Raw genomic sequence first — 142260 nt, 5'->3', positions numbered from 1 at the left:
CACTGAAGCGCTGTTAGACGGTAGAAGAAGCAACAAAGCAACGGGCTACTCTAGTAGGCCATGCATGCAGCCCATTTTCGTTCGAGTTTGACGTGTGAAATGAAGGGAACGGATTATGATGTGGAAAACGGGACAAAAGGATCCGCGGGAGGGTTCGCTCGGGTCGCGTGGCCAAATACACTAACCTGTTACCGACGATAGGGCTAGGGAAATAAAAGCGTTCGGGAGTGTGGTGGTGGTGATGTTGGTGATGATGGTTACCATTGCTAGTGCCGTTATAATACATTTTAACCCATCCACCATGCTGGAAGAGAAATTTGGAGTTTTAGAAATAAAGCAATGCCAATAAGCCAAGAATACGGGCCCAGGAAGAAGCGGAAGTGGCAAAACACGACATAAAACCACACGCGCCTGCGAATGTGCAACGAATAGGGGTTCAAATGTGGCACTAGCACGCACCACACACTGTACCGGAGGTCTAAGCATCTTAAAGCATTGGCCGCGATCGCCATCACCACACTAAACGCTCGTTTCGATCCTTCATCGTGTCGTGTGAGGAATTAAATTAACGATTTCCAATCATCCCGATCACTCCGCGATCGATAGTATGACGATGACGGCTCGCGGCAGACCACAGAAATATTGCAGGATTAATGGGGGGCAACGAAACGAAGCAACGAAGGTCTGCTAGCCAGAAGAAGCACGGGAACCAAACACAAAACAAATAGAATCACAACAAAGCAACAGTAACCAAGCCAACACCAACACAAAGCTGCGCGGCCACAGAGAGCGAGTCAATTGGTAAGGAAAGCGGCATTAACCTGAACCTCGATTTCTCCGGCAGACGGTTGCTGAAGACCCGTTCCCGGAACGGTTGCGGTGCTGTAACCTGTGATTTTGGAGCGTAAATAGTTAAATTTGTTCAACGAAGGACACGCAACGGAACACGGACACGGATGGAGGGGAGAGAAGAAAAGACAAAATACATTAGCTGCCACGTAAGTTAAGAATTGAGTTGGTATAAACTAAACCGGGGCGTAACCAGTTTTTGGTATGCAATTGTGTGTTGAGAAAGAGAACAGGACACCATAACCGCCCATGGAAGCATGGAAACAAAAACGCACAAAGCAACACCCAAACGTCCCAAACTCCGACGATAAAAAATAACGGCCTCCCACTGAACGTTAAGAAGCAAATCATCCGGAAAGTAACAAATAAACGCAAAAATCCGTAGAAAAACACAAACATGAAACAAAAACCAAAACCAAAACAATAAAACGAATGAAGCGAAGATAGAAATAGAAACGGAACAGAATGCAACAAAAGTGGAAACTTAAACAGAGGCAACAGTTTGAAAGAACAACATCCGAAAAGTGCGACTAAAGGTTGATTTTGTAGAAAAAAAGTTGATCTCCTTTCTGCTGTGAATCAAAAAAACAAAACTGGCAAAAAAACCACCAAAAATGGAGAGATCGTGCGATCAACCTATAAACCTTTGCCGGCCACCGAAAGTATAATGTTCTCTTCCTTTTGTCAAAACAATACACACTGCAGGAGGGGGGGGGGGGAGCCCGGGGTCCAACGCCGGGGGGAGGCGAGACGTGGGGACGTGGGGATAATCGGTTAGATTGAATATTTCGCACACCTGGCTGGGTGGTGGCCTCGACAGGATGCTGGTACTGTGGCGTCGTCTGGTGAGGTGCGTTTGGCGTGGCCCTTCCTGTAAGATAAGTGTGATCTCTGTGTAGCAACACCTTGTCACTCACGCGCTGCGACTGCGGCAGGTGTGTTAAATAATGCTCTCTCTCAGATGGAAATAGAAGGAAGAAAAAGGCTCTTAATTCTGAAACTGGCAACTTTCGGTAGAGAAAACATAATATTTTCGACCGATCGAACGATCGTTTACGACAGCGACATTAGATCGCCGACGATCGCGACGACGGAATAGAGAGGACACACATACACACACACAGATTGAAGCCTGAAAGCAACGCACAGTTTTTTTCGGCTACTTTACGTTGACGGCCGATCGACGTGTGTTATCAACGAGTTATCGAGAGAGCAGTAGCACACGGGCAGCAGCATCGTGGCGCATTAGTCACGGAGCAACAACAATCGACAGAGCATGATGCCTGCGTTGATATTAGAGCACACTACAAACGGTGTGAGAAGACGATCACAACGACGGCTTCCGTGTGGCCCGCCGTGTGGTTCCCCGGTACTGGCGACGACTGACGGCAGCAGTCCGGATCCGGTTCGTTAGCAAACAGCACACACGCAGCAGCAGCAGCAAAACACATTCGTCGCTGTAAGCAGCAGTAAATCGCCACGACGGTGGCCAAGGATCTTTGGCCCGGGGAAGGACGACACACACACACTTACCCGGGACTTTTTGGCGGTCGGTATCTTCTTGATCTTGTTGAGGTGCGCTTCTACGAACCGTACGAAGTCGTTGCAAATTTGCTTCTCCGGTGGAAACGGGCTGTCCTCGTGGTAGATATCGCACCGGCGCACCGTGCCGTCCAGTATTTTCTTCATCGCCGGATCGTCCTTCGGCAGCAGATACATCCGATACCGCCAGTACTTCATGTTCTGTGAGAGTGCGGTTAAGAGGGAACGGGGCGTTTGGTGATGCTGGCACAGAATAGGGGCGACCTCGGCGTAGTTACCTCATGCAGCGGATAGTCGGTATCGCCCCGCGTACAGATGTACTGATCCATGTAGTTCCAGTTGAAGTTTTCCAGCTTTTCGGTGGTAAAGTTCACCCCACTCACCTCGTACGTATCGTGCTGGGGTGCGTGGAACCGGTACCGATAGTCAACGTTGATCGGCGGGTACGGGTGGCTGGTGAAGAAAAAAGGAACCAATGTAGTGACGATCTAACGCTATATTTTGCCGTGGTGCAGTACCGTGGTCGGTAGCGTGTGACGGTGATGGCCGAACCGCTGAGCGTGATGCGATGGAAGATACGACCGATCGAGAGCAGATACTCCTTGGTGGCTTCCTGTGGCGGTTGCCTCCGCAGCACACTGGACGACGCTGGGCTTGAGAAGTACGAAGCGGGCTGCAAGTGGCCCCCGCAGCACGGTGCCTGCGGTGGGTTGGTGGCACTTTTGTCGGGCAGCACGATCAGCTGAAAGCCCTGCGCGAGTCGCTGCGAAACGAGTTCCTTGAACACTTCGTCCGTCGAGAGGGGCTTCTTGTAGACGGCCCGATTCTGGGCGTAGTCGGCGTTGAAGTCCTCCGGCAGCAGTGTGTAGTCCGACACGACGTAATCGTTGTGCAGGGACCGCTTGTCCGGGAAGTAGTCGGTCGTGATCGGTAGGCAGGCCGGAATCGTAAGCGACTTCCAGTCGACTCCTGGAGCACAGAGTGCACACACGCGCAACATTGTGGCCAAGCAAATAGACATTAAGACATTTAGTATGTTCCACTGCGCAGCTCTTTCTTTCCAGGGGGGTGGTCCATTAGGATAGGAAGCAGAAAGCACCATTAATTAGATTATGAAACGCACCAAACACCACATTGTGTACCCATTGTTAGGAGTCTGTCTCACAGATCAACGATCACAGTGTTAGTTTACCATGCTGAACGTTTCCACTCTACAATTAAATGCCATTCAATGAGTCATGCTACTACCATTCAGTAAACTCGAACAATCATGCAAAACATGCTGCTGATCACACATTGCTACTGATCGACACAAACGGATGCGCGATGGAGACGATCAAATGGTTTGCGATCGGAAAGGATGAGCTTTGCGTGGCACAGCAACAACAGAGAACTTGACTTGGCACAACTTACGGCCTACTTACAGAGCGAAAAAGCGTTCGAAGAGGATCAAAGTGTACCGCAAGATACAATACGTTCGCTCTGACTTTCGAGGAAAGCCTTAAGGATCTTAAAATGCATGGCTCGTTGGAGGGTCATTCCAAAACATCGGGGAAATCTATTTACAATAGAATCATGACACATATTTATATTATCAAATCAACCACAACCGGGCAAAAGGGCACAACGGAAAGCTATCTACAACGACGGGAGAGGAGATCAAAACCAGAGGGAAATGGGAAAGTCACCGGGAATTATCACAACACGTAACATAGAATTTGAAGAGATTTGAACAAAAAGAAGGGAAAACAGAAAGACAGACCAGGTTTTGGCAAGCATCGGTGAATCGGTTTCTATACAACACAAACTACGCAGAGGACCACTAGAAGCAGCGACAACAGCTATAGGAGAAGAAAGGATGTGCACTACACAAAACCAACAGCGGGACACATAAGCTATAGACACGGGGCGCTAAATCGACATCGGTACCGAGGAGCAAAAGGACATTTCGTCCGTTGGGAACCCGAACCCGACAGGATGGGAACAACAGCGTACAGCAGCTATAGACTAGTGTGGCGGTGGAAGTTTAGCAGTAAAGGAGTTTGTTGGTCCCCGGGGGTGTGCGAAAACATAAGGTCTGTGTGTGTGTGTGTGTGTGTGTGTGGGTGTGTGTGTGCGAAGGATTGCATAGTGGGTTTGAAGGAATCGGTATAGAGCTAGAGCTAATGGTGCAGATTTCGTGAGGGAAAATTTAATTTAAAAAAAAAGGTGGAATATAAAAGACGAAAATTGGTAGCCAACCTATGATCACTCTTCCGGCTGATCCGGGAAGTCCGTTCGGCGGATTGTGGATTTGGTTTTTTTCGGGGTCGATTTTTTGGTTCGACCAGGTTTGTTTTGTTCGAAGAGGGGCACAGCATGACGTCACAGTTGCGGGAGCGTGCGAGGATCATCGTCAGGTGTGCGCACACGGATCACGGATGATGGAACGACGGAGATGGTTGATGGGCAGAGAAGGTAGATAACACATAGATAGCACACATACGAAGGGAAGTAGAGAAAGAGAAAGAGAAAGAGAGACATAAAAGATCGTATTCGTACGGTAGCAACGATCGATACATATAGTCGCGGTCGGTCGGGGTACAATCGATCGTGGTCATCATCGAATAACCGGCCATAGTGCGAGTGCGTGTGGAGATCAATTTGCAAGTATGCGCCACAGTATATGCAGCATAACATCCAACAACATTCCGTCTCCGGGACAAAGAGCACAGAGAATTCAGGAGGATTGTAGTATCGATCCCGAACATCGACACGGTGCAACGGATTATGTTTCTCAATTTCGCCAAACCATATTCGGATTGATCGGATGTGTGCGACGTGAGATTTAGTTGTTGTTTGCGTGTGTGATGATGATGTTGAAGGCGACGGTATGGGTGATGGTGACACGGAGGAATTCACGGAAGCGCAAACATGTAAAGATTAGATTGAAACAAAACAGATAAAGTAAGTAAGATAAATGGCGGTGTGAATCATACGGTTATTGCGATGGAAAACCAAAAACCATTACTAGCCGCACGATCAGTGTGCGCGATCGGTGGCCGTTAGGGGAAGAGTAGATGGAAGGATTTGGTATGGTGTTTGGTATGGTATTAAGAATGCTATAAGAATGGAATTGGATAAGTTCAAATTAAGGAGAACGAATTGCCCAAACTACCAGGCGCTGAACAGTGTCCGGCGCCTATTGTTAGGAGTGCATCATAACTGAAGATCGCCAAACTGATCGGTTAAAAATTTTGTTTTAGTTCGAAGCGTGCCGAATGCCGATCAAAGGTTCAGCTCGCATAATTAGAATGAGGATCGATTGGGGGAGATCAAATAATGGCCGAATGAGAGATGGTGTATCGGTCGCAACCGACAAAAAAGGAAGATTGGCTGACACGGCCCAAAACAAGGGGAAGGAGGAACACAATCGGTAGGTGTGGTAGGCTGAAAACAGTAAATCACTTTGGTTTTTAGGAAAGTCACAATCGGAACACAACGCGAATACACGAAGGCGCGCGAGTACGGAACCGGGTATTACTCTCTGTACCTGTCGTCAGGGCCGGTGTCCACTCCTGCTCCCCGGTCGCACCCCACAGCAGGGTGAGACTTTTCGATGGCGTTACCGGCACGTGCGGACCGGCGGGTGAATGTAGGATTGACTTTTTCCGATTTCCTGCGAACGGAAACCGCCGCCAGTTAGCCGGTAACAATATTACCCTTGACGCGTCGCTTACCCCCGTTTTCGGTAATCCACTTCAAATCGTCCTCATTGAGCCGACTGTCGAAAGACGTGGTGCTGCTGTGTCGCACCCGGCCCCAGGTGCACGAGGACGTGTGCGCGTAGTCACTGCTCGAGTCAAGATCGACAAAGTAACTCGTTGGCTGCGTAGCGGCAGGTACCGCCTGGTAGTGGTGCTGTTGGATCAACACGCCTTCTGGCCCCTGGAACATATTCGGTGGAACAACAGCTCATAGAATTGGCTTCATTAAATCACCATCAGGTGGCCGTACCTTGGGAAAGATGTGCGTCCAACGGCGTCGGTTTGAGGTTAGCTTGATGGTGACGTGCGAAGGATCGAACGGATTGATTAGGGCGCGCCCGGTACGAACGACGGGCCCGGTGGAAGAACCGAATGCTCCACTGCGTCTCTCGCCACTCACCGCGACCAACGGCCCCGTGACTTTCGGTAGCCCAAGGATGTCGCTCGTGTTCGGTGAGCTGCTGTGCGAGGCGACACTCACGTTCAGCAAACTGTTCGAAGTGTGGTGAATGTCCGGATCGGACATCTTTCGGCGCAACCTCGAAGCGGCCCCGATCGCATCCGCTTCCCATTCGCAGGTCCGCGCGTACGTCCCGAACCCATCCAGGCTCGGGACGGACGTTTTCTTCGTCCGCGCCATCCGCTGCAACGAGCTCGTTCCGTGGGCCGGCGGCAGCTGAAAGATCTGATCGTCGTACGCATCGTAATCGAACAGACAGTTGTGGATGTACTCGTGTGTCTTGTCCACCGGCGTTTTCGGTAACCTCAGCCGACCGGCGGCCGTTCCGTCGGCACCGGGAAGGGGCAGGGCCGGGTGGTTTTGCGGCTCGGTCGTGCTGCCACCGATCGCTGGCGGGGGTTTGATGCGCGGCACGAACGTCGAGCAGGCGATCTTCTTGTTGGTGGAGTAGAAGCTCAGGTTGATCCAGTGCGGCATCGAGTAGTCATCGATCGACGTGTGCGTGTCTTTGTTGTGGAACTTGAGCAACGGTACGGCGTGGAGCGGCTGTTCGCCGACGCACACCAGATCACTGCCGACACCGTTGTCGATGATGCGCTGCTTGGTGATGTTGGTCAGCTCGCGGTCTACTTCAAACACGCCGACACCGGGCGTAATGACCACCGAGAGCTGACCCGTACGATCGAAGCTCCGGTCGAGGTAGTGCTTCTCGAAAACGTTCAGCGAGATGTTGAGCACCTCCAGAAAGTTGCCCTGGGCTGCGGTCGAGTTGGTGGCCGGCGGTATGCGCACCGTCGCTCCGCCCACTGCCTGCTCACCGGCCGGTCGTTCGTGGTAACGGAGCACCACGTCCCGGTAGCCGGTGAAAAGCCTCCGGAGCTGCACGAGGGTTGTGCTCCAATCGTCGCACCGTTCGTTTTGGATCGCCACACGATAAAAATCCTCATAGAACCGGCCCCGGTAGTCGATCTGCAGACAGTCGCGCATATGCGCCGGAAACTCGTCCAGACTGCGGGCGGCGTAGAAGGTGCGCGAGAAGAGCACGATCGTGACCTCGTGGTTGCTGCCCAGCTTTTGCCACTTTTTGTACAGATCGGCCAGGAACCCGTTGACCGCTTTCTCGAAGTACAGATCGCCGTAGATGTCAAAGTCCCACATCTCGGACGACATCTGCAGGAACAGGTACACCATGGAGGTGTTGCTACGGAACACTACCTTCGTGTCGTCCGTGATCACGCCACACGCGACACGCTCACCCTGGGACCACATCTCGTACACCTGGCACCGGATGCAGCCTTCGCAGTACTCGATCTTCTTGTGCAGATACACACAGGTACGCGTAAGGCGCGTCTTCAGACGCCACATCTCCGATCGGCCAATGTACTGGTCCTTGAACGTGATCTCCACCGAGTCAAGGGCCACGTCGGCCGGGTCGATCACCCGCAGATACACATCACTGTAGGCCTTCAGGTTGAACGTGGTGGCCACATTCACCTCGACGCTGATCGTTTCGCGCGAATTGAAGTCCTTGTTTAGGCACGTGACCTGCAGCAGCAACCGACAGCCCTCGGCCTCGGGCAGGTAGATCTCGACTATGTCGTGCAGCTTCAGCTCGGGATGCTCCTTTGGGTTCAGCACCAGGTCTTCGGCTGTAACGACAATGACACGTACGGTAAGGCTCTCGGACCGAGACGGCCGTATTGGGTAAAGCTCACTCACTGCTGAATGTTTTCTGGTGCGTAACCAGTTTGAACAGTTTGTGCATCATGTTGGCGACGTCCGAGCGTTCCCTGTGGAAACTGCAAACCCGTCGTCGTTCCGGCGGGAACTGCCGATCAAACTCTGCTGCTGTCCTCCGCTATGCTCTGATCGCTAGCATGGTAAATACGAAGGTGATAGCGACCGCGCCGTCGTCGGACCGTGTTGATAAGAGATACTTATGCAGCGTAGCACTCCGGTGCTGGAACTTGCGCTCCGAATGGAGGGTGACTTTAATGCCGCCACTTTAACGTGCAAGTTCTCGCCGTAATGCCGATTGCCGAGCACAGCAGGGATCACGGAAATCAACAACGATAAGACTTGCTTCACGCACCGCCTCCTTGCCGATCCATGCACCGTTTCCTTATTTGACAGATTCTGTTCGTGCATGTGATTGCCCAACGTTAGCTTCCTTCGACTGTTTGTTCACTTTATTCTATCTGCTGCAAACATTCCCAATATCACTCATTAAATAGAAATGAAGTGTGGAAACATTTTTCAGGGCATTATATTTTCATTTTTCACTCTCCAATCCATTTCAGTTAATGCAGAAAGCAACCCCACGGCTACAGCTGAAAAGCAAAACAATACGTTGGAGAAGAGACGCGCATCTCATGCATAGGATCTCTAGCAAGCAAATGACGTTTTGATTTGTTTACCTTTTGCTGATGAGCCGCTGTAAACTGAATACAACTCCGATGCTTGCCGATGCTGCGGCCTTGGTAATCGGCGAGATTCTGTGAACAGGGATGTTTTGTCGGTTATTTTGCGGCTTTGACTGTGACTTTAGAAGGTAATCTGGGCCGGCTATCATACTTCGTGCTGTTAATCGAAATCCGTTGATTTTATTACCTTAGCAGCGGTAAAAGTAGATACATTTAAAGCTTAGGGACGGTAGCGATTGCGTGAATTGGATCGCTACGGCAACTTTTGTTTTGCTGCGATCGAATGGGGATCCTTCATCCTTTCGCCGACAATCTGCCAGCAAACAAGCTCGGGAACCAGTAGGACTTCTCATGGCCCTGTTCATCCAGCCACGCCATTCCTTCGCCGAGCACTTTCTCGATGGCCTGCTGTGCTCGTGCTTCCGTCCAGCTAGAACAAAAACAACAGAGCAGTCGCAGATTATTCCCGCGGATTACGCGCGGCTCGATGGCTTACCTCAGTTCCTTCACGAGCGACGACACGGTAACGTAACCCTGCCCCTGATTGGAGGCCGCACTCAGTACGGCCGTTTCCTGCAGACTCAGCTCGCCCGGTATCGATTGTACCATGTGCGACTTGCCGACCGGGTACACCGTGAACCCGTTGCCGAATATTTTCAGCTTCTTCGTGGCCATCAGAATGTCCTCGTCCGTAATTTCCTGGTGAATTTGGCGCTTTCCCCGGGCAGCCACCAGCCGGTTCCGTAGTTCGTTCAGTTCCATTAGACCACCTGCGCAAAAGACGGGGCAAGTTAGCGGACACGCGAACGGGGGGCTACATGTTCAACGAGGCTCTTATACCGGTCAGGTGATTGTGGGCTAGGCAAACCTCGACAACCTGCACGCCCAGTTCGTAGTAGAAATCGCCCATACCCAGGACGCTCCAGAAACCCTTGCCGGTCGCGAGCGGATCGACACCGATCGCGGCACACATCTCCTGAAACTGGCGCCGGAACTGGGGATTCTTTTTGATCTCGTTCCGATGCTTGGCGGCAAAGTCTTCGAGGTTCTCCTTCAGGGCGTCCATTTGCTTCACCATCTGCTCGAACTGCGATTCCTGCAGCTCGGTGCCCTTGTCCTTGTACTTTTCCGCCTCCTGGCGCTGCTTCTGGATGGCTCCGACTCCGGCACGTCTTCTCATCGTTACGAATCTGGTTGGCACAATTCGATTAATAAAGCGGGGACGGACGTTGCACCGTTCCGAAACTCTGCGACGGTTTGTTTACGTTTTCTGCGCCAAATAAACAAACAGCTGTCAAAGGAGGCCGCTGTAAACAAATATGCCGTGAAGCGGAGCGCCGCTGTAAAGCAGATACGGTACCCGTTCACAGGCGGCCAATCCTGCTACCCTGTTACGATGGGGAGATTTTCAAGCACGCGAAGAAGCGCGCCGTCGTCGCGTCGTGGCACGTTGCGCGCGCGTGGAGCACGTTTTCGAAACGGTATTTCGTGGCAGTTTAAAGGATTAATGCGATTGTTTTCTATGTCCTTTTGGGTCAATAAATCGGAAAATGTTTGCAGAAAGGAACAACGTCGACTCGATTCTTTTTTAATCCGAAATTACGTGGAAAACAATGCTGGTAAGGACATTGATGTCACGCTTCGCAATTCCCCCGAAGCGGCTTTCGGATTACTAGGGTGGTTCAAGAAAGAAACTCCGTTTGTTCACAGTTTGCTCTAATTTTTATTGCTCGTTAAAATACAAACTTAGGGTGTACTGCTTTTGCTCCACCTGTTTCGGGGAGCTGCTTTCATGTGATAATTGTCCTCGTTTGCATATTTTGATAGCGTGATTTATGATTTTGCGTACTTTTGGTGTTGCTTTTCAGTGTCGTACGCAAGGACGCGGGCACACATAAATAGATAGGGGAAAAAGGCAACGAACCCGAGGAGGATCGCGGTCAATATTTTTTGGGGCAACGAAGTGGCCTTCCTGCTTCCTAGCCCAAAGGGCTCTACATTCCTTCTCCCCGTGCGTACTTTGGTTTAAATGCAATGCAATGGAAAGGAAAAAGTAACGATACAGGCATTTCTTTTGGAACGCAAAAGCCAAACGAAATAAACAAGCAACAAAAATGGAAACGAACTAGAAAAATGAACGCGCGCTTCTGCCATGCCTGTGAAACTTTAGTCGGTTCCGGTCGCCGACCGTTACGCTACGCAAGCGAAATTACTCTCTAAGATAACAAACGAAGTAACAAAACAGAAAACCATTGTGCGAAAAATGCACTAAACACACGCATGCACACAACGCATATTCACACGGGGGAAGCACCGCGCTTCCCTTTTACACACATACACGCACACACAAGAGCCGAGCCCGGGCGATTGCATCTCTCTGTCCAGGATCCGGCTGTCGCACGCTCCGCGGCAGGACCCCGTTTCTCTAGGACGATGGCACACGGTTGAGGGGCATTTTGGTGATCGCGACTGTAGAAACCCGTCGAGCGGCCGGCCGATGGATTACTTCTGTTGCTTCAGGTAGGCGGTGATGGCGTCGAGATCGCGCCGCAGCCAGTCCGCGTTGAGGCGAATCGTTTCGATCGACTGCGACACGGTACGCTCGGTGCCGGGGAACTCGTGCTCGCGGAAGAACTGTTCCACCTCCTGTGCCCGCTCCTCGGTCGAGAAGTTCTCCGTCAGGTATTTGACCAGCCGGGCGAGCAGGTAGCCTCCCTCGTACTGGTTGAGCAGCACCTGCCAGCGCTCCCGGAAGTAGTCCCAACTGATGTCGCGGCCGCGCGGATTCATCGCCACCGACACGATCACGAAGACCGCGTCCTGGGCGCGCACCTCGTCCGACATCGCAAACTCGATCACCTTGCGCAGGATGTCGACGTTGCCGATCGAGCCGAGGGCACGCGAGATGCGATCCTTTTCTTCGTGCAGGTCGGTCGTCCGGTACAGGCGCAGCATCTCGTTGTACGTTTCCAGATCGCCGTTCTGGAGGACCGCCTTGTAGCACGAGCTGCGCAGATCGGCCAGGAGAACGCACTTGCCCTCCGCGTGCTCCTTGAATCTGTGCGACACGAGACAGAGAGAGAGAGGTAGTATGTAAAAGACCATTCGAATGGATGTGGCCCCACTCTGCCTACCTTCGTTTCGCTTCGGCAACGGTTTTTGGACACCGGAACGACACCATCCGGCTGAGGACAAGCGATCGGAGCAGTGTATCGAGATGGCTTTCACCCTGCTTAACCTCCCAGCCGAGGCTCTCGGCCACCGGCCGGTACAGTCTCACACCGTACGCATTAAACTCCTGCTCGATCGGCGTGTGGGCCAACAGAAGCTGCAACTTCGCCAGACATTTCGAGATCGACGACCAGACGGTGTAGTTGCTTTCGTTGCGGTACGCGTCGATCACCTTGAGTGCCTGGGGAGGGACAGCAAAAAAAAAATGAATGGTTAATCTTTGCCAAGCTTAAACGGCGCGCTCTCTCTCTCGGGGAACTCACATCGACGGTGGAGCTTTTACCGGCCTGCACCAGCGCGAAGAGGTCGTCGATCAGCCCGAGACGGTCGAGCGGTGGCAGCGACATGTCCTTGATGGCCGGAAGGAACTGTTCCAGCATCTCGGCCGGGTACTGCGTCCGATAGTAGCCCACGGTACCGGGGTTGATCTTCACCCAGTCGTCCTCCGCGACGCCGTCGACCGTAATCTCGACCGTATCGCCATCGAGCATCGTCGACACTGCGTTGGCCGCCTTCGCCGTGGACACGTTGATCGGAATCATCCAGCGGAACGGCTCGGTCGGTTGACACCCGTCGGCGCAGAACTTTTCCTGTGCGATACGCAACACCCGTCCTCCACCCGTCGTCTGGCGCGACGACAGGACACGCACCACCGGAAAGCCCATCTGCTTGATCCACGTCGACATGACGGCCCCGACCGGTTTGCTGCTCGCTTCCTGCAGCGCATTCCACAGGTCCTCGGTGCTCGTGTTGCGGTACTGGTGGCGCGTCAGGTAGATGTTCATGCCCCGGCGGAAGTCCTCGTCGCCCAGGTAGTGGTGCAGCATGCGGATCACGCTCGCGCCCTTCTCGTAGCTGATTTCGTCGAAGATCTCGTCGATCTCGGACGGGTGCCCGACCGGCACCTCGATCGGGTGTGAGTTGCGCAGACAGTCCAGCTCGAGGGCGCGCGTGTACATGTCGGTCACGAACTGCGTCCAGATGTCGTACGCCGGGAACAGATGGTCCACGCACAGGAACTCCACGAACGAGGCGTAGCCCTCGTTCAGCCATAGGTGCGTCCACCATTCCATCGTCACGAGGTTGCCGAACCACTGGTGCGCGATTTCGTGCCCGACCGTCAGCGCGATCGACTGCTTCCGGATGAGGGACGTATTTTCTGGGTCTACCAGCACGAACGTTTCACGGTACGTGATCAGGCCCCAGTTCTCCATCGCACCGGCGGAAAAGTCGCTAATGGCAATCAGATCCATCTTCGGCAGCGGGTACGCAATGTTAAAGTAGTCCTTGTAGTACGGCAGCACTTTGGTCGCGACGTCCAGCGCAAAGCGGCCCTGTTCACGCTTCCCGACGGGCGTGTACACGCGCACCAGCACTCCGTCGGCCGACCGGTCCTCGACGTAGTCGTACTCACCGACCACCACCGCCACCAGGTAGGTCGACATGATGGGCGTCCGGTCGAAGTGGAGCACCCGCAGTGACCCGTCCTCGGAGGTGGTTTCCTGGCGCAGCGGCATGTTCGACAGGGCCACCCGGTCCCGCGGCACCGTCAGCGTGATATCAAACGTGGCCTTCAGCGCCGGCTCGTCCCAGCACGGAAAGCACTGGCGGGCTTCGGTCGCCTCGAACTGCGTCACGCCCGCGTACCGCTCTTCGCCGGTCGCCGTGAAGTACTTGCTCCGGTAGAAGCCCTTCATCTTGTCGTTCAGCACGCCGGTAAACTCGACCGCTAGCGAGGCGGCCCCGGCCGGAATTTCCGCCGGAAACACGAAGCACACCGTCTCCTGGCCGTCATCAAACTCGATGTCCTTCGCGGCGATCGGTTCGGCCGAACCGCCGCCACCACCGCCGAACGTCACCGTCGCCTTCAGGATCTTCAAGTCCTGCGCGTTCAACGTAATGCGATCCGTCGGAGTGTTTACCTGCAAACGGAAAGGAAATTTTAATACAATCTCGACACTTGGGACACACTTGGGCTACCGCGTAAAACGAAACGCAGTATTGTTTTTCTCTGTGTATAAAAAGTATCCCGTTTTGACCTCCAATCTGCTACCAAAAAAGACAGACGCATTTTAAACGAAAACGTAGCTTTAAATAGCAAAATCCGATCCAAATCCGCGAGGGACAGCATTTTATATTTGTCAACATCGTCCGCAACATTTTTTGGGGGACCCTACGGAGGTAATTTATACCTCGATGTGGCCGGGAAAAGATCGTGGCTTGGCGCAGTACTGAAATACTGCACAATGCATAATGAAATATGTCCTTTTTGCTTCAACACCGCTTTGGTATGACGCTTTTCGTCAGGTACAATATGAACGACACCAAAGTTTTGTAATAAAATATGTCGAAAGTTTCGCTAAAATAATGACCCAATATAAGGAATCCTTAAAATAAATTCTTGGCCAAAAGATTGTTTTCCTAGTGTTTTATTTTTCAGTAAGCCAAGATTAAATTGAATCTAACCAAAATTTACGCGGTGCAACGATCGCATACGAATGGAAGAATTAATTAAACCCCTTCGTATGATCGGAGAACCGAACTTTTTCGCCCACCCAAACACAAGATCGCGGCCACGAAGCGTGGCGTTTCACGAAGACTTTTGCTTTCGTTTCATTCATCGTTGCTAAGAGTCTTCTCTCTTTTTGTGTCTATCTCTTATTAAGCTACCTTCGATCCCTTATTTGGCAAGCCAGTTCTGATTTTAAAAATGAGGAACACATTAAACGGGTGGAAAGCTCTTTGTAGGAATCGCCACTTTACTTTACTGAACTAAAAATATCTTACGATGATCGTGCGAATTGTTCGTACAACACACTCGAGTGTGGGCCACACAAGTTTGTGTTCCTCAGAAGTTTGCAGTTCTGTTAGCCAGTTTTTTTTGCACAAATACTTTACGCGACAAACCAGCAACCGTTTCCGGTAGTCTTACGGTAAGGAGGCGTGATACGGTCGGGGGGCCGGGTGATTCAAAGCGATCGGTGAACAGGGAAACCTGTTTTCGAATCATCTTCGCGGATCTGGACCCGAATCTTCCGGAGTTTGGGCTCCCCCGGCCTCTGGCAATTTGCGCACGAATTTGGTAAAGAGTTGTCTCGCGTCGTTCTTCTCTTCGGGGTTGACGGGCTGGACGCCGAGACGCAACATTTGGCGAAGCATGCTTTGATTCATTCGTGGCGGACCCAGCGCAACTCCGAGCGACGACGACATCAGAGGGCCCTTTCTGTGGCAAAGCCGCCCAATATTTCAATGAATATGATAATAACATAAGGTTTGGTTGGTGTTGGACGCAATAGTTATGCAAATTTGACTCGTCAAGGGGCTCAAAGAACAAAAACAATAGTCATTCACAGGCAAAAACAAATCTTCAGCGACACCGTGACTTGTAAGTAAAAACAGTTTAAACGAAAAACAAAAAGCGAAGGAGGCGGGCGAGTGCTAAAACAACCAAAAAGGCCATTTTCTCACGATCGGCGCTCGGCTTAGTGTTTCGGTGCGTTGGGAACGTTAAAGACCCGTCATAAACATGACGATTTAGCGAGTGGTGGTTGAGTTCGCGAAGAAAAGAAAAAAGCGCGGCATACACGAGAAGACGCGAACATGTTTCGAAGCGCGGTTTACGAGAACCCCGCGGATTAGACGTGGCCCTGCGTTACTGCGGGCGAACGAGTCGACGAGAAGTTCCTGTTTCTTTGGCGTTTGCGCGTAGTAGAGTTTGGGTAAAAAGCGAGACCCGCGCGCGGTGGCGGTTGGCATTGGCGCACGCCTTCGCGAAGGTGAAAGTGAAAGAACTATTAGAAAGGAAACTCCGCCAGAGGGGCCGCCCCCTCTTCGCGGAGGGTCGCAGATAGGATCTGCGGCCGCGAGAAATGTACCGTTCGAAGCGAAAAGGCCAAACATTATGTCCCTTCTACCTAGGGGCCAGGAAATCAGCGCGAACGGGGTTCAACACCGCCGCCACCAACCGCAGCACGATATGCAACGGCAGGCAACCCACTTCTGGCATGCATCGGCGGCGATCGCAATCATCGTGTTTTATGATGTTTGCGCCATGCGGCCATTCTCTTTTCCTGCCGCGCTTTTGCTGGACGTGGCGAGGAATTATGATCAACGATTGCGCAGTGGACAGTATGCAATGATGGAAGGAGGGTCAGCAATAGGCAAACATTCCTGCAATTCCGTCGGCTGTTAGATATTTTGCATAATAAACTTCTTGATCAGTATTTAATTGCAATAATATAATACGATGATTTAGTTGTTTTACATCCTTAGCGATGTCTTTGTTTACATATACCGATTACAGCCGATACATACAACCAATTATATAGATCCTGTAAGTATATAGTGGCTAGAGCTCAAGAGATGGTCGATGGATCGCTTCAACAATAATTGTATCTGTTTCCGTCCTAATGAAGATCGCCTAATGATGAGGTCAAGTTGTGGGGAGACACTCTATCGTCCTCGTTAGGCTGCTTCCTTGGGGGCTGCTATAGCTCAAACAGATGATTATCTTTATCCCAAAAACCGCCCAAGGACAAAGGCTGCCCGTTTTCATGTCTAAAAGACCCACTGAAGTGAAATCGATGCTGTCCCGCAAAAAAGGAAGACACTATCGCGTGCTGCCACTATATGGGACTCGAATTTTGCTCCTAATAATATAGAGAACTATAGCGTCCGGAAACTTTGGAACTTCGAAAGCAGAAAGAAATGGTCAACCGACCGAGCAACAATAAAAACCTCTTTCCTAATCAGCGAACGGTGGCGCCAAAAACGGCCCGTAACGAATGTCCCGGAAGTCGTCAACGGTAGGCGTCAACGGATTGGTCGGTTCTATTCTTGAGCGCAGTTTGTAAGAGCCCGTGTGGGGTTTTCTTGGGCCACCAGTTAACAAGAAACCAGTAATGGCCACTTATAGCACGCTCCGGTAAGAACCTGTATTTTCTAAGCGCTTGGACGGGACAACCCTTGCGTGCGATTGCGGCGTGCAGGCGTTGGAATATTGAAATGCGACAAGGGACAGTGTCTGCCGTACACGATCAATGGATCAAACGATCGATCTGTTGTCGTCGGTCATGTCCAATGGAGTGGTCCAATTATTTTGAATAACTCAATAAAATAAATTAGTACTGAAGAAAGAATGTAATTTATTTACATAAAATTACTTGAATCAAAACAATGCTACACCGAACCGAAGATCGATGGAAACAGCTTTCAAAAGAATCAACCGAAACCAGTTTCTGTCTTCAAAACCTCCGCAGGAAAGGAAAAATAATCATCCAACCCAACAACGGCATCTTGTGAAGGTGGATGGTGGAACTGATCCTCACAAAGTCTGTGGAGTGACGATCGTGGGTTGTTGAAGCACGATCTGTTGTTTATGATTTGTTGGCAAAAGGGCACCGACATAAATACATATGCTTCGGGCGGAATTACACCACTACGGTATTGCCAATATTATACCAACGTGCTGGTTGTAATGGTGCGAAATTCGCAACTGATAATTGAATTCAGCAGAAAAGATTGCTAGCTACATTCGTTTGTAACTATACCACTTGAAGCAGTTCAAACAGCGACCGTGAATGTAGCTTTTCGATCCTGGAACTTTCTTGCCGCACTGTGGAGTCACGGTCGCATTCCCCACGCGCCACTTCCGGTTCTCTTTGCGCGTTGAACCATCCAAAAGTGCCTTCGCTTTTCATCACCCGCCGCCGTGCCGGGCACTCAATCATGCAGAACACGCGGGGGATGGATCGGTCGTTGAGTGGCAGGAAGAATGCACCGCGCGATGCAACTCGCTTCCAGTACGTGACAATGGCCACTTTTCGCAACGAAACTCGCTGCTTGGGAGCGACTGAAAGAGAGACAAACCTCGGCGTGGAGTACATGGAACAAAACACTGCGCACTCGCGCAACGTTGCACAACCGACCCGCGGCTGGGTGGTTAAAATGTCGCCCCTCGGCCGCCTCCTCCAACGGGTTGAGGCACCCCGTTCCGTTCCGTTCCGTTCCTGTGGCGAGCATACATCTGTTTTGCTATGCTAATGCACGGCCCGCTTCGGGCCTTGCGAGCGCTCGGTACCGTTATGTTGTTGTATTTACCAAAACATGTACCGTTTCGCACGGTGTTGGCCGTTTCGCGATCGGTCGATCCTCTTTGCGCTTTGCAGTGGACGGTGGCAGCACACAGCCTTCTGTCCAAAAGTTGAACAAAACAAAAAATTATGTTTTTTTGTTCCTTCCGCCTTGAAAGTGTTGATTTTGTTATTTCACAAAGCGGTACCGTTAGGGTGTGCCGAAAACCCGGTGCCGCTAGGGAGAGTTTTGAGTTGACACAGGGATTTTGGGTAGTCTTTCAAAACGGGGTATTAATTCAGTACAATTTTTTTAAAAGGGAAGTTTTCCGGTTCTTGTAGGTGAAAGTTAGCGATAGACCCCGTTAGATCATCAGTTGCCTCGTACTGCCCACGAAGCTTTCCCATAGTGGCGCAACAGGGGGGCCGCCGATGGGTCGGCATTCATCAATGAGCCCCGGAGGCGGCACCATTGGTGCAACAAAATATCACAGCACCGATCCCCGGTGGCCTTTCCCCCGATGCTTAGAGGCCGGCGGGTGAATGTTGTAGCTCTAGATGGTCAACCCCCCTTCTGCCCGTCCGTAAGAATTTAAATTATTTGCAGTGAGCTGTGCGGCGAATGGCTGATGGGTTAGCATATATGCGCGAAGTGAAAGTAAAATCCTCGCTCTGAAATCAGCATAATCGGTGGCGTGTGGTGAAAAATAAGATAATCGCCATTGGAAAGAGAAAGGAAACCGTCAACGCGGGAAGATCTCTAATTGTCCGCGGGATCGCGATCGTGTTCACAGCGGAACAGAAGCAAGAGTCAGGGCGGTCAATGTCAGCAGGTCGTCGTCTACGTCGGCCGCTTTCATCAATGCGCGCCCCCACAGTCCTAGCGGCATGAAAAGTGCAAAGAAGGGCGCGAGCGTTTGTTTACAGGGTGTCTGACAGGTGTCTGGCGTCGCGAATATTTCGCGACCAAGGGTCGTTGACCTCCGCAGTGTACCGTTGCGACGACGGGCAGGAACTGCAGAATGCTTCGTCGGAACTGGTTTTTGATTAATCGAACGCCAAACAATACCAATTGACGGTTACCCAACACGCGCACACATCCTTCTCGATGCAAACACGTTTTGGTCACTAAATTTTAGATTCTAATTGACATCATTTCGTGGCGGCCATTCTGTAAGAGATCTTTTCAAAACACTCTTATCCTCCTCTTATCAGTAAGTGCAAATAAGGTGTCCCGTTGTCTGGGCTGCCGTTGTTTCGAGTGCCACATAACCACACTTTCCGCCACCGAGTCAGGACCATCAGGCAATACAGATAAGGAAATCGTCCGCGTTTTTATCGGGTCGCCGAGTACGACGGAACCGGCGTACGTGTGCGTGTGTGGCAAGGGTTTGGGTACGATCACGCCACTTCCCGCACAGAGACACCTACCTTCAGCTGCACTGTGCTGGATCCTTCGAAGGTAAGCGCCGTCAGGTCCGGCTTCAGCGATAGTTCGTAATGCTCCGGTAACACATTGGTCGGCAGTCGTTGAAATTCGGGTTTACTAGAGGACTTCATTTTGGATTGGCCGGCTTGGTACACGTCACTACTGGCGGTGCTAAAGGTGCGTAACTTTTGCAGCACTTCCGATCGGGACCTTTCAACTTCCGACACTACACCGATGGGTTGACCGGAGCGACCGGACCACAAAGACGACGGCGGGAGTGTACTTTTTTCACGCACAAACTGCGGCTTCCACGACGACGCTGATGACGTGACCGATGGCACAACCCGTCGACGACAGTAACGCACGCCAGAACCGCTGATAGCAGTAGTGGTGCCGGTAGTGGTGGTGATGGAAGTCCAGCCACTCGGATGCACCCGGGTTGACGACGACGCTGCGAGTCCTGGACCGGAGTGTGAACGTAGCGAAAAGAGAGGAAAATAATCGATTGCACCGTGGGGGGCTGGTCAGTTAGTCGGAAGGTCGGAGTCGGAGGCAGAAAATGAAAGTTGGCACCGAAACGAAACGGAATCGCGACGGGCTGGCACAGAGATGAACCGGAGCGAAACGGAGGCGACCGAAGAACCGCACCAACGCGATGACAATTTTTTTTTTCTATTCTATTATCTCTAACAAAAGTACATTCTTCTGAACTTTTGTTAATTTGTCCTACTAACGTCAAAATACTTTATGAATGTTATGTTATGAATGTTATGAACCTAACTTTGACACTGCGAACCTGATGACAAACTATCTCCCGTGAGAGCCAAAAAGCGCTGGCAAGAGAGAAAGAGAGCCTACGTAAAAATTGAGTAACCGAGCTGAGTGCCGCTGCCGATTGTACGAAAGGATTGAAATGATCGCAAAACATGGAATTAAATTCAATTTTTGGTGCCATTTCCGATTAACTAACGAAACGCACCGATATTATTGCTTTGGTTTTCATGTGCGTTGCTATTCTTGGGTGACACATGGCGGAGCTAGAGGCGCACTTCCATCACATACCTAGACCGAAACGCGGTGCCGAACGAATCGTGTTTGAGGCTGGATTGAATAGAGCTGGGCGCAGGAGTTGCTGCATTGCTGCTGGTGGCAGATTAAGGAGGGCACACTATTGCTTCATTGTGCCCAGAAAACAACAGAAGCGCAAACAATCGCGACACACACGAAAAAAACAACGCCAACGCAAGTTTGCGTCACCGGCAAACACGGCAGCTGTCAAAAGGTAACTCACGCGGGAGAAAACAGCTGCTGTGCTGGGCCGACTGTGATGGAAGGCTGCAATCGATGACGGAAGTTCAAAATCTAGCATCAATATAAATAGAAAGCCGTTGGGGTTGTGGTTGTTCTCGTATTGATTTATTTAAATTATTTGTCCTGCAATCTTCCAACAGGAGAGAGCCCAGTTGCATCCCAAGTGGATTTAGTCGTAATATATAATTTATTTAAATTTTCATAAATAAACAATGTTTGCCTGTTTTGTTTCCTTTTTCCTTTGCTTCCGCCACACTCCGGCTCCGTGCCCCTTTGCATCATTCTCTCGCGGAATACGGTGCACGAGTTTCCGCTTCCGCTTTATTCCGCGCGTTTATTAAAAGATATTTACAAAAAATATGGGAAAACTTTCAAAGTTTTCCACCGGCGTTCCAGTTCAATTGCAATTGATTTCCCTTTCCCGTTTATTCCTAAGTTTTATCAGATTGGTTTGTTTAGTGTTTAATATCTTTGTCTCGCGAAGAAATAGAGGGGAACGGCCGTATCAGCGCAAAGGCTCAGAGGGGTCGTGTAATGAGAGTACGTTCAACAATCTGGCCAATTCCTCGCTAAAAACTAGACGCATGTAACTGGTTCGCTGTTTCCACTTTTGCGCGAAGGTTCTACACGGTAGTGCGGTAGTGCCAGCTACCAGGTTTAGTGGCACCCAAGATTCTTCGTCATATTTCGTCCTAAACGATCCATTTTGTTTAGAGTAGTGTGTTTTATTTATCTTCTTCTTGCGCTTGGCATTAGTGTAATGTTATCCTATTTAAGAATCTTGTTCCTGCCTTTCTTGCTTCCGTTAAACTATGGACGAAATTTATGGGATGGGACGTGCATACTTGTGCTGCGGTGCTGCTTTAAAAACTGACTCATTGCAAGATGGCTGCAGTGTCGGCCGAGCGTGGTCGGTCCATCCTTGCACCATGCTCTTATGGACAATAAGGCAATTTCAATGACTTAGAGTAGAGAAAAAAGAAACGCAACTTAATAAACGAACCCTTATTACCATTAGCTCGCGGGGTTGGTTGATTCATCTTGGGGACGGTTTTTTGCGTTTGAAAGCATGAATCGGCCCTGAAAGCGTGAATGCGTGTGCGTGCCGGTGTTTTGAAAGAAAAACGTACTGCTACAATCTTGCGCACGAAGAAAGTGACTCATTCGTATGTAAATTAAACGATATTTCAGGAATTCAACAAGACCCTACATTCAACCGGAAGTTTTCACTGAGTTCCCAATCTATAGATATTCTTTTGCTAATTGTAATGTGTCTAACGTACTGCTTGATATCTAACTCTACGGATGCGGATAGTTCCTTGAATGTCGTTGTACAGTCTACCTCTTTTCAGCCCCGTTTCTCTGCAGTATTGTTCAATTTGCGAGTGGAAAATGTTTTCGAATAACTTCCCTACAGTGCAGTTCCGCTAGTAAGTACTAACGAGTGGCAAAAGGATGTGATGCTCTAGGAAAAGTTGTGTTTAGTTCCGCTACAGCAAACGCAGCGAACACATTTGGTTTGCTTTTAGCTAACATATGTTCACAGTTTTGCTCAATTTATCCTCTGTATTCTGAACTGCAACGCTACGTAATCGCTATGTTTCCAGCTACTCGTATAACTAGTTTTTCATAGAACATGACAACTTCTTTCGAGGAACAACAAATCAAATACCGTACTGAGTTTTGCTATCAAGATTTGAACGAGCTGTCTTGCTTCGGCTGATGCTGCCCATTCGCAAACTGAAGTATTTGCAACCGAAATCTAAGCGTTTCGGAAATGTGTTGCATATCTTTCATACTTCAGTAACTACTAACGTGAAAAAAACATTTGGAATTCAAACAAAACCGAACTGCTTTAATGATTTGTTGGCCAACTGGATTCATTGTTTGTGTGTTACAAAATCACGGTAGGCGTTACGTTTTCTTACTACAATTATCACCACTTGGAAGGAGTTTTCGGTGATTTGCGGAAATATCATGCTGGATCATAACGAAAAATAAACGTAAACCGTTTACCTGATTTAGGAAAATTCACGATCACTCATTTGGATGCCATCACATGCAAGTGAGAGCAGCTTCTTCCGTTCCGTTCGAAAAAACTGTTCAGTATCGTAAGGTTACGAATATTCTGGCAATCTGGCTTACAACGTATTCTTCTCGCCACCTAAATTACTGGTATCGTAAATACTTACAAATTTTCGTTACGTTTTAATTTAATTACTTATCCATTATCTCGTACCTTTAATCCTTTTTTGTTTTCTTTTGTTTCCGCCCGTGTTTTGCGTCAATATCACATTTACTTCAGAACCAAACCAATCTTATTAAACTATCAAAAATTCAAACATTCATACATCTAAAGTCGGTTTTACTCTGCACCGTGACTCTCTTTCTCCCTCTCGTTAGTCCGCGTTGCACTATTTGCAGCTGCATTTTAGAGGGTGTGTTTCTGTGTTCATGCAGCAGATACTGTTTATCTCTAGCCTTTAACGTTGCTTGACTATCGTTTATTACTTAAAACAGGCCTACATTTTGTTTACTGTAGCTGCAAAAAAACTGTGAGGTGTTATCTATGCTTCTACGAGCGTTACGTTGCTCGATTTTTTATTGTGTACTGTTTGTGTTTGCTAAACGTACTGCTCATCATTCCGCGGGCGGGAAAAGTATGGCTTGATTTTCAGGAATTATCCGTGCACTAGAAGTACCGGGGATGATAGCTTGTCACAGTAACGAAATTGATGGAATCGGTTAGCAACTATGGCAATTCGCTCAATCGAAACAAAGAACTATTTGCAACATCTATAGACCGTTCTGTTTTTTTTCTACAAATTTTGAGTTAAGTATGTTTCTACATTATTATAGTTTCTTTTTATGAAATTCCTTTCGTTTTACTTTTCTAGGATCAATTTAACGTACGTCAGGCTAATTTTGTTTGCTTGAATTTTTGCTTGCAACACGCCAATCGGTTTCTTACTTCAAGTTGATTCTAATCTACTGCATTTTATCTACTTTTTAAGTACTTTTTAAAGTGTATTTTTATTATTTCGTATTTCACTACGAGTACTTTGATTTGCGTTTATTGTGGTGTAGAGTCAGGGCTCAGGTTCAACTACATTTCTGCGACAGCTTGATATTGTTACCAGTGAACATAGTGAAAAACTAAGTAAAGACCAGCAAACAAGCCTGCCACTATCTTCCAACTGAAGAACAAATAACGGTTCTTTTTATTCTTTTTTTGTGGGGGGAATGCGAAAGATGGATGGCAAATTTTTTTCTAAAAGTTCTCGCTAACGGATGCGAACACCATTGTCAATGAAAATACTTTTATTTCACTTGGTTTTAGTAATTTTTGATTATCGGTTATGGTTTACGGGTCCATGTTATGATTTGGTGACTTTATTATAAGAATGACTGCACATGTGTTGCTGTATGATCCCTGAGCGGACTAAAATATACGGCCTCGGCAATTGGTGTTTAAAGCATGATAAAATATATAGTGAACAATAATTAAAACTAGCTATTTCTGAAATAAAAAAAAGGAAACAAAATTATACAAATAAAAATAAAACAAATTAGCTTAAGCTACATAGTTTGCAGATGGTTTATTCTGTTTCACATAATTTTTGCTAATTCGAATATCGTACTTCGAACGGGCACGGTGTTCGAATCCGCCTTACGTGTAATAAACATTTTCTTACAATAATTACAACTGAAGACCGTCGGATAAAAGATAAGGGAGGTGGCGGGGACCCAATGGTCTACTCATTTTGTTAAGCTTTCAAATACTTGTTTCAAAATCATTTTCTACTCACTTTCAGCGTAGTCAGCAAGAAGACATAGTGAACAACTTGGACATCATCGATAAAAAAGCTACCGTAAACAAATAGCAGTTAAAACGAAATTAATCCAGACAAACGCCTCTATTGTTTAAACTCCTGATCATACGGTTGTAGTATCTTTGTGCCTCACCCTTTGCCCTTCACTTCGACAAATGGTGGTCTCACTAAATGCAATACAATTGGAGAAGCGCGAGTGGGTCTTCATTGCTCAAACGTGCCATGGGCCAACTTTCTCACTTTATGCTTTGTGTGTGTGTGTAGCATGTTCATAATATCTTTCTTAGGCCCTGCTGCTAGTAGAAACCAATGGTAGTTTGTCGCGAAAACAATAGTGGTAGGTAGTAAAAGTGCAGCTTACCAAACAGAAAGGGGAAACAGAAAGTTTTCAGTTGTTTAAAAAATACTAAAGAAAATCAAACGAAAATGTTACATACTGAGGAAAATGGATAGACTCAAGACAAATATGATCACTATTAAGGTACCACATCACGGGCCGAACGCGATAAAAAGCAAACCTGCGTAAAAACGAACGCTAGCGAATATTTGTGTAGTATTTGTAGAGCATGTTTGAATACTTTGACGAATCGGTAAAAAATCTGTGGCTAACATAACATAATATCTTTAATTATTATTATTTAGTTGCTGCTGCTGCTGTTTCTGGCTGCAACTATTGATCGAATGAATCTAAACTTTTGTACATCATCATATTCAAAGAAACCGAGTTACACTTGTTCTCACTTCACAGCACTCTACCAGAAGGGAAAGAACCATAACCGACTGCAGACAACTGCTGTCTCTGCACTGCTGAAATTGGGATTCATTTCAGCTCAACCGGAGAACGGAGTGCCGTTACCGTTCCCTACTGAATATGAAGGATCTAGGGTGGCGATCGGCCACCAACCACGATATCCTTTTTGTTGCGATCGCAGTTGGTGGTGTAGTGATAGTGACGGCATGCCTATGAATGAACTGATCACATACTTTAGCATCACTTTGGTTCCGGAGGATTACTTTTGCTTCGTTCGCTTCGTTTGTTTTTGGTCATTGCAACCGCACCGTTAGCGGGCGCTCGCCGCTCATCAGTTGCTTGCTCCTTGCTGCCGTGGAATGGTGCTAAAAAGGTTTCTGCGGTTTTGATTTTGATTTACCATTTTTGCCAGGCTGTTTGTGTTTTTTTGTTCTGAATTTTTCTACCACACAACGATGAGGTCGGAGCGATCGATTATCACTTCCTAGCATCGTCGCCACGATCCTGCCTGCCCTGTTCGCTACCGAACCCACCCATCAGGCGGGTATAGGCGCTGGCGGCGGACCTCTAGCACTCGTTTGCGAAAATAGAGCGCAATTCATCTTCTGCGTTCTCTGCTAACCAGCAACGCAGGTAATCACATTAACTACTAACAATAATAACGTATTGCATCTAAAGTTTTGCTTTGTCTTAACTCTCATGGTCGCGAGTGCGCATGGTGTCGGTTCGGTTCCGGCTGCAAGTAGATACCTTCCACGGTGAAGATGGACAATTCTGAAAGGGTAGTATTCAACGGTGAAAATGCATGCTTGTGGCAGGCACCATTTAGCGGCCATTCACTTACCATCCGGCAGTTCGTAGAGTTTTTTTGGCAACGGTGCAAAGTACGGATGGCGGAGCGCTTCGTCCGCACTTATCCGGTTGTCCGGATTGAGCTGTAGGAACGAAGTGGCCATCGTCTCGCCTTCGATAATATCGTACAACCGAGGAAAACTTAGCCCCAGCTTTCGGGGTTTGAAGAAGCCTGGAAACGCGGAACAGCACAGTTAGCGAGGGATTCCATCGTCGTCTCACTCGCGGTCGTCTTACCCAACATTTGTAGCTTATATCCGGGCAGGTGCGTTACCCCTGTCCACGATTCCTCCGTTGGTGTGCCAAGGATTTTGAAGATCTTGTCCAGCTGATCGTAGGTATCGCGAATCCCGGGGAACGTCGGCATGCCGGTGATCATTTCGACGAATATGCAGCCAACGCCCCAGATGTCGAGCGAGGTGGAATATTCGGTGCTGCCGAGCAGGACATCTGCAATTGGACGGATTGAATATAGTAACACACGCCCGGTGGGGTGCGACGAGTCTGGACTCACCCGGTGGTCGATACCAGAGCGTGACGACCTCGTGCGAATAGGTATGACTTGGAACACTCTTGGCACGCGCCAGACCAAAGTCGGCCAGCTTCAGTTCGCCCATCTCGCTGATGAGCAGGTTCTGCGGTTTCACGTCCCGATGCAGCACGCGTCTTTTATGGCAATAGGAGAGCCCCCGCAGTAGCTGGAACAGAAACAGGCGCACGTTTCGGTGATCGAGGCCGCCCGGATGCCGTTCCATGTACTGCGACAGGTCGGTGTTCTGCAAAGGACGGGAAGAGGCTTATAAAATCCGACTACCGGTGGGTGGTGGGTCCTCCCGCACTACACTACTAATTAACAGCACTAATTAAATCGGATGCTAATACGTTCGAATTACAGTATCACCGTTCTGCCACCATTCAGGATAGGTTCGCTTTTAACGAGCCATCATGCCAATGTGGGGAAGGCGTTGGGAAGAATCCCATAAATTACTCTTGCCAGCGAAGTCGAAAACACCTTCTGCGAATAGCCAAGCCAGGAGGCCCTTGGCTCTGCTGCGGGGGGAATGCCACGGTATGTCGTGGCCTAATTATTAATTTAATTCAATAAATTGTCGTTACTGCAGAGCATGACTGTAACAGGCGTTATCGGCAGATTGAACGACAAAAGGGTCGGTATTTTGTATCATTTGATCCCCGTTCAGTGGCATCGTGGTTCCGGACGTAGGTAGCGAACGTAGAACCAAGTTCTCAATGAACCAGGAAGTTGTAATCAATAAGAACCGGAAGCATACACACACACCGAAAGCGGAACAGGCGCGTGATATATGGGATAGGGCTTAAGCATCGTTCTCAAAACTGGGCTCCCCCAGTCTAGAGCTTCTCGTCGGCAGACTCGGCCCCTGCCTGTTCGATTCGGGGCAGAAAGCGTGTCCGCTTCGCATTGTACGGAGGGATCTTCTTTCCGGGAATGCTTCGCACAATTGTTCACCGAAGCTGAACTCGTAATTTATGTACTTCTTGCCCACCTTTACACGGTAACCGGCGGCTGCTCCTCCTGGGAGGAATATCATTGTTTTTTTTGTACGTTTCTTTTGCCACCGTTTGTTTGGTGATAAACATTCCCGATGATGTTGGTCGGTTTACTCAGGGATTCTGGTGCGATGTTGTGGGAGCGGGATAGAGACGGAATTGGTAGCGCATCAACGATGAATTATTGCACATGTTGTGCGCGTATAGCATCACGAAATGTGGTTGTATCCGCGGGCTAACTTACCAACCTTTGCTGAGCGCGGGGTGAGTCGAGTAATGGATGGTAGAAACGAGGAGCGAGCGATTGGTTTGTTGGCACAATAAGCACAAACAAATCTTTTGCGAGCACCGCCTCGTGATAAATGTTGCAATAATTTGCCACAAACTTGTAATGCTTTGTTAAAAAGGGGATGTTGATCGAAGCCCATACTGTTCAAGAACCCACACGAGTCCTAAATTGTAGCCTTTTTTTCGATTCGCTTTGTGCTTCGGGAACTTCGGGTATCTGCTATTATATTTGTGAATTACCCGAATATTCTAGGACTGAGTAAATCGAATACTAATGAAGTCGCTCTAATATTTCGTTTCGGCGTGCTTTACACTAATTTGTCCCTTAGAATAGCGAACAAATCGAGTCTCTTTGGAGGGTTTCAACTAATTTCTGTTCAGAGAAAATTGATGAGAGCAAAACAGTGATTTTCATGCAATTCCTGCATAACATCCATTTTAATGCTTAAAACACCGTCCCTCAATCAGGCCTAACATAAACGGGTTGGCTCAGAAAGGGACAAACATTTTAACCAAAACCGTTTTAGAAAATCATTGTAGCAATAATATTGTAAGGGTGTTCGTGTACAGGTTCTTGAATAGCCTCATCAGCTATTGTTGTGTATATGGAATGGATGAAAATATCAAACATTCACCCGAAGAATGGTTTTAATTGTCGATTTTGAACGCATTGTGACTTCAACATTAATAGATATAGGTAATTGAAAACTTTTACTATTCCGAGCCCTAGAAATACGACATCATTTATGGAGGTAATGGGCAGTAAACGTATGTTTTGAAGTGTTTATTTATGATAACCATCAATACGAACTTCATGTAATTCTTTTGGGTACCGTTGGTCCCTGGGCATGAAACAATGTCTCCAAACAATTGCCCAAAGTCCCTCTTCACCGTGAGGCTGATCATTGCCGCTGGAGATGAACGCATGTGGGCTCTGGCGTTCCCGAACGCTCGCTGCACAAAAGCCCAACTAACACGAAGCTAATAAATCACACCGCAAAGGGAGGCAAAATTGATACTGAACGGGAGCAAATGGGTTTCCCAGCTACGCACGGGAAACCGACTGGGAAAACTGCTTAGAAATTCATGACGGATTCCTCTTGCCGACGTCCGGCTGCCGCTTCACTCCCAGAAGACGGCATCGAGGGTTTGCCAACTCTTACGTTGTTTTGACGGCCCACAAGGCACCGTCGGTGCCGTCTCGTAGAGCTATGCCAGACCGCTCTCGAAGCTCCCACGTCTGGAAGGGTGCTGGCCATAAATAAAGTGTGCTTCTCTCCGTCGTCTCTCGTGACGGAAACTTCGGGCATGTTTCACGCGTCTTTGATAATCATCCCACACCGTGGGCCTTTTGCGGACCCGGGGCGGGGCGTCTTGAGAGATATGCGGGAACGAGTGACTTCAACAACTAATAAACGGCAATAAATAAACACTAACGCGGTTGGAAAATGGGCAAATAATTCCCGCCGCAGGCCGACAAGTGGAGACGCCGGTGAAGTGCAAAGGTTTTTCACCGGTGCCGGATGTGGTGGACACCTGTTTCTCAAAAGGGCACGTCCGTTAGGTAGCGTAGCGCAGGTCACAGATACTTACCACAAACTCGAAGACGAACGTCAGCGTCTCACGCGTGTGCACGATGTCGTGCAGGGTCACGATGTTCGAATGTTTCAGTTCCTTCAGCAGGGATGCCTCGCGGATCGCCGTGAACGGAGCACCCTCCTCTTCCTGTAACCTGATTTCCTTTAACGCTACCACCTGATTCGTTAGACTGAAACGAAAAAAAAACGGATCGCAATTTAATACGGAGAGCGAGCGAGATGAATTAGTGTCGGAAGTGGCGGACAATAAGTTATGTTGCGCCGGTGATGGAACTGTTGCTGGCCGCCCAGGGGTCTCCACAGCCATAGGTAAAGCCATCCGAGTGTGACACGGTCCGCTTATCCTTTATCCGGGCCTAAATTCGATTAGAACGTTCCAAGATTGATAGCAGCTGGCGGGGAGATTAATGACGGCACATCTACGGAAGCCTCCGGGGCTTCTTGCGGGGTGGACCCGTATCGTGAGCATTGTCCGTCGTGTTCTGACTTGACGGTGGAAGAAGAAAACTCAATTCATGCTGAACCGACAATAAAATGATAGAAATGTCTGGCAATCGAACAAAACCGACCAGACAATGTGGCCAGAGTAGTGCTGACAAGTTCGAGTCTAAGGCCACCTTTCTTGAGATTTGAATTTTTCATAACTTTGGTCTGAATGACTAAACATTAACGGCAATCGTTGCCCCAAACCAGGCCGAAGGTTTTAAACATTTATGATCTTATGATCTTCAGAACTTATGGCATTATCTTTCAGAGCGCACTATCGACGGTTGCGTGTTTAGAGCATGGTGTATTCCTCTACCGTTCGGAATGATACATCGTAACCCACAAGATCATTTTGTAGACATTCTTTAGTCATTGAGATGAAACTACCTATTGCCGCAATTTCCTTTCGTTCGATGGCAGCTTCGAAATTCGTCTTTCAAAATATTCCAAAACCTCTCTCGCACCGCCTTTTGTTTGTGGGAAAACGCGATGTTGTTCGAAATAGTACTAAAACTTGAGAAAATACGTCGAAGAATATGACGAATCTAAATATACCTAAACGAAGAGTTATACGACCGAAAGAAAAAGGATGCACGACCGCCAGGAGGAGCAAACGAAACACGGAACAAGCGGAATAAACACGAGAAGCAGCAACACCACCATAAGGACGAGAAAAATAAAAACAAATATCGATTTTCACGACGGCACGGAAAGCTCGGGCCCGGTAAGACGCAAACAATTTTGGATGGCATGTCTCGAGGGTGGCAAGAAAATAAGGAGATTATAGTATGTTCAGACACTGTGGTTGTGGCACGAAAGGCGCAGGCAAAGTTTCGTCGAGGCATCTTCATGTCGGTTTTAAGGCCGACACATCTCCGCGAGAGAGAGCGAGAGAGAGAGAGAGTAGACCGAAACCCGTAACCCGGAGGCGCATAGGTTGGGTGCTTGTTTTTTCTTCTTTGGAGAGTTCAAAATGCGAAACTTTCTGACTTTTCCTTGGAGTCCGTCAGAACTGGAGCGTGGCACATGCAGCAGCGCAACACCGTCGTTGGGGACGATGACGACACGACTGTGGCGAAAGTAGGTCATGCTGCAAATTCCGATTAAACCACGATAAGGATTCGGGGATTGCAAAAAAAAAACAAGAAAAACCACAGGAAGACGAAATCAAGATCGAAAGAAGGGCCCAATATCCTTTGGTGCGGCGTCTGCGAACGACACGCGACCTTTGGTGAAATTGCTCGGATCAAAATGGGGTTGAACACAAGTGTGGGGCGTGCGAGTTTGGAAAATTGATAGAAAAGCCGAACCCAACTCCGATCAACACGGTCGATGCCAACATTTCTTGGTTGATTATTTGGATAGATAAAAGTTTTGGGTTAACATTATTATTCGGTCTGAATGAATGATGCGAAGCGCAAAATCGCACACTGCGGAGAACAAATAATAACAAACAAACAAGTTAATGAAATAACTATAGGCATTAAAATAAAGTTACCAAACAATATTTGAGTTTGAATTAAAAAATATATTAAAGCGATCAATTGGAGAAACAATATAAAGTTTATAGAACAACAATATTAATGCAGATATCGCTTTCCTTTCCGCTTTAAGTTGCATTGAACCAATGTTTGTGTTTCAAGAGTGTACTATTCGACAAGCAGAATAGCTTAAACAGCATTGATTTGAATGTTTTTTCTTCCTGAAGACGGGGATGCTTTTGCTGAGAAAAATCTTCTTCCCATCCAGGCGAGTCCTCAGGGATTCGGCTTATTATTGACACGTAATAACAAACGAGAGATAAGATTTTCAACAGGTGAGCCGACAAGGACGAGGTCCCACGGGGGGTGGTCTCCTGCTGATGGGAATGTATCTCATTTACTTTCCTAATCTCATAATCTGCTCTTCGTTCGTTGGCGCCTCAGACGCATAAAAATAATAACGTGACTCGGGCGCCAGTTAGCAGAGGGAAGAGTTCGGAGCCCATTTCCACTTCGATCGACCAATAATCATCCCGTGGCGCGTTGATGGTAGAAACAACGACGAAACGCTTTGTTGCCAAAGGCGGACGAAGCTGGCAAAGAAGAAGAAAAAAAGGTTTTGGCCAAACAACCAATCGTAATGCCCTCTCTCTCTCTCTCGGCTAGGACGTGATATCCTGGTGGATGTCGATTGAGATTAAGTGAATTAATTCCACTTTTCTTTCATTTCCACTTCCAATCCCGGTCTGGCTGGCTGCTTGGCTACCGGTGTGCTCAGCGTGGTACCGGAAAGCTAGTTGGCCACCGGTCCGGCCAATGTTTATGACATCTTGCCTAATCCTGGGGTCGGCCCATCACCATCGCCGAAGGATTAAGAGCTTGTCGATCGGAACTTGTGCAGCATCCACAGCCGACCTGACTCGGCCGGGAAGTAATCAACAGGAGACACCATCCGGAAGTCAGAGATAAAGCGGAAAGAGAGAAAGAGAGAGCCGTCTAAGGCCATCAACAAACGCAACTAAGACGCAGCCACAACGCACGTGTCCTTTCCTGGAATTGGAGCGCTGCTTCGAGAGGCCGCAGAACAATCGAGGAGTCAACAGAACCATTATCGACCAACCGTAACACGATGGCTAACGGCTTAAATCTGGAAGCCAAACCGGGAACCGGAGTGCCGCCGGACGGATGGACGTAGATTCTTATGTTGCCTTGGAGCTGCCATTGGAATGTAGCCAGCGCCAGCCAGTGGCAAGACCCTGGAACCCCCGGTAGCGAAGAAAACAGAGTTAATAATTTGAGCCCTTCTTGTGAGCCAGACGATTCGTTACTGGGTGGATCGCGAGTGTACTGGGCCCTGTTCATTGTTAGGTACTATTGTGCCGTTCCTATGGTGCCTGGAGAGCTGTGAAACTCCAAACCGATTCCAAACTCTGGAGAGTGAACAATCGCCATTATCGGTGGCCGTAATGGACACCGATCGCTTTCTTCGTCCATTCTAGTGACATAAGCTGTCTGGTGGGAATATCTTGAAGAATAAACAATGCTCGCTAGCTCGATGGTGCCTTTTGTTTAAATGCTTAATTAACGGCCGGCGATACATTCCTAATGATGATGTCTCGGTATCCACGCACACCAAAAGGACGATGGGTCATTTATCAATTTCCGTACGCGCGCGCGCGTGGGCAGGAATCTGTCTTCTCCGATGAAAGGTCCTTGCAATGCCAGGCTGCGGGTCGATTGTAGACGGATGAAAAACGAGCGCCAAAAAGAAGATTTGTCCTTTCCGCTGATGACTACGGCATCGCATCGGAAGAAGCTCACAATTCGTCGCCGTCGTCGTATTGTCTTTCTGGTTGAACGACGACGAAGGAGACGTCGCCATTAATCTCATCGACAGAACGCGTTATAGGATCGGGCCTTTTTCGGGACGGATTTTTCGCACAACGATGAGTGATACAAAGTTAGGGAAAAGGATTTTCTTCGCGTTGCGAACCAGAGTTTAAGGAACGGTTACCCCATTAACGTCAGGGTGAGTTTTCTTACGTTATGTCTGCCGCTGGCCGAAACTTGGTTGTATCACGTTAAACGATTTAGGAACATGTGAGAAAAAGTAAGAAATGATGCAAAAAGCTGCTAAGTGTGTTTGAACAATTATTTTTCAAACTATCTAATTATTGGTCAGTGTCAGTTTGAAGCAAAATAATTAAATCTTAAACCTTACAACGTTATGGTAAATGACAGGACAATTCACTGGAAGACGAAACGTAAGCAAACTAACGTTTCCAGCTGAAGTCGAAAACCGATCACGGAAAATAGACATCTTAAATGCCCAAACAAAGAAACAGAAAAACTCAAAAAAGTACATGCTACGCTCTCCGCCTGGTGTCTTGATGGGAAAGTCTCAGAAAAGTTTCCATTTTCAATCACTTTCAACCACAAATGAACTTTATCATCCGTAAAAGAGGCACAGGGGCACGCGAAAAACTAAAGGGTACGCGGGCGCGCGCGCGACAAGAAGCCAATTCCAACATTTTGCGGGCTTTGTTGCAGAAAAGTTTAAGGTGGTGCTGGGGGCTTCACCTTGTCGCTGATTGTGATAAGCCGCAGAGAGCAACGAAAAGAACAGGCACAGGATTCGGGATGGAGCTTTTCCCGTTCTCGACTTTCTTCGTCAGCCCACGCGGCCACGTCGCATGCCGGTGCAAGGTTCTGGCGAGTAAAAGTTAAATGCCAAGAAGCACCAAGCGGTGGCTGATCAGGTCAGTGCGGCAACAATTGCAGGATAAACCCACACGAAACGGAGGCTAAGTTCGGCCATAAAATTGGACGGACGTCACCGGAATTTGACGAACGTCGCACTTTGCTCGTCCGGTGGGAAGTTTATCGTTCGGTGTCGGTAAAACTTTTCCATCCATTAGTCTTAGGTTCCCGATTTGTGTATTCGATCGAATATGAAATGGTTCATGCAGTTAGAGAACTTGTTTCCAAACTCTTTACGAGTTTTCGTACTCACTACTATGCATCCCGTTAATATTTATGAACAATGTGAACAAATTTTAAATGTACTAATACTACCTTACTATGCTCAAATCAGATTAGCCAACAATAATCTCCAAAGGCTTATAACATTCCCATTCCCATATAACATTCCGGATAACATTCCCTCTGTCATTTTCAAGGAGTGTGGTTCGGCGCTGACTGCCCCACTACTGATTTTATTTTCACAATCTTTGTCTACTGGGACTTTTCCATCGATGTGGAAGGAATCGTGGATGATCCCTATTCACAAGAAGGGCAAAAAGGAATGTGTCGAAAATTATAGAGGCATATCCATTCTATGTGCATGCAGCAAACTGTTCGAAATAGTCGTGTCGAGGCACCTGCAGTCCTGCACTAAATCGTATATCTCTGACCAGCAACATGGCTTTGTTCCGCGTAGATCCGTCCAGACAAACCTTCTCAATTTTTTGAATGGTTGCTATTCTAATATTGACAAAGGTGTGCAGGTGGATGCTATTTATACTGACTTCATGGCTGCATTTGACAGAGTCTCACATATTATTGTGTCGTCCAAGCTTGCCAAATTAGGGATGTGCTCGTTGCTTGTGCGCTGGTTCCATTCGTACCTATCTAATCGCGCCATTCGTGTTAGAGTTGAAGGGTCCTTGTCTTCTGTGTTCACCAATGTCTCTGGAGTTCCTCAAGGTAGTAATCTGGGACCACTCTTGTTTTTATTATTTATTAATGACCTTTCTTTTCAACTTCCTCCAGAGTGTCATCTAATGTATGCTGACGATCTTAAATTGTTCCTGCCCGTTAGTGCTCTGTCTGATTGTCAGGTACTGCAGGCTATGCTTGATCGTCTCGTATATTGGTGTGTTTGTAACGGCATGTCTCTCAATGTTGGCAAGTGTTATGTCATCTCGTTTACTAAGCGTTCTGTCCCAGTTTTTTTTAACTATACCATTGACTCAGCAGTTGTTCCGCGAGTTGACGTGATTCGTGATTTAGGTGTTACGTTAGATGTGAGGTTAAGTTTGTCTGCTCACTATGCCGATTTGATATGTCGCGCCAACCGCATTTTGGGCTTCGTTATACGTATGTCTTCCGAGTTTCGTGGAGTGACCTGTCTTAAAGTTCTATACTGTTCTCTTGTTCGTCCTATTCTCGAGTACGCTTGCATTGTATGGCACCCCTATCATCAGTGTTGGCGCGACCGCATTGAGTCCATACAACGTAAGTTTACAAGAGCCGCCGTGCACAGGCTGGGTTGGTATGACAACGACAATGTGCCTAACTACAATACTCGTTGTTTGCTGCTCGGGCTTAGGTCGCTTGAACATAGGAGACGGTCAGCTCAGGCTATGTTTGTCTTTAAACTGTTGTGCGGTGCTATTGACGCACCACAACTACTAGCCAAGCTAGACCTCTGTGCTCCTTCTCGTTACCTTAGACGAAGAACTGACATGGAGATAAGAACTGCTCCACGAATTACTGTTGCGGGACACAATGATCCTGTATTGTCTATGTGTCGTACGTATAATCTCTGTTCGTCCATTGTGGATTATAACATGTCTATTCGTCAGTGTCGTAGTGTCCTTGACCTCGCGTCCTTTTAATGTCTGGTTACCGGTTTTTTGTCTTCGTCTTCGCCAGTCGCAGAGTTAGGCTAGCTAGGGCTTTGTTTAGGTTGCTAGATTTTTTTTTCCTTTTGTCAACTAGGCTCAATTGCCCATTGTCAAGTTTTTGCTAATAAATAAATAAATAAATAAATCTCTTTAATCCAAAACCTAGTGCGTGGTGCTTAGGGACTTAAAACATTCACTTCGTACGCCGTGAAAAGGGACCGTCTGTCCATTTTGAATCACTTTTTACTTTATTGTCCAACTACGTTCATAAGAAGCGGAAACTCTGATGGTGCCAAGTTTTTATTTCGCTTTCTCCACTTAAAAGATTTCCTCTTTTTCGTTTGCGCGAGGTGTAAAAGGTAGGAACATAATTTACGTTGCCCTTAGAAGGACAACTTGTGCACTCGACCAACAATTAAACGAGTAGCATAAACAAGCAGCCGCCAGCGATATGAATGGGTGGCTGAAAATGTGCCACACTAACCATATTATGAAGAAAGCACACGGCAAAAAACGGTAAATCAAAACAAGGCTTCCGGGCGCACAAAAACACCCACTTTTAGCCGTCTCTGTTGAAGGTGTTCTTGTAGAAAAAAAGGCGGAAAGAGCCAAAAAAAACCCGTGTCCTTATCGTCGTCGCTTGGCGGACCTGTCTTGGTTTGAGTTGACGTGCGTTGCGAAACGCACCACCAGCCAGCCACCAGGCAAGCGGCAAGGTTCTGAGATCTTTCAATTGACATGTTTTCGACAAATATCGATGCGAAAAAACAAACAAGGACAACGAAAGAACGGCCGGGCCAGTGCACCCGCGAGAAGGGTGGTCACGCTACGCTACATTGTTGCCCGCGTTTCATGGAGGTCGATTTTCATAAATAATGCAATAAAATTTAAATTTCTTTATGGCTACTTTCACCGTTCGGTGGCCTCGGCTAGAGGGATGTCCTGCTTTTTTTTATTGGCAAGCGGTTTTGTTTTTGTGCGTGTGTGTGTGTGTGTGTGTGTCACACAATTGAGCCCAGCATCGTAGCGCGACCCCCCGGGCCGGTCGATGTCCCGGTGGGCAAATATCGTTGGCAAATTGTCCCGGATTAGGCTGTACGATACGTGCTCACTACTCGATGGCCGTAGGCCCGAACGGCCCACTGAATGCTGTCGCTGTTTGTGGCGAAAATGAAGATCCCTTTTTTTCTTTATTGCCCCGACCGAAGGACAAAATGGACCGTGTCTCGCACTCGCACTTATGGTGGGTTTACTTGTCCGGGGGCGCGCACTCGTTTTTATGATGAAATTGATTTCCCATTAAATCGAATCAAAGCACGGAACGGGCACTAGACCTTCGGCGGGCAGCGGAGGCTGAAGAACAGAACTAGACAGAGATAGAGTTTGTAGCTATACTCACTTGCTATAGCCCTTAAATACCGTTGCGTAGGATCCTTCACCGAGTTGCTCTAGTTTGATGTAAGCTTCTGATTTGCCGAACGGCGAATCACCCTGTGAAATGAAGAAAAAGAGAATATTAAACATTTTATAAGGTTTCGTACAAGATTATTGATGTAAACACCCGTTTAGTAAAATTTAGTAAATGAAGCGAGTTGCTCAGACCACAATGCGATAGCGCTCCCTGGCTTGGCGCACCTCTACGGCCATAATGGAGGCGCCTGGTGTTTGGTAAAATCTTGAACATTCAGGCCAATTATAGGCGAAGTTTTGCATCTTATTCATAGCGTTATCTTTGTTTTAAATTTGGAACCTTATGAAGAGTCAAACAATAAAAAGCATAACATCTCCGGGAGGATCACGGGTTTGGCAATATTTTATCGATTTTTATTTCTCCGCAAACCCCTTGGCAATCTTGGCATGGCAGACGGCGGCTCACGGTACAAAGACAACGACGGAGTTTGGTAGAAGGATTTTGGAGCGCAATGTTGCAAAAAATTGAATGCTGTCATGATAAAAGACAAGCATGTACTGTTGCGATAGATGAGATAACAATTTTTGAGTCCCGGCGACGAATTTCGCGAATTTGTTGGAGCATAAAACTTTAAGAAAGGTTCTTTTTTTCTACGCGTCTTCAACAGTTCTACGCGTTTTTCGTAATATTTTTTTACCTTCCTTCCTGTTTCCAAAAAAAGGAAGTTTCGTCGTTGGATAGGTCTGTTATGTTGCAAATTTATAACAACCATTTAAACTTATCCATAAGGTGGCCATCGAGATTCTTAACCCAAAACGGTTGGATATTTTTCATAAAACATTCTCATACCGTAAATTAAAGTTGGGAGCTATTTTCATGCATTTTTTGCTGGTTCCAGCAGGTCTCGGTTTCTTTTTCCACCAGGAAAACTCTGACGGCGAGGTTAAGTGTACAGTGATCTTATATAAATTCTCTTCACCTTCCTGCCACAACAATCGTTCGTTACGCCAACGGTACCACCATAGATCACCGTCCACCTCAGGGCACCCACGGGGTCCGTCGTCCCGGATGGGGAAGAAAGCGTTTTTTTTTCTTGAACCATTCCGATACGGTTCCACCATTTTTGCCCTAGCCGGTACTCGGCTTTGAGTTTCTGCTCCGCTACTGCAGTTACTTTGTTGCATCAGAATTACTTCCGTTTCCGAGTGGCAGCCCAACAGGGAGAGCCACAGAAAAAGGAAACCTAAAGACGGAAAACTATTTTCAGCGCAGAAAGGAACGTCTCGGAAAACCCCTAGCCAGAGAGTGGCCGAGAGAACGGCCACGGAACTCCACGTAGCCTTTCGGTGAAAGGATACACTTAAGCCAAAGCTATCAGCGAAGGCCCTTGGCCAAGAGTGCGAATGTCTGCAATTGTAAAATGGAAAGAGGAATCGCGGTAGAGATGTCACGATGTAAAATAAACATCAAAGCTGCATTTACGAGAAGAAATGTGCTCCGGGATGCACTTTTTGGTGTCGCTGTTGCCACTTTTTGGTGTCGCTGCATCACCTCAGGAACACGGTCACTTCGTTTGTTGATCCAACCAGGATTTTGCGTCCAGAAGCGGAACGGCATCGTCACGTTTCGTGATCCCTGGTACAGAGCGCGACTGCCGAAAGGATTTCCTCCGACTCGGCACAACTCGGTGCAGCACACGGTGGTGACAATCGCGTGTGTGTCTTTTCAGTAAATATTTAACTTACGAAACTTATTGCGTGCACAAAAAGGGCGGTCACAGAGTCCACCGAGAGTAAAGTGCAGAAAAGTACACAGTTTTCCTACGGAACTGCTGGCGCCAGCGAAGAACGCTAGAAATAAAAAAGTAATCCCCTTACTACAGACCATTGCACTGCTTCGGCCATGGGGAGCTCTCGAAAGACAGAGAATGGATTGCCGGAGTTGTTGAAAGCAAGCTGGTGCATTGGAATTGTCGTCGTTGCAATCCTTTGGTATGCGCTGCGATGGGAGCACGACCGAAGTGTCCACAGATAGATGTCTTATTTATTTCTTTCATCGTTATCGAAAATTTATCTCCAACATAGGAGCGAACAAGCGTGGACCAGAGAAGACATTCATTACTGGCGTGAATTGAAAAACTTTTCCTTCCCTTTTCTCAACAAGGACGCTTCGTTAAAACATCCGTAGAGAACATGTTTTTATTAACAACAGCGATTGATTTCGATGGCGAAAATACATTGTCAATTGAAAATTATTCTGTAGCCAAAATTGTCCAATTACAATGCTCACGACACTAAATCTTACATTATGATCCCCGAAACGAAGACTAATGATGGTCCTAATAAACGCATGCTGCCACATGTTCTTCGAGGAAATTGTATGCCAACAGCGATAAACCCGAGATTTATTGTTTAACAAACTTCACGTCAGATAAACATATTTATGTTTATGAAACATGAGATTTGCAAAATTAAAACTAAACTCATAAAAGTTCGCTCTCTGTTTGTATTTTGCAACAGCCAAAGGCAATCAACTATGAAGTGCCGTTGAAAACAGCTTCACGATAACACAGTTGGTATCCTTCACCGTATAGTTATTTGAGTAGTTTCTGCAAATTGTTTTGCTCCACTATGCGCCCATTATTTACTCCGCCAACCATCCCGGCATGTCCGGACCAGGAACCAAAAACCCATCCGGACTAACTTTTGTGGACCCACCCTGACTGGCACCACACTTTTGGGCGATTTTCCGTGCATTACAATGATTTCCACTATGGCTCCGGTCAAAACCCCGGCAGGAAAAAAGAGGTGGCAAATTGAGGGAATATGACTACAGCTGGCATCATCCCGAGCGCGTGTTGCCTAGTAAAGTGGCGTCATTCTGGATCACGCCATTTTCACACGGTTGTGTGGTTGGGGAGTTTTCCGTACGATCTAAAATGATATAACCCGCCAGAGCAAAAGAGGAGAAAAAACAGATTCCAAAATCCAGGAATGTGGCCGGTTTGTGGCTCGAGGGCCGGCAACACCGTCGCCCGGAGATGATTTTTCCATTTTCGTGCCCTCCGCAACTCGAACTCGAGTGGTGCTTTGGGAAAGTGCTTTCGGGTTTAGTGTTTAGGGTGCTAATAATGGCAACCTATTAGCAAAGAAATGGAAGTAGTAATGAATATGCTAATATCGGGCACCCGAGAAGCCGAGGTCCTGGGGTATCGTCACTCGTGGCTGTTGGAAATGGCTTTCGGGTGACGGATAGTGATTGAAAAAATCGTTGATATGGTCAGTGTCGGGTACACTGTAGTGAAAGGGATAGTGTCGTTACATGATATTTTATTGATTGAAAGAGATTCTTCCCCAAAGGAGTATTGCTTGGAACACTCTGTTAAACTTGTTGAAATATGAAACTTTTCAACTTATCTGTTTAATTTTATAAAACTTCAAATCACCATCATTCTCATTACCGTAACTTCATCAAATTTTAAATAATTTCAATGTAAGCCTAAGAGACGACGAACAGAACTCGACCCTCAATTATGCGCTTGATTAAAAATTTCTTACAACTAGCATCAGACAGAAAAGAGGACGATACCAGAAGAAATATCTCCATTTTGGGCCAATCACGCAGAACAGCAGAAAGCAATTTCGAAATAGCACTCATCACGGTCACGACTCGTGCCACGCCCCGCTTTTGAAGCACGGCAACTGCACCACATTGCAGTGTGCAGCAACTTCATTTGGGGTCTCTCCAAATTGCAAAAAGTCCACCACAGCGTACCCGGCGGCACCGAACCGACGACGTGCTCTTCGAAAGAGAAAGGTCCATTTAGCGGGAACGAATTTAAGCTTCCGCCAGCGCCAAATGATGAAGGCAGTCGTCGGAAAAGGTCACCATTTAGTGGCACGACGTCGTCTGTTTGCTGCAGCACTGTTCCTCGACTGTTCGGATGGAGCATCACAATGGAAACGTGCAGAAGCGTACTGCAGCCATTGCCAGGGCAGAAAAATGTGAAAAATTCTAGCTGCAACTGCAAACAGCGGAAGAGGAATTTAATTTCCTTATTCGTAACCACAGGCCACGCGAACGCGAACAGCGCCAGGGCGCGCCATCCGCATTTGGGCAGAAGAATTTGATGTGTGAACTGATTTCCGTTGATGAGAATTCTGAACACTACTTCCGCCGCAAGGAAATATCGCCCATTTGCGAAGCCCGTGAAGTAGGTCACGAACATGGAATAGGGGACGCCCTTATTCTAGTGCGTCACGCACCCGAGGATGTTTTGATTGAAAAGGATTCGCGCATTTCCACCGTTCTAAGGAAGCCGGGAATACGGGAACAACCCACCGTTTACGGTAAAGTGAGAGCTTTAGGCCAGAGACTCATTATTGTTTTCACATCGTCCGCATAACGAGCGAGCAAAATTATGCATAATACAAGCACAAATTACTCTGCGTCCGTCCGTAAACGTTATTCGAGGGTTTCCCGTTTCGACAAGTGTTGAACCAAACGACTGGCTTGAGACATTGGTTCCCTCCGTCGTGCCGGGTGCTTCGCAGGGCATAGGGCGAAGTTTCTTATGAGCATTAAAATGGCTGTCATAACGGGTTCGCTGTGTGTTCGACAATACCAGGCGCCCTAAGCACTGCAAATTATCAGCGGAACGCGATCAGAACTTTGCAGCAAAACTGCGCACAAATAACATGAAGAGCTTCTTTCAAGACTGCAAATTACTTTTATTGTCCGTTCGATATGCGTTGTGTCGAGTTGACTATTGTGGGGTGCTTTAAATAAATTTTCTAAACATTCCAAGTACACATGTCGCATGAACTGTTATCAACTTGCTTACGAAATAATTATCAACAACTAGGCGCCTCCATCGATTTTTGTATTCACTGGCCAACAAAGCTGTTCAACAACATTTCGTGCATTAAACGCTGAAAATCTATTCTTCTTCTTATAATGTTTACCATTATCTTAAGCGTACCTAGCACACCCGAAACTTGTTCCTGCATAAGCTGATGGATTGTACGTTAGCGATTTTCTTTTGTACCACCTAGCAAAATACTTATAGAAATCGCGCCCGACTCACACATACGCTGCTAAGCAAACTCTACTCGTCGTCGAAAGAAAAGCATGCATTTCGCTTCGTCGGAGCATTTCGGGGAACGTTTACCTCACATCTATGGATGGAACTGAAGTGGTTTGGTGCTGTCTACATTATACATTTATAAGAGTAGCAAGCGGCAACAAAAAAAAGTCATTTTCGGAATCCATTGCGTCTGAACGATAACGAGGCGACAAGGAACTTTGCGTTAGTTGATTCGTTCGTGTCGATCAACGCGACCCGTCATTGTGCCATTGAGATTGTAAGCCTCCGCCGGCAGCACGTTAAACGTGAAAGCACCACCGCGGGCTTCGACTAGGGGACAAACGAGCTCCGTCGAAAGTTCGTCAACTTTTAACCGACCAACGTGGGAAACCACAGAGTTACAGCCTGACGTGCACGGACGGATCAGCACGTCAAAAGGAAAGCTTTATTGCAAATAGGAGGAAAAATTCAATTGTGCTTGATTGAGCTGTTTACTTGCCCAAGAATGGTTTGCCGGTGAAGTTGTGAAGTATCTGTATGGGTCTTTTGAGTGCAGCAAAAGAAGGCGTATTCTCGACAGCCGGCGATATAAACCATCATGGAGCTGAATGTGCATCTTATGAAGCATTTCACATTTTGAAAGTGGAGAATCAACCCACAATAGCGGCTAACCGAGGTTGGGATACTGAAAGTGCAGTAACTTGTGCCGATCTGCCTATTCTTTTATGGCGAAAACGGCATAAAGCAAACCCATGCTTGTATTATGCAACATAACTTCTACCACTCTTCAATGTACGCCGTTGATGTTGAGTGATTGTTCTTGATAGAAATACGGGTTAGCAAAAAAGTTACTAAACAGAATCCCAAACATTAGTAAACCAACTCCAAACCCAACCACATAATCGCTTCTTGTCTTTCTTGCTTAGGGATGAAAAATGATGACTTACGTCAGCAGAGGATTTATTATCAACGTTTGGATCTTTGACCTAAGAATGTGACCCGATAAATCACGCACATCGCAAACGATGGTTTTCTTTTCGCACAAAGATTCGTTCATTAAATCGAAAGAAGAACCAGTTTGTATCACAAAGGGAAACAGGCAAAAGCCCTCTTCAGACGAGGAGGGAATTAATATTCTTCACGTGAAATTGCATTTTTGATACACATAATATTTATGTGCGTACAGACCCCCTGTAGAGGGTCCGAAAGGGTCCGTTAGTACTGCTGGGGCCTCCCCTTTGCGTACATTGTATGCTCCATGTTGCACGAGATTTTAACGAATTTTCGTACTTCGTATGTCTGCCACGGTGAAGCTGTGAAGCCACTGCCCTCTTATGCTGTCGGCAACATTAGCATAAAAATCACACTCCAAACGGGCAGACAGCTGCAGACCAACGAACGCTGCTGCTCTGCCCGAAACCTCTCTTGCGCATGCAAATGAAAGATAGGAGTAACGGATGGGAAATATTTTTCATCACATTTCACTGCCCCCACACTGCAGCATCCTGTTTTTTGTTCAAGAGGACGAAGTTAAGGGACGCCGTCATAATTTTTCGTCCATCATCCATTCGTCCCTTCCAACACGCCTCGGGGTGGCCAGTGCTTTAAAACATAAAAATATATGACCCTCGGATGGAGGCTACAATATATTTTTATTCCTTGCCAGCCCGGCTTGCTGCGGTTGACCAAAATTCCAAAGCCCGTCGGGGTGAAAAAGTCCCCACAGCACAGCTGCGTAGGATAGGGAATGTTTTAACAGGACACAGACGGACTGCCCTGCCCGATGGGCTGTTATTTCTCCAGTTGTCGAAAAGTTCAGCCTACAGTTGCGAAAACATATGATTAATTGTACACCACTGCAGTAGTTATAGCTAACCAGTAAACGAGTGACAGGTTTGTGAAAAGTGAAAACGAGTGAAAATGAGAAACTTTTACGCCAACACCGAACTCAGGCGGCCCCAGCACTTCCCAGAAGCAGTTCCGATATCCGACTGCAGAGCCCATGTTTCGTCATCATTTATCTTATTTTGCAAAGCAATCCTCTATGCAGAACTAAACTACAATATTTGGATTCGGTATGGGTGGCTCTTCCTTTTTCACGCACTGTTACGCGGCGATGAAAAATGATGATTAGACTTACCCCGAATGCGCTAAACCGTTTCCTTCTCGGGTGCGGGTCGTGTTTGTTCAAGAACACTTCGGACTTGGGCCGAGGCGGCTTCTTAGGTCGCATTATCACACGTGTTTCCTCCCGAATGTCGTCGTCGAGCAGCTTGCTGTCCGACGAGACCGACAGCTGCCGATGGACCCGCTCGTGGTCGCCTACTCGGTTCCAATCTGGAAAAGACAAAAAGGGAGACACATCATTAGAAACCGTGTAGTCACTAAGCGAAATCAATAATGGTTGGAAACGGATGAATATTGATTATCAATTAATTTATGAAGTTTATAATTTTAGCTCATTTTCATGCGGAACAAGTTGTGAAAACGAAAAGTTATGTTGAAGTTATTTTTATTCCATTAGGTAGTTGGTAGGTCCAGTAGTTGAGTAATTGGGCAGAATTTTTAAAACTATCGTTTGGGTTCATTTTCTAGAATTCCCCATTCCTCAATTGATTTCACTTCGGTATTTGGACATTTAGAATATTTTCAGATAGTTTCAATCAAATTTAAACAATTTAAAGTCTTAAGTTTACAAGATTAATTTAAGAAACATGTTAATTATCCTTACTTACTAAACATACTTCGTCCTATTTAATGTATTTCAATTAAAAGATTAAAATGATTTATAAAATCAAAAACTACAATGATATGTTTAATACAAAATAGGGAAAATTATAAAAGCATTGCTTACAGAGTTGCACAGACCGGAATACTTTTGAGTTGATTTGCATTTTTTAGCATATTTTCAACCAATTGATTTATGCTAATGGCTGATCGGATGATACAAATATGCAGCGTAAGCTACTGGGCAGAAAAATGTGTTCATTTATATTGTGGAGTGATAGAGGATTGGCTCGCTACAATATCTTTATTCTACGTATCCCAATGATTGTGAACACATACAAAGAGGTGCACAACTGACGTACGTAGCACAGCGGGATGGCGTGTTTAAGCAATTATCGAAAGTATGGCTAGAAGTATGTACAGACGGACCAGGCCGGGGCCTGCGCCATTCAGTATTGAAGTATCAATTTTCATTTGCCAAACCGCTGTTAGTGTAATGTACTCCGTCGGTGGCAACGCACTCAAACGGATTCCGGTAGTAATCAACTCGAAATAACGATGATTGCGGTATGACAAATTACTTGCTGTGTGCAGCAACGCCGGGACTGAGAAGGTAGACAGGACTTTGTCGAGTTGTGCAAATTGCACGTAGTTAAACACAAGTTTCCAACTTAATGAAACTATAAGTTATACGGTATTGCGTCATAACCGATCGGTGGCAGATGGAAACGGGCGCGTGCTTCGTCTATCATCACCGTAGATGTATCGGAGGACTACTGCTTCCTCTGGAGTCGACTCACTCAAGGAGACGACTCCATCTGTTCAAATATTTGTCTTACAATCTCGCAAGAAACTTACTTAACCAAATTTGTTTGCACTTCCAACTACCGTTAGCACGAAATACGGTGCCCCGCGTGCGGTCTTTTCCCGAAACCCACCACGCCGTTATGGTAACGAGAATGGCAGGATTATCGCCAACACCTCCCTCAATCAACCAACCGCGGAATCGTGGTGCACGTTTCAAAAAGCTTTTCTGCTGCGACATTTGCGGGTCCGCCAGAAGCGCCTGTAATAGGAGCTAAATTCCATTTCGAGCCCTGCGGAAGTGTATTTTCTTGTTCCGCACTTGCAACAGCTCATCTTTATACGAACCGTGAAAATACTTATTCGAAACCAACGTTGGATGGGCGCTGAAAACTAAATCCATGTCGGGAAATCGATCTCAAGAACAGCCTTTTTTGGTAAAAACTCGATCCAAATTGATTTTCGATTTTGGATCGGTTTTCAAATAACAAGGTATCAAATTTACAACCATTTTCCCAAAGAGACATTATACGCATCCGTCCCGAGGGGATCTGATAAGCAAACAACATTTTGTCTTAGGCAGGGTATCAGTTCCATCGTTCCAAATCGGCTTAATGATAAATTGAGTTGCAAATGAGGCATGAAATTATGAACCGAAAGGTAAGTTTCAAACCCACCAACCAAAGAGCTTTCAATGTGAAGCTGGGCTGCAGTTCAGTTGAGTGGAGTCCTGCATTGAGGGCACTGAGTGGGAAACGGGCAACGAATCGCCATAAACCGCACCAACCGAAAACCACCGAAACCCATAAATCACAGCTTAGCATCGGCACGAACCTCGTGCGGCAGTGAACCCCGGCGCGGTGTAGACGAAACTTTCGCACAACCAAAAAACTTTCAACAGGAATCAATTTTACTGCCCATTTAGCATCAAATATCCCCCGATCCGGGTGTGTGTCGCAAAAGGATCCATCCACGCATCCTCAATAAATTTCCATTACCGTGGATTATTGATTAATTTTTAATGCCAGCCCGGCACTTTTCGAGCTCCGTTATGCAAACCAAGCTGGCCAACACGCCGGCACGATGGTGTCCTCCTAATGGACCGTGAGCGCTCGGTATGGTTTCCGAGTGCGCGGGGCCGTGTGAAGTAATTCTTGCTTTTAACAGGAAGTTGGACAGAAATAATTTGCCATCGTTTGCCGGGGATAATGTTATTGATATTGCAATCCTATTGCTTTCCGAAGTATGATGGAAGACGTTAGCGAACGCGAACTGCCGAGGAGCAGCAACGTTCAATGTCAATGTTCAATAAAATGCTGATCGAACCGTTGTACGGATGTAAGGCGCTGCCACGCGCCCGAGAAAAAGTAAAGTTCCAAACATTAAATTACGATCCATTCAATAGAAATCCGCGTCCCGGGACCACGTGTACGCGGCCGTCTTCTGGTGCGCCGAAAGCAGAATCGAACGGTGAATGGAACCCGTGGCATTCCTCGCTTCCCACCAGCAAAATTAATGAGCTGCAAATGCAAAGAAGAACCGTCGGATGGCAAATTCCTCGATTGGCTCTCTCTGTTTTGCCGGTGACGGAGAAGTGTATTAATTGTGCTGCCAGAAGCTGGCCCCATTGACCTACTTTTCTGCCTTCAAGGAAATGGCAATACAGCACGACAGGGAAGCAAGCGAGACCGGAAGCCCGTGACCGTGGCGAAACGTTTTATCCCGGGCAAAGAAATGAGCCTTTTCTCGGTAATCGTCCCCGAATGTGTCCGGCGGGAAATAAAACAGTAGCGCCCGGGTGGGAGAGTGCAAAAGACTCTTTTAAGTATACCAATAAAAACAGGACCGAAGCTCCCTGGACCGCCTGGAAGATTGGGGCCCTTTTTTTGTTGTATTTTAAAAGTTTGCAGACCATTTTACCACGGACCACGAAAAGCATCCCCTGGACGAGGCAGGGCTCCCAACAGCAGCATCTGTTACCATATGGCGATAATTTTTTAAGCCATTTTCAGCGCATTTTCTTTCAAACGGGGTTCGTTTCGTTCTTCTTTCTTTTTGGGAAAAATATATACTTTTACCTTTAAATCTACGTAAAGCGTTCGCTGCGGTTCACTTAACACAAAACTATCATGCCAACGTATAAGTAATAAGTAAATAGGTAAACTTTCGCAAAATAACCGGTGGGACGGTCCCGATGAAATTAAATAATAAACACGCAAATAGAGAGAATATTGAAGAAAGAACGTGCAAACAACGTGCAAACAGATTGCAATTATTTTTGATCCATTGTTTTGAAAATAAGGAAAATAATTTCACTCTTAGCACAATAACTCCCAAACTTATGAGAAGAATATGATTAAATTTAAATAGCTTTCTTTTGACGGTTACTACTAACTCAAATAGAAATATAACTCATGGGTTGTTAGACCCGGGACAACCCATGAATTATATTTCTTGATTCGCAGAAATAGAAGTGTAAAGTAAAGTAATTAAAATATTGCAAGTAAACCTGTCTCTACCACACAAAAGTTAAACTCTCCTAATGGGCTGTCTTTTTGCACAAAAGTCCAAATACACAAAAAACTAATTTCTCCACACACACAAAATAAAGGGCGGAAACCAATCAAATCTAGCGCATATTGCACACCTGCCCCTGAATGGGGCGAAAATATGCCACAATTTAGAAAACCAAACGGCCGAGAAGAACATATTCCGTAAAAACAGCTCCGCTTGCCGTTGGACGCGAGGACGGCGGAACCCTACGATTGGATCCCGGATATACCAGCTTTTGCCAGCTGTGTTTTTGTTTTGTTTTATAACCTTCCAATCCCAGGATGAACCAATCGGTCTTGCTCTCTAATGACAGGGTGTCCCACCGTCGGCCGGAATGCGGTGAGGGGTTCCGTAAAGTGCTGTAAAAAGTAATGGTCATTCGAAATGATCCTTCCGGTCCCTCGGCTACGGGCGACCCATCACCGGGCCGGGCAGGGCCGGACATTTGGGGCCACGGCCACGGTCTGACGATTGAAGCCGTTATGTGGTTTTTCCATTTCGGCCCCATCCGTCCGGCGGGCGGTCGGTGGGTGGGTTGGTGGGCCTCTGTTGCATGAGCTGACTATCATCTTCACACGTCATTCTCAATGGTTCGCGCCTCGCCCCGTCCAAGTGCCCGTTTCCGGCCCATAGAGCATTCCCTATGGTTGACCATTCACTCATTTCACTCATCCACCGTCCGTGAGTGGTGGTGGTGAACGACGATCGGTTAGATCCCTGTCACCTCCACTACAAGGACACCAAGACGCACACACTTCGCGGTCGGAGGGCCACAAGAACATTGGGCCCGTCACAGAGGGCATGTGAGGAATCGCTCTCCGGTAGCAGTCGGCGGTAGACACAGTGGTCTGCGGTAGTGGATCCCTTTTCGGAGTCCCACAAAGGACGACGCAAGAGTCCTCTTTTGTGGGTACACGATTTTTTCCCGTTGCTTTTTGGCAAAACGTCAACAATTTTCGGCTGCGACGTTGCCTTGGCGGCGTCATTGGCCACCGGACCGCAAAGTGGCGAGACACGATTCACAGTCCGGTGCGTTGCCTAACGAAGGGCGAATGATTTGCCGCCATGCGAAATCCTTCTTATCCTCGTCGTTCGTGTACGGAGAGATTTTATTTCTCGAGATGTTTTGTGCCTTAATTTGCGCTACTATTTGGTAGATTACACACCCAAAAAGGGAGTTTAATTTCGTGTGGGCTAAAACTATTGGCTGCACACTGCTAGCGGCTTAAAGTCTTCCTGTGGTATGAAAGCGATTGCCACCGGCGATGTTCGGTTTCCCACGGGTAACCAGAAACATGACGTAATTATGTGCTCGGGTGAATTTTAATTTTCGCTCCAGGTTTCCGGCCATTCTAACAACACTGAACCATGGTGTAGGGTAATTAAGTTAGGAAACGCTGGGCGTTAAAAGTTTGTTTAATGAATTTCATGAATAATGAATGCGAATTTCACTTTAGTACAATCCCCTTTTTTGCTGCATTTTACTCGACTTGTTCAAGAATTTAGGATATGATAGATGCTTGTTGCTTAAAATCGAACTAAGGATCCCGAAGAAGATCACACAAAAAACGGATTGTTGCTGTAATATTGATTTTCTTGTAAATGGCTGTCAGAAAAACCAATCTCGCTGTAAAGTTCCCTTCTTGTGACCTTCTTCTGCTAACCAAATGTTAGCTCGAGTGAGCGACTAAGAAGCAGCAGAAATGCTTCAAAATATTGCGCAAAAAAGGGCAAAACTTGGCCCAACATGTGCACGAACCGTTCACCACCGCCATCATCTTCCAGGATCATCGGCAGTAGCAGCTGGCTGGTTCGCGCGCGAAGCCACTACTCGGCTGCGACGGAACATGCTGCGAAAGCTTCCCCGAAGTGAAGGGAATCTCAACAATCGCGCCCTTTACCAAAAAAAGAAGCCCACATACGCGCCCAGCGCATTGTTCTATTTAAGGAACGACCTGGCACCACTCAGCTTCGCGCTCTGTGAGGGTCCCGGGTCTCCGCGTACATAAAATTTTCTTTTAAAACGTAATAACGTTACGATGACTTGTTGAAGCCCGCTGCAGGTTGGGTGCGTCGTCGTTAAAGGCGAAAGTTTCGAGCCTCGTAACGGAAATGAGAATGATTTATTCATACAAATTGTTTCGGTACGCCCCGGAGCTGAAAGCCACGGCGCATTGACTGTGGGACTGTGTGTGTGTTCGATGCAGCTTCCGCCTTCTAATGGGCAGGAGGATTTTTCGCTCGCGCCTTGTAACGAAAAGAAACGAATGAGTAACGTAAAAAACGAATATATTTAACCAACGTGCTACCATATGGGGCGGCGGTGCTTCAGAAAATCCGTGGTTCCGGTAAGATCCGCAAAGTGGTGCGCTCTTGTGGGTCGTCGTGTCATGATTTATTTAATTTTTTCAAAACACACCACTCGGGCGAGGCCAAAAAGGTTTGCCCACCGACCCCTAATTTGCATGGAAAATTCATCCATGGCGGAAATGAGTGGCCCACGCAAGGAGATGAATCTCTGCGTCAAGAAGTGGGTCACTAATGTTTCCAGCTTCCTCTACTCTGTAGGTGCGCTCCTGCGACGCGTCGATTGTTCCTGCTGTTTTCACAGCACAGTTTTTGTTCCTGTTTTGAAAATGTGCCTGTGTGTGTAAGCTCGAAGTGCTCCACTTCCAACACCATTGTGCGGAGGAGTGTGTTTTACAATCCACGCTTCGCGCTAAAGAACTGTTTGCGCGCTTGCATAACATCCCGATGGCGTCAGTGGAACGTCTCGTGGCACGAATTTTGTGACATTTTATTGCACTCCAGACCGGCAGCCGTGGCTCCAGACCTCGCCTGGCACGGGCCGGCTGGCCCAGAGCCATGGCACTGGGGCGTCGTCTGACGCTGTCGGTGCACGGTAATACACGGCGTCGGTGCCCGGAACCGGAAGCAGCAACGTGGCGGAAACGTCTGACTGAGGCGCGACGACGCGCGGCACGCTGGATAGTGTTTCTGTGTTTCTTTTTTCCGCCTTTTTCCGTTTCGCCTGCAGTTGTTATCCTTTTCCATTACGCGCGCGCTCAGTCGAATGCATCCTGCCGGGTCGGCCACTTCCGGTGGGAAGGCACATTGGGCTGCGGTGCGCGCGCGCTTATGCAAATGCGTGTGTAACAATCTTTGCGCACAATGAGGCAACCGCTGGTTATTCCCACACCCAGCCCCGGGAGGGCCACGGAGCAGTTCGCGATATGCGCTTTCCGCGCGTTTCTTATGGCCCCGGGTGGTTGCTCGTCTCGGGGCGATATAACGGGTGCAGAGAGCAAGAGCATTTTCCGTTTTCACTCCCTGGCCGCGGGTGCGCTGATACTAAAAGAGTTGCTTTATTGCCAGCCAAGATAGGGACCGCTGCTGCGGTGCGGTGGCCAACGAGCACAAATGTCAGCCTGACTTGAAAAGTGCAAAGGAGCGAGCAACAGAAAGAAAATGAGTTCAACCATCCTTTTTTGTATAGTAAAGAAAAGATACCTTTCCTGCAATTAACATGGAGTTTTTATTGAGCATTTAAGCATGCAATTGATGGGTAAACCATTAAAAATTCAAAAGACTTGAGATAAGCAACAGGGAACGCGCTTATCAATCGTTAAGGAAAATCGTCGGTTTGCAAATCTGCTTCTCCGTGCATCTCCGATGCCAGTGCCGTCAAAAAAAGAAAACCTATACCAGGATGACGCGGCGCCGGTTTTAATTTTGCACGAGCACATCCCGTGAAGATGTGGGTCGTAAAGTAGCCTGATGTACGGTTCTTTGCATACGCTTTTTTAGAGCTGTAGAGATTTTTTTTCTCAGTCTCAATGTTCGTCGAAAAATGGAACGAAAACGGTTTGCTTTGGTGTGGCCGTATCCTGACCGAACGGAGGTTCGCGGATTATGGACCTCCTGGTTTTAGTGTGGAAGTGGTAGTTTTAGGAATAAAGAGCGAACGAGAACCGTGAGAAGTTATTGCTCAGTATCATAAACATGCACGCCAATGTTTGACTAGCAAAATTTTTTTGGTCAACTAGCCGAAGTTAGTACTCAATTCCACCAATCAGTTGCTTAATAATCCTACCCTGGAATATATTACTCCGCCATTGGCTGGTACCCGGTAGCTATCAATCAAATTGCCCAATCGGAAACTGTTTGTGGCAGGTTGCTGAGATGTTGTACCCAAAATCTGCCGGCAAACCTTGTGACCTTCTGGCTATTTCCGGCACCTCTTGACCGCTGCTGTTGCGTCTAATGCCGATAACATGTTTAGTTCGATGTTGCTGAATTTATTAAACGTGTAATCACATTTGCATGCCTATCTACACTCCAAACATCTTCCAACGTACGGGTCGGTGGTCACATCACGCTAATGGGGTGAACTATTAAAACCAGCTACCCCGAGTCACGACACCACGACGGCCGACTGACTTTAGTCCCCGATAGTGGTGGCTGCCGAAAAAAGTGTCGTACCGGGCTCAACAAGCATAAAATTTAACAACCACCGCTCAGAGGTCACCCCGAAAGCCACGTCACCCAAAAATTACCAGACATTAAGGGCCTGAGTTACACGAAAATCGATTGACGGTGGCGCCCAGTCGACCGCCGGTGTCCTGTGGCCACCACCGTGCGAGGTCACGTCCATTCCCTTGGGCGAGAACTGTCGAGAACCGATTGGATCCGTATCGTTCGCTTCAATCTTAACGATGCTTATGACAGCTTAGGCACATACCGCGCACCAGTGGCCGCTCCTGCGGGTAATTTGAAAGAAATGAAAATTTATATTATTGTAATTCGCAGTTGAGCGTACATTGCCGGCATCGACGTCGTTCTGACGTGGTGTGGCCGCCCAAAGACTCTCAGGAGACTCTCGTGCAGGCTCACGGTTAGCTCTTGCGTTGTGTGGCTAACGATGGCCCTCGTTCCGTAAACCATGGTCACGTCTCGGCCAATTGATGGAGACATCATCATAAAGCCAAAGTCCTGCGCACGGGAGGCAAGACGATGTGGTTCGGCTGGAGCCCCGAAGCCGGCAATCCAACTAAAATTCTACATTGTTACGGACACGAAATTGGCCACTGATCCGTTATAATTCAGCAAACGATGAACATAGTACAACACGATAACGATGGGTTGATACGAGGAGGCGCTCAATAATGACGAAGCAACGGTACACGTTTATCCTTCTAAGTAATAATGGCCGAAAGCTGCTGATCTTTCCAGGTCAACGACCGATGACTTGCATCTCCCACCGGGTAGCCAACGTGTTGGAAAACCGAAAAACGGCAATGTTCTATATTTTGTTTCATTTATAAAGATCCACATAAAGTTGGTCATTTATTTGAAAAGTAAACGTAAAGGTGTAATTTAAAATAATTCCTAGAATGCGTAAACTTATTAAGAATTATAGTTCATGGGAAAGAAAAATAAAGATAAAATACGGAGATCTGTCCAACTGCGTGGTACAAAACTAGGAATAAGTTGGGGATAAACTAAAGCTAAAACTAAATCGATAATTGGAAGATAACTTGCTTATGTCGCTCCTGACTCAAGAGCATCCCTTCCCCTATCGCACCCGGCAAGGCGTTCGGGGGGCATTCTTATCCACCCCGACTCAACTCTCACGGGAATACACATTCCCGTACATAACCCAACCCGGTTCTGTCTCCGGTTCGTTTTGATTGCGGACCAGGTACAGTAGGAAACATTTCACTGATTAGATTATGCTCGACTTAGCACTACACCCGCAGAATCCCCACACCCTGACACACCTTTGGCCACCGGTGCATCGGAATCCGAAATCAATTCAATTGAGTGATCGATTCCTGTGGGAGCTTGAGCCCCAGTGAAAGTTACCCACAAATTCGACGGCCCAAAGGTTTACCAGCGCGGAAGGTATTTTCTGGGCAGAAGTATTTGCCTGGCTCGAAATTCCGTTCAGTAAAGTCACGGGGACCGGGGAATAGCATGGATGTTCTTCACGAACACTGTATACAAGGGGGATTTAACAACACGACATGGGAAAAAAGACTTTTGTCTATTACTGCTATAAAATTGAATTTGAGAAACTGAACCCATCACTCAAGCGGTTAGGTGGGCGCACGCGTACCGAAACCTCGGCTCGCCATATCCCCTCGCAGGCATGTCCCTTGGGCCGAATGCGAATCGATTCACCGGGGCTCCGGGGCTGCCAATATTCGATTTTCATTTCTTTGCCGCGGCGCGTGCTGTGCCAAATTCGGGATTGGCAAAAGCGGAGCGTTCGTTCGTCGTCTGGGTCGTCTGATGTATGGGACCGACGATGTAGCATATTTTACGGGTGCCCAAAGTTGGCCCTCTAGCATGTCACAACCAATCACGACCTTGTTTTGTTGGCTCTTCGTAAATGACGTGTCAAAAAGAATGCGTATTAATAAACATTGATCCGATGAATGACGCGGCTCAGTCATTTTCCAAATCTGATATTTTTATTAAGTTTCGTTTGTTTTATTAAACGAATACAGGAGTGGTATGATTTTTTTATTGTACTTTTACTCGGTGCTGTTGTTCCTAATTAATACAACAGCCTACAACTTTTAGATCACAACAGAACAACAAAAGAGCAACGATAGAAAATTGAAACGAGCACTTCATCATTTTGAACCCCTTATGCTAGAGCCGGGAAATAACACTTGGCACAAGAAGTAATGATAAAGTTTGCGACACCAGCAAGGAGTAGAAGTTCTGATATAATCTTACCCCGTTGGCCCGTTCAAGAAAGTGCGACCATTAAGTTTAGCAGTCGGACGAAGCTAAATCCATTAGCATAAGACGGTGCCCGCGACATGGAAAGGTGTAACTTTTCGCTTACAGTCAGATGAAAGCAAAACACGGTCGTGCCGAGCCGAAGCCTAGTGCCGTCGCACTAACTTACCATCAGCTCGCTGACTTATGATGTTACACAATGTTCCCGAGCCCGAGCCTGAAAGCGCCAAGGCCATGGCACGAGATTATTTACTACTTATAGAACAACTTTCTTCTGGCAAAAAGCTGAGACACCACTGATCGGGGACCAGCAGCAGGCAGGTAGTGTAGCAAAACGGCACGGTTTGTTAGTTTCTCAAGTACGCTTGAAACGAAGTCAGAGAAAAGGTGATTGTGTCCCCCCGTTGGTCGGTGGATGCAACTGTTCCAAAGAAAGAAAAGTGGCAAAAGTAGGAAAATAATTGAAAAATTTGATCCCTGGCCACGGACCACTGGCCTTAAAGAGAAGCCCCTATCAAACGGTCCTTTATTCAGCAAGGCACGACGAAATGGGGTGCTTCCGGAGAGCCGCCGAATGGTGTAGCGAACAGCTTCAGATATTCATTACATGCCGGCTGGAAAATTACATTTGGAGCTCTGTCGTGCCGACCTGAAGTTCCACAGAGCTTAAGATGGGCCCGTTTGTTGACGAAGGAAAAAATAGAAGACATCTTCGGAAAACATAAAACCAGTCTAGACCGATTTTATGCCGCCCACCACCGAATTGGGGGTCTGCGGACAGCAAACATCGTGTGCTCGAATTTGCGCCACACTCCGAGTCGTCATTCGTGTGCGCGCGAAGGTATTTTTCCGATTCTGTGCTCATTTCGTCCACTTTCCCCGAAGACGGAAGAAAAATGTCTATTTAACGAGTCTGCCCATTGCGTGTCCTTTGGCGCGAACGTATTTCCGGAGAGGAGTTTTCGGTGCCGCGTGGCGCTCCCGGGACGAGTGGGCGAATTTTTGTGCCAACTTTTCGCGAAACCGACCTTCGATGCGATTAGAAAGCAGCCGAGTGTACGCGGAGGTGGCGCATTTTTCTGTTCCGCCAGACGACGTGCGGTGGGTTCCCCCATTGGGAGTCGGCCGTGTACACGTTCTGGCACGTGTTTTTCGGCGAAAACTTTATCCGATTCACGACACTGCGACTTTTGGTGGCGGCGGAGGCGGCCAAACTTTCGGGCAGCCGGATGCCCGGCACACCGACGCGACGTGCTCTCGGACGAGGACGAGCGAATTGGTAGAAAATTCCAATCCAAAAGCGGGTTCGAGCAGCGGCAATAAGCAATAATGGCGCACGGAGTTGCAGCGTCTCATTTACTAAGTGAATGTTAGTTTAAATGGCCGATCGGTAACTGAAATAAATGGCCAACTAATGGAACGGCCCTGACGGGACACCATTTGGTAACGAGCAAAACATTAAACCAAATCACCCAGCGCAGCAGCACGGATCACGGCCCATTAGCGACAATTAGACGAATGTAAATATGCTTTTAATCTAAAGAAATTACTAATGTTAGTAAATGTTCAACATTGGGTCCCTTTTGTGGATTACATTTTAAATTATGATTTTCGTTTATAACAAAACGCAAGGATACCGATAAATTTTAATCATAAACATTGCTAACAAATATTACTAACCGAAAAGGGAAAATCAGCGATGATTTGAATCTTCGATAAAGTAAAACAATCGCTAATTCGTTCCAATCAATTATCTCAAACAACCAGGCGCCTCCATCGTCAGGAGTCTTTACTTCCCACCGACGGTGGTTAGCTTTTCCTTTGCTAAAACATAATCAATCAGCAACGTGACTGAAGAACAGCGTACCACGGCGATGTAAAACCCTCCAAGTGATTAATTTTAATTTATGGAACAAACAGACATTGACTTACGGCTTAGCCGCTCGAAGTCTTTCTATCGCTCTCTTCATTTGAAGCCATGTTGGCCTTACACAGCGCATAGAACGAAACACGCTCGTGGCTTCCCAAAACCGTGCCGAAATCAGGACGGATTTTCAAGGTTGTTGAGCGAAATCTCTTCCATTCCGGGGCCACAGGTCAACTACGCCATTCGCAGCGTAGCGCACAAAGTTTGCGCGCGAAACGATAAAAGATGTCCTCTGGAAGACTCCCGGCTTGTCCTCCGCAGTTTCGCTCGGCATCAAGCGGATCGGCATCAAAGGAAAATGGGACCATAAAAGTGTGCGGGTTGCCTCTACTTGTTGAGTGGCCGGCCGATGGTCCACGGCCAGTCCACGACACCAAAAGCCAACGTTAGCGCTCGGCTCTGCTCGCCGTTGGTGGAAAGTTGTTCAAAAACAGCCATAAATAAAATTCCACCCAAAACGACTAACCGTAAATCGGCACGCAGAAGCAAAAAAAATCATACCCTGGTCCTGGGCCACCTGGCCGTTTTATGCTGATGCGAGCCCCAAGATGGTATCACTGGCCCAACACTAAACAAATAAAAGTTAGAGAGGTTTAGGCGGCCCATTTAGTGACGCGATAGTCGACTTAACGCTACGCGGCACGATAGAATCCGGTTCCAAGCTGTGTTGGGACACCGAAATGTAACGTTTGGTCAGTAACGCACCTTGGGTGGAGTCGAATGGGAGCCCAAACAGGAGACTTTAAAACAAAACACCGAAGATTCGTGGTGGCCACTGGGGCAGTGGAAGTGTTTGGGCCGGTCAGGTAAAAGCAAGTAACCACTAAACGCTTTATGCTAATATTCACCCATTAACTGGTTAACGACACTTTTTAACTGCTTTATCAATGCTGTTAAAACGTTGAAGGACAATAATGTAAGGATGCCGAAAAAGAGGGAATAAGGTTCTACTAAGGTATTACCTTGTGAATTCGAATGGTTGCTTTCGGCCATTTTCGTTGCCCGTGCCTTCGATTGCGCAACGGAACCGGATCCGGCGAGGCGAGACATTGCTAACGACGAGGGAAAATCGCGATAAACGGACTGTAATTAATTCACTTCGAGCAATGTTTTGCTTGTTTAATTATGTTTTGAGCAGGTGTCTAAAACCGGGAAAACAATGCGTTCGTTTCTAAACACTTGCACTTTGTCACAATGTTAATTGTTTAGAGCGGAAAGCCTTCAAACGCAGCACGATCCGAACACTCGGTTCCCGGTTATGTTTTCGTCGATGGGGCTCTTCAGCCAGAGCTAAGAGTAACGAAGCAAGGAACCGATGGAATCCTAAACCGCAGACGACGGGACTGCCAGACGCCCTGGTGGGCCACACTACTTACTACTCGATGGCGGGCCTGTTGTGACTCACACACACGGATCGGGCCCGACGATCGGAATGAAATATTGTCACCCATTCGCTTTCATTAGATTCTGTTACGTCATGGCCGCCGTGTCGTTGTCAGGACCGACCGACCGAAGAAGCAAGGATGAAGCACTTTCTCACCCTTTTTTCGCCATATTTCTTGGGCCGACAGTCCAGGGCAAACTTCTCCGCACGAGCCAACCCGGGCGGGCGCAGTCGTGGCCAGAAGATTGCTGTTTACGGTCGCGGACCGGGGCGCGATAAAGTTATGTGGCTCGGACCATAATCATAAATTTATTTGCTCGGATAAAAATATCCAAAGCAAAGAGGCAAACCCACGGCGACGACGACGGCGATGACGGCGGTGGCGTCGTCGTTTGGCCATTATCGACTGAGAGCCCGCCCCGGCGAGCCAGAGGACGAAACACAGGCCGACTATCGAATGACTTTCGTTGGCACCGGTCACACAGCCAGCCAGCCAGCCAGCGAGAGGAACGTTTTGTCGACATGAAAAATCGAACGAAGTGTTCCGGCAGCGACAGCATTACATTTGGGGGAAAATCGATTGACAACGCCGCCGGGCGGTAGAGTCCTTCAGGGATTTGGTGCTCAAGCCCAATGAAACGCAAATGAAGTATCCCAGAGGTCGCACTGGTAATCGATTCTGGTTCAATCTGGTTTCGAAAAGCTGAAACGTCCAACTAAATGATTCAACCTCACTGTCCGTCAATCGAACGTCAGGCAAACGAAGGGCAACATTGACAACTATGACAATGAAATTATAGTTGTGCAGCAAAATCAATAACAGAGACGACGGCGCGTTCAGTCTCGCAACATTGTTTCAAACATTAGCATGGCACATCGATCTCCATATCAGCATTTAGTCCAAAGAAACATGTCTCAAGACAATTAACAGACTTCTTCAAAAATGCATTGTTTTCCCACTTTATGTGGGAAATGATTGTGTGCACTGTCCGCATACGCCATTGTTTGTCCATTGTTTATTTTTGGAGACACTCCAAGAAGTTGTGCTAACGGGCGCCGGCTAACCTCTGCCGACCAGCCCCGGGATAGCGGCACGGATAGCAAAAGCTGTAAAAACCATTAGCACTCACTTTCTTCATCGGGAGAAAAACATTTTCCCCATCGTCCTTTCGGCAAGGAAACAACGTACAGTTATCCGATTTAAAGGTGTTTGCCCTGGAGGACCCTGCCTGCGAAGGGTTTTTGTTTTGTGGCGAATAGAACGAAAAAGTTCTATAATGTTCCTATCACGATGCGCATCCGTCGGGGTTGCACTGTGCGTGTGATTGGGGACGGAACCCAAAAATGGCTTTGTAAACAGTGACATCGCCAAGGAGTGTGTTTAGCCAAGAAAACAGATTAGTGTGACAGGCTATTTTCTAGAAGGGGGCCGCACTCCGGAGGAAGTTTGCAAGACGACCCCAACGACGATGTATAGATAACATTTCGAACGTGCGATGCGCGGCAAGTTTCCCATTTTCCACACACACAGAAAAAGGGAAGGAACGGGCACCGTCTTTGAAAATTATCTTCGGTAATCCTGCGGCACCGGGAGGGCCACCAAAGCCAAACCGGAAGCAGTGCCGATCCCAGATTCCTGACAGTGAAAGTTTTCCTATACTTTTTTCTTGCGCTTTCGCGAACCCTACCTAAACCTCGGAGCGGCGGAGGACGCTGTCAGCTGAGCTGTCAGTCGGAGCGCATCGAGCAAAGGCGAGTCCTTCGCTTGTGGTGTGACCCTCTGCGTGACTTTGTCTTAGTCGCAGGGCGCGTCAGTACTTACGTTTGCTGTAGGACTTATCGGCCGGGATGTTGCCGTTTGGTTCCAGTCGGTCGAGGTACTCCTCGGATGTGTAACCGTTGAAGGGCACTTTACCGCCACGATTGTGACCATGTCCATGGTGATGGTGATGGTGATGGGGAAGGTGATGATGGTTGTTTTGCTGCGTACCGTCGTCGCTTTCCTCGCGCGATATTGCTGTTTTCAGGTGGAAGGAAGAGAGAATAATAGATGGTATCAGATCACTCAAGAAATATGAACCAAAGTCACGTTCGCACTCCATTAATTTAAATAATAATTAATCTAAACTGAAAATCACGATTACACTTCATTACTTCAAGTGACACGCCACGTTTTTTGCAATCGTTTTAAGAGCTTTGCGTTCACTTTTGCATCATGGAGTTTACACAATTTGCGAGGTTCTTTAAGATTGAAAAAAGGTGCTATAAAAGTTTTAAAGTGAAAATCACATTTCAGTTTGAATACAATTTCATCATCCCCACCTCGCAAGATACCTAGCGAAATAAGAGTTGGTTTAAGGGCATGCGTGAAAGGATCCTTGAGCGGCATGAATGGTCAAATAGACAACAGGAAACAAGGCCCACTCCGGGAAGTCATAAACAAATGCTGGCACCACTGTTGGCAGCAAGACACTTCATCATTTCCACGAACGAGAGGTTGAAAATACTTTAACAAGCTTCTCAAATTAGCGAATGAATGCTGCCTGGGGGTGGCCTATGTTCCTGCCGCGTCCTGCCAGCCGTTTGTCACAGCACAGCACAGCGACGAGTGCCATTGCGAAAAGTGCATGATTAGTCATTTAGCGAGTGGTGGGAAAACATTTCCAGAAACACAGCAAAAGAAAACACGAGCGCCGAGTCCCGAGGGTGTGCGAAAAACGCGGCCCATGCTGATCATTATGGCCGTCAGCCAGCCAGCCAGAACGGCTTTCACAACAAGATGAGCCACACATACACACACACGCACACGACGTGGCAGAAAACTTGGGGCGCACATTGTACTTTTCGTGGGTTTTTCTACGCCCTTTGCGCCCTCTTCCTTAGCTCGTCACTGAACCGCGCGCGTCCCGTGAAGTTTGGTTGATTAATGACACTCTCCGAGCGGTGGTGCAGTAAAGTAAGTACCGCCGCAGTGCCGCCGTGTGGCCAGCGGCGGGTAGGTAGCATTATGTGTTGAGAACGGGCCAAACCTTTTTACGCCCATGGCGTTGTTGGCTGCCGCTCTGTTTATCACTTCGTTATGCGTGAAGAAGGCCCTTCTTTGTGCCCTCTCTTTTTCTGAACTACTGGCATTTGTTTGACAATAAAAAAGCAGGTTCTGAATAGCCCAACTTGATTAGCTAAGGATGCTCTCGAAAAGAAAGTGTAAAGCGCACATTTTTGCAAATGTACAGAGAAGCAGTATATAAATTCTTCGCAAAGCAGAGAGTTTTATACAAATTCCTGTATGTACTACTGTGGCCGAAAAATAACGGGAAACAGTTGTCTTCAACTATCGTGGTTTGGTGCATCATAGATCATAGAAATAGATTTTAATAGAGATGAGATAGATTTAGAAGAATAAGGGAATATTTTTCACTTATTAAGCGAATTTCCGACAGTTTTTGCCCACGGTAGTATATTTGCTATGTACGCTCTTCGTTTTAGTCTAAGAAAAAGTCACAATCATGATCGTTTGTTGGATTCGGTTTACTCCTGGAGAGCACCCGGGAGCTGGCCAAGAGTTCCACCGCTAACGAGCTGCAATTCACCGTGAAATATGCAATCTGCGCCGGAGAACGGAGAAAGCCCTAGGATTCGAAGGTCGAAACTGTCGTCTCATGCAGGGCCCAAGGATCCCAACCGCTTTCCAGGTAACCACCAATGGAAAGCGTACGGCAAGATAAAACTTGGCATTCAGGGATCATGGCGGCCAGGCTTCTCTGTCGCCGTGCACTGCATGAATGAATAATCGTCTCCACGGGCCAATTGGGAATCGCAGCTTTAGAAAAAAAAAACGGTCATGGTCTTGGTCCGCTGACACGAAGAGACGCCCGCCCGGAACAGTGGAGGGCCTCCTCGGCCTCGACTTTCCAGATCACAGTATGATACGGCAGGACCAAGGCCCATAAATTGGCCCCATCGTAGGTAGCATTGCGCCCTGCAGCACTGTCTCCATCCGGCCGGGCCGACGGTCATGATCTGCGGCGCCGTGTGTCCATGATCTTCTGCAAAAACCCGGGGCCCAACTCCGGGCCCCGGGTCAGGTTAATCCTTGGGCGTGACCAGGCGGAAGCCAAAACTAGGTCAATTACTGGCTAACAACCCCGGCGAACGGGTGCCAGAGACTCTTTGGTGTGCTTTGCCGAGTCATCAGCAAACGCCGTCTACCGGTTGGCCACAGACTCCGGGGCGAGGGCAGATCCCTTGCGACCGACGTTGGCAGCTGTTTGGTACGGGGCTGTATTGGGTTGATGGAAATTTAAATTTAAATGGATTTACGCCATGTTGCGGCCGTACCACGTCGGCGTTGGAAGCCGTGCAGGAAGCTCTGCAGGTGCTTCCACCAGACCACCAGAGAAAAAGAGCGAGCGATAACGAGAAAGCGAGAGAGACAGAGAAAGGAAGAGAGAGAGAGAGTGACACACAAAAATTTCCCGGTCTGTGTAACCCGATTCTAGTCACAGTCGCCCATTAGCCTGGTTCGGTACGCTGTGTGTGTGGTGATAAAGGCGGTCCTGGTTCTCTGTGTATGAAGTTCATTTTCAACACTTCACTGGTCCTTGACACAGAAACCGGCCAGCAGCCAGCGTATCCAGGTTGGTTGGAAGCGATAGACGAGATGGGCAACACAGCACGGATGATGCAGAAACGGGCACAACACCGCAGCGCACGTAGCGCCCCGGGGTGTGACGGTGTGTTACACTGACCAAAATAATCGCCCAGCGAAAGTAAATATGTCCCGAGAGTGATATCAAGAGCGCCAGGATGCGCCTCCGTCCGTCCGCCGCGCAGAGTGTCCTCCCATTTGTCGGTTAAGCGAACCGGCGGGAGAGGGCAAACGAAGGGTGAAGGCGTTCCTGTGCATATATGAATTTATTCAGATGAATGGTCTGTTTGCATGGACCAAACAAACTCGGCTGGCTGATATTGGTGCAGGGTCCTAGTTTGCCACTGCAAGCGAGCGATAGCAGTGAACTATCAGCTTCATCTGCCAGGGTTCAGGGCGCATACCCATACATAAGGCTGCAGAGGTGCAGAGTTAAACCAGAGTTGGCTGGCGGTGTCGAACCTAAGCGTCGATTTATGAAACGCTAAGCAAACGGTCAACGAGGAGCGACTGGTAAACACAATAAAATCCGCCTCTATTAGCTCGGACCAATGTGATCTAATAATCGGCCGATGTTCTCCCCGGACCGATAGGACCCACCCTCCAGACCTTTACTGTAACTTTGTTGTTTTATGGCATTTACTTTTGGCCCTTGAATCGGAGTATCCCAAGAAACTACTCTCGGCGGGGGTTGTTGAAAGTTCACAAAGATCAATGATTGGCCTGAAGAGAAAATCAAATTTTGAGATGACGATTTTATCGTGCACAGAGGACGTCGTAAATAACTTTCCGCCACCGCTTGAGTGGCTTCTTTCGATGGTCAAACAATAGGAGCGGGAACCGACCGAGGAGTTCTAGACTTTGAAATCAAAGCGTAAACTTTTATTGAATTACTCCGGGTTCGGTTTTCCATTGATGTTTCTTGAGCAGCACTAATTTGAGGGGGCCGTTTATCCTGGTGTCCCTGGTGTTCGCAGCGAAGGGAAGTATCGGCACGTGCGGTTCGAACTACTGTACCGTAAATTGAGCTGTACATTGGACATAACGGACTTTACTTTGTCTCCGACAGTCACAACGAAAAGACGTTAAAAACAAGTGGAGAAAATGGACTACGTTGGTGACAATTTATCAGGAGTCCGAAACTTTTATTTCTGTCGTTTGATCTGCGTTAAATGTGGCATCTATTGGCACTCCAGTTCGAACACTTTACGATTCGGGAAAAGACGAAACACATTTTGCTCCTTACGGCAACACTTATCAAACAACTTATGATAGCTCCCTAATCAACTTCATAAGTTTGTTCGATTATCATGCTTTCAGAACCTTTATGCTCAGCGACCACAATCAAAATGTTCAACATAAAACACAAGTTGGCCTCAGGATGCTCTACAGCATCACTGAGCACGCAAACAGGGCACGCTATCGTCTTCCGTTTCGCAACCCCAAAACGTGCCGAGCAAGTGCCAAGATGATGAAAACCGTCGATCGGACAGCAATCTTGTGAGCCACCGGGAGGGGGTTTTGTATGAATGGAAACACTCCTCCGTTGGCGATGCTCCCACGAACGACGCTCTACAAACATCTTCATAAATCACGCAATGCAGTTGTTCAGTTTTCCGAGCCAACGGCCACCGGCCGGCGGCGATGACGAGTTCGTTGTTTTACTTTGTCGTCGTTTTTACCACTTGTCAATTTCGCTTCCGATTCGGCTTGGCACAAGCCAGCCAGCGAAATATTTAATTGAAAAGCGGAAAATTAACTTCACAAACTGCTGTCAAACGATTGTATTTTAATTAACCAGTCACTCGTAACGTTTCTGGCAACCCGAACGGGGTTCCGGGCGGTGATGCCTCTTACTCTGCAGGCCACCCGTCGCCCATCATTGGCTGTCATCAGCGGCTGCCATTGGGCCGGTCTTTTGTGGTTTGCAGACAGTTTTTTGGCAGCCCATCTAAGTCCCAGCCAAATGATAGACAACCAGACCGCTCGCCCGGCCGAGGAGAGCATTGGAAACCTTCATTAGACAAGCGATTACAACGCACCACGGATCTTGGGGTCTTGCGCTGGCGCGGGTGATGGTTGACTACGTAACGACCGTGACCGGGTTGCTGTCCCCCTGCGTCCCACGCGGTCCGCTGTAGTGCCCCAAAACGGCCGAAAGTTGTTGGGGATCACTTAGCGGTAACGGAAGTAGCGCAACCCCCGGGTTGCTGTTAGTCACGAGATGGGAAAGTTATTACACGACGACCGACTCGGCCAACTTTCCCACCGCGCCGTGCCGGGTCGTCCAACCATCTAACTTGGAGAAGATGAGCGCTCTCCAGAGGAAAATGGTTTTCCGGGAAGGAAAAACTCAATACAACAGCCGCTCCACACCAACGCTTCTTCGAGTGCTGGCCCAAGAGAAACAGTGTCGCCGGTAGCCGATGGTTCAAGATCGAAAAGTTTGTCACTGGCATTTAACGGCGCCGACCGAAGTGGCGGAAACTCGGCAAACAAATACATTCCCATCACCGTCACCTTACAAGGTTCACGATTGTGTTTTACACATTGTGCCACGCCTGGAAAGCGCCGGAAAAGCGTACAACAGAAGCAATGGTGGGTGAAATATTATTTGTTCAACATTAATTTTAATGCGATTCCGGACATGCGATGCGATCTTGATGACACTTTTTTAAATGGTTAAAAATAATTATCAATTTTGATTGAAAATGAAAATAAGTTAATCGGAAAGAAAAATACTTTACGAACAGTGCTGCAATTGTGTGCTAATAAAAACGAAACATTATCACAACGACATGCCAAAACAATAGTTAGTGTCAGTCAGTCTGAACATCTTCATCCTCACGACCAACCGAACCGAAGGCACTTCAAAGTCCTCGCGGCGGCGGCCCAATCAAGCGCAAGTGGCATTTAAAGTGTCATCCCAATTCCACCAAATCCCTTCCTGGACTGTTTGCACCATTTTCGCTGACTCATTTATCCGCCACACAAACGGACACATCTTCCTGTCGAGCACCACCACCAATAACAACAAGCCACTGCTACAACGGAGCGCGTGCTCGCGCGCTGTAACGAAATAGCAAAAAGTAATTAAACTAATTGCAATTAGTCTAATTGCTGTGAATCAATTTATTTATGTCACACGTCGACATTGTTCCGTGTCCGGCTCGCGAGGCCGGGTTTTCTGCTTCCTTCCGCCACCCGGAATCGGATTCAATCGACGACGTTTTGGGTTTACGCGCGCCCGCGCTGGAAAAGCGAATTTATGCTTTTCCGATTTTCCGTCCCCACCGTATCGGGTTTGTGCAGGGAGCCGGGACACGGACAACAACACGGGCAGTAGTGCAACCGTGAAGGGCGCGAGTTAATGAACTTTCACCAAAACGCACCGCGTGCGACACGGAAGACCTATCATAGCACCGTGTTAGCTATCATGACACTGTAAAACAACTGAATGCAATCGATTTGGTGCCACAAATAGTTATGTTCGACTAATTTGTTCCATCGCTTTCCATCGAGCCGGGCGCTTTATTCGTTCTGAGTTTGTCAACATTATAGGACGTTGGAAATCAAATTGTATATCAATTCTGGTTTCCAAGGGAAAAATAAGTTCTTAAGAACACCGTCATCAGTTTAATTAAATCAAATTTAATTGAAAGCGTATTTTTCGCTCTTGTCCACACGATTGTCATTCGAGCGTTACCGAAAGGGGTTTGTCGAAGTGGTTCTACGTGCGTACTTATTTACGCCTCTTTGCTTATTCCCCCAACATTATTAAAGAAGCGATAACGAGTTGAGTTTGTTGTTGAAAAAAGGGCAAGCATTTTTAATAATTAATTTCGTGCGTCCTCACGTATTTCTCCATGCATAAAAAAGGCGGATTAAGAAGTCAGTCGAACCATGGCCAGAAGGTATGATTTTCATACAGAACTGTTTACCGTTTGTTTTTCGCTGCTCAACACTGATCAGCTTCGTTGGACGGAAACGGGCACATAATACTTGTTATCCAACGTTAAAATATCCGATTAAAATGATCTGATAGGTAAATATGCACAAGAGAATGTTATGATAATCAGATTGAGCTTCATCGGTTGAATTGAAGTATGGAATTGCAGCATCAAAAATATGTATCGTTAAGAAATTAATAGCCCTGCAAAAAGTCATGAGCAGCCATATTTAAATAAGCTTTTTTATCGAAAAGAGATATGAAGTGGTTGTCAATCCTCATTCTCTTATCAAGCACTGCGATCGCACTATTTGCAGCACGTTCAATCGTTTTAAAAAGAAAAGTCAGTCACCAATTAAAAGCCGATAGTTGGTTTAATCCTCCAATTCAAGGTGTGCCACTCGAAATGCATTTCACATACCGCATGCTGAATGCTAGCCACAACACCGCTGATTGCATGGCTGCGTGTGGCAGCAGAGGACGACACCCGGTGACGACGCCGCAAACGGAATTCTCATTTCACGAGGTGCGCTGATTTCGCGCTATTGATAGCCGGCATTCCTCAGTGACGTGATTTTTAGCCTGACGATGCCAGTACTTTTGCCCGAGGATCCTCTTCACGTTTGGCGGTGTGAACGGTTTTAATTAAAACACTCTCATACGTCAGGCAACGTGTATGCGCACGTGATGCAGCATGCAAATTTCACCGACCGACCGACCGACCGACAGGAAGAACGTAAGCGTCGCCGACGGATTCTAATGGAAACGCAATTTAGCATAGGAATTCGTTTGGCTAACGCGGCTCATCACCGACAACTCACCGCATCATCAGTCAGTCGACAGCGGTGACGAATCCACCGAATCTCGGTGTCGTCTAACGACACTTGGTCTTTACGATTACTTCGCTACTGCGGCCTCCTGCTGGGGGCCATGGTGAACCCCGAACAGGGAAGGCATTTATCATATTGCTATGCTTCATTTGGTGCTCGTTTCGGTTTGCTTAGTTCGCAACATAATTTTGAACGAATGGCAGATCTTGGCTGTGACGTTAAGATTCAATTCAACATTTCAACGCGCAAGGAGTGCAGAAAAAGGTGCCTCGAGTATGAATGCCGATTAACTGCGAGTAGCTATCTAGAGCACGGGCTGTGAAGGTCGCCCCCGGTGGCGTAACTGTTCGCTGGGCATAATAAATCGGTCTTTGCTGATAAATAAAATGCGCTTAAATGGCTGTCTGTCTGTTTTGTAATCATAAGCTCTTACTTTCAATTTCGACCGACAACGTCCGAGACGACCGAGACGCCCGAGATCGGCCATTCTTTGCTTGTATGATTTATGATAGTGTTTCTTTTAGCGACGGCATTTCATTAATCACGTCCCAACTGGCAGCCTGGGGCAGCAACCGAACCAAGGTGGACGTACACGACGGCCCTTGCATTGATCGGGCAAAGCCGCCCAATCGGCCGATAACTGCCGGAGGTAATCGTAAGAATTAATCTCCCCAGCACCCGGCGCACGCAGGAAGTGCAAGCGTTATTTGTGTGAATATTTGTATCCGATTGGGGCGTTGCAACTTGGCAAACAAAACATCTCCAATCGACTGGAGGTAATACATATAAATAAAGCAGAAAAATCGAAGCGGCTTCCCTATTCCGGGCACGTATTTCCTTAGACGGCACGATACGCTAAATTTAACCCACAAATATTCCAGTCTCGTTTAATTATGAGGGCCACTCGTCGCATTGGTGCCTTTGGGGCGTGCTTAATTTTGCTCATTTTGTCGGGTCCTTGAGCCCGAGAAGGTCGAGAAGGTTTGCCAGTCAACGACGGGAATGTCCTTCTACAGTTTGGAATGACCTTTGTCGTCATTTCTTCCGGCCGGTGGACGAGCGCAACCACACATTGGGCTTTATTGTGCGTGAAACAATAATAATTGAGCAAAAAGGTGCCGACAATCAAACATAATTTTAAGGGTGTGGTTTCTCACTTAAGATGCAATTTGAACATGGCAAATCAACATGAAGATGCAAAGGAATGGATGAATCATCGCTCAATCATCGAAGAACGGCAAAATGCGGGTAGCATCAAATGATTGAGTGGCCAACAGTTCACTCAAATATCAGTTGCAGCCCTATGCCAATCTAAAACATCAATTAAGAGTGAAGCCGGATTATCAGTTTTATGCGGGCGCCGGGACACAACAGGCCTTTAGCGCATCAATTGAGTAGTGCACTGGAAAGCAAATTAAGTCCGCACACTGTCCTTGCAAACCATTTATGGGCATGCTCTAACTGCGCTCCGTGGTAAAAACAAAACCTGAAAACTTTGAGACAAGTTTTCCCTTTTTACGTCAGAACAGCAGAAACCTCAGCCCTGAACCATGTTTCCTAGACCCCTATGGTTACGGACCACCCGGACCGGAGTAGGATTTCTTAACACAGGGATGAAACGCATCATAACGTCACCGTCAGACGTCGCCCCCATGGAGACAGCAGCCTGCGGTGCTGCGACGACAGAAATATGCGCAACCCGGTGGTGATGTTGTTCAAGTACAAAAATTGCTCCAGAAGAGCGTGGACTATAGAAGGGGATCGATCCGGAGCAAACTAATCAATCAATCACGCGAGCGTATGCTAAAGATCCTTCGTCATACTGCACTCTGCACTTGTTCCACAGACGCGCGCCCGCATGCGAAAACGAGAACGAAACAACCATTAGATCGTTTCCATCCCCTATTTATTATGTAATAAGTCTCGCCTAGACCGAGCGAAGTGATTCTTCGACCCCAGACCACAGACCTTTAGTCGGTGGGCGATGTTTCATTGACGGTTGGTAAACATTCTCGCCAACGCGGCCGTTGGAGTAACCGTTGGCGTAATATCTCACAGGATTTGCAAGGACTTTGGCAACAAGCCTCGCCCGACGCTCACTCCGAGATGTAGTTGATGAGGGGCGGCAGCAGCAATCGAACAGATGTTTGCCGTCGTGGTTACGTAGTCACATTTGGCTCCGAATAGTTATGCGTTGCTGCCAGCCGGCGGCCAACGGGAACCGTTTAGTTGAAGCGCTATTGTTTGATTAGATCAATCAATGTTTACTGGCACAGCTGCGGCCCATTTGTTGCACAATCGCTGTTTGCGGTGACTTTTGATGTGATTCCAGCACCGTTTGGTGCCTCCGAGCGTCTTTCGGTGCCCAGCTTTAAGCGTAAGAATGAAGGCAGCATCGAAAAGGACACATTTTCTTTCATCTACAGCGTAGCTCTATTTGATCTTTGATGAGATTAATTTAGGACCTTGAAAGGAACTAAACAACACGAGAGTTCCGTATATTACTCACGCTTGCCGGAACTTTACTCTTCACACGCATGATGTTGTGCGTCTTGAAACGCGGTTCTTGAGGAAGGATCACTTACCTGGAAAAGCGAAAAAGAATAGCAAAAAAGGCGCATTAGTGAGTGCATAAATTATCTGAAGAATAGCACATTACCGACGGTTAATTATTAAACTAAGGTACGGGAAGCAACGTTCATCAATTTGTTCGGGAAAAGCAATAGATATTGCTGCGGCCACCAACGCAGGTTCGGAAAGTGGCAGAGCCGAGCAAACATCCCCTAATCAGTCACGTGGAGAAGACGGTGTCCTCCTGGCCAGCCCCAGTACGGCCGTGAAATGAGCCATCCCTGGTGCAGAGCCTCACGCCGTCAACAAACGGCAGAAAAAACGCCCCATTAATTCTGTAATCAAGTTCACAGAACACCAACCAACCAACGAACGAACCTTCCGCGCCGTTTCGCTTTGTTGGTTTTCTTTTACCGGAAAAAGTGGCCAATAAAAGCCCCACACAGCTTTAAGGAGGAACACTTGGGCGCTTTTGTGGAACAGAAAAAAGAAGACAGTCGCGCTTTCATCGCGCGACCGACGAAAACAAGTCATTAAGAGAGACCGGCTGGTGGTATCCTTGAAGAAGACAGGACACGGCAAGGCGCGGGCAACACGAGGGCCAGGGCACCGACCACATTTCGCGTGACGCATTTTTTGCTTTGCTGCACAAGATGGGCTTTCAATAGACGGCGCGGTGTGCGTCACGGTTGTGACATAAGCGAACGCGACCGCGGAGCGGAGCTGGAAAGTGTCGCGCGAATCCTTTCTTCGCGGAAGCCGTAGGCTGGCGGCTCACGTTGTCAACGGCGCATGGTTATGGTTATTACTATTATGCTAATTTAACATAAGAACTCAAGTAATGTATCGTTGTACCGAGCAGTGGCCTCTTCTGCGCGGGAGCTCATTGTCATTCGCTCGTGGCTGTTTGGGAGAAAAATCACCATAAGCCCTCTTGAGGAAGACACGGCTGGAAGCGGCGGGCGGGGTGGTGTCTCTGGAAGTGACGGGTTCTGGTTTTTGTCCTGCGTTCTGCAACGTTCAACATGCGTGAGCGGATATGCGAGGGTGTTTTCATAACGAGGGCTTCTTCAGCAACTTGTGGCCCGCCGTGAGCTTATGAACTCGTGTACGCACGCAGCCACCTGCCAAATGGGCCAAGGGTGGGCCGCGGGTGCGTCATAAACTCAACTCAGGCCCTCCTACGCGGCGGGTCGTGCTGTCGAAGGGCGTTGAAATAGGCTAAATCTATGTGGAAAATATGCAAAGTTAAAGAAAAATATGTCATTACGGTTTGATTTTATTTTTGCAATATTTGGCTTCAGCATGTCTTCACATACTTCAACATTTATTGTTTTTTTTTTCGGTTTCTATTGAGCTTGCTTTAGTCGCTTTATTAGGGCTTGGGATGTCTACTAATCAAGCGATGGAAAACCATCGAATTGTCAGAAATTATTTGTTAATCCATCAAACTATTTTTTCGATGTTATCTCTTCCACTTAATGCGTGTAATCCACCACGTGCCAGCCGAAAGTTGTGGTGGAGGTTTTTTAACAAAAAATAGGTTCATCCCGTTGAAAGGCGCAAGCGAACGTTATGTTGCACTTCGGAGTTGGATGCACAATTGCACGAGTAAATCGTAAAGTCAATTGCGAACAATTAAAATAACATTAAAAGTTACTCCGGCTGCCGGTGCATTTTGTTGGCCACTGAGCCACCCAAACCTCGCCCGGAGTAACTTCTCCATTTTTGTTGTGCTTTTTTGCCCTTTTATTCATACCAAATTGTTTGGTTTTCTGAACAGTTTCTCGTTTATATATCTCATCAAACATACCAAACTAACAAGCTATTAATGAGATAACTATGGAGTATCGCATTTTATTCCTCTTGACAAAAACATGACAGAACTTTTGACAATTATTTACAAACGAATATTGAACTATTTCTATTAAAGTTTATTTGTGTTTGATGGTTGGCAATTACTAATAGTTCATTTCACAACGAATGACATCATCCCCTGCATAAATGTCCACTATCTGACGTCTCGACGAGCTAAGCCGCGCCTGCACATTGCGTGAGGAACCTGCGTTGCGGAACTCTTTGACGGTTTAATTACTGAGGGTTCATTAATCCATCTCTTGTCGTTCAGCGTAAACTGGAGCCATGTTCGTTCGGTGTATCGGATGCTCTGCAGGATCTGGCAAACGGGCCAAACGGTAGTGCACTATCGCTGGGATGGCTAGCTTCAGCTCCCACAATGGAAATTGCTAATTTCCATTTCAACCACAACAAGAGCCACCACGGGGTGTTCCGGATGGGTTCTGCTGGGGCTCTTTCATGTGAAACTCAATTTTACGGGCAGTGCGGCCTCCTATCGCCACGTATCCGCCCGGTTAGCCCGTTAATACACCCAAATCAACAATGTTCCTAGCCCATGGATTGAGTTTACTCACCACCTGGAGTCAGGATTTTACGGCTCACACTAAGCCGCGCCTGTCCGCCTATAGGGTGAATGTGACAATCCATCGAAAATCCGCCCCGCGAAACAATGTCCCCCCTGGGCGGCGGCTGAAGTTGAGCGCAAACCCGGAACAAGACCGAGAAATAAATCAATTTTGCGCGACATAATTCTAATAAATTTTACAGCGGATTAGGCACACACACAGACGGCCACCAACATCCTGCTGCTGTGTACCTCCGACCCGTTAGTTATCATTTCGGTTTCGAAGATGAATGTTGGCGGTGGTCCAATGCTGCAACATCACCCATTTCGAGTTGAAGGGTTTATGCTTCAGCCAACGACACAATTGCCATGTCGATGATAAAATCCGCGCGTCGGGCAGGTGAATGTGATAGGCTCTCGAACCCACGCTGCGTGCGTTGCGACAGAAGCAGCGGCATCGATCGTAAATTGATTCCATTCAAATTTATGCTCCACACCACATGCTACCGTAACGGGGCACCGTCACCGGGGAGAACGGTCGAAGAATTGGACGCTGTGCGCTATGCAACACGCCGAGATCTATGCATTCCGCCCACAACGCTCGGATGCACTGAAACGACAGTGGGTGGCATACAGGTGGTTTTAGCATAAATTCACCAATGAAGAGCGACGACGACGGCGACGCTGGTAGTGAACCGAACCTGGCACCGGAAACAACAAGCTACGTGTTACGGGTGGCGCTGTTGAAGCACGAAATTCGTACCAGCCGAAGCGTCATGGTGAGCATGTAAAAAGTGGTCCCAAAACCAGAGCTGTTGCCACACAATATGCTACCGTTTCGAGGTGGAGCATCGTTCGTCCCGTGCTACGACACGAGAGACAGTAATAGTGATTTGGGAGCAAAAAAATGGCAAAGCTTGAGGCGAGTTGTTACATTCGAAATCAGCACCGACATGCGGGTGTACTTGTGGCGCCATTTGGGCACAGTTCGAACTTTCTAGAGGTTAGGAAAATTGTTAAATGTGTTCCCAAGATTCATTGGTTTTCCTTTGATTAAAGACGACGAACAACATTACACAAAAATATCACACAAAAAATCATATTAAAGTCCATAACCAACAGAAAGTGAACGTAACAGTATTTAAAAAAAAACAATACAAATTACAACAAGATGATCTGTAATGATTGAAAGACAGATTAAAAGATTCAGAAAGAAGCAATGCGATTCACTTAAAGCAACGAAATCTAAATGCCCTTGCTCTTTGGCGCTCCCACTGGTTCCCGATAGTCCCTTGAGACCATTCTTGCGAAGATGCTGAAAGGGTTACTACCCCGGCGCTCGGGCCAGGCCCTCGCCGCATACAGCCTCGGTAAACAACAGCATCAGAGGCAAATCCTAGAGAATTTACCGATTATGCGAGCGACCTGGGCAACAAAATTTTAATTACCTGATAATTGTGCCTTTTATAACCAAACAGACGAACAGGCCTTCCAGGTCTTGGAAGCTCTAGATAGTGGAACACCATTTTGATAAGCTTCGCTCCCGTTTTTTCCATCCCCAGTTCTTGCGCTGTGGAAGCACCCCAAGGTAAATAATACATTCACGGTGCGCGCTTCGTGTTGAAAAAGGAAAACACGCTTACCTCTAAATGCTTGTGGCTCAGCATAAAGTGAAAAAAATATAAACTTCCCCCTGAGTACGACCCAGACTCCGAACCGAATGAATCGAAGTACTTCCGAATCGTAGAAACCACCACCATTGGGAGTTGGCAAATAGATAAGGATCTCTGGGCGCTGTTTAAATATGCAAATACCACGCGGCGGTCGTAATCGTCGACGGGAAATGAAACAAACGCTGTTTGCCAAGCGATTTCGACAGACTCTTGTGGAATCGAAGAGACTAAGCACTTAGAGAAGAGAAGAGTGTGCAGTGCGAGTAAACCAATGTAGAATCTACTACACCGTTTTCCAATAAATGGTGCTATAAATTAACCAAAACGGAACAGAATAAACATGAAATTCATCTGCAGTAATACACCTTCATTCCACCGGTAGGTTAATGTTGTTGCCAGTAACGAAGAACGGCAACCACATCCATAACGCTAGGATACACATTGACAAAAAGTAGCAGCGAACGAAACGAGGCGCACGCTTGTTGAACATTCCAACAAATTTCTTCCCATTTTTCGTCGTCCGGTGGACACTAGTTTTCCAAAATGTGTCCCCGAGGCGCAATCAGATACACGGAAAACCTTTCGCCTTCACGAAACCAACCACCGAGTCGTATTGAACCGCGCAAAGAGCCGAGTTCTTTCGTCGCCGGATCTGGTGCAACATCGTTCACCAGGCGCGAGCTTAGGAGTGGGCGAGTCCAAACCTAACAAAAAAAAAATCCACACCAAAATCGTTTGTAAAGTGGTTCATGTGTGTTTGGCAAAGACAAAAATGATGTCCCATTAGGCGTCGTTCGCAGCAAGTTATAAAAATAAAAACTTCCCACAATGTTCGTGGTGCCCCTGGCCGAGTGCCGTGGTAAACGTCGTTCCATCCAAATGTAGAGCGATACATGATGCTGCACGAGGGGGTTGTGTCTTTAATGGATGGGAACATTTCAACCCTCGTGCAAATGCTCTTCGATCTTACCGAACGAAACGCGGCAGCATCTTCGGAACTACGTGTACGTGGAGAGACTGTTTTACGTTTAGGAGCAACTTCAAGCGATGCCAGCTCTTTAAGGGTGGTTGTATCGATTTTTGCATCGTTGTAAGACTTTTACGGTCTACATTCGCTTAACGCTGTGCAATGGGGTATGATTCGCTCCGGTTCGCTAGCTGGCTTACGGCCATTTTGTTAACGTTATTTAAAATATTAAACAGATCCTTTATTCGCATGAGAATGATCGAAAATGGCCAAAAAGAGAAGAACCATATGCGGAAAGACATTCTACGGCATACATTTCCACTTAGGGCCTTCACGTTGTGCAAAGATTTCAACATGTGGGCTCTTTAATGGGCAAGATCTTACTTACAAGTCACATATTTATGTAGGTGCTCATCTGTGACATCTTTCTTATTTTGAGAACGACAAACAACAGCGGACACTGCAAATATTGTTCACCCCTAGGGCGCACAATTCATGACGCAAATTCGCAAACCCGTCAGTATTTCAGCATGATGCGCCCTCCGGAAGGATAAAACGCTCCTTGACAGCGTAGCGAAACTGCTCGGTTGAAGGACATTCCGGTTGGAGTCGGCCCGGACGCGTTCTGGATACCGCCGGAGGAGCGCGGAAAGTGAGATAAAACCTTTGGCGAGATAAAATGAAACCATTAAACAACTGGACAACCGGCCGACCGGTGGCCGAGAAGTTCCAGTCCAGAGAATGGAGTAAATCAAACATGATAAATGCGTTACGTGGATCATTTGGATCATTTTTCATTTCCCAGTTTCCCAGCCGGAGAACCCATTCGCCGGAGGCCGATCTCCGGTGCTCGGGGGATCCTTCCACCGGAAGTGCGATAGGTTACGGCGAGGTTGCCCCGTATTTTGATACGCCTAAAAGACATTTTCGTAGCGACTTTTAATCCATTCCTATCCATTGCAGCCCGGCCACCTACCAGCAGGTTTCGCGCTCGCCCGGTCCCGAATATCCTTTAGATCCTTTTCGGTTTGCTTTTCACCGAGGAGGGCCGAAAAATACTTACGTAATTTGGATGGTGGTCCCGCCGGCAGGTCACCCTGGAAAAGTGTTTCGTTTCAACACCTCCACTAAGCGCTCGGGCTTTGGGGAGTGAAAAATGGCTTTTTTATGATAATTATGCCCTACACTAATCACCGCCGGACAAACGTTTCCATCTTCCTTCCTACGGTGTGTGACAAAAGGTATCTAATCCCTTCTCGCCGGATGCCATAATGTCGTTCATAAAATTTGTGAAAAAAGGACCGTAAAGTGGAACTGCAAACAACGGACCACATTGCTTGTGGAGTAACGTTTTTCATTATTCTTACATTAAATAAATGTCCTTCGACTCAAACAGAAAGTGATTAACATCATATGTAGATTCGTTTCCGTTTTTATTTATGTTTTAGATTGTGGAAAAAGAAATCGATTATTTTCTCGATAGATGGCTGTAGTAGTGATCGATATCTCGTAAAAAATCGATCAAATATTTTCAAGTAGTCGTAATTTCGTCCAGGTGCTAAAAATTGACTACAAAACCATTTTCAACTATTTGCGCAAAGCTGGATTCTAAAAGGCCAAACCAAGACTAACGGGCAGGAAGGTTCTACTGTGTATTTGGTGGGACTTGAAAGTAATCATTTATTGTTGTTTTACCTTTTTCTCGTATTGCAAAACTTCTCGAGTGATAAGAAATTGATTACCAGAGTTTTCCGCCGATAAGGACCAAGACTGCCATGAGAAAGGCATTATGCAGTTACCTTTAAAGTCGTAAAAAATTATACAACAAAAGGATGCATATTTGATCCACCTCGGACAATGTCGAAACATCTTTAATAAAGTTTTGAATTAAACACAAAAATAATGGTTTCCTTTTTCCCCAACAACCTAATGTTTCGAATGCAAATTTTATTCAATCAAAATGTAAAAATGCTGCTTCGAATCGATTTGTGTCGAACGCCATAAATAGCAACTGCTTTCCATTTCCAATTTGCAGTTCTTGTAGAAACCATATTTCAAAACAAACGACAGGCAGACAACACAAGTGCAGGGCACGCAAACGACCCCGGTGTGTGCCGCTGCTGCCGGCGCCACCAGATCCTTGTCGTAAATGGGCAAATATTTGTCGAAAATAATAAATCGCGTAAGCTTTGCATCGCACTGCATCGCAAGATAAACGGTTTTGCGTGTGGACGCGAGAAAAATCACCGCCCAACACACGGAGGGAACCCAGACATGAACACAGTTGTAAACTAACTGAAAAAAACCCGCGATGATGGAATCTCCAATCTCTAAACGCTTCGCTGACAGTCAATCTTAAGAAAACTCCCCCTCGTTTCCGAAAGAATCGGGCTACGGGTCGGGGCTTTGGCATCGATTTAAATCGGCCCCACCAGCGAGCTGGCGGGCATCGGCAGCAAACCGATTTCCATTTTCATTTTCCCAATAATCTTCACCGCAGCAAGGGGGAGCCCACCACTACTGGGCGCTTTTCGCACAAGAAATGAAAAGATGTATTTCGCCCCCCTAAGGAGTCGCTGGTGGCAGCCAAACAGAACGCAACGGCTGCGGGCGCGAGCGCCCTTCATGGGCCGGGAAAGAAAAATTGCTTCTCCATGATGCGCGAGGATTATCGTTTAATGAAGGGTAGTGAAAATCTCTTCAGCAGGCCCCTTCGGCCTTCACAAAACGACCCACTTCTGGCCCAGTAATTTCTCGCTACTACCCTCTCAGCTAGGCAACACCGTAAGCCATGTGGCCGTGTGCTGGCCGAATACTTGGCGCTCATAAACCATCCACAGGTCGGGAGGGAAAATCCACTTTTCCACCCCTGGCTAGTGCGGGGTGTTTCTGGTTAACAATTTTCGCTGCTGGCGCTGGCCAGTTTCATCGCTCCCCAAAACCCATCGACTTCACGACAAGAGATAAAACCATTTATTACACAATTTTCATTGGATATTTTCAATGTGCTGCTACCGAACACGGGAACGACACATTCTGCTGCGACAAAGAAAATGTTGCCCTTTTCCCAGGCTGCACGACGACGGGGGTACCGCTTAGGGGATCGGAGAAAAAAGGGACACTGCCACTGACTTTTTCACCAATCGATGGATACGCTGCGACGAGTCGAGCCCGAGAAGCACATTGAACATGAGAAATATAATGTTTCTCATAAAAATGGCGAAAGGGAGCAAGGATAACATTTGTTACGGAGGCGATGAAGCAAACCAAGGGGATTAAATATGGCCCCAGGAGGAAAATATGCTGTCATCAATCATTTCGGGCGTTTTCATGCACACATTTAGTGTCCACCAACCATCGTCGTCCGTAGAACGCCAAGAAGTTCGTTTGGAAATGGTGCCATAGGATTAAACCAATATTAAAAAGTGTTCTAAGCAGTATGTCCTAGAGGGGAGAAGTGACCAAATTAAAGTTCAGTTTGATAACAGCAAATTTAAATTGTAATCTCATCCACATTAGCTGTTACTTCAAAACCAAAACCTGCAACAATATTCGTTTTCCCGTAAAACAAAACAATGCACACACGAACGCACGCACGCCATGCTGGAAGCGATTTTATCTCGCAGATAAATAATGATGTCGGCTGTATTATTATTGCAAGAGTACGAGGCGAAAGCCCTTAGCCAAAAACACGGCCGGAAACGTACCATCCCGCCGGAAAAGGCAGGAAAAACGGATTACGGTTTTTGATTACGCGGTGGCCGTATCGCGCAATTTGCCATCGGCACATGTGTTTGCAGCAGCAGCAGGGCAGTGCAGCGAAGGAAAATGAGCGTGAAACCATTAACTCAAGATGGCGGAAGTTAATTGTTTTCAGTTTCGCGTTCGCGTTTCCACCCGGCCCGGAAGGAAGCGCAAGAGGGAAATGTTGCAGAAAAATGGTGGCTATGCTACAGAGATCAGCATGGAAGATGTTCTCTCTCTCTCTCTCTCTCTATCTCTCGGCAGCATGCTGTTACTGACGATGATGATGCGCGCATGATGCTGGGTTTGGGTTCGGCTTCTCAGGCATCAACTGGAAACACGCTTTGAGGGTGTTGTGTGGTGAGCATAAATTTTTCATCCCACCGGCACCGGCACAAATATCATCGTTCGTTGAAGGAGACGACTTTGGTGCATCCGTTTATTATCGTTGCTTATGGTGCCCCGAAATGGTGCTTCTTCGCTGTGTACCTGAACGGCGCGCGCGTTTGGTTCAAGAAGCCAAGGCTCTTCTGGGAAACATCTTTATTACACGATATGCTCGATGGTCCTAATCACATCGTCTACGGTGCCCCATGTGGCTCCTGAGCATAAAATATATCAGTGCCATAAACATAACTTTGCAAGAGATTATTTATTAAAACATTTTTCTGCAGATTGCACCCATAAAGCGTAGCAGGGAATCTACAAATCACAATCGAATCACTTTCACCGAAATGTGTTAGAAAACCTTAAAAGAACAAGCAAGAATTTTGGCACCTTTCCAAGAATGGACAAACTTTTTCGCCTACATTGGCGCGTTCGTCAATTTAGCAAATAATTAAATTTATTTCACTTCAAAAAGTAGCAATCGTTTCCTCTCAAAGCGAGCGGAAAACAATATGCCTTCAAACAATACGAGAAGCGTCTCACACAAAGCAGACGCAATCGGAACTCCGTACCGAAAAGTAAGACATCGCGCGCGGCATCATCTTTGGAGTGGACCATGGGTCGCCTTCCGGGTTTTCCTCTTTTCGCAAGCATCCTGCGGCACTTCAGGGTCCTGCTTGTCTGGGTGAAAACTTTTCAATTGTCACTCGACGAGTTTCCAGCTGTGAAAATTACAAAAGTTCTTACGTTTCGCCGTCCGAAGCGGTCGCCCGCTCTCAGAGTACGGATGGAACAGTGGCTCAAACGAATACGAATGGGTCACGGGGAACAGACACTCGGTGGACATTCGGGTGCTCGGTAGGATGTAGTCTCAAACTACCACATACAATATTGTCTTCTTTTTCGAGTGAAAATTGTGAGACTTCATTTCTTAGACTGGTACTCCAGTGTTTCGTTAGCATTATTTTGAATTTAAAACATGCCACAAAAGGTGTTGAAAAACGAAGCGAGCTTTAAGTTATTGTGAAATAATTTAAAGTAATTAAAGCATAAAAGTTATAAAGATAGCAATAAAAAAAATCATGGTAAGTCTTGTAATAGACACATCTAAATGAAGTTACCAAATAACTCAAAAATCATTTCGAAAGCTACACTTAATAGATTGCAAATCCCAAACCCTTCAACAAATAGTGTGCAAAGATATGCCATAATGCTATTGACGCAAAAAAGGCGCATTTACGTTCAACTTGAGACGCGATATCTCAAAGCGGCATTCGGTTCCACCAGTGAGCGGATCGAACGTCAAACATACTTGTCAGTAGATATGGTACTTCTAACAAGTTGTTTGCAGTGCACCCGGGGACTGCAGCACGGGGCCACTGCAATTGCATAACTCCAACCGACACCGGGTCATTGAGCACGATAGATTGGACAGCTTGTCTGTAAGTATTTTCAACATTAAAATCGCATTATGACCACACTTATCTCGTAGCTACTCTCTCGGTGTCGCTCGCAACGTTTCGAGGAGATGATAAAATGTGACCGAAAATCACACTCAAAGCCCGGTGGGAAAAAGACCCCGCACTGGTGTGTCACCATCGACATCAAATAATGTTGTAGGGACGGTGGCGGTGGCGCAGAACGTACGGAGTGCTGTGCTCGGTACCACAAAATAGCACAAAAAACACTTCTTACCAGAAAAACCCACGTCTGACAGCTTGATTGGCTGCCGGTATCGCCCTCCGTGGAGCGGAAATTAATATTGACAGCTCCTCCTGCGAAAAGCATATTTTTCGATCCCCGAGATTCGAGAGTGATTGATGGCTGGCAAATGTTGACGAAAAAGAGCGAAAAGCTTCACCGCACTGAATTGCAAATTTTGAGTGACTTAACAGGCATCGACTCTACACAGATGCAACAAATGCTGGATTTAGTACTAAAAATAGGCAAACAATAAATTATAAATTAAAAGCATAACAAAGTTCGTAATGATTCGCAAGGATAGTAAAATATATGTAGCGATAAATCGACCAAACAGCAAACCCTTCACTAGAAACAAAACGAATGCACCAAGAATGTTATACAAACGACTTGTGTCTGTGTCCTGATTTAATTTCGAAAACGCAGACGTACAACGATTAATTTTGCTCAAACGATGCACAAAAGGAACCAGCAGCAAAAATAAAACAATGGAAACCCATCAAGCAACACTAATCCAATAAAACAATTCCTACTGTTTTTCCGATCCTGCCTCTTGCGATCATCTTCTGCCACTTCTTGCTCCCACTGCCGCCCGAAAAGTTCGCAACCGTAACGGACAAGTGAGGGCCGTGGTTGAGTCTTGTCAAAAACTATCTGCCCACCTACCAATCACTGTCTGCCGCTCGGAAAAATGCGGGAAAAACAAAACCGAAAATCGAACGACCACAAAATTTGCTGTCTTCCGGTGGTGCGTCTCCGTAGTGAACGCCAAGCAAAAACCGAGCTTTTATACGAAGCATTTTGACGATTTCGTAGATGCTCTCACCGTAGAGAGTGGAAGGAAACAAAAAACACCGAAACCCACCGTTTGCCAAACTGTCATGAATAATTCAAGCTCACACGAACTCGAACTTTCCCGAAGACCACAAGGCACGGTGGAGCAAAAATGCAAGTTTTTCTCGATCGGAGCCCAACGAAATCGACGCTCGAATGAGACGCAAAAATCCGGATTTCCTATGCGTCTTTTGCGCGGCATTTGTACGATAACGTTTTCCGGCGCGAATGTCCCGAACGCCGCACACTTCCGGTCGCGTAAGTTGATGTGATTAAAACCGAAATGTGTTCGCAACGTGTCCCCGGGACCGGGATGCAGTAGATGTTCGATGAAGAGGATGCCATTTTTCGCACGCCATGCTGGCAAAGAAAAACTTCAATCCGATAGAATGACAATGGGGGCACTTTTAAAAACTTTCATTAAATGCAAATGCTCATTGAGTGCACCAGCAAAAAAAAAAATAATAGAGAATCATTCTCAAGCTGTTTTTTCGATGGAAGCAGGATAGAAAATCCGTAATTCCGAAGTCCCCGTCTTTTGGAGCCGTCCATCATCATTACGGACTTTTTTTCGTCCAATTCACGAACCACTCGTGTAATTCACGGAATAATGTGCATAATTAGCGTTCCGTAAAGAGTAAAATGTTTGACCATTTCACCAAAACCTGGCACCCGATGGCTCGATGCAGCCTCCAAGGACCTATATCAATTAATAATCGATATGTCCACCGGCGACAGGTGCACAACGCATCATAAAATGCAGCGGTGGTGGTTTTGGTAGTGATTGATACTGTTTCGTCGTTTGCATGAAAGATTGCGCATTCGTTTGTGCACTTAACATGTACGGAAAGAACGACGGGGAGTTGTTATACCACACTTTACATACACTTTTGGTAGCGTTTCTCGCCAAAAAACGACGAACGGTGCGAATGCAATCCATTTTTGATGATTCTCACACGACCCAAGAACTCCAGACGGGCACAACAACATTAATGTGCATGTTGGACATTCACCCTTTCACCGAGCGCCGGCGATTCGGTTTGTCCGGACCCACAGAGGGTTTCTGTTTTTACACCGGAGAGCTACACATACGAACTCGGTTCACAGCAGTGATTCCGCGGGAGCAATAAAATATTCACAACATGTTTCAAACTGTGTACGCACCTTCTGCTCAGCGGGATGGAAATTTGCATGCGCAACATAAACCGCCCGTATGAGTGGATGGAACAACACTGTTTTAAGCTAGAAATAATTGCCAAATCAAATTGCAAATCTTTTTTTACACACTTCAAAAAGGAGCCAAAGTTTTAGTGTTTCAATAAGTTATATTAAACTGCACAAAAAGTAAAACAGGGGTCAAATGACGACCGCTTAACGCTGATTGTGGAGATAAACATGGTGCACAATTTGCACGCGTCGCTGTTATTAAATTGATGCAATTATGTTGGACAAATAGCAAACGAAAATAGTACAATACCCTATGCCAATTGACCCGCTGGGCCGTGCACAAAACCTCGGCGTGTCCCGCCTTGCCAAACGGCACCTGGATGAAAATCGATTGAACGGACAAATTTCATTAATTTTTAAATTGCTTTGTGGCGGGCGGACGGTGGCCGCCGGCTGGTGCATCATTATCCGCGTCAAAAATTCAATTATGACAGGTGAGTGGGAGTGAATTCGCCAACAGAAAAAGCTTTATTAGAAAATATGATGAATTTTTTTCGCAATTTAACAGTACGTAAGGTTATCGATTAAATGTTGCACAGACCGATGCCCAAGCGCAGTGAATGATGGCTAGATTCGTATAACGACAGCAACTGGACTGTTGGGAGTTGTAGGAAAACTCTCTGTCCAGCTCAATCGATTGATCGACCGCACTAAAGAGCCTCAAGAGATGGTAAAGGGAAAATAGACCACACGGTAGAGAAACTGTAAAGAAAAGAAACATGGAGCAGTTTTGCTTTCGTAGGATTGACTAAAGACAGTTTAAAAGCGTGTCTCGTGTGTTTCGCAATCAATATTTTATGATGTGGCATAATTTGAAGGCACACATCAAAGGCATTCTCGCTTTCCGGCTCATGGTAGCATCGCGTCTGTGTACTCGGTCCGGATGTTCCGCACGGAACCGGAAGGATGCATGCGAGTGCGCGCGTGGTTATGAATATTTTATTCTCCACGCCAAGGGCCGCCCGAGCGCCCGGAGGCCTTCATATGTTGATCAGGCAGTAATAGAATTTAACGCCATAAATACGTGAGTGCACGTTGCGGGAAACACAAATGCCGGAAAGTTAGTGAACCTGGCCCGTTGCCAACCGTGTATAGTACGACACACACACTATCGGGTGTAGTATAACACGTAGTTCAAGTTTTCGTTGTTGAAAGAAAGACATGCACAAGAGGCAAACGAACAAAATGGGAAACGAAAAGGTTAGTTTGAAAATGCATTCTGTGAACATAACCAATCATCGAAAGAAAAAGGATCTTTTTATGGTTTAAAATATCACAACAATATTTTGTTGTATCAATGGAAGTAAAAAGGATCATTTATCTAAATCATAAAAGCTTTGTCGAAAAGTCGATTTCAAGATTCTTCCTTTCAATTTAATTATTCATCCTTAGTTCAACCTGCTAACGTAAACTGAATTTAAAACGATTCAAACACTTGCACCACCGAACCATGATTGAAGGGATCAATAACGATCACACATCAGCCAGACACACAGGTTCGCCCGGCATCCGCGTTGCAGGTGAGTCTCCTCACCCTTGGCGGTAGATCCTTTTTCCACTACGGAGGACTAAATTAGTTAAATTTACCGTAAAGCACAGCCACACGTTCGGCATACAACCGCAAATCAACGCTTCCGGTTTTCGGGGGGGGTGCGTTATCAGAGCGGTCCAGGATGGATCCGCCCCGTCCAAAACCACAATCTCTGCCAGCATCACGTGTCTTCATTCGCCGGCGACAAGGATAATAAACATGTCACACACCCGGGCTTTTCGTGGAGATCTCTATCCACACACACGCGGATGCTTTCGGGGTAGGTTCTCGAGTACTCCAGTGTGAGAGGTAACATTCGACATTTACGGAAAGGCACAGGTTCGCGGAGAACCGTTGATCATCACCGGAGGAACCACCAACAAAGTTCATCGATATTACATTCCAAGAGCAAACCTGTCAAGAGCCTACGCAGGATCTCTGCGAAAAACTCCGGAACCTACCGTACGCGGGTTTCGCGTCGGGAGTGAAAAGTCTACACGGTGCGTCATCGTTTTTTTGGACTACCGCCAGGATATGTTAGCGTTCTGCAGATAACCAGCAGGCTCCACGCAAACATGTTTTGCTCGAAACCTTAAAAATTGCCTAGTGGAAAATAAAAGGTTAAACGCCGGTTTTGGCATTCTCAGAACCGCTGCTGGAATCCGCAATGGAGGCCTAGAACAAGGCTACAAACGAGATGTTGAAGCCACCAAAGCCACCGTGGGCAACCTGTTCGCAGCAACTGACGTTAACGTACAAAACTGTCTGCATTGTTTGTCTGTCCGTGTGTAGTCAGCAATGTGGGTGTTTACTCGGCTTTCTTGTGCTCGACGTCGGTGTTTGCGATTTTAGGCACATTTCGGGGCGGATGCCCTTCTTCGTGTTGGTTCCTTTCCCTCCGGGAGAGCTTATTATTATTCTCGGGCACGTTTTGAGTAAAAACAGCACTTATCATCGTTTCACGATGCACAGACCATCCGGAGAGTGAGCTTCGATGCTGTGCGAAACATAAAAACGAATGCTAAAAGTATGTTTCTACATATTCTATTTGGCGACCATCAATGTTACACAGTAGTGTAGGCAACTTTGCGATTGTTTGCTTACGAATTTTGTTTCAATTTAATTTGATCATTTGATTAATGTAGCGTTGAAGTAATAATAAATTTGATCCGTCTCATTCCCGGACGGTGAAGTTTTAACTTAGTCGAGCATCTGCAGGCCACGACGCGTGTTTAACATATTTATGATAAAAAGTTAACAATTGAATTACTCGCCCATCGTACGAACCTAGAGCTGGCTGGCTGGCAGAGCGGACAGATCAAAGAAACAAAGCTCGGATAAGCTACATCCCCAAAAGCGGGGAGAGTTCAACCCGATTCGCTCCATAGCTCACAGATCAAACAGACTGCAGCGGTGGGGTGGTGGGTGCGTGGTATGCTGCACATTTTATGCCCTCTGCACTCCCCAAGCGGCACCGTACTGCACCGTTCTCTTTGCGCGGTGACCGGCTCTGTGGTGCAGGTGCAAGTTTGCTAGCGTCCGATGATATTCGGGTAGGGCGAGAAAACTGGCCACGTGTGACGTGAATCACCTCCGTATGTTGCACCGTTATGTATGCACTTTGTGGACCACAAATTTTCAACGTTCCATCGATCGCCCGACAGCACCAACCAGCTGTTTCCCAGCCGTCGTTCCAGCCGTTTTCGCGAATAACACATTTCACTAGGAGAGCTGGTTTGCCGCAGGTGGCGCACTTTCTTGACTTTGACTAAGAACCGCGAGATACACTTGCTGGTGATTACGAAATGGGACATAATGTAAACAAGTTTCACGCTCCAGCCGATGGTCGCCAAAACGCGCCTGGTCGATATGAGCGAAAAAGGCAACAATTCAGAAATCATTTTTCGTTTCTCTGTGGAACACTTGCACTACAACGGCTACTCGATTCGCAACAAGGAAAGAGAGATGTAGCTCGTTTTATTGTTTTCCTGTAGGTTTTTATCACTTTCTCGCACATTATTTCCCAGCGTGTGCAGCACTGGTGGACATTTCGAAACGTGGTACTTCTCCGCAGCTCCGCCGCATGCAAACCGAGTGTCAATCGAGTGAGGAGCAGCTGGCACGACACGCTGGTGGCATCATTTTCGAGAGGACCGGCTTGCAACAGAAGTGCACGGTGCACGTTGCACAGCGGTCGATACACGTGCCATCGGCGGAGGGAATCTGCTGCCGGCTGGCTAGTGCAACTGGCGAACCACAATCGTGCCACACGTGCAATGGCCATTTAGTTGAAAACACTGCCCGTTGAACGCTGGTAGCATCGTGAGAGGTCACACCAATGGTAGGGAAATATCCATTCTCAGACTCATTGTCAATCGATCACCTGTTCCCGAGCCGGAGTTTCAGTTATTATTAAAGACGTACGTGACGTACGACGTGAAAATGTTATGCAAGTGCCAAAAGGTCTTTGTTTGGTTTGTATAATTTTCCTAAAATACTAAATTAGCTACTTAAGGATGTTATAGATTTATGAACGGATGATTTATTTATGCTCAGAACGTTTTAGCTATTCCAAAGAGCATTAAATTTGCCCCAAAAACACTTGTCTCAGCGTAATATGAATTGTGCAGTATTGACAATTAAGAGTATCCTTCTGATTGGATATTGATCTCCTGGGGCGGCGGGAGAATGGTTCAACCAACGGGCATTCCATTCCATTCCCCCTGGCATTCCATTTCTGGTGGCCGCAAATTAATCGAAAATCCATGGAATTCAAATTAAATGCACACACGTGGAATACACACACACGTTGATGAGTGAACTCCGTTGCTGTGAACCGCAAAATCTCCCACCTGGATCTCCGGCCAGTTTATGCTCGGATTATGCTGAGCCCATTTCCTTCCGGTGGTCAGGTATCGGATGCATCCCACACAGACCATCATTTTGATTGCAACAATCACCGGATGAGCGTGAAGCACACGCTCTCTCCACGTGGTGCTCCACGGCGATTTATGGACAGATTCCGTCCGCTGACCAGCGTCGACCAGTGGCGGGGCTGTACGCACTCAACGATGATGCGTCCCTTTGGCGCAGCATTTAGCAGGTGTGCCAGTTGGAGGAAGGTTCACTTTCTACATTTGAAATGCAACGGAAGAGTAAAAATCCGTTCCCGCCAATCGTGGCACATCATCGTGCACTGGCGGATGGAGTTATTCCACTGCCACTTGGCAGATGATACACCGAGAGTGGGCTACGTCTAACTTGGGCTAGCGTGGGCACGGAACGGAACCGGAACACCACACAGCGTCCGGAGTGAGCTTCAGTCTCTCTCTCCCTCTCGACGCGGACTGCGATTTCCGCTTTTCCGCACGTTTTGAGGTGCACCGAGCGCGCCGCCTGTAATTCGTGCGGGAAAATGAAATTACCAGTCTCATCGCAACGTAAAACAAAAAAATACATTGCGCAGCGAAACTAATTAAAAAGTTATTTACCAACTCCGGCAAAGCTCGCAGCGAGCAGATAATGATTAAACACGGGTTGCAACAAAGTGTCGCGCGGCAGGTGAGGAGTTGCGCGTGTCCCGGCAGTGAGTGTTCGTAAAGGATGGGCTTCGGAATCATTACGCAAAAAACGCAATGTATCGTGTTTGGCGACCGTCAGAGAGGGCGGAAAATATGATTATGACAATGCGCAGGGGGGGTACGGTACGATAATAAATTCTTTCATCATCACTATCATTTTGGCGGATATTAGTCAAACAGCATACTCTCGTTAGTAGTTTTACTTTCCGCAAACATCAGCTCACTGTTGGATTATTCGATTGGATTGGATTGAGCAAACCCCTTTTGGTTTAGCACTTTTACAGGACCTAATCCGGGGGATAAAGTACGGAACACGCCAGTAAAAAAAGGGTAACAAATAAATCCTCCAATTATTTTCCATCGACGAGTTTCGACGATTGCGCATCACGGCGAGTTGGCGCGTTTTTGCTGGGGTTCGTAAAGTGCGAACAAAAAATAACAAAAACTTCGACAACCGGCTGCAGTTGCATCAAAAAGGCTCATCGCTTCATCATCATTAACCAACCAACCACCGGCCGTCGCTGGAAAGTCATATCGGCGGGTAATTTAATTTTATACGCCTTTTACCGGGTGCACGATGGCCATTCGACACGCGGTCCGTGCGTTGGAATAAAGTTTTTAATTGAGTCTTCCGCATTAAGCCCGAAACTCCACAGCCCGTGCTGCTGCCGGGCGTAAAACAAATCAGAGCTGGTGCCCGACAGCCGTGCGAATACTACCGGAAAGGACTAAAACCATACGACGCAATTTGTCTAACCATTGGCAAGGATTGGTAAGCAAGAAAGGTAAATGAAGGCAACAGGAAAAAAAGCAACTCAGAATATTATGCATCAGAGGCAAAACGGAAGTCAAAATGCAAAAAATAACGCATTTTTCGAACAGACGGCCCCAAAAAACAAACGGCCACTGACGTGCGTACGGATAATAACAAACCACCGTTTCCCAACCAGATTTCCCGCGAGTCTAGCGCGAGCGCACAGTGTCCGTGGGGCTGTGTAAACTGCGAAAAAATGAACTTCGCCCGACCGGTTCGACCTCTCGTAAAGTGAGAGGACGGATCGTAAACTAACCCGGCACCCATTTTAAACTCTATTTTTCGCTGTCATTCCACAACCCATTGATACCCTCCTCCCCTACAGAGAGAGGGACCCGTTGAGTCAGTGGTTCTTAACCTTGCACCGGATTTTCCCGAGTTTGGTTTTCATTTTGCATTTTCTCCATTGGCGTAAATTGACCGGCGTTTGTCGAGACAATTTTTAAGTTAATGTTTTGCCAAGGAACTTTTTTGCTGGCGTAAGGTTGGAGTTATCGTCGACGAAAACAAAATATAATATTTCTTTCCTAATTTAAAACGATCAACATCTCTAATAAAGTGCTACAGATCTACAAATCGTATGTACGGTAGGTTTAAGAAACTCTGGCGTAAACAGATCTCTGCTAGAGTCGCACCTTGGCCCCACCAAGCTTCCACCACACCATCGAAACCGTCCCGCGTGATACCGGAACTGGCCACTTTTACCTTTACCATTGGTCAATATTGCGACCATTCTCCCCTGCTCGGGCGCTAGGCACTATGCAAACGTGGGGTCCGGTCCATCGGGCGTTCCACCGCCCTGCGGTCGATTGAAAGTGCGGACTGTGCGCGTCCGGCGGTGCAATCCACAGAAACGGATCGGATTACAAGGCGGTTAGGCCGGTCGGCCGGCCGAGGAGGTGGTAAACTAAGCGCTGGCAACCCTCCCCCGGAAGGTGGCGAACAATTTTATAAATAAACACTTTTATTGATTCAATTCCACCCGTACTGCGCACCGCCGTGTATGCCACTCTAAATTCTTTTTTTCGAGCGCCCAGCCTCGAATCGGATGGGTTTCGAAAGTTTTTACTTTTCCGGCTAATCCACCCCCCAGTTTGGGAAGGGTCAGCGAAGGGGTGGCTTTGACGATGCCGCCCCGTCTGGAATCGTCAAAAACCGCTATTTTATGGAACGGATTTCCCTCTTTTTTTTTACCGATTTCAGAAAAAGGTAAACTTTACCGAAACCTAGCGGTCGTGAAGTGCGTAAATGTTACGATGATGAGCGTCGAGATTTTTCTATCGAATTTTCTGTGCTCCGTAAAGAAACGTAAAAAACCAATCGTATGTTTAGATGAACAGAAGGTCTCACCCGTGTGGAACGTGGCATATGTTTGGAAAGGATAGTCAAATCTTGGGCGCCAAACGTAGCGGTGGTGACCTACTTTTGTGATGGTGCGGGTGGGTTTTGGGCCATCTCCGTTGCGTTGATTTCATGGCAGGCACCGGTTGGTAATTTACCTAATTCGAACGCAAGACGAGTTCCGGTAAAGCGAACAGAATTCACTTCGAATCCGATAGACGCGAGACTGGCTGCGGGGTTAAGACTAGCAATGGATTCTATTTTCTCGATTACGCAAGTGGAAAGCGCAATTCAGACGCAAATAAAGTGCCCAAATATATCCCAAAATAGAGCCAGATATTCTCCAGCAAAGATATTCAAGGATATAAAATCTAGAAAGATGAAATTTACATGCTGTATATCAAGTATTGCTACTTACATAATCGGCCGAAGCTGTGCGATAGTCTCTTTTTTATCTTCTGCAAAGCACCTCCTTTTTTCTCGCGCATGGTTACACCTAAAGTTGGGAAGAAAGCGAAACACACAACCTTTTAGAATATAATTTATGTAAAATGACGGAAGAAACTAACGAAAATAGATGTGATTACGTTGCAAACACCGGTCTTCTATGGCGGAAAATTGAGCACAATCATGATTGATACAATTTCCAATCACCAAAAGAAATAAGAAATAGCGCACAAAAAACATCGACAACACATAATTGCATAATTGACAGCATTATAAGATGTCTAAGTGAAATTGGAGTGTTTGGTAATGGATAACGAATCACTTGATTGTGAGCACAACTCCAGATATCCGAAGAAAGTTATAAAATGCTGTAAGAAATAATTTTACGGTAAATCACATGCAAACTACTAGCTTATTATAAGCAAAAATATGTGTACACATTAACAAATTCCCTACCGGTTTACCCCGTTCACACAGTTCGTGCACTCCTTATAAAAATAAAGCGCAACAAAAATGGCACTCTACACCAAGGCACTTCCTTTTCCGTCCCTGTTCGACCTCGCGATGCGGTGCACCGTACAAAAAGCAGCAACGGCAAAAATGCGATCGCTCATTGTTGACAGAAACAATTACTCAACACAACGCAAGGCCCACAGGCGCGACTGGTGTTGTCTCCGGCGTGAAGGTGGATACGCGGGCTGCTGTTTTTAAATGCCCCGCACATGTGTTTGCCATTAAAGGCCGCTAATTGTTACGGAACAGCTCAAAAACACAAACAGTGAATAAAACACAATCGGAAGTGGTGTTCGAAACCGCCGATACACCTGCTGCTGTCGATGATTGAAATTGGTAGGTGAAAAAATCGACCGAGAAGTCGAGAGCACAGCAGCAGCATTAAATTAATGATTAACATAGAAGCGGAGAGCTCGAAGTTGGTCCCCAAAAGCAGAGCAGTATAAGTCGCTATCAAACTTCGTCCTTAAAATGGTACGAGTGACTTATGCCGCATAACTCACACTCATTCACACACACGCGCCATTTACTGCCGGTTCAATGAAACCGACATGGCGACACCTTAACAAACGCACCTCAACTGCAACCTTGCCGACGTTTTGCGCACGTAGCCGCCTAATGCAGTCACCGCGGTGTCTACGCGATCCGCCTTAATTGCCACGGCGGCGGCGCTGAACTAAAACGATCGCAACCGCAACGATCGGCAGCGCAAAAAGCGAAACGGAAGCAATTTGGATTCGGAATTCGAAATACAGCTCACCCCGGCAGCTCACTGCGGGAGCTGCTTACGGTCGGGTGTGAAACACTATCCCCCATCACCACCCGTCGATCGACAACTGGGGGCCATCGGCTAACGAATCACCAACCCCAATGGCATCGAAAGCGAAAATGGACTGCAAATGAAACGAAAAAATACGGCCGGAACAGCAGCACCGTCAGCACTGGAGGCGTCATCTGATGAGGCGCGTATCGTCAACATGGCGCGAAAAACTAGAGCAAACAAAGTAATTTCATGCTCCTTCGAAAAGAGTCAAAATGTACAAAAAAGGAACACATGCAATCAAGAAAAGAGCGCCGCTGTAGCTAACGAACTTTTCCAGGGTGGCCCAATTGAATTTTCAGAACTTCAAACAGACTGAAGTTTGTCATTATAAAAAAATCGGTTGCAGGTTCACTGAAAAGCTGTGCAGTGTGTCTGCTGATTTTCCCATTTCTTGTGAAGCTGGATTAAGTTTCTCTTAAAACGTCACCCTCGTTCCGATGATATATTTTATTATAGCATCTCCTAGTTAAACATAGAAAGGAAAATTGCTTTCGAATGACAATTCATGGAATATTCAAAAAATTAGTCGACAGCCGAACGTATTTCGAACAGTCGCAGTAGAACTCATCAAAAGATGGACCACCAAGCAGCATCTGTAAGAGTTTATCCAATTTCTTTAGAATATTTAATGTTCATTCGATGTTCATCGTTCGTCATCGTAAACAGTAACGAAGTTAAATTTAATAGACGTACGTTCTGTTTCCAAAATTTGTCGCTGGGCGGAACGAAGATTGTGGGTTTATTTAGTTTATGTATAGAATGTTTACTATAAGATTGTTCGATCCACCTCAGTTCGAAACTTCAACACTCAGTTTCTACTCAGTGAGACATGTTTAGTCAATATTGCCCTGCGTTTTGTTTCCTTTTCGATTACCGATGTTTGGGATACATTTCAGTTTATTTAAAAAAGCAATTCTTCTTTGTTGATTCCAACAGATTCCTTCTAATCCATAGTCTATTGGATTTATAATCTTGATCGAACCAATAGTGAGGTTTACGAAAACACTGACCATCATATGAGCGATAGCGTGCCAAGGAATGAATCTGCAAGCCCGTGAGACTGGCAAAAGTATTCAAACAAATAAAGACGTCACAAATGAGGTCGTTAAAGTTGAACTTCAGCATTTTATTGTGCCCATTTTCAGTTCAGTCCCGATGAGCTACTGTATGAAAAAAACTAGCCACTGACACCGCAGAGTGCACAGCCTCACACAATACACAACGCCGGGAGAATCGAGATTTTGTTTACGATGCGATATTTTCCGGCAACTGATCTCCGATCATGTTTACGAGCGCGAAAACTAAACACTGACTGCGCGAACACCGCATAATCGTCAACACTGGGACCTGGGAGCAACCACTCTCTTTCTCTCTGTCGCCTTCCGCGTGCCATTGCGGTGTCCGTTCCCCAGCAGCATAAGCGCAGTGGGAGGAAATCACAGATCGAATGGCACGGCACGGCATCACAACATAAATCGCTGGTCGCGCTCAGCGAAGTCTTCACAGAATTCGATACACTGTTCCTTCTCGGACCATAAATATAACACAAAATCCGAAAATCGGTTCACCGAATTAATGGGCCCTTCGGGTGGTGACCGAAGCGTGATGCACACTAATTAGGCGTCGATCGGGGCGCGGCATGCCTGACCGACCCCATTAAAGTCGACGCAATCATAGCGACCGGCGTCACACAACCGGAAACCTTTTTTTCAGTGTCTCGAGTGTCGTTATCGGGCCAGAAGTCGTCAGTACAAGAAACTACGCGCCAGCCATCCAGCCACTCTAGCATCGGCAGAAGAAGTTCATAAACTTCAATCAAGTGCAATCGTGGTAGCGCGAACACCCCGAGTGCGCTATATAAACATCCGGCGTCCCGTGCCCGACGCCGGCCGTCCCAGCGTCGCGTTCTTGAACTCACTCGAACTACGTCAAACAGTCTGGTCTAGGTCAAACCCACTTAACGAACCCGCGCGGCACCGGCACCGATATCTGCAAAGTGTCTTTCGTCTTCATCAACGTCCCGGACTGAACACCCGCGGCGGGAGCATCCCCCCCCCGCCGTCCGAGGGAAGGTGATGATAAGTAGCCAGTCTCCTCGGGCCGGAATCAATCCCGTCACACAGAGAGTGCACCGCTCGCTCGGGAGTTTCTCGTTATCATTTCGCCTTCCTGGCCGATTAGCGCGACATTCAACCGGCGAGATCGGTTTAAGTAGCTTCTGGGGACAGAGAGAGAGAGCTGGGGTCTCTCTGTTTATGCAATGACGCACCACCACCACCATCCGGGATGGTAAAGAAGAGAGGAAAAAACCGGCGGTGGACGAAGTAATCCTCCCGCAACTTAATTGGTCCCTCAAGTGCAGCGGCGTTCATGGGATGGCCAGACAGAAGCGGCCATTTGACTCACATCTTGGCGACCACCACCGTGTCCGTGTGCGCTACAGAGTTAAGTGCCTTTAATTAAACATGGCTCACAGATGGGGTGACGAGGCGGGTTGTCTTCGCGAGCTGAAGTAATCAACCCTGAGAGCCCTCCGAGAGACGCGCACCGTGCCTGGGGAAGATTTTTATCACCGCGCTGACAGTTGTGAATGTTTTGCAGTCCATAGCGCTAAATGACAGCGCTAGTCCCCACAGAACAATAGCTGCTCCTGCTGCTGCACTGCCTGATGAGTATCATAAGCTACGCCGACCTGGTCAGTGACATGCGCTGCGAGGCGTGCTGCGGCCATCAACACATTCCGTTGCCCGGATAAAACCGGTGAAACGTGATTACTGGGACCACGTTGGGACCACGCTCATTATGAAACCGCCCCACGACTGACGAAAAACCACGGAGAACCTGCGTGAAACCCACTGCAGATGGTGGTGACCCCCCAAGCCACCGATACCGCGATGAGAGTTCCCCATTTGGATCTACCACTAATTGCCTGCACCTACCATTTTAAAGCCAGACCAGAACGACACCCATCGATTACTGTCCTGGAGTGTAGCGTGACACCGCTCCGGGTTCAGGTTCAAGGAGAGCAGCACCAACGAAAGGGTAAAGTGTCAATCGATAGGAGAATGATTTCCGTTACCAGTGAAATGACCAATCAAGCGACAGGGACACCATCAAGCACTAGCGGTGTGCGGTTCTCTACTAGACTTTTGCACCATTTTTCAAAGAAATGCTCCAACTATACACTGTCTTGACTCTGTACACAGGCGCACTTCAATTATCACGTTTTCACTGGTAAACCCATCCCGCCCCGGGTCGGATTGACGTGTCACTAACTGGAAGGGAACACAGTGCCGAAGTTATCACTGGACGGCGAGCAAGAACGACGTGCACAACACGAGCACCTGGAGTCGTGTCGCCGGTTGGTACAAAAGTGACCAATGCAACGCGGGGCACTTCTGCTCACCCCACGCTACTGCACCGCAAAAGGCCCGTTTCTCACGTTCCACCGGGATCCCAGAACAACGGCGCGGCCACAAGGGGGGCTTACATAACGCCCAAGTCAACTGATTAGTGTTTTTTACCGCGCACAATATCATCTTGGTTATCGAAATGGCGAGGTCCGGGCGCGAGGTCCCACCGAACGCGGTCGGATGTCCGAACTGTTCAAAAACAGAAACAGAAGGCCCGCGCATCCGTTCGTGGACCGAGCGGACGACGGCGGTTGACCGGGACCCAAAACGACACGTTCTCCACGCACCGAACCGGACCGGGCATTCGATAAGACGTTCCGCGTTAAAAAACGACTTCCAAGACGAAACAGTGCTGAATGAGACGCTCGTCAATGGTGGTTGGTTGGCCCGCGAAAGGTGCTAGAGAGTCACCACCTATCAGTATCAGCAGCACCGCGGTGTTACCGCATCGTCAAAGCCTTCAATATATAAAGATCCGGACCGGGGGTCGGTTCACTGACACTGTTGCAGGTGACGTTGAAGTGAAGTGCTACAAACCCCCCGGACTGCAGAGCTCGCAGATCGGCAGGCTCGAGTTACCGAAACGATGGCGAACAGTGTCGTCAACCAGCAAGTCCACCGGAGGTCGAGGTCCGCGAGGAGAGATCCCCTCACGGTCCGGTGGTTAGCACCACTGTTGTGCCTGCTACAGATTGCCGGAGTTCAGTTCGACAGGTCGGCGGCCAATCCAACGAATCCCGTCTTCATCCAGCGCGATCTGCCTCCGGCACCACCGTACGCCTACGGGATGCAAGATCTGGACAGTTCCGAAGAGGTGACGATCGTCAAACGATCCGGTTCGCCCATGTCACCGGCAATCACCTTCCTGACCACCACACAAACCGAGCGCGTTCCAGCGGCGCAAACGCAGGCACTGCCCGTACCGCTGCCACTCCTTCAACAGCAACAAACACCCTCGAAGGGCGTCGCCAAAAAGGATGCCGGGTTTACGGCGCCGATCACCAGCGAAGACGAAGGTGGCGCACAGGCGGCTTCCAGTTCTTCGCCCCAGATGACATCGCTGGTGGACGGATTGGCACCGCTGCCGGAAGATGTACCGGAGGTAGTGGAGTTGGAGTCCTCCTCGGCGCAGAACCACAAGAAGCGTAACGTTCACGATGCGTACCCGACGGAACCGGAGTGTGGTGGTTGTAGCTGCGGTGGTTACGTGCTGGTCGAGAAGAAGTACTACGTCTGCGAGCCGAAGGAAACGGTCGTACGGTTGATGAAGCGCTCCGCCGGCCATGAGGATTGCACGGCACAGGAGACGCAGCACGTCGGCGTGATCCGGATGCCGGACAATCGGGGTGAGAGCCGTTTCCAACTGATACCGATGGAGGAGGATCCTGAGCAGCTAGCGTCTATGCCCTGATGGGAATTATCGTATCGTAGCTTAAGAGTGTGTCGGCCGAGCCGCCTTCGTTGCCTGTTTATTTTTTACAATGCTCCAACTAAAGACTGTGAGGTCCTACGTTTACTCTCTGCGGGCCGACCACCAAAAACTCTGTTTTGGGAATGGCAATCCAGAGTCCCGACAACGGACATTTTTCGCTCTCTACTGAAGAATGGTTTGCAAGAATTTAGCAAATAAAATGGAAAACAAAGACAACGTTACGTGTCGGTTGTTTAGACGTCAGAGGTCTACAAGTAGCGACCAGGCTTCTTAGTCTCATCGTGCGCCCCCCGGACAGCTCCCGGAGAGGGATTTTGCACATCACCGGTACTCAAAGTTTTTTCGAAAGTGGGCCACTTGGTTTGACCGCAATCCAACGAATCGTGACATGCAGCCGCAGGCTCCAGTAGTACTAATAATGATGGTGATGATGATGATAATGAGCTATTGTAAGTGAAATTGCAAATCAAAAATCTAATACACCGGACAAGCAGCGGAATCAGAAAAGACATGGCCAGCGGCCAGTTGACAGCAGCAGATGTTCGGGGTACGGGGCGTATTGACACGAAAGCCCTATTACTCGAGATTCGGAAGCCCCGACACGCTGGACGGGAAACCTCCAAAAGACCGACCCAATAATAACAGGTCTTTTCTCGGTTACCCACTGATAGTGACGACGATGATGATGATGATGAAGTAGCCGCCCGGAGCTCAGTAATTGACCGTGGTTCGCTGGACTACCCACCCGATCTCGTCACGTTCGATCCAGGGTGCCGGTTCTAACCCAGTTTCAATGGCTGCCTTCCGTGGGTCCACGGAAAAGTAAAAAAACCAGGCGCTCCACGATGTGAAGATTTTGGAAAGTCCCCTGGACATTGGGCGGCGAACGACGGAAAAGCAGAGCGCAGCCGGCGAATGCACGCGAAATTAACGGAAAGTTAATCAACTGCTTCGCACACGCTGACTGACCGACTCGCAGCCCCAGGTGTCGGAGAGAAACTCGCCCAGAAGATGGCAGATAGTGAGACGCGCTGGCGTGTGCGGACACGGAAGCCGCACCGCGGAATTGTAGTATAGATCGCAGGGGGAGAATGGGCGCCCGGCGGTGTTCCCGTTTTCACGCTCCGGCTAATCCATTACGTAAATCATCAATGGACGGTGTGCCAAGTTTCGCGAACCGTCGGTTTCTGGTCGGTTTCTACTGATTCAAATGCGTGGGGCAAACCTGGGGGCCTATTGGATACGAGGAGAGTCCACACCAGCGAAGGCTAAGAAGCTAGATCATTTCGTCCGGCCGATCATGTCGCGATCGTCTGCCGCACAGCCTCATTAACACAGCTGGCAAATAATTGCCCTGTCTTGTAAACGCGTGCGCGACCGTTCTCCGGTTCTTGTCGAGTGATCATAACTGCGCTGCATGGCGTTGAGAAATCATTAGCATTAATTAGCCGTTCAATTAGCGATGTTAGAGAAATATGAGCCACAAAAAGGTGCAGCAAACCCGAGCCCCCCCCTATCCTTCCCCTAGTTATCGGTATGAAACCGAGAAGAGCTGCAGCAACCGCACCGTCGTCGCCGTGCTCTGGTACCCCGCGCGGCATGCGCTTTCCTTTTGCCGTTCCTCCGTTTTTCACTATCGGTGTGTGTGCTTATGCAGATGCGTTAATGCGAGTGTCGGGTTGCGCAAAAACGGGGTTGCGAAATTTGTCATCCTTTTTTTTGTCCGTCAGTCGGGGGCATAATGATCCCCGTTGTAAATTGGCGCAAAAACCAAGGGGATCGCCGCCGGGCATATTGAAGGGTTTGGCCCAAAAGCAAAAAACAGATGGTCTACTCGGTTGGAAAATAGCCGCCACTTTCTAGCGTACTTTCTTTATCGATTGCTGTTCACGTGTGCATGGGGTGCGTGTGGTCACTGGCAACCCCCGAAGAGATTGTTATCTTTAAAGAGTACCTGAAAAGGTAAAGTATTTAGTATAAAAGAGGATATGCTCCTGGTGATGAACTTTCTGGTAAGGCCATTTTCAAATTTTAATTGCCAATAGGCCAAACTGTTAGGCATAATGAAACAAAGTTTGTATGCTATCAGCGGCTCAATTTAAGCAGCTTCAATAAATGCTGTGTTTCCAGCGGATTTTTTTGGCCGCAACCTTCCTTAAGAACTACGGCGACACAGTTTTATTGTAAACACAAGAGTTTGAACAGTGTAAGAAGAACAGGAGAACATGAGAAGAACATTTATTAAACAAAAGTATTGATTTTTTTGTAAAATCATTGTCGTAACGTAACTTGGAAGATCTAGGACCAGTGGAAGGCATTTCATTCGTATCAAGCTTTTGGAGTTTTGGTCGACGTTTGTAGGAAAGCGGGACGCCTCGTGATATGAATTTGTTCCAAAAACGCTGCTGAAAAGCTGCCTTTTTGATGGAGATCTTGGAAGTAAACGCCACTAGAAAAACAACTATCGAAAATAAGTTGCAGAGCCGCAGTCGATTGACATTGGAAAAATCGTTGACTCGTCGTTGCCTCGGAAATGTGCATACATTGAAAGACGATAATCTAATGTTAGTAATGATCCTAATTTGAATATATATTTAGTCGACCCCGAAAAATTAATTCTGTTAAAGGTGAATACGGTAAGCAAATGGGTAAATTATTCCACTCGTCTGTCTAATGTCAGTTCAACAGATGGCGTTCGGGTGCGTCAACTTGGTTCAAACTACGTTCGGTTGCAATGTATTCGATTGTATGTTGCTCCAAAATTGGTGATGAAAAATGGAATGGATTAAAGCATAATTTACAGACATCAACAACTCACACTGACTCACACCGGGAGGGCGCCCACCACTAGCGAATCCGGTGCACCGTTTGGCGAACCAGCGATGATCCGCGGTCCATATTTTTAAAGTGTTTAGACAAACGCCTTGCTGTTCGGCGACGAAAATAAAACATAAACTCTACCACTCTGGTACCCGCCCCCGCGCACACCGCCCACGGTGTGGCCGCGAGTCGCTGTCTTTTACTGTCATTTCTCGACCTCGGCGTTCGGGCTACCGCTTTTTCTTGGGGCCCCCACCTGGTCTCTGGAGTCGCGAAGAAGACCGCGCGCGTTCTCTTTTTACAGCCCACAAACGTTTTTATTATGCTGATGAGCTTTTACCACCACCCGGTGCGGCGACTGCGTGTGAAGAAACCCACGACACGACCGTCTTAAAGAGCAAAACTTCGTGCTGGGTTACGTGTGTGTGTGTGTGTGTGTTTGTGTGTTGTTCATGTGTGAAAAAGTCCCCTTCTTGCGGTGCGAAAGAAGTGGCCACACCACGCCGCCCGGAGGCATAAACAAAAAATCGCCGCAACAGCGCGGACAAGAACTACTCCGCTGCCTGCTGCCTGCCGGTGGTGGCCGCCTAAGGTGAGCAAGGTTGAGTTCAATGTTCAACGACCCGCTCAGGGCTAGACTGATGATAGGGCGCGGTAACGGCCAGACACACACACACATGCACGCCCCGAATGGGACATGCTGAGCCGCGGGGCTGGCGGAAGAAAATGGAGCCCAGAACCTGGGGGGGTTTGCCTTGGTCCACACCGAACGCCACCTTTTGCATACCTTTCGAATCTTCGCTACGCCAGAGCGGTTCCACTACCAGGCCCCCCGCGGCACCGGATTCATTCCGATGCACTTCCACGAGTTCCTACCGCACCGCGGCATGTCGTCGACTCATCGAAGAATCTGGGGACTGGGCCCCGTTCGCGTGAACCATCTGTGCGCGGTTCTTGTCCGCAAAGAGTGGTTACGCGAGATTTGCGCGAAAACCCGGCGCAACGGCGCTACAATGGAGGGAAATTATCTCGTTTAATCGATTGTAGCGGCCATGGCTACGGGAAGCCGCTGCTGGGATCCACGCGTTGGACTCGACTCGTATCTGACAGGAAGCATCTCGTACGAGTGCGGTCGTGAACCCGGAAGACTGCGCGGGCCCATAAAGCAGCATGCGCGCGAGCATTGAATTAGCAAAAATGGAGGCTGGGGCCTCTGGGCTAAGCTGCGGTTTCCTCTTGGGCGGCCGATCGAGTTCAGGTGGATCGGATCAGGAAATCGATGGGGCCGACAGCCAGAGGGCCGAAAGAGCCAAACACGTCTTGGGCTGATCCGTTTAGAACGGTTTGGTACCCGACATCATCCATCACTTTCCACGGACATAGACAGGGTCATCCATTTCGTAGTTTTAAAAACAAATTTAAAAAAAACACATTTTTTGGCAAATTTTGATGGAAAAATTATCGTTTACGCATGTCCACTTTTGCAATAAGTTTTAATAATTTTAACACGTTGTTCTGTTATCAAGCGATTCATTTTCTAAAGTAGCAGACATTCAACTAAAAGTTTGACACTTGGGTTGACAGATACAGGGTGTTCTATTACCGAAACGTTGTCAAATACAATGAAAAATGCCCAAAAAAGGGCTGCTTTTGGTGTGTTTAATGGAGGCGGTCATTTACTCGATATTGTATTCTGGTTGAATTGTTAAAAAACAGCAATCTATACCCTACATAAATCTTGTTCATTTGTCAAAATCGACTGACAAATAGCGGAGTTATTTAACATTAAATAGTGTGGATCGTGATGAAACACCCTGTATATTCGTATAAATGTAAAATGCCAGCCCCGGGATTTCGAAACTACGAAATGGATGACCCATTATAGTTCACGATCCCTGCAACTGCACCATCCCACAATTTGCAAACATTAGCTCTGTGTGTTCAAATGTTCAAAAACATATGAAATATGCTTCACTGTCATAAAAAACCTGCCTCTGACTGTCTGATTTTCCACTCTCGCTTATGTCTCAAAATAACATCATATCGAGCCGTCGGAGACGGTCGGAAAAACCCACAGCAAAGCCGTACACACGCGGCGGGGGCACTAGAAAAACGCATTACAAACATCTGTTGGCTCTGGGCCAGAAAGTCGTGTGTGTGTGCGGAGAGTTCAATTATTGTAAGTAACCGCGCGTCAAGTGAGCACAGCCAGTGCACGAGGGAGATTGGCTCCGGGTTCCCGAGGTCCCCACAGACCAGACCAGCCCCCAACATCGGTCTCTCCGTCGGACCCACAGACGTTATATGATTCAAATCGATGGCGTCCCGATGATCTCGGGACGTCGTCCGGGTGATTCAACGTTACGCAGAGACAATCGATGCATTGGTTGGGTTGGTTAGATGCCTATCCGTGGACAAATTGTAAACAAATCCATTCCCCGCCGGTTCTGCAGGCCCCGCGTGCCCTTGTGAGGGGGATTCTCCAGAACAACGGAAGTTAGTTACTTTATCCGCGGCCAGACGCTCGAATGAAACGAATAAATGTACCGCTTGGTAAATGAAACCCGAGTTCTGTACGGGCCTCCCCGGTGGACGTACCTTCCTTTTTCGAGTCCTTCTTGATATACATAGGCGGCTCAATTCTGGCGGATTAAGCACAGTGGCAGTAGTGGCAGTGGAGCAGCAGTCGGAGGTCGGTCGATGACGGATGTTTCACTAGACGCTCGGATTTTTTTATTTTGTTTCGTTTTGCTTGGTGGCCCTCCGTTTATAGCGACGCACCTATGTCATCCACAATCAGAAAGGGGAAAACCTCTAAATTTTCCAACTCAACCTCAACGCACACACCACGGGGTTAGGGAGCACTTGCACCAAGCACACCCACACACAAACACACGCACGCAATGGCTCAAAACCCCGAACCGGAAAGGGACACAATCACTACGATGAACGTTTACGCGTCCGACGGCGCCCTGCTACGAATCCTCCCTCTTCTGCTGGCTACGAAGGGTCGCGCGAACCGCGTTTGGTGATATTACGAAATCACGGCGAAGGGATGTGATAACGGCGGGACAACAGCAAACAACCGGCTGAACTCCGGAGAAAGCGATCCTTTTATCCACACACCCCTTTTGCGCGCACACCAAAGGATTACGGCACACACAAGCCGAAGGACCTGACCCCTGCCAGCCAGCCAGCCAGCGAATGGATTTGCGCTTCCCGGGGGTTGTTTTTTCTGGGCTCTACACCGGCCGCTGGGCCCCTAAAGCACTCCGCTCGAGGAATTAGACACACACACACAAGAGCGCGCGCAGGGAATGTCGATATCATTCACAGTCAACCAGCCAACCCCGCGTTTTGGAAGTGACGAAGAACTTCCCTCTGATTCCGGCACCGGCCAAGGGGAACGCGCGCGCCTTTTTTACACAATCAATTCCCCGGGAACCAAACGCCCGGGAGCTTGGTGGGTGGGTGTTGGTTTAATTATTGAAGGTATGGAGCGCTTGGGGAAGGACACAGTCTGCACGGTCCGCACACTCCGGCAGGGTGACTAAAATCGCCCAAATTGAAGCCAGACACACTAAGCGTTAGCACCTCACGAAGAATCGCACATCCCATCTGGAGTGTCCTATTTGGAGTCTTCTTCAGTACACGGCGGCGTTCTCCACACACTCTGCTACAGAGTTGCACAACTTCAACGGTCTCCCTTTCTCTTTCTCTCTCTGCCTGTCTGGTCTGGAGCTGGAGCGGTTTAACAATTAATTAAACCCAATCGCTTCTAATCACTTGCACACAGTATGTCCCGGTTTACGTAATGCACCGTTGGCGATCCCCACACATCGGTTTCGCTACGCCTCGCCGAACCGTGGACCACGGCGTAGGGAAAAGGGACCACCACCACCACCGCGGGCGCCACCGACCGATTTTCGCTAACGGAATGTTCAACAAGCTGTGCGCTGGTGGAACGCGACCACCACAGGCAGGTGGGGTGTCGAGCGTGGGTAGCTGGCGTCGTCTGCACACACCTTAGTCTCGGCGATTGGTCCTACAACCGCTCTGGAGAACTGGAAACACCTCCGCCTTTGCTTGTTTGCTTGCAGGTGCCCGATTTTGTTGTTGAGAAGACACGCACAGCACAGCGCAAAAGATGACCTCACTTCACGATGCGGTCGGATGGATGGACGGATTCTACTTGGATCACACCCACCACCAACTCTGGCCGCCTAGAGGATTGAAGTCCGCAGAAGGCGCCGAAGCGATCACCGGAGGAACTTCACCAGGGACTGACGGACACGACCTACAACACAGGGCCTCTCGGCGATAAGAAGGGACACGACCTAAAAACCTGCGTCTGAGGCGCAGAACACACGTAGGGATTCTGCTGCTGCTGCTCCTGAGTCGACCGGGACACGGCGTTGTGTAGACCTGACTGAACCCGCGAGCCGAGCGGATCGGTTCGGCGGTGCCCACGTCCGCCGACGCGGACGTCGAGAGCACACACACACTAGCCCGCCGATTCGGAGAGCGAGTCGGAGAGCCCGGACCGCGAGAGAAACGCGGCTTTTGAAAGTAAGAGTCCGCGTTCCAAAGCCCTGTTTGAATTTAAGTCTTTGTTGCCAAAGTAGGTGGTCTTCGGTGGTCCAGTCGGCAAAAGTATTTAAGGTTACCTGACATTTATTCCAACGTTTGGGGATAGTAGCTCTAGTGTCCAACATTTTCTGGAGAACGCCACATCCCCCAACGAAACATGTTATCAAACAAGAGAACCGAGTTGGGGTGGACCGCTAACTCTCGCCTGTCGCCCACGCGGGGGCCGATTGGTCCAAACGACGTCGGAGAGAGCGGTCTAATCCGCTCGCAATCTCTCTCTCGCACTGTGGCGCCATCATGTTTGTGGTGGTCTCGTAGCCGTCGTCTGGGAACACGGTTCAACGGCGTAGCACACAGCATGAATCATCTCGGCGACGACGACGACGACGACAGTGCGTGACGCGAGATTCCCAGAGCGACTCGAGACACCCCACAACACGACGACGCCGCTGTGTTCCTGGTTCCGGGAGTCGTCGTCCGCCAGTCAACGGACGTCACACTTTGCCGTTTAGGGCCTGGGTGTGCGAGCGTATTGGTGAGGTCGGTCGGCTAGCTTGTGACGTACGCTGAGCAAGTTGGTCCTTTGCGTCGGCAATCGGGGGATGCCGCATCCGATAGGATCTCGTCCGACATGGGGAAAACAATTTCCCCGTCAACCTTTACATCAGCCGTCTGTCGCAAAGGGGCACGGAGTGCGATGGACGGGACACCGTAACTAACGATATCTGTCGCAATCGTCCTTTCGTTTCGCACTGTGTTGTGTCTCTGTATCGAATCCTTTCCCGTTCCTCCGGTGTGACCTATTGGACCTAGCCACACAGAGCCACGCACGGAAAAAAATAGGGAAGAACCCGAGAACTTCCCGGCCGGCTCCCGGCAGAAAACAATCCCGAAGGATGTAGAGCGCACACCTAAGCCTGGTGGTGGGGCACATGCGGGGGGGCTCATCAAAACTGATTTGAATGTGCATAAATTAGGACGCGAACGGTGATGAATTATGGAAAGTGGGTGCCTGCCGCAGCATAATATGTCCCGGGGGGATGTCGCGTTTGGTGGAATGTGACTGCGGGATTTTTGACTTTTTATTTGCGCAAAAACGGAGAATCCTCGCATCCCGATATGTAGTCGCCCAGCCCGGGAACGGAGACTAATTTGGGGTCCAGAAGTCAATCGTAGAATGGTTTTCTAATCCAAAAATCCTTAGGTGTCCTTAACTTTCGGATAAATGCACACGTCCTGACATTGTGTAATGTTGAGGAAGATCGAAGTCTTAATCTCTAGATCGAAGTCTTAGCAGTTGACAGTCAAACTGAAGAGTTGGCTCAAGTTGAAATGAATAGTTAAAGTTGTGTTAAACTGTTGGCGGTGATTAATCACCTTGTTGAATATTTCTTTCCACTTCTTGGACACAAATTTAAAACTAGATGTCAAAAAGAAACATGTGTCAATCAAAACATAACAACGTGGTGAGAAAATGGTAATGGCAGAAATAGATGAAAGGGATACGCTACTTGATATGAATCGAACATCTGAACCGTTTTCTTGACAGGTCTTGTCGGATGTGACGATTGTTATCGATAGCATTGTCGGAAAATATTGTCGGATAGAAACGCGCATAATGAAGTTTGCTTCATATTTCTATAACTAATAGTTAACATAGGATTTTAAATAAATACAGACCAAAAAGGCCACCCCTCGTTCACCCCTTTGTGTACCAACAAATAGCAAAGACAGGCTCTTGCTACTGGGCGAATAAATTTGCAAAAAGTACTACCGGCATTCACAGGCAACCATTACAGACTCATTAAATTGGCAAAAATTCAAAGAATCACACAGCTGGCCATGCTGCCCGGCAGGCATCTCGCGCGCGCGCGCATTTGTTTATGTTTGGCAGATTATTTTTTTACATCACTCATTATTTCGCTTGTCAAACATGGCTCACGCTGTCACACGTTCATTGAACATTGGCATGGGATGCTCTCCTCCTTCTGGGCGGTGTTTTAAAAATAGCCACAAATTTAAAAACGAAAACAAACACTACACACTCATCGTCAATCACCATTCATTAACTGCACACGGATGTTGATAAGTTGGGTGCAAAAAAGGCACCGGCTTATAGACCCCTTCATTCCGCCGGACGTTTCCCACACATACACACACATGCGAAACGCGCACTTTTATGCACACCACACACACAACCCGTTCGCCATTAAGCCAGAATTATGTGTCTCCGAGGACCCTACCTACCTACTGTGGGCCATACTTGTCACAGTTCACGCGTGCGGTACTTGATTTAATGAAACCGAAAAACACGGCACGGTGACGATCGAGGTGGGCCATGCTGAGCTTAGTTGCTGCGCGTTCGACGAGTTATGGCGAATTGGACGCATTAAAAGTGTTATGGTTGTTTAATGCCTGTCCACCGTATGGCGAACGATATTATTCAGGTGAAAAGCTGTAATGCAGGGTGTGGCAAGCTTGTTTCGCGCTGTAAAGAGTATCCGTTTGAATTAATCGAATCTAACAATGTTGTGTGAGAATATTTCAAAAGTAAAAGTAATATGGAAAATTTCCCAACAACCGGTTCGGTAACGCAACCGGTTATAAGAAAATTTTACTTTGATTTACTGAATCAAAGACTCCAATCGCGAGACTTTCTTGTCACGCTGTTCAAGTTGGATCGTAAAAATATGTTAGTAAATGCTGTTGATTGAAAATTTTAAATAGCAAAATAAAGCAAAATAGATGACGATGCAGAAAACACCGTCATACACCGTCAACACGTAGAAAGATCCTGTACGTAAAAAAAATAGGAGGTGACTGATACTTTTAGCAACAGTACTTAAGGTTACACGGAGCGTCAGGAAATAAACGAAAACCTGCGCAATTTCGATCACTTTCCCTCTCTAAATCAGAAAAAAGGCACCTCCATCCAGAACTCTGACACAATCTGGCTGGCATTCTTCTGGGACTTGGGTATCTTGGGCGGAACGCACCTTCTTACGCTTCATACACTAAAAAGCCACGCCGCCAGGAATGAGTGATGACGATTATGTTGAGTACGCCCCGTGTAAAATGTGGTCCCAATAAAAACCCGATCGCTCGTTCGGCGGGACGGTGCTGGTGCGTAGAACGAACTCGTAGCGGCGGCGGCGGCGGCGGCCACCGTCGTGTAATCGAAAAATGAATTATACTGTTCTCTTCGGTGTTCACATACAACCGACACAACATGCGGTTTAAATTATTCGGTGGTTTATTTTGTTTTACACGATCGCGGGTCATTTATCATGTTGCATCGCGGCACACGATTTACGACTGTCAGAGAACAGAAACAACCGTGGCTTACACGCGGGCGGACGGGCGGTCGGCATACGCAGTACATAAAAACGTACGTTTGTAACATGAGAAAATTTGTTTATTTGTCGTATGTTGCCGCACATGCCCAAAGTCGGCCGCACATGACACAAGGCGATCAATACACGTCCATCGGTCGTCCAACGTCCAAATATGTTTACAGCACGCAATTTTGTACTATCGACCAATGTAATGTAGAGTCATAACTCATGCATTTGTCTCATACGATCTTAGCAAAGTTTCCTTCCCCTTCTAGCTATGCTTATCTTATCTCAAAGTCGCCTGCGTTAGCATTCTTTCTAGCACAGTGACCCTTACATCATCAAGCTGCAAGTGTGGAGAAGTCCCGAGCAAATAAGTAAACTCCCTCCACGGCGTGCCGGGTGGTGCTGATACTGTTTGCATATTAAATTGCCAGAACCGCTGCTGCAGCACCTGCTCTCCGCTTCTTAGCTCGATCTCCTTCAAGTTGGGTGTGCATCAAAGACGCACGCCAAGACAGACTACTGCACTGAATGGGGCGCAGAATTTACGTCCTGCGACTCCGAAGGGTCCAGACAGGGACGGTCCCAGTGGGACCGTCGGCGAGCTAATGAACTTTTCCAGATAATGCTGCCAACTTGCGGCGCGACGCAACTCAAGTGCCGAGGGTTAGGTTAACCAAATTTGCATCAATTCAGACCGGCGGTACGGCTGGACGATTCGAAGGACTGCTTTTTTGTACACTTCTCCAGTGAACTCCCCAAGTGGAAACTCCTATTGGCCATTGAGAATGCAAAAATCTGCGACGAAAATTTATGCAACACGCAGATGGAAAAATAACTACATTTTTTCACACTATCCCAAACGGGGCCATTTTGTCACTCAACTAACCTGCGGCGTGTGCGTGCTACAAGCGGAAGTCGTTTTCATTTCATGGTGCTTACGGCACACAACTTCTGCAGCCATCTACGGCCGGAACAGGGTGCGATGGCCATCGGGAAATAAAAATACAAAATTCCCACATCCACCACCGGAGGGTGGCCAAAGCTGACACAACCTATCGTTGGCGACGTCATCCGGGCCCCGCTGCGACTGACGCTGGAGTGGTTCGCGAACGCATTTGCATGCGACATACTACATATTTACCATTTCCGATTCCACACCACTGCCGGCATGCAAATCATCGACGGCAGGCCGCGTCCGTTTTTTTTTGAGCTCCGCAACCGTGGCAGACTTTATTTCCCATTCCGTCGCTCAAACGTCTGTCCGCATCGACAGCCGGCCGGCCCCGCCGCCATCGACAGCCGGCCGGCCCCGCCGCCATCGATCGGGTATCCATTTGCGCAAATATCGACAGCCAAGCGCGCGCGCGCGCGCTCGTCAGGACCGTAATTGTTGAGGAGCCGACCCGGGACCTGGGAGTCGGTTTCCTGGCGCGGACTAAGGTCTAAGAAAAGCGATCCGGCGAGGGAAAGATGCCAAAAACTCCTTCCATTTATTTGTCCATCACACACCGGAGTGCGGAAGCGCGATGAAAGATGCAAATAAAGACGCATATTGCAAACCCCCCTCACCTGATACCGCCGCCGGCAGCCGGTGATCGGCTGCAGGTGACAATCGGAAAACCGTCACGGAAGGCACCGACACCGTCAGACTTTTCATCTTTCTGCGACAGACCGCGACATTGGAACGGTTCCAAAGGTGCCACGTGGTGTGTGCCGCTCAGGAGCGATCGGAAGACAACAGCAAGGATGCTCTTTTTTAATTAAAAATGTTCAGCCGGGTTTGTGCCGGGCCAGTCGATTTTGACGCCAACATGCGCCCGCCAATTGGCTTTGATTATTTCATTATACTAAACGAATGCAAGGTCGGCTGGTATGTGGTTTAATAAGCGGTATATTGGTGGTATGTTGCTGTTGCATAATCAGTCTTTTATGGGGTTTTCCAATGCAAAAAATTGAGATTGCATAATTATTCGATTAGTTACACAACAGTTGAAAACGCTTGGAGATTTCTTAGGGTATTAGGTAATTAGCCTAACAAGCTAACACACGTTGCCAAATCGATTTGACGCCTAACGTTAGCACATGTCATATTGCATGGAAAGCCCACAAATCAAGTTGAGTTTAGAGTTAATTGTAAACCTGCCAGATGTTGTCATTTTTCCATTTCCATTGTTTCGGCAATAAACCATGCATAAACATTAGAGAATGATAAAATTGCTCCCAAACAAATGACCGATAATGGTGTAATACGGTCAAAAAAATTAACAAATGCTTTCTTACACGGTTTGACAACGATGGATAGGTTTTGCTTATGTTAATGTGTTCACGAATTATTTTTACGTCAACCATTATGACCTACAGTCAATGTTTGATTGCCATGGAGCCAACCTACAAACATTGCAAAAGACGAATGTGGAACGTCCCCTAATTTAAGATAAAATTGGAAAATAGAAACTTTTTCAAAAGATCGAACTCGCACCGGTCAAGATATCGATTTCTCCATGCCCTCCACGGTATTTTTAGAACATCGCGCACCGTCGCTTCGTTGGCGCTCATCAAAACAGCTCCGTGGTTCAGGAAAATAAATATCGAGCAGGATTCGCCTCTTGGCCGCGCATGTTATTGCTGCACACGACAGACACTTTCAAAACACTACCGAACGGGCGCGGATCGTGTGCGACCTACAAAGCAAAGCAAAAGCTCTCACACGGCAACGGTTCTCCTTAGGTCGGTTCCGACCCGTCTTGATCGTATCGAAACATAGTAACGGGTAACACTGTCCCACACGTCAAATCTGCGCGAGCGCGAAACTACGGAACGAAAGCGATCTGACACATCACGGCGCACTTCATACGGCCGCGGCGAGGTGCAAACGAATCCAATTAGCGACATGTCTTCAATAATTAAGGCATTACAGGCACACAGGACGCGACCGAACGTCACAATGGGTACTCGCCTCTCTCTGACTGGTTCGATGGCCGAGCAGAAACACCGCCGAGACAGCAAAAGGGCCACAGCGCTAATAATGCTGGCGGCGCTAATGCTATTTCGCATAAAAATGCTAAGTTTGCGGCACCGGGCCCCACCAGGGACTGAAGTGATGTAGGTCCTCTCCCTGGTAACGCTGGGCTGATACGAACTAATTGATTGCGAACCGGCATCACTCGGGGAGACTCTAATGCGACGTCAGAACGAGAGCATTACGATCCACCTAATGAACGGCCAGTGACGTCGTTGGACGTGGACTGTTCTGAGCACAAGTTGTGAGATGTTCCACGTATCCTTGTGTTCTGCTTTGTGAAACGTAAACAGCTTTCAAAAAAAGGATCCCGTGCCAGAAATGATACGGCAGTTAATGGCCCGGGGGCGTTCATTTTCTCTCCAACGGCTTCTTGATTAGCTGCGCCACGAATATTGCAACACTGTAAGCGGTGCGAATTGAATTTCAATAAAGAAATATTTATTTTCACGCCACGACTTCGTAGCCGTGGCCCGCGTGGTTCCGTCGAGAGAAAATCGACGAAACATAGAACAAATAGTGCCACTTATTGAACCATTTTCGCCATCACGTACTTATCATCGGTGGCTCGTGATGCTCGTGAAAAAACGTGATGCGCGAACGAGCGCGTCGGGTGAAATGGCAGACCGCCTGCGGCACGTGATCGGGATCAATCGGGTGGTGTGTGGTCCGCAATAACAATAGACAAACGGCAACCCAAACCCAGAACAGCACACACTTTCTAGATCTCCGCAATATTGTAGGCGCCCAGATGACGTTCCGGAGGGTTCCTGTCCACGGCGCGCACCCCACTGGCACTAACGAACTAGACACAAGTTGCACAATTTGTTGTTCGCCGGCGCCTTGACAATACACTTAGTTCCGAGCGCATAAGCCTGCGGGTGTGCTCCGAGACACTGCCGCGCTGGTGATTGATATAATTATGGTGCCCGCGATGGCGTCACCGTTGCATGTTCGTGTCGCAAAACGGGCATCATTTTCCAGCCACTTCGCTTCACGTTCAACGTGCAGCAGAGCAGTAGTGCTCTACATTGTAAAACTCGGCTGTGACTCCGACGGGTATGTTCCTAAATGTTTGATGTAGAGAAAATTTGAATTTCGGTGCCGGTGCATAACTGCTTTTGATCGGTTTTATGGGGTCTCCCTGTCACCGCGCCGCGCCACCCATTTAACTTTCTCATTGTAAATTCATTGGGAGAAGTCTTACTTTTTGCGCTTTATTTAACGCCCCACGTGTTAGAAATGATTCCCCGCACCCGAAAACCTGGCGTAACTTCTGTCACTCAGTCGCGGCCGCGTCGCCCGAAACGGTTTATTGGAGCTTCATTTTCGCAGCTCGTAAAATGATCGTTTCGTTCGTCGCCTTTCGGCGGCACGTTGGTCAATAATATCGCTGCACCGCCGCCGCCGCCGGTGGCACCCTGGTTCGGTATGGCGCGGATGGAAAATATATAATTTTCTCCTTGAGCAGCCGCCATTGAACCTTTTATTAGATTTGGACAACGTTTGGTGGCACATCTTGCCCCTGGAGTCCCGGTGTGCTGCACTTACCGTTCACTTTTTTACTATCCAATTCCTTCGAAACGACCGTAGCCAGGCGCCAGGCGTATAAAAAATCACATTCCGGTCACTCCATCCGGGGTGAAATAAATTCAATCAAATTTTTCTTTTGGCTTTTTCCAAGCACTAACCTTCTCCAATCTAACCCGGCAAATGATGATGTTCCCAGAGATGAGTAACGGCCCACCGGCAACTCCTTCGGCACACCTTCGACAATGGAGCCCGTCGTGTGTCTACCACAGGGTCATGGACTCGCTTTAGCTCGAAATATTTCCAACTAGTCCCTAATCCATCATGTCTAAAACGAAAAATTCGGGACGGGACCTCGGAAGTTTTGGGGAACTTGGAAAGACGGGACTTGAGAGCATATTTTCAGCCTCTTAGCCGGTGGCAGCAGCAGCACAAAAAGCTGTTCCACACACTGTGATATATTTTCTTCAGGTCCTTTTTTCGGGCCAAAACCCGAGAACCTACAGGTCGTTAGCACCGTGAGCACTCTTTTTGAAAAGGGTCTCCCGCCGAGAAAGGATGCACCACCCTGTACCATATCGGTGCCCAGGGTCGTTTGGCCGGACACTTACTTTCGCATCCCCCCCCCCCCGTTTCTCGATGGAGGTTCGTTAAAATAATTTAGTTACCTTCATCTGTCGCTGTGCACACGCGACTGTCTGGAGGGCCACCACATTTTGGGTTGCTGCGGACCGCCGGGAGGGCCGCCATTGCTCCCGTAGTTCGTGTGCTGTGGACACCGGAATTGATTAAACAAGCGATTTCACAGGCCGCAGGCGACGAAGCAGCAGCCCGTGCCGTGGGGGGTTTTGCTAATCGTACGAGAAACACAAAAAACCACGATCAACCGAAGCGCCACTACAAGCGGGCGAAAGAGGCAAACCATTTACATTGATCGCCGCTATTCATGTGATTACAAATTTCCATAAAATATTCATGTCAACGCCCAATGTGCCCGAAAGCGCCCAATTTAAACCACAGCCCCGGCCAAAGCAGGCTACGGGCGAGAGTTTTCAGCATAAACTTCCTCCACAGTGCTCGGCGCATAGCTCATCGGACGGACGCCGCCATCGGAGGTGGTGTTGATGCTGTGTGTTTCACTTTCTCGGATTCGGTTTTTCCGGCTGGATGATTCGGGATAAGCGGACCCTCAAAAAAACGGAGTCTGCAGCAGCAGCACCGGCCGGCCGGTCGGTCGGCAACCGAATATCCGTTTTGCCCCCGGGGGAAAAACGGAGTGCCAAATTAGATGCTTCGTTATAACACGCTGCCGGCCACCTGTCAGTTTTAAAGCACGGAAAAGGAAGCACCAATCGGACAGCGAAACGAGGATGTTGGCTGGGATGGTGAAAATGGCCCAACAATCACTTATTTTAAATCTCAATACGATGGCTGATTCGGCAGGATGAACACGCAAACGGCGTCATATTTTCACCGAAAGTGCGCCAAACCAAGCCACATCAAACGGTCCCCCGATCAGCTAATCGTATCATAACCGTTAACAGGCCAATGACTGCGCGTTTCAAGGAAGATTAGCTACAACGTGTTCGCTAATGCCTACCATCTCTCTTTGGCCCACCTGACGGAACTACGCGAACGCCTCTCGGCACCTGCTATGCATTCATCGTCGGGAAGGAGTGTCGTCTCAAGAAAAGGGTTCGCGGTGATGCTCACATGGCCGACCGAGCCAAAGTCGGTGTGGATGATGCTCATCGACACCAAACGCTACGAAAACGCGTGCCGAAAATTTATGCCGATGCGCGGATGGTTCGGCAATAAGGACGGACGGTTCACCGAAGAGCCGAAGAGTCTCTTTACAACGCTTCTAATCAGACGACACTGTCATAACCGTCGACGTAATGCTCCCCCCAGTGAGGTGCATAAATTTGCCTAATTTCCCCGAAGAGATGAGACTAATTTCGATTGCCGAAAGCATCTCACGAATCACTTTTGAAACAAGCCATTCCTCGTTGGAGTTAGAAAGAAAAAACGAATGCATAATACGATACCTTATTTGATTAATGCGCGATACGATTCGTTGCAGTAGAACAGTAAAAATTCCGCTTACCTGAAACGAGGGAAGAATAATTTTTCATTAGAAACTGCACATTTATAGCATATTTAAATGATGATTAAAGTAGTTGAAATCTACACTAACAAATTAAACTATAATAAAATCTTTGTTCTTTTTAAATGTACAAGCGCAAAGACAGGCCGTGCACAAGAGACTGGGGCCTGGCGCACAAGCAATAAGGAATCCACTGAACCGTTCAAACGATGTCCACTCTCATTAGTCCACAATTCGCTGTGCTCTGCTCCAAAATCGCCCGGAAAGTTTGCCAAACAACGGGCGCACCGTCGTCCTCCGTACGGAACATGGCGGCTCAAGTTCAAAAGCGAGAACCAAGCGAACGACATAATCGGGCAAATGAACATCGCACGAACGGACTGCAGTGGTGGTCCCATTTTGGGTGCAAAAACAGGCACCAAAAACCGTGCTTGTTCCTACCGCGGCGGCGTCCCGGAAGGAAACGGTGGACCAGACCCCTGACAGATGCATTTTCTTCCGCTTTGCGACATCAAACATAATTTTGCATCGGGTGTACTGCTCCTATCGGGGGGGCAAGCGGACCGTGGAGCAGCAGGGATAGGTTCTGGTGCAGCGAAGGAGCACTGAACATAAAACTAAAATGCCGGAAAGTCGCTACGGGATTGTAGGGTTTTATCCTTATTTTGATAATAAATCTGGCTTTTCCAGTGTACTTTTATAACTTGAGTATTTTTTTTTGTTAATGATGTTTGCGGAATTTAAAACGAAACGATACATGAGACTATTTTTAATATAATTGATGTGTTTTTATTCTATCCTGAAGTATTTTAGAATTTGTAATGAAGAGGATGATCGACCATTCCATTAATTTTAAACCCAAACTTAACCCTCGCTCGCGTTGCGGAGTGCAGTGTTGATCTCTCGGAATCCGTGTCATCGTGCATACGTCGAGTGACGAGTGAAACCAAATGGCCAGTGAGGATTTTCTACTTCATTATCATTTCTTTTTCGGAAAACAACACAAATTTTCCAATGTCACAACAAGTTCCTTCGTTCGGTGCACAACTCCCGAGACAAATGATGCTCGGCCGCCATGTGTTTCGGAAAACTCAAATCCGATGCACCACCGTCGGTGAGAGATCACTTCGTTTTAACCCATTCTAACACAAGCTTCGCACTAGCAATGGCAATGCGTGGGCCGTTTTCAACACACAAACCTGAAACTCATAATCACACCGAAGCAGAAAACAGTCCACGTCAGCGTCCAGGCGCAAAGAAGTTCGATTTTCTTCAGGGAATTCGGGAAACGTCACTTCTAATGAGGATAATCGTCCCGACGAAGAATGTAACGCTTAACGCTAGAGAAAGTGCAGAGCGCGGTTCTGGTGAAGTGATTAGTATGTCCCGCGGCTAGGCCACCCAAAAGTGTCGGGAGTGTCGAAACGAATAGTGAAATAATGTTTCAAAAATAAACACGACCTGGCGCGAACTCCGCGTGCGGTTGTTTGATTTATGCGCGGAGGTAGCCGCGCGTTGGATGCTTTTCCGGGTCACCGTGAAAAATCGCTTCCCCACAAAATGATTGTTTTCCGTACACTTACGTCGCCGTAAATAACGATCGCTCGGTGGATTCCAACTCACCGCAGCAATTCTTTGCTGGGGCGACAATCAACCAATCCCATTTTGGTTCCTTAAAGTTCAGAATAAAGACATTTATTAATTAAGTGGCAAACTCGTTTAAGGATCGGTTTGTTTGTTTTTCCCTCATTTTCGCGGTGCTATGGCAGCGACAGGCAAAATGCAACCATTTAAAATGTTTATGCCAAAATCGTGAAGTGGTTATGTTTGTCGCCATTAACGGGACACTTTACTATTCACTTCGCGCTGTGACGTCGACTAGAGCGAGGTTCCGTTGTTATGGCGCATCAGAGTGACGGAAGGACGAAAAAAAGTTAATTAATGACATAATTGAGTTGGTGAAAATGGTTTTGCTCTGTGGATTCGAATCCCGGTGGATCATATCGCCACCAATCTCCGCCCGGTGGCCAACTAGCTACCGACAAAAATTCCAAAAAGATTCGCTTCAATAAAAATTGCTTACTATGGCCCAAAATAAGGGTCCTTCCGGAAAGTGCAAGAACTTTCCGGCAGGGAACTTAAATTGTGAATTTTGGGACCGGGCAGTGACGTCATTGGGAGCTTGGTTTCCGTTCTTCGATGAGCACCACACCGTCAAATTAAAGTTGCGTTTTCCGCACGCACGGCGACTTTCGAATAACCTATAAATATTTTAATAGTTTCCGTAGAAGTAGTTAGATTTTATCTATCGGTTACTTTCGGTTTAAAATTCGGAACCAGATAAGACCTTCATTTTGCACCGTATAATAGAAGGTAAACTCATTTCGCTCGTCCAACGGACACGCATTTAATGTACAAAACTTGGAACCTGGGCACAATGCTTTCGGTATTTAAGGGACCAACAAAATGGAAAAGTTTGTCTTTATAGTCAGTTTTGCTTCTCACGCCCCGGAACAGAGATGGGCTCGTGTTGGGTATTTTCTACGAAAGTCATTTTTCCTCTTTCTTTTAACCACTTTTTTTTGGTGGCCACGATGCCCCGGAAGATAGGCAAAATCAAAGTTAAAACCAATTCAAAACTTCATCAGAGCACCGAAATTGGTTCATCGCACCGAGCTTTCGTGAAGCAGCGCTCGTGCGCGATCAGTGAAATGGATCGGAAAATGGACGACGGACCCGCATTCGCCGGAGGCCAACGGAGTGACTCCTGTGAATGTTTCATGAACAAACTGCGAGGCTCCGTGAACGTTGATATGGTTAACTAACTGTAAAAATGGTGCTAAAGTGATTTATAATAAAAACGAATTGACTGTGCATTATTAAAAGGGTAGAGTTTATTTTGAGCGGCAAATTTTGGCATCGATCGAACGAAGTGTTACGAAATTGTACCATAATTTCACGTAGTCTATTCTCAAAACAAGTTGTTTATTCCCTTGTCGAGTTTTGAGAAGATGAACAAATACGGCAAATTACTTGTGCACTTGTTCCATATGTAATTCGTCAAGTCGTCAGTCCGTTCGGAAGCGTCCATTATCTGATGACGTCAAACTTGTTTTCAATTGCGTCTCCCCAGACGGAGGGTCAGCATCCAAATCAGAAATTACAGACATGTGTTTCAACTTCAACTCTTCATCTGAATACACGCTTTGCAAATTATATTCCACGCGCCAGAGACCATGACCAGAGACCCCGATGCTCAAACCCGGGCTTAACGTACAGCAATTTTGTCAAGTTGCAAATGTGGAGCAAATGTGATTGAACAACCGATCTGCTCCATAAACTCGGTTACCGCTCGGTAATCGATTTCGGCAGAAACGAGCCGGTTTACGGTCTATTGGAGCCGCAGGGTGATCCGGCGGCCGTCCCGCTATGGTAGAACATCTAAATGGCAATGAAGGCTTGGCTTGGCTGGCAGCATCGCATAGCGAGATGACAATAGATGGCCTGCTTTCCAGCATAATAGCCACAACATGGGTAGAATTGTGTTGAACTTAAGAACATCACAGCAAAGTTCTCTATCAAAACAACATCGCAATGCAGCATAAATTTATGCTTTTTGGCAGAAAAAAATATTGTTAAGCTATTTCAAAACCAATTGTTCTAAATCATGTCAAAGTTATATAAAAGTGTATTTTGATGATCCGTGTTTTTTACAATAAATCAAAATGGTTTTCCAACTATAATGTGGTTCTAAAGAATATCCCACGTATAAATAACCAACTCTCCGAAATGCGATAAATGTCGTCGGCGCCTCGGGATAGCTAAAAACAAGTGCTTAAACGAATTATTTCGCAATCACAGAAACAAACACCGAACTAATTTCACGAATCACAAACGACCGTCGAAGTACCGAACTTCATTTAACGCTCCAGCTGAAGAACTGGCAAGGCGGGATTAGTGTTATCCTATCGTTAAACTTCGTCCCAAAAATCGCTCGTTTGGCCACAATGATTATCACACCGCGCCCCGATCCTCGCTTCCCAGCACATCGATGCTGGTGCGATGATTAATTTTCCAAATTTTGTTGCCAACCGCGAGTCGCGAACGCAAATCAAAGCTCCGAAGAGAGCATACCTTCGCGGGCGTCCATGCCGCGGCAGGCCAAGATCCTGCTGCGGTTGACAGTAGATTGGTCGAGCGAACGTCTTCGAGAAAAACCTCCGTACTCCGGCGGCGCACCAAAGTTTTGCACCTTAATCTTCCGGCCGCGCCGCGCAATGCGCCCGTGCCGGTAAATGATGATAAATGATTTCGCGATGAATGTCTCGACATTTAAAACTTTTTTCTACCGCCCGAGCACGGAGGAACCTCCCCCGCCGACGGTGCCATCGTTGACAGATCGAGAGGGGGTGTCGTCAACAGCACACACACGCCGTCCTCGGAGGTGCGAGCGTACAAGTTGCAACGAAAGAAAAAAACGGCCACCGTTTGAATTCGGTGTTCGTGACCGACCACTTACGGTGGGCCGCGGCCGCGCGAAACGTGAGAGATGAATATTTTGGAGCACAATTTTCTCCAGAGCGAAGTGAAAACGAGCGGAAAAAGCAACCAACCGACGTCATTCCTCGATCACGTGGAGCGTACGGCTGTGGGTTTTTTTTCTACCGTGATTGGTGTTATTATTAGAGGCTTCGAACCGCGCGAATCGCTTGCGAATGCTGCGCCTTGGTTCTGCGGCGGAATAAGAAGAGCTTTTCCGTGCGTTTCGTTAATTAAAAAAGTATCACTTATCGGTGCGAAATTGCATTAAGTTAAATTAAATCCCAGTCACGTGGTCTCGCGTGATTAATGAGTATTCCCGACCACCACCGGGAGGAGCATCCCCATCCTGGGCGCCTGGATTATTTTCCCGAGACCGAGTTTTCCTGACAATGCGGATGGGTGGTGAATAACCGAAAGACTGCCGAATCGAACTCCCAGCGCACACACACATCCAGCATCGGTGTGCGCGCGTGCGTGTGTGTGTGTAGATGTTTCGAACGACAAAAATAAACGGGCCGTTAATTCTGCCACAAAATTAGTACGAAAACCCGGTGGACACATTGCCACCTATAAATACTGCCGTGGTTCCCTTTCTTCCTCGGCGAGGGGCGGATGGTAAAACCGTGAGAAAGGTGGGTCATTTCTTTGGAATCGTCGCGTCATTGCCGCGCGAAATGTTCCCCGAAAACTGGTGAGTAAACTTCTGTGGAGGGACATTTTTTTAAAGACAGGTGCGTGGTTTTCACAAAAGTAGATCAAAATTTAAAGATATTATTCAAATCTGCTGATGACTGTCCGAAGGAAAACCTCTACATTCTCTGGATAAGGAGAGCAATCGAAGCGGACGTTCGGGGGACTCTCTATGTACGTTTCTATGTTTGGATCTGGCCGACTGGCCGCCAGTCGCCGGGAACGCGTACGCCGGCCAGTAAATGCCACAAATTCCGTGCACTTAATCTTGCGTAGCTAACGACGTGCTGAAGAGGTGAGTAGGGAAACGACTTAACAGTTAGATGCCGTCAACCACCGCACACATTAACCGGTGCTCGTTGCTGGTGGTAGTGTAGAAAATTTCCCAAAGAAAATGTTTTCCAATGATGCCATCACTTAAAATCCATTGAAAAGTTATTTTTTTTATTCGAACAGACTATCTTCCGGATCCTGACATCCCACAGTGACAGACATTAGCGCGATTGATGCGCCATCACCAGGGCACCCATCACGAACCCGCGACGGCTGCTCCCATCAGGCTCCGGGTGTACGGTATGCAAATTGGCAGAGTTTAATTATGCCCACCATGACACTTTAAGCAAATGATAATTGATACGGTGTGCAATTGATTACACTCCTCAATTATTTCGCCATCAATGTACAGCCACCACCAGTAGCATCACGTTTCGCCGTTGTGTCGACTGCGAAGTAAAACGGCCACACAAGATGAAGTGTTTTGTTTGTGTTTGCAAATGCATTTTTACATCTATTTTCCAATTCACTTCCAAGTGCATCTAACAAGCGACTGGGAGGATTGCAGCACAACTTGAGATACTGTGGAAACTCGTAATTTAGTCAATCGATATATCAATCAATTAATCACCTCAGCTATCGGAAAATCCTTTCACGAATCGGATGTAACACACACACACACACGAACGCCAATATGGATGCAATCAAACGCATAACCGTCATTCATCTGCATGCCACAGAACTACGCTCATCCTAAGTGAACCATTCAGTTGCGGTCGACTTGCGGTCAGTTAGTTTCAATTAATCAACCACAATCTAGCCGATGCCCCACTCTAAAACCGGGCGGCTACATTTACCTCGGACCTCTCAAGTATCGGGGCCACTTGACTGTATGGTGCTACTCGCTACCCACCGTTCTCTCTGCCAGCCGCGGGCCCGGACAGAGAGAAAACATAAAAATGCATCCACTCAATCTGCGGGAAGTACAAATTTTCCGCCGAATGCATCAGATAGCGATCACGAGTCGGGTGTGTGTGAATGTATGTGCATAATGCTCCGATTACAATCAATTATGTTTCTCTAAAGCGGTGTGCGAGTCCCATTTGGATCTGGGGCTTAAGAGTGCATAAAACAACCATCAGAAGATTGCATTTTGCTTCGCATGGCCTTATGTTGCATTCTCATGCAGAAAAAACAATAGCAAACGGAGCAATCAGTGGTAGAGAGCTGCTAAAATCACCCTTTTGAAAAGTTCCTTTTCACAAAAGAATTTATGTATTTTTTTGAAGAATAAACATACGAATGCTGGATTAGCATTGCATTTGAATGTTGATATAGGCTTTCTTGAAGGGTTTTGCAAAACTCTTGATTGCCTAAATGCTGTATGTAAAAGAGGGTAAATTTATAGAACGCAAAAACAAGCCCAATGTTCCATATCTAAACTGCAGCAATGCAACACACAGCGGCCAACTTGAAACGAAACTTAACAAAACGGAACGAACCACACGCCCCAAATCCGCAAGCAACCGATTTTTGTTCATTCTGTCGACCAACCAAACAAAAACGTGATACGAACACGTGTTTATGCAAGGCAAAAATAAGGCCTTCCTCCGCAACTAAAGTGGAAAATGCAACCCTCAGCACTGCAACTGAAGCAGGCTCTCCGACTTTCGCTGTTCCGAATTGACGATGTGCGTATTCTTATACTCCAAAAAGTGTTCCGCTTCTCAAAAGAACCTACATTCAGAAAAAACGCCCATTGAAACGCCCGGCTACCGGATGTGTAACGGTCGCGCGTCTCGATGCATTTTCACAGCACTTTAACCCGTGCGCTGCTGAGCAAATGTGGCGTACACTTTTATTTATATTTCATTTCCGTCGTCCGGGCCAGTTGTGTCGCTTGCGACTGGTGCCCTCCCCGGGCTTGCGAACGTATCAAAAAAGGGCTCCTCATGTAGCACGACGCCGCTGCTGCACACGCAGCATTAATATTCTCGCTGACCAAGCTGACGGCGCGAGAATAAATTGATTGAAAAAATTGAAAGCACTCCAACGGCCGCCGAGCGGCCTGTGCGCTGTTGCCGCTCCCTCTCTCTAAGGCTCCGGTATGAATGAATCCGTTTCCCATAAAACACGAACACATTCCGCGGCGCACTTACGGACCGCGGGCCGCCAGCCAATAACGAGTGTGTCGCACAGTCGTGTCACTTCCTTTCCGACAAAAGTGTGAAACTCTGCTGTCCGTGCTCCGTGTCCGTGGCTGCGAATGTTTGCACACGATTTGCTTCGAACAGAGGCAAACGTTAAAACAAAACAAGGAAAAAGGTAGACCTTGATAACAGAAAAACCCACGCCGTACGAAGGGAGAGATGTTGATTCACGCAGTCTTTGCACTGACTGCAACAACCTGGCGAGATGCCTATGCCTGCACCGGAATGCAGACACGGCACGCCGATACTTTTGTATCGCACGGAGAGACAGTTAGGAACTAGAAAAAAGGGGAAACTAGAACTGAATCGATTCTCTTGCAAACGGAAAGTAGGTCACGTGAGATTGCAAGGTACTTTCCCGGTACGAAAGAAGCGACTTGTCACAGCAAAAACATTTGTTTTAAGGACATCCAGAAAGTAATTTAAATACCCGATTGGTACCGTGTGCGACTCGCTGCACACAAATTAGCAAAAAGGAAATTGGAGAACTCTCAAACATATTTGCACCACACATCACAGGGGCGGCGACAACACGCCGGGAGTTTCGGGTTGGCAATAATTATAGAAATTTCCGGTTCGCTTCAATTCTGGCTACCGTTTGGCACAGACAGTTTCGCTCGATGCTCTGCCAGGGCCCTCCTCCTTGGTGCGGCCAACACACTCAAACGCACCCGACGGTGTGGAGCATATTATATGTCTCCCGGCCCGCGAGTTGGACACGGCTGGGAAAGATCAGGTTTCTGCAGCGACACAGCAACTGCAAACATGGCCCAAGAACATGAGATCATTACATCGCTCTCTGGTGCGAGTGTGTGTGTTTGGTCCGCTTCCGATGTTTTCCGCTTAAGACTTTAGGTCCTAAAGAGTTGTGTTAAAAATATTGCAAAAAGATTTATTCCACAAACTTTAGGAATGATAAACATTTTTCAATGAACAAAATTATAAAGAAATTAAACTTCAAAAACAACAAAGCGGTGCATCGGGACCACTACAGAGCCGAAGGCACCGGTGCAAGCGAAACGAAACTCTGTAATTCAAGTGACCAGCATAAAATATGTGCGATCGTCAACTGCAACGGAGCGCACGCAACCGAAGAAGCGATCACCGTCTGGCGATCGTCCCGGCGTGTAGAATTCCCGGTGAGACCAGATTCCGGACGCGCTCACATGACTGAAACTGTTGTGGACGCCTGCAGATTTCAACGCACCCGTCCCGTTTCTTGGTGTGGGCCGGAGGATTGTTTGTCTTCTCCGTTGCCACCTCCGCGGATAGCTTGACGCGGTGCGGTGCGATCGCGCTGAAAAAGAAGACAAGAAATGGCTCCAAGTGGAAAGGGAACTTCCCGTGAATTCCGGTGATCAATCTTTGAAGAATTTTCGCCTCCTTTTACAGAAAGTTTCCCAATGCACGACAAATGAACCGTTCGATTTCGTTTTCGTCCATTTCGCTGTGTTATCTTTCGGTTTCAAATCTCCTAAATCCCTTCCGTACGCGGTTAAAATTCCTTTCGCAACATGCAGACCGGGGGCCGAGGACAGCAAACCCGTTATCATCGGTTGCGGCTGTTGGCTGCCGCGAGATAAGCCGCGAGGAAAGTGCGATACACACGATTTCGATTTCCGATTGTGGGCAGCCGCTGACGGTGTGGCAATCGGGCATCAGCTGGTACACTGCAATGCATTTAATTCCTTACGTTAGACGCGAAGTTATCCTTTGACCACCCAAAAATGGTTCGGAATTTACTTTTGTAACATTTGTGTCATTGTGAACGTTCCAAAAAATCGGAAAGCGACAAGGTGACTTGGGGGCCCGAAAGGTGTAACCTTGAAATAAAATAAATGGACAACATTTCGGAAGTGGTTCACCCACGGATCGCGGATGTGATGCGCGGAATAGGCCAAAATGTTGCGGGGGGTCATAGAAATCAGCCACCACCGTGGGATCAACCCGTCGTCACTTACCTTCTTTAGCGTGTTTCGTGTTATTCGATGGCACGGTGTTGCCATTGCCACTGCCAAGCCCGACGACGAGACCTCCGCCACCGCCGCCCCCAGTACTGCCACCACCCATGCTACCGCTTAGACCCACCACCCCACCCATCAGGCCATTGCCGCCACCGGAATTCACACCACTGCCACCACCGCCGCCGGTCGAGGATTGATTTTTATCTACGTTGCAATACATTTTCACTGCTAAAACCACTCTCACACACACATACACACACGAGCGCCTACGCAACGGCCGCGAAGAACACGCACGCCAAAACCGTGTGACACCTCCCGTGTGCACCGTGACGAAACAACACCCGCGAAGCGAAAATTACCCGACATCCAACAGGCACTCGGTGGACACCGGAACCTTCCGCCGGTACCGGGTACACACGATGATTCACACGGTGTGCGCCCAACAAGGATTCACACAAAGCACGGCTCTTCGCTCCAGCAGGGGCAGATGGTTGAGGTGACTATCGGGTGGCGAAATGACCCCGAGTGAGTAACACTGACAGCACTTGCTCACGGCTCACCTGTGCTCACAGCTCACTCGACCGCGATGATGCACACGCTGGCTGGCGAGGAGAGCAGTGGGCAAAACAAAAACACTTGAAACACATGAACACATGAACACGTGCACACACACACACACACACACAGCAGTGTCCACGGGCAGCCTGAATGATGGTGGGGCTCTGCAGCGGATTTCTTCCCGTAACTTGTCACGGCATCAGTCGCAGCATCCTTCCAAAAAAAACCTACAACCTCTCGTTGCTTCACGTGAGTGTTTTTGTTTTTCTTTTCACCTTCGCCCTGTCCCTGTTTCGCTCTCATATGCTTCGTCGTCGCTTGCTCAGTCCCTCGAGGTGGTGCACTTTGCTATTTCTCGCAGGCTTCTCTTTCGCACCACCGGGGCTTGGCTCAAGGATTACTGGTGCCCATTTCGCTCGCACTCGCTGCAAAACACAACCACAATTCTCGTTTCGTTTCCTTTTCCGTTCGATTCGCCGTTTAGAGGCCTCGCGCTCGGACACTTTTGGACTGGAAACGATTGGCCACGATTTGTCGTCGCCCTATGACCGCCACACACAGACACACGCACACACACGCACACACGAAGAAGAAAGGCCACCAAAGAGACCTACTCTCGGAAGTGGCAAAGGAAGGCTTGGCGACGAATATCTGACCGACTCTGATCGAGGGGATCACCTGACGCCCGAGTAATTACCGGCAAACACTCTTGATGGCCTCGTTACGGAGATGAGATGGAAACCGTCGGTAGCACCGAAAGTCGACCGCAAGATGCCGCCGATGGCACAGAATGTGACCCTGAGTTCCGGGAGCGGACTTCACAGCAGCATCTGCATTCTTCATCACCTTTCACAGCAGCCAATGCGATGCCATCGATTGGTGGCCACTTGCCGTGGGTTGTTGCGTATCGTTCGAATTTGTAACACTCCTTCAGCTGAGGAGCTTCGCGGATGCTGTTTTTTGCGGTCGTCGCAGCTTCCACTCTGGCGGTCCTATTTATCCCCCCGGAATGGCCACCACCAACCGTGACTTCCTATGCGGCCTCTTTTTAGACATCCAGCGGATCCGGCGTTTGCTACGAACTTGGCGTCGTAGAAAATATTAGCAACGCAACGTAAGCAAATAAGAGGCCGAAACACTTGACCGGGGGAAATGGCTCTGAGTGCAAATCGTTCTCGCGATGCTGACCGTTGTAATACGGAACGGGGAACACGGAATACGCACGGAATGCACTGCACGACCACCTTCTACCATGAACAACTGCAACAACAACATTTTCTTAGGATCCCCACATTTTGACAAACTTACTCACTTTTTTGTTCGAAATCTCACTCTTCTCACAAGAAGATTCTTCTCAATTCACCGGGACATTCTCTCACTTACGCACGAACTCGAACAAATTTGACCCAAAGAAACCCGAAGTGAGCACGTGAGAACGAATTTTTAATCATTATTTTTAATTTTCAATCAGTGTTGTGAATTGTGGTTTTTGATTGAATAATGATGATGATAATGATTTATCGTTGTTCGAAATCATTATTTCAAATGAACGTCAAAAGGAAAGCTTGACGTACGTTGTGCGAAACGTCAAAGAAGCGACGCGTCGACGCGGAACGTTGCGGCGAGCGTGGACGCCTCGAGTTTCAAATCGACTGAGTTTAGTTGCACCCGCAAAATGCATATTCAGCTTTATTAGACATGCCAATTTTATTAGATATTGATTATAATAAAAAAAAAGAATAGGTTGAAGGAAAAGTTATAACGTCAAGTCAAGGGTGGTGGGATTGCTGTCGCGACTCGAACTGTCGGCCGAACTGAGGGTCTCTTGCGTATCCTCTCTGGTAACGCGCACAAGGCTCGGGTCTTTCTTTTCCTTCTCCTTGCTTCTGTCCCGCTCACGATCGCGATCCTTGTCGCGATCCTTGTCCTTGCTGTGCTTATGCTTGTGCTTGTGTTTGTGTTTTTTCTTGTCCTTCTTTTTCTTTTTCTAAAAGAAGCATCAAATACGAAATTACATCATAAAGCCCACGAACCGCACACAAACTGACCGCTTACCTTGTTTCCATCGTTCTTCGAGCCGTCACCAGGGGAATCGAGCACTTTGCTGCTGGCAGTTGTGCCAAACATTCCCGGTTCGAAACCGGTTGGGCCGGTCGTCTGGGAGCCGGGATTAATTCCGGGGAGTGAAATCGAGTTATCGGAGTAAAAATCCGATTTCATTTTCTTAGTCGGTGGCGGTGCCGTTCCGTCGCCACCAGTCCCATCCAGCGCACTCGTCGGTGTGTCCGTATCGTCTAGGTCGATCACTTCCTCCTTCACCGGGCCTGCGGCGGAACTGTTTCGCTCAGCAGCACTGCCGTCCGCTGCCTTATCCGCTTCGTTTGCTTCCGCCTTGATGCTCGCTTCCATGGTTTCGATGATGATTTGATTCTCGCGCGCTACACGTTCATTTTCCTCGCGCTCCTTCCGGCGAACGTCCTCGTCGTACGATGGAGGGCTCGTCGGTATCATGACTTGCGTGTCTCCGATTTCGATCAAATCAAACGAAGCTTTTGCCTCTCGCGCCGGTTCCGGACTGACGGAATCGGTCTCCCGTTTTGCCACAAAGTAAGGTCCAAGTTCGATGTCGTCCGTCACCGGAGATTTTGTTGTTTTGCGACCTCCGCCCCGGTCACCGGTCGAACCACCAAAACTGGAACCTACCTTTTGCGGCCGTAGAATGTTTGCCAACTCCTGGTTGGCAAGACAGTGTGGCACTCGGACACCGTACAGCGAGTTATACAGATCAATCATATCGCACCGTAGTTTTGTGTCGTGTGACAGTTTGCTACTGCAAAGACAGAAAAGAGGGAATTTAAAACACAAATCAGATGCCCGATGCGGCGGCCAGTTGACCTACTTCATGTTCTCGAAAATGCGCAACGCCAGCTCTTCACGGTCCAAGCGATGCCGGTTGGCCTTATCGAAGGGCAGTGCATCGGTCAGAAAGGCGCCTAGCTGGTGACGAGCCATCGGATCCGGGTCCGTTTCCAGAAGGTCAATCAGGTGCACCAGATCCTCCCAACGACCATCGATCTTTACGTAATCGACCAAACACTCCATCGCCGCCAGCCGCACATCGATGTACTGACCGTAAGCGGCGTAACTTCGATAGATTTTCGGATTCGTCGGCAGATGACCACATTTCTGCAGCTTCCGGATAACCTTTAGACACGCGATCGATACCGTGTACTTGTACGATGGCAAATGTTTCTCCAAGTTCAAGATTCTCGTGACCTCTTCGAGTACCAACCTAGATTAGAAGCGGGTATTGCTCAGGTTCACAGTGAACTTAAACGGCACACATTTAACATACTTGGCATCGGCAGATAGATTCTCCGATGAAAGTGCCCGACCCTGGTGTACGACCGAAATGATCGGAGTGATCGTATGACCGAGTGCGTCCACCAGCGCCGCCCGGTAGTAGTTGTCCGAGTAATGGTTCTTTGAGTTGTCGTTGTACTTGAAAAGATCAAGCAGAAAACGGGTCACTTCCGGTGGACAGATACCGTGCGCGGTCCGTAGACCAGCCATCGCCACGGGGATCGTTTTCTGCAGAAAGTAGTGCTGAAAGTTGGTGAAATTATTTTGCCGTATGATGTGCGGTGCACTGAAGGAGCCGAAAAACTTCTTAAAAATCGTCAGCATGGCTGGTGGGCCCTGCCACGAAGTGACCATCGCGTTCGCCACCTTCGTGAGGCAGAGTGCGGCCTGACAGCGGACTTCGTAGAAGATCCGCTCGTTTTCGATTGTATCGGTCAGCGCAAGCCGGGCCTGAGGTGTGGCGTACTTTTCCAGTGCCTGAATTGCATCCAGCTGAGCGGTAACGTCACGCTCGTGGCGTAGTTGAAATTGCCACTGGAAATCCGGTTGCTCAATGTTAACCGATCGGAGCAGGGTCATTTCTGGATCCAGTCGAATCCACAGCACCGGCGATTCCCTGAAAGGAAAGCAAACAATAGTTTAGAAATTGAACAAAAGTTACCCCAACACATTGACTCTTACGCCATTATGGTAAGGTCCATGTCCACTTCTTCTCCGGTGCACAGTGGAATTTTCTTCTTCTTATTACGCCGACTCTTCGAATGGCAGGTGATGTCTGATTTGACGATAATGTTCTCGATCTGCAGCGTATGCTTGAACGTACCGTCGAGTTCCTGCAACTGAATCAGCAGCGGTCCAACGTATTTCCGGACGCCCCGCTGGTTCACGCAATCCTGCCGTATCTCTAGTTCGATTGTGTTCCGCTTGGAGTTGAACACGGACGTCATGGTGAACTTGGCGTGACCACCGGTGCGCACCCACTGATCGATAAACACTGCCATTTCTTTTCCCGTAACGGTGAAGATGGCCTTCGTGAAGACGTTCGTCGAGATGAGCAAGTGACCCCACAGGCCGGCACCGATCTTCGTACCCGCCGCATTTAAGGCCAACGCTAGCTGCTTGTTAAATACCTGCAACAGTAGCTCCAATCCGATCCGATGCTCCAGCATACGTATCACGAGATGGGCTTTTTTGCGCATCATCAGAATGTACTTCGGGGACATCGTGTGAAGGTTTTTTATCGGAAAGTAGAACGGATTGTCGTTGTACGCCTTGAGGGGTGCTGCCGGCGAATTGTTAATGCTTGAGACGGCCGGTGGAGCTGGCGGTTGACTACAGTCCAGTATGATGCCACCGTAGCGCTCTTCGTAGCGAACCACTTCCGCCAACTCGTCACGGATCCAGGCGCGATACGCATTATTGCCGAAGCACTTCTTCGAGTGGAGTCCACAAAGATACTCGGCCATACCGCGCGCCAGCCACGCGTCGGACCAATTCTCCATCGTGATGAAACACCCAAAGAACTGTTCCGCGATCGCTTTCGACATGAGCTTGCGCGAGTGAAACGTCTGATCTATGATGGCGATCGTGTGCAGCAGATGCGTCGAAAGGATCGTCATGGTGGCGTACGCGTTGCACTCACTGTCGATCTCGTCCACAAACACCTGCTTGTAGCACGAGAAGGGGTAACGTGTCGAGAGGGCTTCCTCGTAGAACTCGAACGCTTCGTGCAGATAGCGCACGGTGTTGCGCATCAGAGGGAGCAGGTGAGGCAGACAGAAGTGCGTAACTTCGTGCATGTGTGCATCGACGTGAATCTCGAAAGCACCAACCGCGAGCGCAATATTCGGAGCGCAAACCGGTACCGAGAGTGTGTAGTGGAACGTTTTGCGGCGCAAATCCGGTGTCATGACGGTCTCGACTAGCTCTCCACACGAGACGGCGGTCATGTTTTTGTCCACAGTAAACTCCAGCTTCCAGGTGCACGGTTCCGAGTAGCTGTCGATACACGGGAACCACATACGGGACGAATTCTCGTGCCCGTACGTGAACATGTGCGCTCCGCGTTCCTCCATCGTACCTTCGCCCTCCGGAATGACAAAGTGCACACCACCCAGAGGGTTTTCCAGTGAAAACTCTATCCCAATCCGAAGCCCACGTCCTTCGCCGATCAGATGTTTCGCTTCCGGTGGTACGATCACCACCAGCTCACCACCATTCTGGTCGGAATCGGTTTTACGTGCCACATCCAGGTGGCAGCGTGAAAAGTGCTCCAACGACTTGTTCTTTGTTTCGCCCTGGCAAATATCCTGGAACGGGTCAAAGTAGTGCGTATCGCACTCGTAGCTATCGTTGAGGATCACCCGGTAGATCCGGCACTGGCGGCAGTTTAGCCGGACGATGGGCAACCAATCGCTCGTCGGTACGATCGTGAGCTCGACGAACCCAATAATGCTCTTTTGCTCGAAATTGATACCGGTAAGACTCAGTATTTGATGCGCTGTATAAGGGCAAAAACGGAACCATGAAATGCTGGAAAAGGGTCGCAGCGGGGACTGCGAAAGCGTGCTGTGGACTGGATACTTATAATTTAAATGGCCGCGCCGGCACTTCCTCAGCTTCTTTCTTCATTTTGGAATTAATGCACTCCTCCTTTTACACAATATTTTCACATTGTATTTCTTTAACGCGCGGCATTTATGTTCTCAACAGACGCGGTGTTTGTTTTTGCAATCTATTGCCTGACGTTCTGAATGAACATTTCTTCGTCGTTCATTTTGGTTGTTTTCGATCAGTAGCGGAGGCATCGCTGAGGGTCTAGTGGTGAAAATTTTGACAGCCCGTGGTGATTATCCAATCGCGGATCCCGCGTGCTTTTCGGAAGTATAGTCAACATCATGTCGTGCTGTGGAAAGGAAAACAATGTTTTCATATACAAAGGGAGTAATTTTCTCAAACAACGTCTGTTACTTTCGACGCTCAGTGGAAAGCCGATTGAGGTGCGTGAAATACGATCCCTAGATGAAGCCAATCCCGGTCTGCAGGGCTATGAAGTGAGCTTGCTGCAGCTTTTTGACAAAATCGCAAATGGCTCACGGACCACAATCGACCGAACCGGTTGTTCGTTCCGTTATCAACCCGGCCTGCTGTCCGGTGGCACGTTTCAGCACGATTGTGACCCCGGGCGAGGAATCGGCTACTATCTGGATGTTCTGCTAGCACTGGGACCGTTCTGCAAGCAACCGCTTGCGGTCACGCTAACCGGAGTGACCAACAGCCGCGAAAGCCCATCGGTGGATCACATTAAAGCTTCTGCGATGGCCACATTGAAACGATTTCTACTGGTCGATGAGGGACTCGAGCTAAGCATTTTGAAACGCGGCATGATGCCCGGTGGCGGCGGTGAGATTTTGTTTCGCTGTCCGGTTCGCAAGTCGATAAAAGCGATCCAATGCACTAAGCAGGCGATGGTCAAGCGGATACGCGGAACAGCCTACTGCTGCAAAGTGAGCCCGGCGATGGCTAATCGAGCAGTCGAACACGCCAAAGGCGTGATGCTCCAATTTTTACCCGACGTCTACATCAACACCGATCAGCACAAGGGCAAGCGATCTGGTAATAGTCCCGGCTATGGTATCAATCTTATGGCTGAAAGTACCGACGGTGCTGTCTTTTCTGCGGAGGCGCTCTGCAAGACAATGGATCAGGTACCGAAACACGCGCACTAAGGCGATTGGTCGCGGACTAACCCAAATTTGCTTTCCCATTTTGCAGCCAGGCAACCCATCGATACCGGAAGATGTGGGACGCGACGCAGCGCTACGGCTGTTGGATGAGATTTATCGGGGCGGTTGTGTAGAATCCACCTTTCAGTGGCTCGTGGCCCTCTACATGGCACTATCGCAGAAGGATGTGTCCAAGTTTCTCACCGGTCCGTTGTCCCAGTACACCATTTACTTTCTTCAGCATTTGCGCGAGTTTTTCGGCATCACATTCAAGCTAGAGAACGCAACCGATGCTGAGGAGGACGAATCGGCCGGTGATGAGCTTTCGGGTTCGAACAAAGTGGTGCTGACGTGTGTTGGCATCGGATACAATAACTTTAGCCGACGTGTTAACTAAATGGACAGGACTACATTTAAGCAATACATTTTTTGTTTAAAAGCAACAACCCGTGCTTTATTTACAACCGTTCGTCTTAGTTCGACGTTGTTTTAAGTACTCGAAGGCCGTCGCTGATCTTATGGTTCTGTCTGCAACGATGGGGACAGATTCCTTCCTAGCACGTTCTCCTTGTACACCAGCTTTTCCACGTGAGTTGCATCTTTCAGCTTGTCGTCTTCGGTTATGCGCTCTGCTCGTTTTTCTTGAATAGACGCTACGAAACATTTAACGTATTATGTTTATGGATCGCTCCATTCGTTGGTATATTTTTACTATAATTCTGGATAAACTTACGACTGTACGGCGTGTATCTGTCCGAGAGCAGGCTTTCGATGTTGTAACCAATCACACCAACAACCGCAGCCACTGGAAGCGTTATATAGGGGGCATTGGAGCGTAGGAATTGCATAATTAATGGCCACATTTTTATGCCTTTCGATTCCGTGCGGTTCGCAAAGTATCAATACACACAAGTGAGCCCGTCACACACCGGTCTTGTTAACGTAGAATGTTTTGCCTGAAAGTTTTCCGATAATTGGTTTGTTTTCGATCCGGCATTTACGCACTGAGATTTTTGACATTCCGACTTGCGTTGACAGCCAAAGTGTTGAAGATGGTGAATTTCGAAATGAAAACATCTTTTGACAATCAGCTGATAGCAGTCGACCGTTGTTTGGAATATCACATCGAAGGATAACAAATGTTGCGCCGAATGCCTTTTCTAAGTACTTTCAAATGCTCCTCAACAGATGGCGTAGAACCGTCTTCACTAAAACTGACGTACTCACCACATCTGGACCTGGTTTGGTCCCAATACAACTGAGAACTGAACCCCTCAACCTGCAGTGCAAACCCCACACGTAAACACAAATGGGGTGGTGAAAATCAGCTTAGGAAAACAACTTGGTTTGCGTTCTTTTGCGTCTCTTTGTTTCACATTATTCAATCGTGCGAATAATTTGATTTCGGTTTCGTTTCCGTTTCGCAAAGATTCCTTTCCCAGCCACGGGGGTAAGTGACGTCGGGTTGAGCGACGTTGCGTAGCATGATACCGAAAGGGTTGCCACTAAGTGCCCATATTGGTCCACTTGCAGAGAGTACGATGGACGAGGAATCCATCGAAAGTAGCAGTGCTGGCGCTGCGAGCCCTATCGCCTCACTCCCCACGGAGGTGCTGATAGCAATCTTCCAGAACCTGCGAATGCCCGATTTGGCCTCGGTGCGACAAACGTGCACGCACTGGTACGATATAGTCATCAACAATCGGACGCTGATGAACCGTTTTGTGCTCTCGCTTCGGAACTGTCGGATACACGAGGGCTGCGAGCAGTGGTCGGTGCTGATCATCAGTCGAAGCGTTTTCGAGAAAGTGTGTCTCAAATCGTGCACCATCGGTCCGGCTACGGAACTGTGGCGAGCAATCGGTGGCAACGTCGTGGAGCTAACGCTCAATGACTGCACAATGAATGCGGAAACACTGTTCGACCTATTGCGCTGCACCCGGAACAACCTGCGATCCCTTACACTAAAATCGACCAAATTCGATGACCACAGTATCGGCAACGTACCGCTGGACTTCAGCATGGAACGGCTAACGTCGCTTACGCTCCGGTCCACCTTCGTGTATGACGAGTTCTTTCATGCTTTCAAACAAATCTGCCCCATACTGAAAGCACTGAAGCTCACCTTTTCCTCCTTCGAGCACTGGGGTGAAAAGTTGGTAGAATTTGTAGTCGCACTGCGCGGCACGCTCGATGCCATTACCCTCAGCTACACCAAGGCCGGAAGTGTTCTGTTGCAGCAGCTCGGACGAATCGAGCACCTCCGGCTGCGGAAGGTATCGCTAAAGTCGTGCTATGAGCTAAAGGAGCGCGACATTCTCGAACTGGCCCGCCTGCAACCGTCCATCGTGCACCTTAACCTGGACAACCTCTTTTCGGCCGACGAACAGTTTTTGCGCGCCCTCAGTGCCTTTCTGCCGCAAATGAAACGCATCAAGCTGCGCGTTGCACGTGTCTCCAATCTGCACCAAGCTTTTCTCATCAACCTGCCGCAGCTAAACTACCTTAAGATCACCGACACGACGCACCAGAAGGATCTGTTTTCGAGGGATCTGAGCGCGTACGAGAATGGTTCGCTCGAGAAGTTGTACGTGTCGGCTGCCACCTTCTCCCGTAACATTCTGCCTCGGTTCTTTGAGCGCTGTCCAAACATCCGCAGCCTGACGCTCTACCAGTGCACGTATGAGAACATTCACGATCTGCAGCTCGCCTTTTCGCACCTGAAGGCGCTCGAGTATTTGAACCTCCAGCGAACCTTCGACATCAGCGACAGTTTCTTCAACCGCGACGTGTTCGATACGGTGGTTATGCCTTTCGAGCGGATACGCTTCTACCCCATCACGAATCTGCGCAAGCTGTGTTACCTGAATCTCAGCCACTGTCGAGATCTTTCCGATCAATCGCTGATGTCGCTCAGCTTTTCGTTGCTTAAAAAGATCGACCTGCGGGGGCTACATATCACCGAGGCGGGCATTGCGTCACTGGTGCGCGAATGTCCACTGCTTGAGTACGTACATGTCGATGCGTGCAAGCGAATCTGCGATACGGCGGTACTGTACCTATGCCGCGATCTGAAACATCTTAAGCTGCTAAATCTCGAGAGCTGCAAGGCGATAACAGACCGGGCGATTGCGCACATCTTGAACCATTGTCGGTGTCTAGTGTGGCTAAACATGATGAGCTGCCCGCAGCTGAGTGACGAAGCGAAGGCACAACTCAGTAGTATCCGCACGATACGGTCACTTTACCTGTGAGCGCCGCCAGCACTGGCATCGTTTAGCAAAAAGTACTCTATACCCAATGAGGCTTTCCCGCGAAAGAATGGAAAGAGGCTTGGTCGGTCCCATTCCGGTTGCCAAACCTGGCAAGCGGGAACTTGCTTCGGGTCACCGAAAAGGGCAAGATTGTTTGTTTTTAAAGCTCATACGCTTGGCTGTTTTACTGTTTGGCCAAACGGTTTTTACGGTTACCTTCAGTGATCGCTGGTGTTCGTAACCGAACATGACGGATAAAGGAAACTTTTAATCGAAACGTGGTCGTGCGTGGATCAGCGAAACACATCAACCGTAACTAGATGAATTGAGAGAGTAAACACATCTAAGACATATATTTTTTGTGGATAATGCAATAGGTTCTCGTAGACGTGTTCATGGAAGGTGTTTTTTCCTTCGAGAGACAAATAATAAACTTTGTTTTTTATTAATGAAACCAAAAGATCGGTGGCTCAGTAAATTGCGAAATTGATGACCAAAAATGGATACGAGTTAGACAGTTCGAGTTGAACGTGCCAAAAGCACGGTCTTTCGGTTGGGTAAGTATGATTAATTTAGCTTTCATTCCGTGTGGACGATAAGATATGAATTGTCCCATATTTCCAGTAAAGGTCTTGCTTAGTTGAGTGGGTTTCCAAATTTTCTATTTAAACCGAGCTATGAGTGCCTTGGGAGTCTTAAACTGTATAGTTGTATTTAACTTTATTGAATTAAAAGAAAAAAGCAAATAATCTGCTAGGCAGATCTCTTACCCTTTCAATAATTACCAATTGAAAAAAAAACATAACTTCTAACCCACAGTGCGATGATTTTTCATAATTTATTTAGATGCACTCGCAAAAACGTTGCGAGCAAAGCTTATGAAAAACAAATCGAAAGTACAGAATACGTGCCATGAGACTCACCAAAGGTAAACTCTCCCTTCAGAGTAAGTGTCATGAAAATGGGGGCCCGTTTGGGTGGAAATAATGGTAAGTGGGCGTTTAAGCACAAAACTTTGGACTCATACGGACAAAAGTTTCCATCTCGTATGCTACAGGTCCACTCTCGTTACATGGAAGCCGGCACGTGAGAAGCTGTGATGCGTTTTCTTCGGAAAAGTTTATTCTCCGCACTCCCTGAGGGTTTGAGAAAGATGGGAAAAAGGTATAATGCAACCCATATTAAACCATACTTAGCATTGCTAATACTGTAAACATTGCTAATAGTACTTAGTATTGCTAATACTGTTGGAGAAATCAATTGAATATAGCGTTTTATATCTGGTTTACTAATTTTTCATGTACCATACTTTGCCTTTCATTTTCTTTAAAAAACACACTGCTAAAAGCAAACTCAATATATTTAAAGAACATTTTAAAATGGAAAGGAGATGCATTGATTGATAAATAATCTTCCAGTTTTGTCAAATTAAACTAGCGTGATAGCGTATCAATTTCAACCTTCGGTAGAAAACGCAGTTCCATACTAACTGATACCACCGAAAACTCAATGTTAAAGCGCGCCAGTATTTTGCAGCGTTCGCTGTCTCGTCGAAGACTATAATAGTTTTTTTGCTGACTCCCTGCCAGTCTCGCTCTCTACGCTCGCGTGTTTTTATGCTTCCGCTTCCGGTGGCAGTTTTTTAAATGCAAATATTTATCATACTTTATTCCCACTGTGTTGTGATGTGCCGCCTGGCGGCTTGCTCGCTTTTTTCCGCGGAGTGCCGACCGGGATCCACTGCCAAAATTTGCTTTTTCTGCCAAAAAGCCTTATCGGGCCGACAGAGTTTTATGTGACGCCGCCGGTCCCAGTTCGTGTCTTGTTGATGCTTGGTGAAGTCTGGGGTTTTTGTTTCTCCACCCACCCTGCTTTCCATATTTTGCTGCCCACGTTTTAACTTTTTGGCCAACCATAGTTGAGCTCCACAAAATATTGATTTCGACAAAGAATTTATTTAAAAAATGCGTAATACGCAAATTTGTGGGTTGGAATAACTATTTACTCTGCATATTGTTATGCGTCCGCTTCACTCGTCTTGTCCGTCGACAAGTTGGTACCGTGAATAGGAAACTATCCCACGAAGTGCGAACGCTCCAATCTAAGCAACCAAACAGAAAGCCAACATTCGAAGTCGCTAACAAAATGGCGATGAAAGGTTCGGTGGTCAAGATGCGGTCGAAGGTGAAAGCTTCTATTGGTCCGGTGCGGTGTGAATCCAACAATGCGGCTGCTGCGGGCCACCGAGAAACCGACCAACTGCTGGCGGGCTTCGGGTGCAACATGGAGAAGCGAAAAGCGAAACGAAAACCAATCGTCCCGAGCACTCTGGACCGTGCTGTATCGCAAGGACTCCGGCAAAGAATAGCCCGATGTTTCGATGCCGTACCAAAGGATTCTCGTCAGTTGCTGCAGCTCGGGACGCTTCCACCGGAAGTGGGCTCGAACGAAGAGGAAGCAGATGGTTTACTCTTTGACCTGCCGGCTCCCAAGCGGGAGGTAGCGATAGAAGCCAGACCCAAACCGCGCCCGATGCCCGAACGCATGGAAAATTGGATGGAAAACTTTCTGCGGAAGTCGGCACCAAAGCGAATCCGGTGGCGATCGCAGCTCTACGGTGCGCCCACGGAGCCGCATCCGGCCACGCAGGTGGAACAGTTGATCGACGTGGGGGCGCAAGATTTCGTCGATTGGCTCAACACGCTCGGTGCGGAGCGGTCCAGCATAACGAGGGGCATTGTGCGGCAACTGTTCTCCGTCGAGACGGGCGACGAAATGTCCCGGGCGCTGAATGTGGCTCCGAAGGAGATCGGAGCCATTCCCGGGCAGGTGGCTGCCGAGTGGCACTTGCCTCAAATGTCGCTGGAAAACCGGATCGCCCGAGTACGGGAGCGTGACCGGAAGTCGGTGGCCGGAAAGGAGCGCCTAGCGTTCGGTCGAGCGTTGCCGAAGACGATGCGCAGTCAAGTGGTGGACAGTGAGGACGGAGAATCCGGGCGGGCGGACGTTCCGGAAGATTTGATGAGCTTGAGACGGTTGTTCAAAGACATCTGGCACTTGCGCTCGGTGAAGTATCTGATTGACTATTTTGAGGAACGGCCCAACTTACCGCGCCCACCGTTTCTGGTCGAAAAGGGTTTGTTCCAGCGGAGGGACAGCTGCGCATCGGTCCCGTTCTATCGGAAGGTGCTACCGCAAGAAGCTATCGCCGGCAGTGTTCGAAAGTAGGACCAGGTACGCGGCATGTGGGTTTCTAAATTTGGGTACTCTAAACATCGTCTCTGGTGTGGATGGTTTTGACATAAGTTCTACTTCAAGTTCTGATTGCTGCTGAGCATCCATATCTCAATTCCTACGTCCTTTAGTACCAAATTATATTAGCCTGCGATTTAAAGATACGCAAAATTAGCTTAAAATTTGTAAATTAAAGTTTAATTATGCCGAGTGAGTGCTATACTTCTTGACAATGTCACGAATTTGAATAATTTCACGAGCAACTTTGATGTTGACCGAGTTCCGAAGACATTGGTTTCAGAATGTCACTGGAAGCTCCATTCCGCAGCTTATTCCATTAGTTTGGGTATGAGCAGTATTTATCTCTTCCACTACGGTATGGGAACCACTTTCCACAAGCTTTTATTGAACAGCATCAATCGGCGAAACAACGGAACCCTGCGCAAGGGACTAGAGAGCGGTTGAGCGATACGCGCCATTCATAGTCCCACAGGATAGCATATTTAATTAATCTCTTTTGCCATTTTTTCCGGCTTGAAAAATACGATATCATCAGTTCGAGCCCGTAGTATGATAATGTGTTGACCAAATGTGCCAGTGGCTGGCACATTTATCATTATCGCCGTGGTCATCGTGCAAAACCGTACACTCTGGGGGCAATTCTTCAGAGGCTCAGTCAGTTTTTTTTTCGTTTCTGTTCAACATGAGCCTGCCCATCAATCATGTTTTCGGTTCGGCGCGATGTGATATCGCGCTATCAATTTTACTTTGCATTGTTGCCTCGCGGAACTCATTAACGCCACGTTCTACAGATTGCTGCACAACACGCGTATAATTTCGGTGGTGAAATTGAGGCAATTTAATCTTTTGGATGAGAAGCGCTTTAAACTATTGTAGTTCCATGTTTCAGTGACAGGGGCAGGGATTTAATTCTTTTGGGGAAAACAACAGTTTATGGCTCAAACATTATCTGCATCTCCACATTAACGAGAACAGGTCTATGATAAGCTTCGTTAATGATTTTAATATTAATTTAAATTTAGAAGTGTCGTAAAACTACCAATAACACTTCAAACACTTTCTAACGGTTAGCCCTACGCTGTGATGTTATACACTTTCGGCATGTAATGGAGTTAGTGTGCTGGGTGTGCTTCATTTTAAATGCAATTTATGCTACAAAACAACAACGCTTCTAGTGTTGGCCAGCACACCGAAATAAGGTTGCAACAATCAGCCAACAACGGGCGAACGATTCAAATCCGAAACCCCGAACACCACAATAGCGGACTGTTTGCGTTTGGCAAACACAACCATTGCCGGTGCTTCATCAGGGCGCTCTCTAACCGAATAAAGCCCAATGTTGCCACCCACCGCACGGTTGCAAGAATGTAGCTTTAGCAACTGATCGATTCGATGGATGCTGCCGGGACACGGGAGGTTATCTTCGGTCAACGCGCGTTGCTCGACCGTTCGGAGTTCGGTGTGGGTTCACCAAAGTCCGTTTGGAGATCGAATGCTGGGGGCGGCTGCTCCGTTGGCCGTCCGATACTCATTTGCATGATTCCTGCGCCTTTGTGGGAGTGGGACCCACTCGAGTGTTTGTGCCATTAATTTTCGATTCGATGTTAATGGGACCGATGCAGGCGTAATTTAATAAATTTTTGCTAGCACTCTGCTCTCTGATTTGGCAGCTTTGATTTCGTGGTTAAATGTTAATTCTTGTTTCGTTGTAATACCAGATGCTTACAGCTTAAAATAGTTGATAGTTTTACGGTTATCATGCTGTTTAAGCTTAGCGGAGAGACCCCTGCGCGGTGAGTTCGATTCAATTTGTTGTTTTCACGTGCACTCGAAAGTAAAATAACTCATTTCCTATCGGGTTTGGATTGTTTCGCGTTAAATGTACGACCAAAGGACCCAGATCTCAGCGGGAGATTTGCATGTCTATGCTCAACGCCATTCGAATAACGCTGGAAACCTCTCTTAGGCAGTCAGGTTCATGCTTGGAAAACTCCGGTGGTGCCTTCTCGTCGCGCGTCGTAGGCAGCCGCTTGAATCGATTGGCTTTTCGGGGTCCGGGCGGCCATCTCGTCACCGGTGAGGTGTTGTGCGGAAATTTCAATTACGATCCGAGGACATAAGCTGCATTGCATTTCGTGCATTCCGTGCACCGATTTCGATGCGGCTCGTCGATACGAGGGCGGAAATTCGATAACACCATTGAAAGGCCGCCATCATCGAGTGCAGACCGGGGCAGGACGATTGAGGGTTCCGCAGAGGTGCGATTGTTTTCATCGTGTCAATCACTTCAACATGAGCGGCAACGTACAAAACCTCACACCGGCACACATGCAAAAGTGGACTGGACTGAAGCTGACAGACTGGAAATATGCAATTTCTTTTGCAGATTCGGTTTTTATTTTCCATATTATGCTTAAACTGCACGCGGGTTCAGTTGAAAGTATTTGACACTTTTCCAACTGTCGTTCCAGTTTTCGGTTCACGTGTGTTCACACTTGGCACGATATCAAACCCTTTGATTGCAATGTTTACACTATCTTCTAGCGATTAAATTATAAAAGGATTTCACGGATAGGCCCTCCGTATTTAATCGATTCTAGCTTTGCTTGTATTCTGCCGCGACCCTTAGTTTTGTTGTCGGTAAGCTGGTTTTCGTAAATACAAATAGCTTTGCTTGTGAATCAGGCATTTCTGGCATACCGTTCAAGCACTTTCAACCCTCACCTGAGGCTGATTCGAACTGAAATAGATAGCAGATGATTGTAGAAGCAAGAAATTGCGCAATTTTTCTGCACTTCTCTGCAGCTTCCCAGGTGCAAAGGATATCCCCCGCTTTGCCGTTGATTCACGGCTACGATCGGTAGACACCAGTGTGTGATGGAAAATCAACCACTCCGTTGGATTTGAAACAACAGAAAGAATTTGCAAACAGTCCGCAATATCAGGATCCAACTCCCAGGTGCTTCTATTTGTCTAGGAGACTTGAGCATATAAATAATCAACCGTAAAGGTTTGAAAAT

The 142260-nt window shown here is 47.8% G+C and overlaps 9 protein-coding genes across 9 annotated transcripts in view; 3 read left to right on the top strand and 6 right to left on the bottom strand.

Moving 5' to 3' along the window:
* LOC128267409 (GATOR complex protein Iml1) overlaps nucleotides 1-8365 on the bottom strand; it is a 10275-nt gene extending 1910 nt beyond the window's left edge. The window contains exons 1-10 of the mRNA XM_053004238.1: nucleotides 8317-8365; nucleotides 6388-8246; nucleotides 6111-6318; nucleotides 5924-6049; nucleotides 4633-4650; nucleotides 2910-3360; nucleotides 2670-2844; nucleotides 2383-2592; nucleotides 1646-1720; nucleotides 186-304 (exon numbers count right to left, since the gene is read on the bottom strand). Coding sequence (XP_052860198.1) covers nucleotides 186-304; nucleotides 1646-1720; nucleotides 2383-2592; nucleotides 2670-2844; nucleotides 2910-3360; nucleotides 4633-4650; nucleotides 5924-6049; nucleotides 6111-6318; nucleotides 6388-8246; nucleotides 8317-8365 — 3290 coding nt within the window. The remainder of the gene's footprint in view (nucleotides 1-185; nucleotides 305-1645; nucleotides 1721-2382; nucleotides 2593-2669; nucleotides 2845-2909; nucleotides 3361-4632; nucleotides 4651-5923; nucleotides 6050-6110; nucleotides 6319-6387; nucleotides 8247-8316) is intronic.
* Nucleotides 8366-9185: 820 nt separating this feature from the next.
* On the bottom strand, nucleotides 9186-10243 carry LOC128267411 (vacuolar-sorting protein SNF8). The gene is made up of 3 exons (XM_053004240.1): nucleotides 9861-10243; nucleotides 9517-9790; nucleotides 9186-9450 (listed from the first exon to the last, which is right to left on the bottom strand). Exons 1-3 carry the CDS (start codon nucleotides 10198-10200, stop codon nucleotides 9315-9317), a joined length of 750 nt encoding a protein of 249 aa, XP_052860200.1. The 5' UTR covers nucleotides 10201-10243; the 3' UTR covers nucleotides 9186-9314.
* Nucleotides 10244-10748: 505 nt separating this feature from the next.
* LOC128267410 (puromycin-sensitive aminopeptidase) lies at nucleotides 10749-20929 on the bottom strand. Its single transcript, XM_053004239.1, has 5 exons — nucleotides 20814-20929; nucleotides 19754-20211; nucleotides 12515-14173; nucleotides 12155-12432; nucleotides 10749-12078 (listed from the first exon to the last, which is right to left on the bottom strand). The coding sequence occupies exons 1-5, from the start codon at nucleotides 20887-20889 to the stop codon at nucleotides 11523-11525; spliced, it is 3027 nt and encodes a 1008-aa protein (XP_052860199.1). The 5' UTR covers nucleotides 20890-20929; the 3' UTR covers nucleotides 10749-11522.
* Nucleotides 20930-24715: 3786 nt separating this feature from the next.
* LOC128268455 (cyclin-dependent kinase 14) lies at nucleotides 24716-103508 on the bottom strand. Its single transcript, XM_053005557.1, has 10 exons — nucleotides 103418-103508; nucleotides 91790-91867; nucleotides 60974-61168; nucleotides 45144-45340; nucleotides 37906-37997; nucleotides 29907-30081; nucleotides 27013-27274; nucleotides 26736-26948; nucleotides 26491-26670; nucleotides 24716-26420 (listed from the first exon to the last, which is right to left on the bottom strand). Exons 1-10 carry the CDS (start codon nucleotides 103446-103448, stop codon nucleotides 26344-26346), a joined length of 1500 nt encoding a protein of 499 aa, XP_052861517.1. The 5' UTR covers nucleotides 103449-103508; the 3' UTR covers nucleotides 24716-26343.
* Nucleotides 103509-126414: 22906 nt separating this feature from the next.
* On the top strand, nucleotides 126415-133133 carry LOC128269417 (probable RNA 3'-terminal phosphate cyclase-like protein). Its single transcript, XM_053006875.1, has 3 exons — nucleotides 126415-126435; nucleotides 131922-132713; nucleotides 132781-133133. Exons 1-3 carry the CDS (start codon nucleotides 126415-126417, stop codon nucleotides 133126-133128), a joined length of 1161 nt encoding a protein of 386 aa, XP_052862835.1. The 3' UTR covers nucleotides 133129-133133.
* Nucleotides 127399-131637, bottom strand: LOC128269416 (transcription initiation factor TFIID subunit 2). Its single transcript, XM_053006874.1, has 6 exons — nucleotides 131594-131637; nucleotides 129688-131508; nucleotides 128999-129622; nucleotides 128543-128935; nucleotides 127699-128473; nucleotides 127399-127630 (listed from the first exon to the last, which is right to left on the bottom strand). The coding sequence occupies exons 1-6, from the start codon at nucleotides 131635-131637 to the stop codon at nucleotides 127400-127402; spliced, it is 3888 nt and encodes a 1295-aa protein (XP_052862834.1). The 3' UTR covers nucleotide 127399.
* Nucleotides 133134-133147: 14 nt separating the features above from the next.
* On the bottom strand, nucleotides 133148-133741 carry LOC128269419 (small integral membrane protein 12-A). The gene is made up of 2 exons (XM_053006876.1): nucleotides 133465-133741; nucleotides 133148-133384 (listed from the first exon to the last, which is right to left on the bottom strand). Exons 1-2 carry the CDS (start codon nucleotides 133592-133594, stop codon nucleotides 133248-133250), a joined length of 267 nt encoding a protein of 88 aa, XP_052862836.1. The 5' UTR covers nucleotides 133595-133741; the 3' UTR covers nucleotides 133148-133247.
* A 336-nt stretch (nucleotides 133742-134077) lies between these two features.
* On the top strand, nucleotides 134078-136425 carry LOC128278117 (F-box/LRR-repeat protein fbxl-1-like). Its single transcript, XM_053016780.1, has 2 exons — nucleotides 134078-134181; nucleotides 134265-136425. Exon 2 carries the CDS (start codon nucleotides 134273-134275, stop codon nucleotides 135983-135985), a length of 1713 nt encoding a protein of 570 aa, XP_052872740.1. The 5' UTR covers nucleotides 134078-134181; nucleotides 134265-134272; the 3' UTR covers nucleotides 135986-136425.
* Nucleotides 136426-138130: 1705 nt separating this feature from the next.
* LOC128266950 (uncharacterized) lies at nucleotides 138131-139213 on the top strand. The gene has a single exon (XM_053003739.1). It carries the CDS (start codon nucleotides 138131-138133, stop codon nucleotides 139211-139213), a length of 1083 nt encoding a protein of 360 aa, XP_052859699.1.
* The last annotated feature ends 3047 nt before the right edge of the window (nucleotides 139214-142260 follow it).

Source organism: Anopheles cruzii, chromosome 2, assembly GCF_943734635.1.
Source record: "Anopheles cruzii chromosome 2, idAnoCruzAS_RS32_06, whole genome shotgun sequence".
In the NCBI taxonomy this organism is placed as follows: Eukaryota; Metazoa; Arthropoda; class Insecta; order Diptera; family Culicidae; genus Anopheles; species Anopheles cruzii.
This window is presented reverse-complemented; position numbering and strand designations above follow the sequence as displayed.

Excerpts from the sequence above, each read along its gene's own strand:
- LOC128278117 (XM_053016780.1), top strand. The coding sequence starts at position 134,273 with ATGGACGAGGAATCCATCGAAAGTAGCAGTGCTGGCGCTGCGAGCCCT.
- LOC128268455 (XM_053005557.1), bottom strand. The coding sequence starts at position 103,448 with ATGTATATCAAGAAGGACTCGAAAAAGGAAG. Across the intron at positions 30,082-37,905 it reads GTATTTAAGGGCTATAGCAA|TCTAACGAATCAGGTGGTAG; the intron begins GTGAGTATAGCT and ends TTTTCGTTTCAG. Across the intron at positions 26,421-26,490 it reads ACTCTACGAACTGCCGGATG|AATTGTCCATCTTCACCGTG; the intron begins GTAAGTGAATGG and ends CTACCCTTTCAG.
- LOC128267410 (XM_053004239.1), bottom strand. The coding sequence starts at position 20,889 with ATGCAGCAACTCCTGCGCCCAGCTCTATTCAATCCAGCCTCAAACACG. Across the intron at positions 14,174-19,753 it reads CCAGCACAGTGCAGCTGAAG|GTAAACACTCCGACGGATCG; the intron begins GTAGGTGTCTCT and ends TTCCGTTTGCAG. Across the intron at positions 12,079-12,154 it reads GTTGCCGAAGCGAAACGAAG|ATTCAAGGAGCACGCGGAGG; the intron begins GTAGGCAGAGTG and ends CGTGTCGCACAG.
- LOC128269416 (XM_053006874.1), bottom strand. The coding sequence starts at position 131,637 with ATGAAGAAAGAAGCTGAGGAAGTGCCGGCGCGGCCATTTAAATT. Across the intron at positions 129,623-129,687 it reads ATGGACCTTACCATAATGGC|GGAATCGCCGGTGCTGTGGA; the intron begins GTAAGAGTCAAT and ends CTTTCCTTTCAG. Across the intron at positions 127,631-127,698 it reads CGAAGAACGATGGAAACAAG|AAAAAGAAAAAGAAGGACAA; the intron begins GTAAGCGGTCAG and ends TGCTTCTTTTAG.
- LOC128269419 (XM_053006876.1), bottom strand. The coding sequence starts at position 133,594 with ATGTGGCCATTAATTATGCAATTCCTACGCTCCAATGCCCCCTATATA. Across the intron at positions 133,385-133,464 it reads CAGATACACGCCGTACAGTC|CGTCTATTCAAGAAAAACGA; the intron begins GTAAGTTTATCC and ends AATGTTTCGTAG.
- LOC128269417 (XM_053006875.1), top strand. The coding sequence starts at position 126,415 with ATGCCGCCGATGGCACAGAAT. Across the intron at positions 126,436-131,921 it reads TGCCGCCGATGGCACAGAAT|GAAAACAATGTTTTCATATA; the intron begins GTGACCCTGAGT and ends TGCTGTGGAAAG. Across the intron at positions 132,714-132,780 it reads TCTGCAAGACAATGGATCAG|CCAGGCAACCCATCGATACC; the intron begins GTACCGAAACAC and ends CCCATTTTGCAG.
- LOC128266950 (XM_053003739.1), top strand. The coding sequence starts at position 138,131 with ATGGCGATGAAAGGTTCGGTGGTCAAGATGCGGTCGAAGGTGAAAGCT.
- LOC128267411 (XM_053004240.1), bottom strand. The coding sequence starts at position 10,200 with ATGAGAAGACGTGCCGGAGTCGGAGCCATCCAGAAGCAGCGCCAGGAG. Across the intron at positions 9,791-9,860 it reads AGCCCACAATCACCTGACCG|GTGGTCTAATGGAACTGAAC; the intron begins GTATAAGAGCCT and ends TCTTTTGCGCAG. Across the intron at positions 9,451-9,516 it reads TCGCTCGTGAAGGAACTGAG|CTGGACGGAAGCACGAGCAC; the intron begins GTAAGCCATCGA and ends TTTTTGTTCTAG.